Source organism: Salarias fasciatus, chromosome 2 (assembly GCF_902148845.1).
Source record: "Salarias fasciatus chromosome 2, fSalaFa1.1, whole genome shotgun sequence".
Lineage (NCBI taxonomy): Eukaryota > Metazoa > Chordata > Actinopteri > Blenniiformes > Blenniidae > Salarias > Salarias fasciatus.
In genome coordinates this window covers 9,183,157-9,327,335 of record NC_043746.1, presented here as the reverse complement: position 1 = coordinate 9,327,335, position 144,179 = coordinate 9,183,157, and the positions used below count along the sequence as shown (strand labels likewise).

The 144,179-nt window shown below is 42.2% G+C and overlaps 2 protein-coding genes across 2 annotated transcripts; one reads left to right on the top strand and one right to left on the bottom strand.

The window, feature by feature from the left end:
• Window positions 1–37,537: 37,537 nt before the first annotated feature.
• ctnna1 (catenin (cadherin-associated protein), alpha 1) lies at window positions 37,538–116,240 on the top strand. The gene is made up of 18 exons (XM_030101205.1): window positions 37,538–37,713; window positions 39,374–39,491; window positions 40,556–40,751; window positions 48,734–48,900; window positions 49,891–50,010; window positions 51,951–52,220; window positions 60,677–60,880; window positions 83,447–83,527; window positions 83,701–83,853; window positions 89,812–89,904; window positions 91,225–91,381; window positions 92,104–92,304; window positions 93,772–93,923; window positions 97,248–97,358; window positions 99,033–99,214; window positions 102,800–102,905; window positions 113,762–113,896; window positions 114,710–116,240. Exons 2-18 carry the CDS (start codon window positions 39,387–39,389, stop codon window positions 114,998–115,000), a joined length of 2,724 nt encoding a protein of 907 aa, XP_029957065.1. The 5' UTR covers window positions 37,538–37,713; window positions 39,374–39,386; the 3' UTR covers window positions 115,001–116,240.
• lrrtm2 (leucine rich repeat transmembrane neuronal 2) lies at window positions 75,464–78,615 on the bottom strand. Its single transcript, XM_030101218.1, has 2 exons — window positions 77,904–78,615; window positions 75,464–77,220 (listed from the first exon to the last, which is right to left on the bottom strand). The coding sequence occupies exons 1-2, from the start codon at window positions 77,905–77,907 to the stop codon at window positions 75,584–75,586; spliced, it is 1,641 nt and encodes a 546-aa protein (XP_029957078.1). The 5' UTR covers window positions 77,908–78,615; the 3' UTR covers window positions 75,464–75,583.
• Window positions 116,241–144,179: the final 27,939 nt, after the last annotated feature.

The window sequence follows — 144,179 nt, the reverse complement described above, 5'->3', positions numbered from 1 at the left end:
TGTCTTGCATAGAAATCCAACTGAAAATGTTGCAATGTTTAGGCTGAAAATGCAAAAGAGCATCAAAATGCAGCGTGTCTGTATTTATTTAACCTCTCTGTGTATGGATTTGACAACAGTCTGGTGCATTTCTTGTTTGTTTTGTAACACTTGTTAAAAATATTTAGGGGATGAAAGTGCTATATTCTCTCTGGGAGGCTCATCCAATTATAGATCTGATGTAAAACAAGAAAATCATTGACACTCGCCAAGTTATGATTTGTGCAAAAGAGACTGCCTTTCAGCGATTCTCTGAATTAAAATTTGTCTGCCTGTCCGTCTGTCCGTCCGTCTGTCCACCCATCCAACAATCACTTCTTCACTTCTCCCGTTCACTTGTGAATAAGATCCTGAGATACCTCTTCAACTTGGCAATACTTCTCCCCTACATGTGAGAATTCAAATACCGAGCGCTTCTGTTCCAGTGCACGTTAGAGACTCATGTGACCAACATGCTCCGACGTGCTGCTCTCCTTACCTCTCCTTACCTCTCTTTACCTCAGCCGGCCTTCTGTCCAAGAAGATCACAAACAGGAAATGAGACAAAGCAAAATATTGACTGAGTCAAATGCCTGCCTTGATGAAATCCAGCCCGAAGGCCTACTCATACTCCAGGTGAAGCTGATCTGTTGGGTTTTCTCTGTAAAAGTGTCTAGAAATGACTATGTTGTAATTGTCACTTCATAAATAAGACTGAATTGAATTGAGTTGAAAATTTTTTTCCGATCCCTGACAAAAGAGTTGGGGTGAAAAAGTTTAAAAAATTTAACCACTCGGGAGTGTGAGCGAGCAAATGACGTCATTTTGTTCTCAAAGCTCCGTCTGTCAGGACACATTTCGCTCACCTGTCACACTCGTCTAAGGCAAATTTTATTCTGCTGTGCGATCTGTGAACTCTTGGTGATTGATCTGGATTTTCTTGTTTACTTCCACATTCCGCCGGCTTGCAAGTCAAAATGGATGCCACTTCTGTTGTCTTTTCTTCATCTCAATACCAAATCTTCCTCCTCCTCAGCTTCAAACATCTGTGTCAGAGGACATGGTTATAAACCTTTTCCAAATATGAAAATACCGAAGACCTACTTGTAAATGGTCAGTCTCAATAACGTATGCTGATAGCTTTGTTTCTGTAAGTGCTTTTTTTTTTTTTCCAAGATCTAATTTAGGGAGTACTTCTAATGATTTCTCACTCTGTCAGGGCACAAGGGTAAACCACAGCAAAGAAACTGATCCTGCCCTAATTACAGTACCTCAAGCAACGATCACTGAGCCCAATAAGCTGATTCATACAGTACAGCAACAGTTCTCCAAGAGGATCTTTGATGAAAGATGCACACTGTGCATATAAACCAGCGTCCTCCATCACAAATATGGCTAGATGCTAGGATGAAGGCTGCATGGAGAGAAGTTTGCCCGCTGACAGAGATACATAAAGGGAACACAGTCAATATAAAAGAAGCTACAAAATACAAGCTCTCCTTTCCTGAGACACTCGAAACTGCTAAACAGAGGTTAACAGCTCCAGCCACTCGGCTAAAGAGCAACATCAATGAGGTTGACACCAGAAGAATAAACAGGGTGTTCTCCACTGAATCGACTAAAGTGTACTCTCAATGGCTGGAAAATAGTGGTAGCGAGCCCCGTCCTCTGTGCTGTTGCATGCTGGGACAGCAGGCAGAGGGCGGCCGGCACCAGCTGACTCTGAAATCCTCCCAAAGTGGAGATTTGGAAAAACTCCGTCTTTGCGTTTGTAAGTGGACAAGGGGAGACGGAAATTAACGTCACAGCATGCAACCTGTGTTCAGTGTTGTAGGATTCTACGATTGACTAGCATGGCTTTATGCTTCTCGTTATACTGACACCTATAGGTGGTCCCTTAAACATATCAGTTTCAGGGAACAGCAGAGAGGTGGATGCATGTTCTTCAGGCAGCTGACCTCCCCGACACCAAGGCTGTTGTGACCTTTGTCCTCAGCGTTCCATCTTCCACTGGGTCTATCGAGATGAATTTTTTCCATCTCTCTCTTATGAGGAATAAAAGGACTGATGTGGGAAAGCAATGTTCACCTGAAATAATGAGAAGTGAGCTCATTGTCAGGCTGTAGCACTGAAAGACAAACAACTCCTGATTCCACTCAAATCAAAACAAATCCAAATGGGGAAAAAAATGACTGTTTGCACATAATGTAGCATTGAGCTTTTGAGTTCATGAGTTCAGTCTTTTTTACTTAAACTGTAGCCTACAGTCATTCCCTTTGAGGCACAAATATTTGATGTTTACCACTTTCCCACAGACTTTCTGTTTGCACTTTTCTTATTGTGCTTAATGCACGTGATTGAAGGAATTTTCTGCTTTATATAATTTTCTATTAATCTGTACAATTTAAAGCTAAGCAGGACAGAGTTCTGTTAAAGAAAGATGTATTGTTATCTGATGAAGTAAAGCAAGACAGGTTTCTGTTTAAGAAAGATATCTATTTTATTCTTCATTTTGTTATTTTGCAATAAAGATAAATTGCTTGATCATAATTGATAATAATAACATCTGAAGCCTCAGTCTGGAAGTGTGTGGTGTTTTGACCTGCTAAGATTCTGCTCCGGTCCCTCCAAATCCCTCAAACTCTGCTAGATGATACAGACACCACTTGACAAAGGTGAGAGGGTGATTTTTACATCTTACTGACAAAACTCCATGTAAACTCCATGATGGCTGTATTCGGCCAGTTTGGTCAGTCAGTATTTTTGTAGTGTTGAAATATATATATAAAAACAAATCCCATATTTTTAAAAGTATTTTTTTTATCTTTAAATGTCATCAAATGTGATAAATTGCTGATTTCTGTGAAAGGTTAAAGCTCGTGTCCCGAGTTTTGAAAGAATGAGAGGTTTTTTTAATCCAAAGTCTAGAGGTTCCGCCCTCCATCTGCTTTCTGAGCGACCAAGCCTGGCCCCTTTAATTGTGCACGCGCATTATCCGTCGGGTGAAAATGAGAGCCTCCGAGTCCTACAGCATCCTACATGTTTAGCTGTTTACGGTGGATGTTCAGCAGACAATGGATATATCCGAGGTAAGCGCGGCGGCTGCTGCATACCTAACTCTCCTCTGCCTGGGCGAGTGCGCGTGCTCTCTGGCTGCATGCACATGTTTATTGAAGGCGGAAGCTCAAAGTCTATTGGCTGACGCTGACGGGCGCTTTTTCGGATAACATGGGGGTCTATGAGACGAAGGCGGGGCTCATAAATAAATGTTTATATTGCTTTATGCTAATATTATATTGTAGTATCAAACCAGACTGACACATTTAAGCTCTGTTGAAAAATGATACATACATTGCCGGACACGAGCTTTAAGGTTTACAAGGTTAAAGGTGCTGTAGGCAGGATTTTGCTAGTCAATGCTAATTTTTCTGTGTTTTCTTTGGATTAAATGTTAGAGTATCCATTGATAATCCTTTAGGAGTGTAGCATAATTGCACTACCGCGAGGGCGCAGCGTTTCCATCTGTCTCTGTTCTGAGCTGAAAATGAATCTCGACAGCTCCAGGTATCTTTGACCAATCAGAAGAGCCCCTGAGGCTCTAACCGTGATTGGTCAAGGGGCATTTGTCACACGTTGTTGTGGGAGGGGCTTAACTTGCGTAAGGGCGTGATTTCAGAGAAAACAGGATAAGATTGGCTGTGCTGGGTTTCAAATCGCGGAGATGCTGAATCCTGCCTACAGCACCTTTAATGGATAAAATATGTAAAAACAAAAGACAGAATGAAAGGGGAGAAATGTAACATGTATGTTTTATAAAGAATTGTTGTAATTTAATGATACAGACAAATACATCAGCCACTGCCCCGGCTTTATTTTTTTTTTTTTTATTCTGTCTTGTTTTGTATCTTTGTCATTTATTTTCATTGTATTTCTCTTTAGTTTCACTGCCTCACAGCTCCCGGAGTTTCTCATCATATTATTGCTGTTTTTATTGTTAACACTGTGGTTGAGTTGAATGTTTTTAGTCTGCTCATCTTAAAGAATAATAATAATAATGATAATGCATTGGTTTTATATAGCGGCTTTTTTCAGTGAACTCAAGGTGGCTTTACAATGACATTTTTCATTCATTCCATCCATGATGGTGGCGAGCTACCATCGCACATCTTTGCATGTAAAGAGTGAGAGACAGATTTACATCACAGAATGTGTCAGAGTGTGTTCACAGTTTGACTGTGATGAAAATGGAAACAACAAAAGCAGTGCTTATGCTTACATTTGTGCAACCACTTTTTTGTTATACTGCATTTTTATGCACAAATGTTCTGCTATGTCGAGGAGCAGAGGAGAAAGGGTGCTAGGACACTTTGTCACACACGCTGGCCGTCCCAAGGACGGAGGCCGTTTTGGTGAACAGCGGTGTGCGTTTGGGTTGTAGCCTGGCCTCCACCTGGAGTAGAATCTGACGGTGCCATGCCACTTCTTCTCCACCTCTGCCACAGATCTCTTTGTCTCTCTCTTACTGCAGCTGACTGCATGCTGCCACTCACTCCTTTCTTAGTGATTCCAGTGTCACCAGCAGATAATATCATTTTCCTGCCTCCACCTTCACCACAAGCACTTTTATTTCATTCTCCATAAAATGTTCCTTGGCTTCTCTGCCACCGTTGAACATAAAGATCCATTGATTAGCAGGCAGAATATTCAGGAGGTACTTTTTGCATTGATCATTTATGGCAGAAAGTGGGCGTGTCAGGGCATGACTGATTTATAAAGAGAAAAGTGTGCGTGTGTGTGCATAGGTTTTTTTTTTTTTTTTTTTTAATCCGAATATATTTTGGCATACATCTTTTCCTGGTTCTGGGCCACTGACTGCTCATAAAAATGGCTGAAACTTATGTGACGTCACCCATAGTGTTCTGAAATCCCTTTTTGAGGATTTGAGCAGGACATCTCCATTTTGAAAATTTGAAACCGGATGTAAATGTGATTGGTCTGCATCACGTGGACAGAGGAGGCGCTGTTATGCAAAACTTGATGATTTATGTGAAAATCAGAATCTTATCAAGACGACGCGGTTGTAGAAACCAGTGATAGAGACCAGAACATGTTCTGAAACTGGGCGCTTTGTTTCACTCTGAAAATCGGCATTTTTTTAATGGGTTCCAGTGAGATCCGGACTCTTTTTGAAACCAACATCATCGCCCACTGCTGGAATTTCCCTGGTATTGCAGCTTTTCTGCACTTATCTTCACGTTTTACCAGCGGAGGTTGGTGCTTGTCCTGGACGCACGGACACTGTTCAGTATGTGTCCTGCACAATGTTTCATCAGTGAGGCTCCAGACGATGAGATCATTTTTTTGGTTTAATTTGTTGCTTGTCCCATCTCGGCGCATGCAGCGTGTGTTTGAGAAGTAGGCATGCATGTGGTCATTAGCTCATTGAAGTTTCTTTTCTGAGCCGTTCGGTATCATTAATATTTAATCAGAAGAACACAAAATTGAACCGCTAACTCTCATGCTGGTTTGGGATTTTTTGCAATGAACCTCAAAACATTAAACGTGTGGTTCACGTTTTGAAGGCTGAGCGCCATAGAGCGCCCCGGCCTCTCTGTTGGGGGAGGGGGAGAGAAGAGCTGCTCGGCCAAGGCTTCGTCCAGCACGGACTTGGTCACAAACAATTCTGAATGAGTTAAAATAACCCTTGATACGTACCAGGCCCTTCCCTCTAGCGTGTACAGTATGTTGTTTATGATTATTGTTGCTTTCATGGTTTAAGTTCATGCTGACATTGTTTATGTAAGTGTTGGGCGTCTGCCCTCTCCACACGTTCTGTCCCTCCTCTTCATCAGGTGTGTCGTTCCTCCACGCTGCATGTGACTTGATTTATCCCTGATCGTCCTGAGCTGCGCCTCCTTTACAGCCCACTTTACATCCCTGTGTGTATAAGTATGTGTCTCCCTCAGCCTTGTCAGTTACCAGTTCACCTGATCACATGTGGCTATAACTCAGTCGGTAGAGTGGTCCTATTTCACATCTCCCCCTCCTCCATACATTGAAGTCCCCTTGAACAAGACACTGAATTCCAAGTTGCTCCCAGTGGATAGACTGGGAGTATTTGCCCCATTGGTGTGTGAATGGGTGACAGGGATTAATGATCTGTGTGAACTGTGACCACAGCAAGGGTTGGACTTGTTCTGGTTGAGTTTCTAGTTTACATTTGAACTCCTGGTTGTTGTGTGGTATAACCTTGATTTGCCCGTCTGGATGCATACCCCCAGTTCTTCCCTTGCATTTGAGGATAACCAGTGTGAACGTGAGTGTGTGTCCATTTGTCTGTGTTTAACCTGTGATTGACTTGTGAGCTGTCCAGGGCGTGATCATAATTCAATATAAATGAGGTGAATCCTGCCTGGTGTTGATCTACAGCAAAGACAATAAACCCAAAGTCTTCATCAACAAGAAGAATCAGCAGTACTCTGATAGATGGAAAAAGAAAACAAACACATTAAATATACATATCCATATCTGTTATGTTATGTGACATGACATGCATAAAGAAGAAGCGTTGTGATTGTGACTGTTACAATACCACAAATGTTCAGAATCCTCCTGAAGCATCACTAATCTCAATGTTCAGGATTTTTAAACTGTAGTCGTGTATAATGAGGCCGTCATTAATTCACCATTAACGTTGCTGGCAAAGCAAGAAGAATTGAGAAGTTACCAAAACATAGCCACTTGCCTAATAACAGGTCATGTTTAATTAACCTCTATTTTCGAAGGGTTTTAACATGTGGTTTGGGGATAAAGTGGCATTATCTGTCAGTGACTAGGAAAAAAAAACAGACAAATTATTACAAGCAATCGTGTCTGCGATCAAATCTCAAACAAACCTCCCGAGTCGGAACAGTTTTCTGGCTCGGATCAGTGACATGAAAAGTGATTAATATTTTTTGCATGATTTGTTTCAGTCTTTTATCAGATGAGTTTGTGTTTTCCTTGACCCGGGCTCTGAGTTTGTAAACTGCAGTGCAGCTATTTCTGCACAAGTGTCCGCCGGAATGCAGAAAAGTCTTTTGTCAAGCATTTTCCCATAAATCTGTGTGTCTTTGTGTTGTTGTGTGATGTCGGTCTTGCTTTTGGTGCTGTTGAAGTACCTGAATTAAACTGTTGTTTGGATGCTTGCTAACCTTGAGAGAGATACAGAGAACAAGGGAAAGTGGTGTTGATATATTCTGAAACTGCAAACTTTGGAGTTGTGAGAGATGAATCATTTTAATGCTTAAAACAAGACATGATAGATCAGAAGATTTGGTGAAACCGTCAAATACAGAACCATACACTGGGTACAATGTTCTCTAACGGTATTTTGTCTGCTCTTCTTCCTCGGGATTGTTAGTGTTCGGCTTTCTTCATAAACCTTGATGCAACATTGCTCATCTTCTTCCCTCTCCTCTGTGTCATTCTTTGAAGATCAAAAAAGACAGAGAGTCGATTATCCTCAGTGATTCATCCATTGATCTTTCTTTTATTTCACTATCCCACATTGATAAAAGCTTCAATAGTTTTTTCATTTCTGCAGGAAGAGCAGCAGCCTCTTACTTGTGAAATGGCAGAGTATACTCAGGTGATGAAACCTATGAAAACACAGTTTCTTTCTTTCACGTAACGATGACTTGGGAATTTTAGTGCATGCTAAAAATATATGTCAGAAAATACAGAAATAATTCTGAAAGAAAAAAAACACTGTTTTACACATTAGGATGCATTTACAGTGCATAAGCCTTATAGGCATATCTGAATGTTACGTGTTAAACAGACGATAAAAGTGTGAGAAAATGTACCCAGAAAGACATGAAAACACGAAATGAAGACATGAAGTCACAGTCTTTCAAGCATATGACTCAGCTTGGCAATAGCTCTGACAGTCAATCTCAAGGTCCCCGTTCTGCCTGTTCACGTGTCAAGGTGTCCTTGAACACGACGCCGAACATCGCAGCGGCTGCGATAGAGGGCGAGCGCCTTACATGGCAGCTTGGTTGCCACTGAGGTGTGAATGTGTGTGAATGATTGGATGTGATCAACAGTGTGAAGTGCTCTGAGATTGCGATGCAAACTCGTCCGATTACAGAAATCTTTTTTTTTTTTTTAACCACGGAGGCTGAAGAAAATGCAGAGTTGACTGACCGTGTTGATATGAAGGAGGCCACTGTGTAACCCTTCCTCCTTTCTGCAGTTCCACATCAGTATTTTACAACGTTCAAATGCTTAAATACTACATTAACAACCATCCTTCTGTTTCTTTTTATGCTCCTTTTTTCACCCTGGACAGGTTGTCAGTCTGTCATCGGGCAAACAAAGAGACAGAAACCGTTCTCCCTGTTCTTTAACAATAGCTGCATTCTTGAGTATGTTTACATGTTAGTGATTTGTGTAGACAGAGATTTGCTGGGTGTGGGGAGGGACACTTCCTCCTGTCTCCATTTTCCCTTCACTTCTCATTTATTTTTACCGAAGGCGGGAGAAAATGAGTCTCCCTGCACGGTGATCAAAGCTGCATTACCAAACACATCAGATGAACAGATTCTAAGTGAAGCAAAGATGGTATTTCTCACACATTGAGAATGAAACTCATACAGTTAACTGCAAACACAAATCACATATCTCTTGCCTCACAACTAGCAAAAGATTAAATCCTTAGATATCATGTATTTCAGGGGGAAAAATTTTATCAACGGTACACCAAAAGGCAACAAATGCAATTTGTTAAAGGTTGCTAGATGGAGGGTTTTACTTTATTATTACGAGTCTCTGCAACACACACATTTCAAGCATTTATTATGAACTTGCATCGTACTTTCTCATTTGGGGGGTAAAATCGATTTTGTTTAAAGAATATTTATTATAGCTTCACAGTATTTTGTGTGGCGTCCTGTCCCTCACTGACAACGTCCCCTTTCTGCTCTTATGACAAATCTCAGCCTTTATATCTTATCTTTCCATGTTCTGCAGTCCCATGAATGGTCAAATGATCATGTTTTATTATCAGTTCCCTCACGTCATGTGATGAAGTATTTCTCTGAATCACCCTGCCTGTTGGTGAAGTAATGATCATGATATGTTCTGTTATGCTGATGACACACATCTTTATCTCTCTTTTCATTGCAACACATGTCAAAAGTATCTTGAAGCAATGCTTCTTTTTTTTTTTCTTTTGACCCTTCAACCACACAGAAATTCACCATGAGACATTTACTGAAGAGGGGATGATTAACAATATATTCCCTGAATTACACAAACCCTTAAAAACAAAAAAAACATAACTGATGCTAATCTAACTTAATATCCATCTAGAATTATAAGCTTTCAATAATTTTCTCCACATTTTCATCATGTTCCACCTTCTCTCTCTCTCTCTCTCTCTTCTAACTGTGCCTGTTCTATATCTCCGTCCAGTATCGCTTCTCTTTTTGGCTCCTGATTATTAATCAGAGTGAACTAAATGGGATGTAACTGAGGGTTTTTCAGGACTCCTCATAGGAAATATGTGCCAGACACATCCAGCTGGAATAGAAGCCTCTGGCAGTCCAAGAGCATACCTGTATGACTTGTGATTAAGAGAAATAGAATTTGAACATTCACAAAACGGTTCAAACTGCCACAGATTATAGTGAAGCTCTTTTCTATTGCAAATTTTCAGTTTCACTCAGTTGCTCTGTGCAGAAATAGGAAAACCATGAAGCATATTGAGTCATAACTAACCAGCTAGTAGGCACAAAGGTTTGTGTGGTCTTATGCTCTCTGCTTGAGATTTAATCAGGAAGCCATGATTAATCTTGCCTTTTCATCAAGGGCTGCAGTCAAAATAGATCACAACTTGTTCACATGGCCTTTTGGAGCGAATTGATCCCTCAGCACAATGCTGGAGTCCAGCCGTAAACATGTTTATATTTCCAAACGACAGTGCTGCTTTCATAAAAAACCACAGGCGCTTCCTGATCATAAAATTCTCTCCTCCTCGTGTGAAAAACCTCAATCCTCAGCTCTGAAATGCTTTTCCCCAGATACAAAACATGCTATTTGTGTTAAATGCCAGCTGAATTGTCTTGAAGTGTGTATCTGTAATTGTCTCTCTGTTTGCTTCAGTCCGGTGATGAACCGCCAACTTGCCCAGCGTACGCTGGGAACCACTCCAGCTGCCCACCGCTCCGACTTGGCTAAAGTGGGAGTTCAGGATGGATGGATGGATAGATTTACTAGAGCTGCGGGAGCCCTTGTCTCTTAAAAGAGCATATTTCATTTCCCCAAAGTGACTGATGACCTTGTTTCTCACGAGGTTAGACAGCCCATATTCACAGATGTGCACGCACCAGTGGAGTCTGAGACACATGTACACGCTTCTGTACAAAAGATATTAATCCATTTTTTTGGCAGCACAAACTGTTCTCAATATTACACACTGGATTTAGAGGATGCAACCAGGCCAGTAATGAGAGTCCCACTGCTGCTCCTCTGTCGATATCGAACAACCAAATGTCAGACACATAAAAGAAGGAACAATAAATCACACGGAAATACATTTTTTTCCTCCTTGTACCAGCATTAAAGCTCTAAATTGTTTTGTACATAATGATTCTTTGTGGCCAGCTACAGATAGTAAAGGCCACAGAGAACAATGATAGCCTTAATTTGATTCGAATAAACAGATCCAATTCATGTACAAAATCACTAAGATGTTTTGTGTGCAAGGACAATTTACCAGTGTGTGCTGTAGTGAATTTTATAGGTGAAGTCATCCCCATTAAAGGGCAAATTAAGCAATAATATGACGGCAGTCTGTGGCGAGCATTCACTGTCCAAATGTTTCCCAAGGAGAGAAAGCAACTGGAACACAACAGATATAAATGCCCTGAAATGAATTCCCAAAGAGACTTCCTTCAGCTCATGTAGGCATCAAGTTTTATCTACAGCAAGCATCAACATACCAGCTGAAATACATGCCCAATGTGCCAAAACAAAGGCACAGTAACAACACACACTATGCATCCATCCATCCATCCAAGCATCCATTCCTTTAATGAACCCCATGTGCTGATGGCAGGCTGCACCCAGGACGGGCCGTCCATCAAAGGCCAAACCCAAAGAGACGGACGACCACACACACTCAAAATAACAACCATGGGCAATTTACACTCATTAAAGAACCTCAGATGCATTTTTTTTTTCAGACTGTTGAAGAAAACTAGATTACACAGAGAAAATCCAAGCTTGCACAAAGGATCCCGAACCCCGACTGGAGCTACAGAGACCTTGATGCATCTCAGCAGGAGAGTGCTTGTTTAGCACTACACCACTATATGCAATACAGCGAAAGCCATTCCTACTCTTTACAATAGTGACTTCAGTGTATACTGAAGATATATCATACATTTATATCACAAACTTTGCAATTATTCAGTCACATCTTTGTAGATTATTGGGGAATTGTGACCCATAAATTAGAAATGTTCACATGACAGGAAGTAAAAGCCCAGCTGCCTTTTTTTAATTCCAGATTCCAGATTTGAGGTATTTGATAGTTCCCTCTTATTTCCTAGACAGTTCCCAGTTTGATAGCATTCTGCATGATAAATACTCAGCTTTCCTTAATTCTGGTGTATTATTCTTCGAGGTTCAAAGTTTGGAGCTCATCACAAGGCGCTGGATCCTCCACCATCTTCCTCTGCTATTTTCACCACTAATGTTGGAATTAAGCAAACAAAAAAATACAATAAACATACAGGATGGACTTGAAAACACAAACCTACCTCACTGCTAAACTATTCAACATCACTTAACATCCTTGAAATGTTTCTATCGGAAATGAGATCGGAATGTTTTTCCTGAACTACCGGAAACTACATTTGCATTTTTTCTTCTTGATACATCCTACTGATGCCACAGATGACCTGACCAGGGCCTCATTTTCATTTTCCGTGTAGTCATCTGAGATTAGCTCCAGCTCCTGTGACCTGGAGTTTTGTAAAGCGGAATGGAAGAGCGATGAATGGATTGATCAGTGTCACTGAGGTCGCAGATGGAATCGCAGCCTTTGACATAGCTTCTTCAGCCTCCGTTTGTCTCCCATTCATAAGCATAGCAAGACGTTTTCATTGAACGTTTCCTAACTATTCTAGAGATGAAGAATTCTACTGCAACGTTCGGTTAAACACACGTCTTGCAGGCACATCAAAAGCAGAAAATGCCAGCCTGTCCTTTTGTTGCGCTGCCTTCCAGAGTGCCAAATTGCTCTGCTGAACTTAAAAATCTCCACTACACTTTTCATGTCATTTTCAGTTTCTCGCGACAGAGTTACTCCGTTCTTGAGGCTTCACCGAGGGCACTAATGCTTTCTCTCTGACAGTCATCAAAGTGTTATTGGTGAGTACAAAATGCCGCCGTGCCGTGCATGCGGAGCAGCTCTTTTAATGATAATGTTCAGAAAATATATGCGCGCATCAGTCAGATTTTCTAAAAATAAACAATAGTCAGACAGCTTATTTTCACCTTTGAATTGTGTCACACACAATCTGTATGCCTTATGGGTCACTCAGGCCCTCGGGGGGCTTTTTGAATTAGTGCTCGCCATCGACACAACAGCAGCGCTCGCCTCTCAGTCGCATCTGAGGACTGGTACTGTGTCTGTGGGCTTCCAGCGGATCAGTATGCAGCGCACGTCCCTGCAGGTCTGCAAATAACTCTGTGGCATGCCCCCCACCCACCCACCCCGCCCCTTTGTTGATCTATACTTTATTGCTATATTTATGAGTAATACACTGGCTCCAACGCAGTCATTCCAATCAGCTAGGGCTTGTGCAGTTTTTTTTTATTTATTTATTTATTTTATTTTTTTCCCCACGAGCTGTAAAATTTAATGAATAATTTCAATAGGTGCTGATGCAGATGAAGCAAGTGGTCAAGGGGTTTTTGTTTGATTAGTTTTTAAATATACCGTCCTGAAGTCACAAGCTAACATATACCACTCTTGAATCTCACCGTCATTATGAACCCTTCCGGTACATCAGCATTATTTAGAATCAGAGATGAACACGTCAAACACAGTGTAACTCCAGATCATGTCTCGCCTCCCGCCGACTTCAGACGCCGACGTCCACCCATCAGTTCAGCCAGATATCAACAATGTATGTATTTGCCGAGCAGCGAGCAACAGGGGTGCTGGATGCTCCTCGTAATTGTTCAAAACAGAGCTGGAAAACTCTCAGCGTTGAACCGGAGGCCTCAGTTTACACAGCTGACACCCTGTCAGACACCAGGCTCAGTTGTTAGAGCAGGTTGTCTCAATTCCCTCTTTGTTTCGCCCTGTGCATATGTCAAAGCGTTGTTGAGCAAGATGCTGAACCCTGAAACGAACAATGGTGTGTGAGTGTGTGTGAACCTGTGACTAAACAGTTTAAAGTGCTTCTGCACACCTGAAGCGGTGAGAAAGGAATGTGCTATTTATAAGAGAGGTAAACATAGAAAAACAAGTTTAACACGATTCTTTACTCAAGGTTGGATTTGATGTTTTGAAGGTAAACCTGTGTATTTTTTCCTGTTTTTCACTTAAGCTGCATTTCGATGTTCCCTCCTTGTGGCCTTTTGGCTTTACAGCTTCAGTTATTTTCAGTTGACTTTACGGGTCAATAAATGTCATGTCAACGCCAGGATGTGATCACAGCAATTGCGTGGATAACCAGGAGAGATACGCCTGTCACTGCCTTCATTTGTTCTGAAATTCAATGAGGTTATGCATGAAGCCAGTTTGTACAACATGTAATCTTTAATATAACATTATAAAGAGTTTCCATTTTAAAAAATGGAAACATGTTTGTTAATTTATGCCGCCCTCTTTTCCTTCTTCAATATCACTTCATTCAGCTGGAGCCAGGTTGCTTGAGCGGGAATCGGTCCATCACAGGACGAACACAGAGACACAGGGACACACTTCCAAATTCAGAGTCACTGAATGAGCCCTGGTATATGCTTTGAACCGTGTGAGACCTGGAACACCCACAAAAGCACATTGAGAACATGCAAATTCAATAAAGAAAAGCCCCCAGTGCAACCTGGAGTTTGAATTTTAAGAACTTCTTAATAATCCATCCATCCATTATGAACTCTCCTTACGCACAAATCCTGGTTGTGGAGTGTCTGAAGGCTGGAGTTTACCTAACAATGGGTAAAAGTCTCGCTTGACACACCAACTAACCCAACATGCCTTTGAATTGTGGAAGTAAAGCGGTGAACCTGGAAAGCCCTGCATGCACGGGGAGAACTCCACAAGATAAACTGCTCAGCAGACTGAAAAGAGTCACATTGGGTGAACCGGCGTCACACTCCTGCTACAAAAATATGACAGAGCTAACCGTGTTTAGACCAAGTGATGTTCTCCCATCACGGCATGAATTTATGAATTTCCAGATTGCTTGTGTTGTGCTGTGTCCTTAAAAAAAAAAAAAAAGGAAACATCCAGTTATTCTAAATTATCCACTTCCTAAATTGATATATTTATCCCAAACATGTTTTCTTGGTTTGATTCAATTTAGACTATTTGAAAACCAGGCGGTTAACAACAGCACACTATCTGGCTCCACGTCGCCATGGCAACCACACAAACTCAATCTGCTCATGAAGTCCACATGAGGTTGTTTTGTCAAGCGTTACAATTCATGTTTTTTTTTTTTCCCGACAAACACAAATATGCTGAAACTGCTCCCTCTGAACCAGCATCGGTATTTTACATTATTTTAGGGACATTAAGATTTCATCTTTGCATTAATATTAAAGTGCTTCTTGCAGACTGATTATCAAACAGAGCACAGAACACTTAGAGTGATCAATGCTGTTTGTCATTTGAAAAACAAACAATAAAATAATAAAAAACAAAACATAGCTTCTGCTTGCCTTTAAACTTAAAAGGGTCTCTCTTCAGTTGGCACTGCAGTAAAAGCTCTTTGGCACTGACTCAGTCACTTAATATGCATGTATTTCCACCTACTGGTCAACAGATAACACTGCACATCACTGTCCAGCCTCTACTTCTCAGCTCATGATACAAATCTAAATTACTGCTGCAAAGGAGAGATTCGGGCAGATAGTAGGCATGCATGTAAAATTTGAGCATATTTATATAATGGATTGCAGTCAGTGGAGCATATCACAGGCAGCCCCAGGGGTTTATGGCGGTTATAAAAACAGGCTGGTTCAGGCTTGAGTTGATTTGTGTCTCTGTTCTCAGGTGTTCCTGCATGTAATTTGTCCGGGACATCCTTTTTTTGATCCGTGCTGCAAATTCTCTCCAAACAGGATGACACAGCACGAGAGCCATTCTTGCAGCGCATTTTAAATTAAGCTTGTCATCCAAAGCTTGCTTTGATGTTCAGCTATTGGGAATAAAACAGGTGGTGCCTCCCCCTCTTGTGGTTTGTTGCAATATTACATTGGTTTTGCAGTTGCAGTGCTAAACACTGTCCGCTCATTAGAGCCTTTAAGGCTGAAACTAAGCAGGGTCCATGCCACCAGGATGTGCATTTCATGAGGGAAATACAAGTACGGAGAAAGTACCCATGTTCCATCTCTGCAAAACAATCATAGACACTCTGCTCCGTGAGTATAATGCAGAGTTATGTGGCCGGCTGTGATTATGAAGACAATGCGAGGGGAGGAAAGAGAAAGAAATCAATGTCGGGATTGAAGTGGTTGCCTTATTTCCTTTGGAGCACAGTGTATTGCTGATTGAGCGTTCAGACCCATTCAGAACCAAGATTGCCTCTCCTCTTTATAGGCAGCTCCAGCTCGGATTGACTCTCAGTCTCATGATGCTGGTAAAAATAGCTTTATTCTCAACAGGCTAGATTTAATTTAGCAGACCCATGTCTGCACAGTGGCAGCTGATGGGAAGAAGTGTATTCATACAGGAGGAGTAGATGGATTATAGATTTACTTCTGTATGGTTTTCATGAAAAACACAGATTTGCAGACTCAGTCGCCGCCGCTGCAGAAAGCAGCACAATAAACAGGGCATGCGGCTCGGCGCCGTGTGTGTGCGCACGCGTCTGCGACCTATGCATATATGTTCTCATCTGACAGTGAAGAACAGTGTTCAGAGTGGCAAATGTTTCCCCATGCATTCAGAATTTTCTTCTTTAATCTCCTCCAAGGAAGCTGCGGGGCTTGGCTGCAAAGCATGGGTGCCTGTGTGAGTTATGGCATGCCAGCCCCTCTGGAGGGGTTCAGAAGAATGGGTGAAAGGGAGGATTTCATCCAAGAAAACTGATCACATCGCCGCGCAGTGCGAGAGGAGTCCTCCAAGATCCTTACCTGATGGTAAAAAGCTCTAATCTGGGGCAGACAGCGCTGCTCACAGGGGAACACGGCTCTCTGAGCGACGGTGAAAATTCCATTTTAAAGGTGTACTTTTTTTTTTTTTTTTTTTTTTTTGCCGGTGAGCAAGGGTGCCTGGATTCATTCTTCTCCACCTCCCTGAAGGCACTGAATTCATGCCTTTCCTGTGTTTTCTGTAATCTTGTGTGTTTTTTGCATGACTGTGTGTGTTTGTGCGGGTACTGCGGGCGTGCGTCAGTCGGTTAAAGGTATGTGGAATGAAAAATCTATCAAAGTCAGCGGAGCATCGTGATAAAAGCTTTGTGGGGGGAATTTCCGCCACGACGACAGCCCATGCGAAGTCATTTGTTTTCTCTTGCTTTTTAATGAAAATTCTCCCCAGGTATTTCAGTTCACCGGGTCTGGCTGCAGCTTTAACCTTTGCTGTTTATACTGTCAGCTGAATTGGCCGGCGCCGTCCACCGGGAGGCCGAGTCGGCGAGAATTAGACAAATGGAAAAGTTATTTAGCATGCTGAGATTCTGACCGGGGCGTCTATCTACTGCCTGCCTCTCCCCCTGGAGACACATCCTCCATATTCAATTTATATTTGTTCCATCCAGTTTTCATTTGGGTACTGATTGGCTTCCCCATCCACCATAATCACCAAATAATTTACCTTGTTGTTATCAAGAGGCAGATAATGGAAAAGAAAATAAATTCCAGTTTCAGCTTTGTTAGGCCAGCGCATTACAATCAAATGCATGAGTTGTTTGTTAGACGCCGAGAATAAAAAAAAGAGGAAAATGCTGTGTGTGCTGCTCATATTTGTGAGATTCCGATCAGTCTTCGGCGTTCCCATCCCTCAACGGCTTCAAATACCCAAGGCCTGTCATTTATTCACAATAACCTGGCACATTACTGTAAACGGCAGGACTGCGAACAGCCATGATGTCTCGTGCTGGTTACAGAACCATCGCAGCCCATTGCTTATGCATTTACAACCTCCAGGTAGAGGACATGATATACAATTGACACTAACTCACCGCAAATGGACCACGGCAAACGCATCCTGCAGCCTCTCACAATGGTCCTGCGTCACACCGCGATGGGCGATAAACCATCGAAATGATTTTTGATGACACATTTGTTCCGACAGTTGTTCCCGCTTCGCCTCTGACAGCGTCGAGATTTAGATAGCGGCTTGAAATCAGAGAAATCAGTCGTCGGTGATGCGCTCTGACCAGTCATCTGCCTGCCATTTCATTTCCACTCGTTTGAGGCAGAGTTCGATCTGCCCGTGACACGCCGCCGATGAAAGGTAGCGCCTGACGTACGCTGATGTGGAATTCCATTTTCCCCGGTGAAAAGTTGCTGCAGTCTGTAATTATTTTCAGAATGGTTAATCACTGCATGAGATAATGCAATTTGGTGCATAATTGCAGTTTTCATCAGTCAGCCAGAAAAACAGCTTCATGTCATACGTGCTCACGGATCCTCTCTTATTTTGCACACACACACACACACACACACACACACACACACACACACACACACACACACACACACACAAGCACATGCACGCACAAAAACATGAGCACTAACAGAGGCAGTACTTTATTTCAGTAGGTTTAATATAGCACACTCACACCAGTCTCCCGACAGGTTTCACAACACATCATATTCTTCTGATTGAAGGCTCGGTGATATATTTTCAGATTTATGTAAGTCTTATATAACAGGAGTTGTTGTCAGTTTAAAAATATTCCACCTCATTATTTTATTCTACAATGGGGGAAACGCTGTAATCACTTACTAATCACCGTTTGTTACGCTGGTTTCTCCTGCGTGCTTGAATGAAACGCGTTCCTTGAATCCAGCAGCAGATACACATTGTTTTCACACTATTAGCACCAGCACTGACAACAGTATTACTTTCTCCCACTCACACCCCTGGCTATCATAGCTGTATTTGAACTCTGGGCCTCTGCTGCTCAACATTCCTGTCCACTCCGCCTTTAACAAATTTGCATTTCAGTGCCGTGCAGAGAGGAAGGTCAGAGGAAGAACATACTGTAAGCCTAGCAATGAGCAGACCGGTGTCAGTGATATTCCTTCAGCTCCTCGTCCCTGTTGTCTTGCAGCTCTAATTGATTTGGCCCACTGCGTAGATGTCCACTGCCTAGAATGAAATGGCAAATGTAAAATTGATTTAGGGATTAAACCAAATTGCAAAATCTACCTATCAAAAACTTTTTGATAAGACGAGCCCCCACTCCCCCCTCCCTCCTCCCTCCCTGACTCTGAATCTCAAGCTGTACGTGCATTTTTTTTGGCTGGATTCTGCACTCCCTGATTCTTTTTGCATTGTAAGACGGTACTGTGAACTGCACAGAGGTGAAGCTGGTACTCTCTCTGCACACATTTCAGCTCCTCCTCTCACGGTCCCAAAAAACACACATCTGGTTAATTAGTAACTGCTTATTGTCAGAGCCAGGGCCAGAGTTTCCCCCATGGTGGACTGCTGGTAGTATCCTGCCTCTGACCGTAGTTAGCTCTGGAATCGGCTCCAGTGCCCTGCAACCATGAGCAGGGTCAAGTGGTGTAAAGATGGATGAGCATCATTATTAATGGCTGGTGGGATCCATGTGCAATAAAAGTTTGATTCTTCTAGTTTGATTCTTTTAATTTGAAATATCAGTAGACAGTAAACAGTAGACCTTTATGGAACATCTGCAACTCTCATAACTGTTGTGAATGCCATCCCTGCATCCATCCAGCTTATTTTTTAAATCATTTTGATTAATCTCCTCGCAAAAAAAAACAGTCATAAAAATAAGTTATATAAGTTAATCAATAATTTTACCTTCCATTTATCTATGTATTCATTTTCATAGTGTTCATTGCTGTGTTTGTTCCTGCGGGTGTTTCTCACCCCTGAGGCCCTGTGGTGCACCCCAGGCAAGGCCCGCCCCCTCATTCTGGAAAACCATTAAAGCACATATAGTTTATATACAGCGGGAAGAAACTTCCAAGGCTTATTAAAAGCGCGGTTACTTATTACCTCAGTTTACTCAGTCATTACAACATGCATTATTAATCACGCCTTGTTTCCAAAAACACAGGCCGAGTTAATAGCACTGCATCATAATTAATACATGATGAGCTTGCAGACAACAGAGAAGGTGCATTTAGCCCGCCGCTCCACTCCCGTTCACTTCATCATCAGATGTGTATGAATTTTAATCAACAGAAACACACAAAATTGGAAAACCGAAAAGGCAAAATCAATTCCAATCAGCAAGACTCTAACCTAACGCTATCTCCGAGGCAGCCCGACACCCGTGCAAGCCGTGATGCCGACTCTGTCTGCATTACAGCGAGTGTTAAACAGCGCTTTCAGCTCGGCCGAACAGAAAAGGCCAATCTGAGAATAAAGACTGCTACCTGGTGGCATTGATTGATAGTGATCACCGTCCATCGAGGTGTGTTTATTACAACCAGCTCTGATTAATAACGCGATGTTAAAGTAACGTGTCATGCTACCAGCTCCACCATTGAAATCCCTCGCAGTATGGATTGAACATGACAGGTCTTTGGACTGAGGGAGAAAATCAAATTATGTCGGAAAAACCCCTCAGAAACCCTGAGAGAAGATGCAGACTGCGCACAGAAACAATGAGGGCGAAACCTTTCCGAGACTTTCTGCCACAAGATCATAATTCAAACGACCTGCTGGCTATGAGAAAATTTCTCCCTGTCAATTTGGTCCCGGAGACGTGGGATTAAATTTGTGCAATAGAAGCCGAACACAATCATCCGAGGATCAAACAAAAACAAGATTCTGGTGAATAAAAATGAATCCAAAGAGGAAGAAAAACATCAGAGACGTTTCATCCAATTGTTATGTATGATGTATTTAGTCTGAGGTCTGACAGAAGTCCTCTGTGGGAGGAGATTACAGAGCCGAGGCCTGATTGGTCAGTCCGTTATCAAGACTTGTTGACTTCCTCCTGTAATTATCAACACAACATTCAGTGTTGACAAGTTTCAATGAGTTTGAGAATTATTTGTGGAGATAAGATAAATTTTGTTTGATGTGGTTTTAACTGACTCCCACTTTAAATTGTTGAAGTCTGTTGGCCTAATCGCAAAATACAACCATTTCCAAAAAGGTTGGGACAGTGTATGAAATGTAAATAAAAACATGGCCCTTAATTTTCACTTTCGATCTCCTAACTAAACCTTTCTGTGATGTGTTTCTGCAATCTGATTAAAAAGGATTCAGTATTTTTCATTTACTTACCCATGTTGCCTGTTTGTGAACATAAACTGGTTCTGTGACAGTTAGAAATTACATTGCAATGTGCTTTTTCCTGCACGTTACACGTATAAAACCAGGGTTTCTGCGTTTGCCTGTGAGATTTCGTGATGACAAAGTCAAACTGAAAGCTGTATCAGCGGCAACGCAGCTATTAGTCTCAGTTAGGTTAAAGTACCTCTACTAATAAATCAGCAAACAAAGATGAAATGTACAGTTCATGTCTGAGCAGAAGCATATTTTTCAACATAATTTCAGTGTGATACCAATTAAAACTGAGAAGTGCGGACTGGAGGTCATTCTTTTCAGCCCTGAGATGAATTTGTCCTCAGTGTGACGGTGTCACAAAGAAAAGTTGCATTTATGACTTTCATTCTGAAAGCGGCATTGAAAGAATAGCATGTGGCGCAGATCAAAGTTGTATTGTGCTTTAAGGTCACACTGTGTAATACTTACAATCTTCAGTAACCCACGCAGCCGACGGTAACCAACAATGGCAGATTGCATTATGCGTTAGGCAGTGCTTTGTAAAGACGAGTTGAAATGATTTTAATTGTGATATATTGACGGCTTTTGGTTGCACTCCTGGATTGAAGGTTAACCTGTGAGAATTCACTGCCATGCAGTCATTTTCCCTCCAAACCGGCTGTCGGAGCTGCGGTGTGGGCGTGCGCGGCATACCTCGGGGCGCTGTGCACGCCACTAACAACTGGTTCCAATAAAACCTACAGCAGCTGCAGTTGGGGCTGTTTTAACCTCCTGCTCAGCGAAAACCTCAAAACGAACGCCTTACTTTTAGCTCTTTGAAGCATTCTGTGCATTTTCTGAGGATTAAAAGTTTAAACACCAGAGAAGGACGAAATTACCGAAACTATTAAATAACTTGAGAAGCTTTTTGTCATTAGGAGCTTAAGAAGTGCCTCATCTTTTTTGTGTAGGGTGACATTTGCAGACGACTGAAGGACGTTTATTCTGAAGAGATGTGCTGACTCACCAGCTTATAAAACACACACACACACACACACACACACACACACACACACACACACACACACACACACACACACACACAGTGCAGGTGTTGGTGTTGATGCTGGAGTTGGTGTCGCTTGAACTGCAATTAATAAAATGCAAGTATCTTTATGCACATATGCAGTTTAGGAAGTGACGAGATGCATCATGGCTCCTCAACTGAAGGTACCTGTGAATCAGAGCCGATATAAACCTCAGTTGACTCGAATTTTGTTGTCTGGAGCAGCATCCATTATGACGTGAGATCCAAACATTGTACGTAATCTGAATTTGTTAACTTGTGACTCCACGACAAACAGGTTGTAGAACAAACTTGTTGCCATACAGTTGGTGGTATCATCTGTTTTAGTGACACAGTGGAACATCATTTTAAGTATTAATAGTTTTGTAATCAGGGCTTCCCTTGACTAATTACAGGCAGTAAGCAAAAGGATATGTCGGGTCTTCTCGGTGAACATTATTTGCAGATTAAGTGAAGAATATGAACAAACTTTCACCTGCTTATTTTTAAAGTATTTATTGGCGAATGGTTGCTCTCTGCTGTGAGCGTGCATGCTTTCAGTGGTTATATGTCAACTATCAATCAACTGTTTGGAGTCCTGCAGTGCGCGCGATGCTCTGTAACATTCATAATTGTGGCTCTTCTGTTCCTAAAATAAAACCCCTCATGCATCATGAGGCCCTGAACACAGCGTGTGTGTTTTTCAGTACAGGGAGGTGTGGTCCCGAATATAGTGGATGGCGATAACGCTTCACAGAAACCCTGAGAGAAGATGCAGAAACAATGAGGGTGAAGATCATAATTCAAACGACCTCCTAGAAAATTTCCCCCTGTCAATTTGGTCCCGGAGACGTGGGATTAAATTTGTGCAGTAGAAGCCGAACACAATCATCCGAGGATCAAACAAAAACAAGTTTCTGGTGAATAAAAATGAATCCAAAGAGGAAGAAAAACATCAGAGACGTTTCATCCAATTGTTATGTATGATGTATTTAGTCTGAGGTCTGACAGAAGTCCTCTGTGGGAGGAGATTACAGAGCCGAGGCCTGATTGGTCCGTCCGTTATCAAGACTTTTTGACTTCCTCCTGTAATTATCAACACAACATTCAGTGTTGACAAGTTTCAATGAGTTTGAGAATTATTTGTGGAGATAAGATAAATTATGTTTGATGTGGTTTTAACTGCCTCTCAGTTCTATTCTCCAAAATGCAAAAAACAAAACTGTTTCCAAAAATGTTAGGACAGTGAAATACTGTGAAATAAAAACACGGTGCAGTGATTTGCACCGTGTGTGTGTATCAGTGTTCAGTAAATTTTTTTTTTTTATCTTCAGCAGAAAATGTGGATAGAAATACCTTTAACAGGACCTTATTTAGATGCATAATCCCAGTGAAATTTATGATTTTGCAACGCGCTGTGGAGGCTGGGTAACTGGTGTCAATGACTCGCTGCCATGTCGGCCGTCACTTTGTTCAAATGCAATCTGGTGCAAAGCAGCATATGAAGAAGAAATGAGTATAGATAGCTTCATAATCAGTTCTCTGTTGGCTAAAATGAGCATTACATGGCAGGAGAAGCAGACCTAGACATCTGTCGGGATAAATATTTCATGAGGAGAGCCTCCTTGTGGGCATACCCCCCTCCGATAGACTATGAAACATTTACCACAATCAGTGAAATGAAGTTGAGAAATCACCAAGAAATTGTTTGAAGGTGCAAACTGCGGTCCTGCGTGTGAGAAAAGGGTCAAGCAAAGCTCTTTGACATACATGCAATCGGGAGGGAACAGCAACAAAGGCGCCGCCGCCTGTGAATTTCTTACATATTCCTCCAGCTTTCATCCCTCACTTCTCCTCACTCGCTCCTTCATTTTATGTTTTTTCTTTCCTTCTGCTGCTCCAAACCCTTTTTTCCCCTCCGCTCTCCGCTGCAGAGAAACACAGCTGGGTCACTCTTGTCGTCGCACTTGTTATTTTCATCTCTTCATGCTTCATGCTTAATGGCTTCATTGTACTTAAGAGATGACACATTTTTGGGATAAGCTGCATTGTGTTTGTCACGGGCATGTTGTATTTTTTTTTTATTTTTCAGGCTCGTCTCCTGTCACAAGATAACCTTGGCATGTTAAATGGAGCAGCTATAGTTCCTTCCCAGATGAAATGGCGACGTGACAGAGTCTTTTATTATCACTTTGTCTGGTCTGTGTCTTCAAAGACGTGTCAGTGCAGCAGTCAGCTGTACTTTAACCCTGAGATTAGGCTCCACGACCGTGTACTTTGTCTTACTGATGGTGCGCTTCTCCAGAGACCGTCCAAGTTCAGTCACTCAAAGCGTCAAGTGACAAGGTGCGATTTCTGTTCCTCAGCTTGAATCCTGGCCTTTCTTGTGGGGTTCGTCCAAACTCGAGGGATAATTAGGCCGCAGAGTTCTCAGTGTTTCAGATAATCACATGCTTGACTGATTGAATTTCAAATGTTCACATTTAGATATTTTTATCACAGCAAGTTGGAGTCCTTATGGAATAAAAAGAAGAATTCTAAAGCTTTTCTTCTATTAAGTCATTATACGTAGTCTGTAACTGGCACAACTATTCATTTCTAAAAATGTATATTTAAGATTATTTACTTTCACTTCTCAGGATATCTGGAGGAGACTGGCACGCACAGGCAGAACATGTAAACTCCACAATTAAACCCATTCAGACCTGGACGATACTTGCTGTGAAGCATTAAAGTGTTTTGAAAGCCATCATTTTCTAATTTAATTCCAATAAACGAGACTTGTTTCACATGTTTACAGGTGATGAGTAAAGAATCGTGTTCGACTTTAAGAAGTTTTCACATCGTTGTTGAGCAGGAGATGTGTAATATCCACCGCTTTGATGCTTCTGTGTGCCGGTTTTAATAAGGTCAGAGGAAGAGAAAAAGATATTAAAAAAAAGATTGATTTTGCAGCACCATTGTTATTTTTGTAAGGCTGCGGGGTCTGAGGGAAGCAACGCAGCGACAAAGCAACGCCATCATTTGCCCTGCAGTGAAATGTTACTGAGCCTGTGTGACCTTACGAGCCGCAAGGCAACAACAACACACGCGACCGCTAGACGAATCCCAACACACAGCTCTGCAAATTCAAAAAGAAATGAAATACACACCCCATACCTTGGCCACCTTGCAGTTTTTATGAATCTTCTGCTTCTGCTGTGCATTTTCCTTACCTCGGTTCCCCCCTGCCGAGTCTTTAATTCTCTAAACATCTTCTTCCTTTCTGCGTGAAATATACAGTGGAGCGTGGTCATTTATAAGAGCAGTCATGTAACAACAATGTTTATTTATGTGACTGGTCTTCATTGTGTCAGCTGAATGCTGTGATTAATCCCGTCTCTTTACTGGGATTGTCGGCGGCGTACGAAGACGTTTATTCTTTAAAGAAGTTTCTCTCGCATCATCTGAAACCTCTTGCTGTGCGCCGTTCACAGCAGAACGCAGCGTCTAAATGAAAGATTTAGAAGCAACAAACTTCAATATTCCAGCGCTGCCGGATAAAGCAATCTGATTTAGAAAGTTTTTAAATGTGCTTTGTAGAGACAGAGAAATATCAAGCTGATTTTGTGTCGAAACAGAATTTATCTCCTGCTATGAAATATCATGAAATTTTGATAATAGGCATGTGGAATTCATTGTTATTGGCAACATTGGTGTGTCAAAATAGAAATCCATAAAACTCTCTTGACAGTGCATTAAAACGGACACATCCTCATGATTGATTAGACATCCTGCTGACAGATACCCAGTGATTGTTTACTGAGGTGGGCCCTGGCAACGACTGGGCGTTTATTGCTGTCTGGTCCAGCAGTATTTCAACGTTGCATCTCACTCCTCGGAGTCGTCGGCGCTCGGGCTTGGAAAGCAACCTCACACGCTTCTGAGCAAGCCTCATCGGTTTGTTACAGAGCTCCTCCAGCACATCCCCGCTGCACCTCGCTTCTCATTCTCTCCCTTCTGCAAACTGCTGTTTTCACTTGCAGGTATGGTGTGTTTAAAGGGAGAGGAAGAAATTCAGGGCTGGATAATTTACGGGTAATTATCCATTCAATGATCAGCATGTGCACTGAATTCCCCTTAGATTTTAAAGCACTCTTAGAGGGATAAAGACTGCTGTTTGCAGTCTTAGCATTGGTAAAATGGTAGGCATGGAAAAAAACATCAATGCCTAATCATTTCTAGCATTTATACCACATATACTTTTTATTGCATATAAGGTTTTTGCATATCAGTAGCTCAGGGATCCTTCAATTTTCACTTCATTATTCAGAACAGCTAATTTTTTATTTTTTTTTTTGCAAGTAATGCCTCTTGAATTTCCAAGCCCTGAAGGAAGACACCTTTTGCTGCTATCAGGTGTCGCTCGAAATGTTTCACTCACTTCTGCACCTCATTAACCATTCAAATCACATCAGGCGAAATTGACTGACAAGAGCTCAAGACGGAGACGGAACCGCAAATAAACGACAATGCTGGTGACATCCACCCCCACCGGGAGTCCTTATATCGGAAAGAATCAATGTCACGCCGACGCCGCATCGCTTTCCCCAGATGAATTTCCTGTGATGTGTGAGAATTTTATGCTTTCAATGACCCGTACTTTAAAGTGTAGCAAAAACAAGACATGGCCGAGTAGACAGAGACAGCCACATTTCTTCCCCCTTTTTTATTCTGCTGTTTCACTGCCCAAAGACGACTTGTGCGGATCAGGAGCTACTCTTTGAGACGGCGAGTAAACAAACAAAATGTTCTCGGGGTGATCGGTTCTGCTTCTGCTGGGGACAGGACGAGAAAAAGAAAAAAGAAAAAAAGAAAAAAAAAAAAAGCATTTGAACATGACATCAGCTGACTTATTATCAGGAGTGGGAGGAAGTGCCGACTGAATTACTACACTCCTGCCGTCGCATTCAGTAAAGTGTGACTCAAGCTTTGAGAGTGGCGGGTGGCTTGATGGATTTTTATTAAAGTAAATACGCGGCGAATGGGGCTGTGGGTGAGCTGTTCTCCTCATGTTCTCATTTCCTACAGCTCACTTGGACCCAATCAGGCCCTGATGATGTCATGGCTCTCCGGATCATTAATATTGAAAGGTCATTTCCCCGACTCTCACGTTGTGTCTATCACATGCTGGATTCAATTTCCAATTTGCCACAAGGCTCCCAGGGTCATTCGTACCATATATCTGGGAGAAGACTACATCACAGCGTTATAAAATTCCTTTGGAAAATTAACTTGGCGCTTTTTCCATCATTACCTATCGAGCTTTAGACTAGGGGGAGGTTTGCAATAGATAGATGGGTTCTGATATAACAATCAAAACGTTTGATTTTTTTTCCTCAATAGAAAAATGCATGAATGTTGATGAGAATGTCAGAAATATATTTTGAAAAAAAAGAACGTCTTCTCTGTCACATGTCATTAAGCAAAAAAAAAAAAACAAAAAAAAAAACAACTCCCTGCTGAATTTCAGGCTTCAATAATGAGTGGAGCTATAATTACCTCTGTCACAAACACAAATTCACTGCTTGAATTATTATTATTAGTTGCTTTTTCTTCTGTAGACGTGGCACAAGAGATGCAAACTTCTTTATTTTGCTTTTTATTGATTTAAGGAGCTGTAATTCTAGCGAACCTCTTTGATTGAAACAGCAAACAAGTTTCACTTTTAAGATATTTGATTTCTTCTGTGCATTTAATCTTTTCCCCAGGTCTTAATTTAGACTTGCTCCTTGTTGCAATCGACCTCTAACCCTGTCTGTATTCAGACAGTTGTCTGCTCTGAATCGACCTGTGTTTTCAAAATGAAGCCCTTTAATGGAATTGTTTTCCACCATAAAGATTATTTGCTTTATGTTTGAGTGGATGTCTCCATATGCACATCTGTGTCGGATAATCATCCATTCATCCTCTATACTGATTTATCTCATTCAGGTTCGATCGCAATCAACAAAAGATGATGCAGGGTCCAAATACACAGACATTCAACCTTTAGAGTCACAACTTCAAATCAGAGACACATTTATTGAGGAAACCAAGCATGCATGTGACAGTATATCAACTTCTCAAAAAAAAAAACCTAGCGGAGAGAGCAGTAACCACCAGACTAGTGTGTGGCCCGCATGAAGGACTGTGCTGGGTGTATTTCAAAGACAAAAGCACACTTAAATGCTGCAGATTAAAATACAAAAACCGAGTGGGACAGAGATTTCGTCAGGGAGCTTTAAAAGGATAAATGAACAGCATTGTACAAGCTATATTGCTGTCCTCAGCTGTCCCTTGTGCTAAACCTGCTCACATAACAAAGTGTGCATAAAATACTTTGAAGCTCACAGATATGCTTGGTTGAAACCCTCTGGAGAACGTCTGTATGTGTGACTCATTACAGATTTGAGATGCATTATGTTTCATTTTGTGGCCTCCTCCACATTCTTCACCTTCCTTTTAGCCCGAATCCCTCCTGGAATGCTGGAAATTAGGCCAGCCGGTCCCGAGAGGATTTTGGAATAAAACCTGGTAGCTGGAATAGTGCTGTGAATGACGAGTGTTTCTGCAGTTGGTGGTCTGCTCATTTCAGTCAGTAATCACTGTTTATGGATAAAACAGTCTTTTATCTCCTTATCTCTGGAACGTATCTCAAAGGGCAGATATTATCACATCACATCACATCACATCATATCTATCTATATCAACATATCTATATCTATCTATCTTTCTGTCTATATCAGTTCATCTATCTATGGATACATATAACAAACAAAGGTTAAGACAAGTATTTCACAACCAATAAAGTGAATTGGCAACAAATCTGTAAATTTGACAAGCTATAAAAAGGTCGAGGGGCATAAGATTTTTAAAAACCAGTTGTTATAAAATTCAATCCAAATCATGGAACTGCTTTTATTGAATTTTTAGGCACAACACTCGATACGTTTGAAGGTCCCTCAGTGACAAACAATTCAGAAACCTGAGAGGAATATCTGAAGAGACAACAAAAAAGGAACAAAGTTCAATATTGGATGATACTGATTTTCAAGCTGCCAGACTTTACTGCATTAAGAAAAGACATTATCGTGTAATAGAAACTGTTTGCGCCAACACTTCTTGAAATCATTGTCTGTAAATGGAATTTACTCTGCAATCAGGAGCGAGTGAAAGCTGCATCATGCAAAGACGATATCTGTGCACACGCAATCTTCTCTGAGCGAAGGCTAATTTCATTTTAACTGAGGCTGAATTGGAAACAATCTTGCATTCTGATTGAAGTAAGGAGAGATTTTAAAACAAAAACTGCTCAGACTGTGCTTGACCACATACTGCATCCATCGCAGCATTACTTCAGACTTTCACAGGGGTTTGACGAACGATGAAATCTTTCCAGAGTTCTGCGACCTGTGGTTTTAAAGCCACATGTGGCTCTTCAGCCATTCTGTACGGCAGGGGTGTCAAACATTAATCATGTAACACCTATAGGAGATCTTTTTGGGACATTTCATTATATTTTTCACCAGAAAAGATCATTAAAATTGGCTTTAAGTAGAGATTGTAGTATATTTTCCATAGTGAGTGTTCAGGTTGTGATACATTTTCATCATGTATACTAAACAAAGATAATCTTTAAGTTGAAATTTAAAGGTTATTGTGGCAATATTTTACTGATTTTACCCACTCAACATGATACTGGACTATATGTAGCCCCTGAAGTAAAATGTGTTTGACATCGCTGCTGTAGAGGCCTCTCCATGCTTTTACAAAAATATATGTAAGTAAATAGTTTTTATCTTTTTTTGATTTAATTTGTATGCCAGACTCTCCATCAACAGGACTCTTATCTTGTAGATGAAGGTGACACGCTGCCTTCCACTTCAGGTGAAAAATGCACTTCTGTTAAGGAAAGACTCCAGGGAAAATTGTTTAGCCCTAATTTAAGATGAAAACATAAAAACAACAAAAAGTTATTTTGAAAGGTCTAACAAAGACCTGAAAAATGCTAAAATTGTTAAAAGGAGAAATTAATTTCAAAGAATGCTATAACAGAATATAAAGTTGATAGAACAAAGAGAACTGAGATGGTCAACATGTTTAACACAATTAAAGTGGCTCAAACAACAGAAATCAATGAAAACAGATCATAAAAGTAAAAAAACTAACATTTCTAAAAGCGGAACAAAACTAAAATGGTTGAAATTGTTAAAAGTACTTCATAGATGATGCAGTTTCTGTATGGATTGCAAAATTATACATATACATATATATATATATATATATATACATATATGTATATATATATATATATATATGTATATATATATATATACACATATGAGTATATAGAGTATAATATATATATATATATATATATATATATATATATATATATATATATATATATATATATATAGGCTCTATTATACTCATTTTAATGCTTAAATGGGAATTGTGTCTCCAAAGCAGTAATATTTTGGTAGAAAATGAGAAAAATGGCTTTTTTGCTCATAAATATTGACATACCTCTGTTTTAGGCAGATGATTATGAACACTAAAACGTGTTTTCCTCATCATCTGCTTTGCTGTCTCTGTTCTGTGGATAGATAAATACGTATTTACGAGACTTGTTTATCTGTCTTTGTCCAGCTTCTCCACTTTTAGGGCTCCTGCAGAATAAGCTATGGAAAATAAATAAAGAAATAAAGATAGGTGGACTTTTACCCATTAGTTTTAAAAGCCACGCTCGGCACACAAATGATACATTCTCACAGGTAAGTGTTCTCTTCCAGCAACAGGAAAGGTATCATTTAGTTCCTTCCTACCTCTTTTTGAAGCCACAAAGAGGCAGAGAACAGAAACAAACAAGAGCAGAAGAAGAAAGAGAAAAAGCCAGCAGAGCTCGGGTTCAAACGGTGCTCAACACAATGACTGTGGTTTGGCGAGTTGAGTCACTCCCACCGTGACCTTCTGAATTGTCCATTCAGATTACCGATCCGCCCGCCGCTATCATGACATCATCCCAAACACCTCAGTGTAAACATGTCTGGTATGTCCTCCCGAGGGGGTTTCTGCTAATCCGCCTCTGTGTTTTCAGCTCTACGGGAAAGTCTCAGAGACCGAGTGCGATCAGGGATGATCAGAAGTGCTCGCCCGTTGACTTTGCTCTCCTCCCCTCTGAGTGTTGCCGCTGAAGAGAAAGCCCCCCCCCGTCTCTAATCGTGAAGGTACGAGGTCTCGTTGAGGAAGGGGAACGCCTGCAGATGACTCCACGCAGCTCCATGGACAGCTGTCAGGATGAGTCAGGTGAATGTGGGCCGGCTGAGAGTCGCTGTGTTCCTTATGTCAGGGAACAAAATCCCCCAGCCGTGAGGGAGCTTCCACATCATTCAACGTCAAAGTATGAGTTGCTCCTTTGACAGGAAGCCGTGGCGTACAGTAACTCCCGCATCTTCAGAACAATTCAGCGTTGCACAATATCAGCCGCGGCTGTAATCATGAGTGTTTTTTTTCTCTTATCATTGTGGAGCAGTGCCAGGACTGCCATTCAATAAGACACTGTGTGCCTTGAATAGAAATGTCAAACTAATCTATAGTATCATAGAAAGTGCACAGAAATGAGCAAAGAAATATGTATAATTTTTCCATTTAGTAAAGAACATCTGACATAATAAGATCAAATGCAAAAAAAAAAAATTATATGTGCTCTATCTATTTTTCCCAGGCCAGACAGTACAGATTTGCATGTGTTCAATTATACATGCAGTGTGTGGCAAACATGTGCACTTCCTCATAATGAGAAGGAATTATTTATGGCGTGCTGCGCTCTTATCATTTGTCGGGGCCCAACAGGTACAAAAAGATGAAGTTCAAGGACACCAAAACTTGTCCTCCCAGCAAGCTGTTACTTGGACAAACATTCATCATTCAAGCACACAATTACACCACGTCTAATCCGTCTTCTCCACAGAGCTTTAATTGGGTAAACAAATCTCCGTTGCACTACGTATAAGGCACTTCCCTCTGTTCTTGACTGAAATTAATATTGCAAACAAAACAGCGCTTTGCAATATCTCTGTCTCTGGGAATTTAATGCCCCAATTTAATGCATGACCCCTCAAGTTTCTGCGTGGCCAAAACTCAATGGAGGGAACGATTGCTGTGCAAATTGTCCTGGTGTAAAAAAAGAAAAATAAAAAAAGGAAAGATGGAAAGTATCTTTCCAGATGATAATTATGTTGTGAGGCCTTCATTAGGAGATTTGTGAGTAGATTTGTAGGCTCATTCTCTTCAGGACTGTAATTCACGCTGCACTAGTGGAGCTTATTAATTAACACCTACTCAAGCCAACAAATAGAAGTGTGTGAGTTGCACTTGCCTGCAGAACAAAACACCATTGTTTGTAGAGTTCTCAGTGTCCACTGCCTTGAATCGCTGATGACCGGCTCCTCTCTTTCCTGAATTTCTTCTTCACTGTGCAGTTGGAATCAAAACTTATCTGTTGCTTTGTTATTTTCGGTTTGCCTTTTTTGCACGCACCGTAGACAGTTAGAGCTGGAAGTTCAGGAAGAAAGAATATAAAGCTGTGTGTGTGTGTGTGTGTGTGTGTGTGTGTGTGTGTGTGTGTGTGTGTGTGTTCCAGGTATTACTAATAACTTCATTTGCTAACACTTATTCTCTTAATGAGGTCGTGTCCTCCCTATGGGAACAATCGGCATTTTTGAACCCGGCGTTTCCCTCCTCGGGGGGAACCGTTCTCCCCGGAGTCTCTCCCCATAACTCCAGCGTTCTCATGTCTGCATCTGCACCGCCAGTGGCTGCTCTGGATTTAACTTTCTTTTATGTTCGTTTCCGTTAAACCGAAGCAAAGCTGCAGTGCAGGCGAACACAAAGTCACAGTTTTAGACTGAAAGTTGACCGGTAACTTTACAGAAAAATAGACAGAGATAAAGATAGGTGGACGGACAGAAAGACAGATAGAGGTGATACATGAAGAGATGGATGGGAAGCCATAGAGGATAAAGGAGAAGGATGGAGAGACAGAAAGATAGAGTGCTTGTGTGTGTGTGTGTGCTTCTTTTGTTTCTGTAACCTAAATCTGTTTACACGCATTATGGGGATTAATCATTTTAAAATAAGACTAATGTCACAGTTAGGTTGAGGTTTGAGGAATAGAAGATAAATGTGAGTCAATGACTGCCGTCTTAGCAGCGTTTTTGGTGTACATGTGTTCCATGTTAGCCTATGACAGGGATCTCGTCAACATAGATGCGATATTAGGTTTGATTGCATAATGTCGCCCTTCATTGAGTTAAAACTGCCCACTGCTGCAACGTATGATACAACCTGCAAGAACCCAGCATCACCCGGTGTGTTATCCTGATACGCTGCAGCTTTCCACACTATAACTCACACCTGAGTATAAGAGGCACCTGTGAAAAAAAAAAATGCACCATGAATGTGAAAATACATCAGTCGTGCTGTTGAGTAAGATGCATATATTTTTCCATGCCGCGTAAGTCTCAGCCAGCAGCTGTTCTTCAAGAAACCATCTGTGGATTTGTTCCTCCAGCTCTGGCCACCATGCCTTCATGGCGGCCAGAGCTGGAGGAACAAATTTGCAATCCACGATTAGCCCTCTATTGTTTTCCTCATCACGTCGGCAGCAGTTTCTCAGCTCTTCTGGAATCCCCCAAAACTTTCTCAGACACTATGAACTCCCTTTCAACTTCTTATTGTATCATTTTCACTTTGAATTCTGCTTTGTAGCTTTTCTTTTGTTTGGTTTTTTGGCAGCATTCACTTCTGCTGTCAGTCAGAAACAGCAGTCTCTTGTCAAAAAGTGATGAAGTACAGCAATCAGATTAACCTAACCGCGCTTTATTGCAGCAGTTCTTTAATGAAAAAAGAAAATTGAGAAAAAAATCTTGATCTCCATCAGACTCCAAATCATCATTTTGTCCATATGGTGAGACGGGGCCAGATGTTTCAGATCTTCTGACACCGTTCAAAGATTATGTTAGGCTTTCTGCAGTCAGAAGAATCAACAACCATCTGCAAACCCGTCTCATTATATGACGCAAGACGACAGTTTTAAAGCCGTGACAGAAGATATCGCCACCGCCGCTCAGCTCTTAACTGGGGAATACAGAATTACACTCTGCTATCCCTGCTCTGAGGTTACATTAACGATCAGATAAGGTTAAGGGTTCACAATTGTTTTTACTTTTAGAGGAAGTCTGCGAGACATGATGAAAAGTCACTATAACACCCCCTGAAGGTTATTATTCCACAGTGTGTGTGTGTGTATGTGTTTCTAAATAGGCAAAGTGCTGCAGGAGTGGTCGCACCTAGCCTCTTCAGATAATCTATTTATGTCTTTCACACTTCATTACGTCCGAACCAGAAAAAAACTTGGCTCCGGAATAAGTTTATCAAATGTCTCAGTGTTATCAGTCGCAGCTGCAACAAGCCAAAAATGCGTGGCGGCAGAATACTAATCACAGCTTATACCGCTCGCCCTGACCTTGAAATTGTAAAATTCATAACATATACAAGCATTTTTCTTGTTATCTGAGTAAAAATCCTTATCGGAAATGCCACTTTTGCTGTTGCGAGATGTTTGTCATACATTAATAAAATATGAGAAACCTGAGAAAGCGATGTGCTTGTTGTGAATGAGATCCTGATGCTGCACACGCTGACTTTGGAGCTCCGTCTTTCTCCGGGGACTTGTGTTATTTGAATTTGTTAACATTTGAACCCGTCGACGACGACAAATAAACAATAGACATAATCTTGCTTTACAATGGGCGTGAGATGAAAAATGAAATCATTTCTCTGAAAGTCTGAAACCAATCTGCTATGAAATTAATTAACAAACGATGAGGCAGAATTAGTCTTTACCCTTCTGGGAAATGGGACAACAGCTAAATAAATTTTAAACCTGTATTGCTGGGAATAAGGAATAGCAATTCAATCGTTGCAACAGAACAATAAGATAATTTTGATGAAAAAAAAAAACATATTTGTGATGTAAATCACATAGTTTAAAATGATCAGACAAATGATAGTTTGTTTCAGAGTAAAACCTTTATAACTGTATTTATTTTAATTATTGTTACTCGAGGTAAAGTCAAGATATTATGTAGGTTACCAAAGTATTTTTGTTTGTTTGTTAAAAACAAAGAAAAGAAAAAGCAAATTCCACCCAGAAAGTCCAAACTTGGGCTCCAAATCCAAGACCATCTTCACTTATGAACACTTATCAACATTTTGGGTATATTCTGATTCATCAGAGTTTGTCTTTATTATATATTTCTTAAAGAACTAAGCAGATTGACTCTCACTAATATTCACCCAACTCTGCAGAGATCTAAATAAAGTCCACCCACACTGAGAACATAGCTTCTCCTCCTCCTCCTCTTCTTGTACTCGGGACATTTGATGAAGGCTTTAAACCGAGTTTTGTTCCAGTTTTCAGGTTGTAACACGGTGCCGATCTGTTTCGAGAGAACTGACTGAAGTGAGAGGACCGGACGGTTTCGCAGAGCGGCATTAGTATTTCATACTAAAACAGGCAATTATTGAGCTCATTAACTGATAATGCAGGCTGTGGTTTGCATGTCAATAGAAAGCGGCGCCTCTTTGGTTTCTCCATCCGGTTTCTGTCAGAGCTCTATCTCGGTAACCCCATCTGGGTTTAATGCTAAGCTAATGAAATCTGAATATTTAATGAACAGTGAAATTCATCAAGGCCGCGCTCGCAAGGGCAAAGATATTCACAAATAAAGTTTCTTTAGTGCATTTAAGCAAGTGGAAAGCTGAATTGGGGATGGTACAGTATCTCTTAAGATTTGCAGTCATCCAGAAATGGAAGTAAATGGAGATTTGTCAATTTTTTTCACCATTCATCTGAAAAGCTTCATTAGTTTTAATTGATGGAGTTACAAATAAGATTTCAATATTTGCGCTGTTCAAAATGTTGATCTCTTATCATTATTAGTGTTTGCCTTCATTAGCAGAATTCTTATATATATTTCATGAATATTTAAATATTTTTCAAGCTTAATTAATTCCTCAGAGTGTGCAGCTGTTTAAAGAAATAATCAAGTGAGTTCGTTTACTGATGATTTTTTTTTTTTGTTGTATAATAGAAAAGATGAGGAGAAGAGAACTATAATAACTTACAAAAAATAATGTCACATTCATGTGAACTCAGAAAACTGCCAGCTGAGAAACATCCCCACTTCTGAGCTGAGACGCTTACATGACTACGAGAAATGGACAAAAAGTCGGATTTAAGGAAATGTGGAGATAAATGACAAACCACGTTGTTATCACACTTCATTCACTAAAGTCAAAACACACACAAAACAAACCTGCACAGTCAGTCATGAATAAGTTAATAAGTTACCAGAAAACACAGCATTAAAAATAGTTCTGGATATTTAGATTGCAGAAGCTTAAGCAGGATCCTGACACTTCTGCTTTATACTATCCACATTTACAGAGTCCACTAAACTACTTCCTATTATAAGTATATTATGCGTCCACCTGATTCAGCTATGTCGTACTTGAAGCCTGCTAGTTTTCAATAACATATTATTTCATAGATGTCAAAATGAATGTTTTCCCTTTGAACCAAGTCCAGCAGGAAATGCATCTCATTTAGAGAATACTTTAGCTTTAAAGAGTGTGTATCTGTTCGAGTTTTTAAAAGTCACAGTAGAAACCAATCATCTTTAAATAGATCAAAACCTTTGGTTTCTTAGTGTTTCAATGAGTGCTTTTCAAAGGGTCAGGAAAAAAGGTACCGATTCTCTCAAGGATGGGAAAATCTGCTGTAATGTTTAATTTGCTTCTCATGAGTCTGAAATGTAATGATTTCTCAAAGGGAAATTCTAAGAAGGTGCATCTTTCCGACAGTCAACAGAGAACCTCCACTTCCCAAATTTACTTAAAAGTTTATTTTGCGTGACTTTCACCATAGGGGTTGCGTAATGATCCAGTAGTTAATGCCGTTGCCTCACATCAAGGGGGATAAAGCAGGTAATGTTGCATTCACAAGTAACTTGGAAGTTCAAAAGGTCATCTTTCCCAGTGGGAAAGTGGAAGGTTTTATGGATCTGACATTTCTGAACATTTCATCAGTTTTAATGAAAGTCAATTTGTAAATCACTGCACAAACATCTTATTTTGTGCTCATACTCAAAAAGGGAACAGATGGATTCACACCATGGCAATGTGATGTTTCTTTCTGGAGCAAGAACAGAAAATTATACATTTTTCTTTGTTAGAATACAAAGACCAAATCATTTGCAATTTTCTGGGTAATTTTTTTTTTCTTATTTTTTCCACAGACATGTTTTGTGTAATACAGACCCACAGTGTGCAGACCAAACAAGCTTTTCCAGTGTATTCTGTTGACTGCCAATGTTTATCGGAAGCATCAAGATGCCACATGCCTCCTTCTCCTTTCCCCTGCGTGTCTGTCCATGTCAGGAGGAGCGGCGCGGCTCCAGCTCCCAGCAGGCTGTCATTACTCCATATAAGGGCGCACGCGGGGAGTGGCACGCCCGGACCAGCTCCAGGTTTCACAGGCCCACACTGTCCTGTGGTCGTCCTGCACACCCCCCTCCTGTCCTCCTCCTCCTCCTCCTCCTCCTCCCTCCCTGCCAGGAAGTTCAGCGGCTCGGTCACCGCCCCGGCTCCAGCCCCCCTCCCTCCCTCCCTCCCTCCCTCCCTCCTCTCTTCCGCCTACATCCATTGTTAGTCTGATTCACGTCGGAACACTCTCCACCGAAACCTGTCAGCATTTCAACATCTTTCACAGCCACTCATATCCCAACTTTTTTTTTTTTTTGTTAGGATTGTATTTTGTTTCTTTCCCACCTCTGAGAGGAAGTACCTCGCTCGGCGGTGAAGAGCGCTTCTTTCCCGGGACTGTGAGGTGAGGAACGGGGAGGAAAACTTTGGAGGAATTCCGTCATTCCTCCATTTTGAACTTTTAAACTTTAGCTTGTTGTCGGGAACCTTGTGGCGACAACTTAGTTCGCACTTCGTGAGCACATTTCATGCGTATTGACGATTTTGACTCGGTTTTAACACATTCCGGAAAAGTTTTACTCATTGTTTCACGAAGACGGGCGTTTGTTTGTCGGTTAGCATTAGCATTAGCAAGCTGTACGTAAACGGCTAACTTGGCTCAGTGTCACCTGTGACCCATAAATGAAAGCAAAAAAGCATCGGAGACTAGTTGAGTTGTCGCCACTCGTCTTGAAGTTGGGACACTTGTTCCTGCTTACTGTTACACACCGTGAAACGAGGAAGTCGCGTTTGTTTATGTCGCTCGTTGTCAGAGGTTTAAGTTGAGCTACTTAACCTGTGTTAGCATTATTAGCATCGGATGCTAACCGACCAGGTGATGGACCCGCCCTGCTGCGCCTTCCCTCACGATTACTGTTTTTATCTTTAACCAGAGACACTTCTTGTTTGGACAGAACTTTTCATCAAAATAAAGTTACAGGTGTCTCTAGAAGTAGTTCGGCCTGTCACAGGTTCGCTTACGAGTATATTCAAACCTAACAAATTGTTTTCGGGTGCTTTTTGAATTATCTGATTTGGGAAATTCTTCAGCCGCACCCACACGCAGGTAGTAAACCCAGTTTCACTCCCCCCTCTGCTTCTCCTGTTACCTTGAATAATAAAGTAGCAGATCTTGTTTATAAGGTAGTTTGTATGTAAATCGCCACTAAGTCGACGTGTGGATTACATCAACACTTTCTGAAGGAATCAGTGCTGCTTACTTGCACTAATACCATTTTATTCAAATGTTATGTTTGTATTTAGTTTGACCCACGGTAAAAATCACGTCGACACTTACACATTTTCAAAGTGATCAGTGTGTAGTGGCGAGGACAACAGTGAAATGAGTTATAACCTTGGAAGATCAACTGCTTCCAAAGCACACAGGCTGGCAATTTCTTTTGATTAAATCTTAAAAAGGCCGGAATATGTCACAAGTACAATCAATCAATACAGAGACCTGACATGTTTTGAAGTTCAAATTGGAAGTAGATCGCATATTAAATGACGGTTGACTATAATATCAGGTTGTCATTGCTCCTGTGTTCTCTCATTGCTTGTAATATTATTCAGCCTTTGTTGACAATGTAGGCTAATGGCTCGTTGCAGCATTTTTCTCATCATACAGCTGACCAACTTTTTCAGTTGAAGCCCCTCAGCCCTCAGGGCTCACTGATTATCCCTGCCCCTCCACATTTGATAGCTAATCAATTGAGTTGCATTCACTGACCAAAAGGAGAGATCGAAATGGGGCCACATTGTTGTTATATTCAGTGAGGAATGGAATATTGCTGGCTCTAACAAAGATCTCATTTCTATTATAAAGCAGACAATTAGAGACTGGTATAAATGAAACTTTTTAAAATAACCACAAAACAAACACCAGGCTTGTATGTCATATTCTCAGTTCATTTCAGCATCAAACCTTCTTTTGGACCTGAAAGAGGTTTGATTAAATTTTGACCTAAATCTGAACATCTCTTGCAATGTCTTGTCTTTAACCATGCAATTTTTCTTTTTCTTAGATAACTCAACACCATGACAACCATCAACACAGCGAACATCAATTTCAAATGGGACCCAAAGAGCCTGGAGATCCGTACTCTGGCAGTGGAGAGGCTGCTGGAGCCTCTGGTCACCCAGGTATACAAACACATAGTCTGCATTACACATGTTCTTATTGGATGGGATGTGGGTATTTTGTAATTAAAATGTAATACTACACATTGTAATTTTATTTTAATGTTACCTTTATAATGTCGAGAGGAAAATATTGGCAAAACACTAAATTTACTACCATTTGCAGATGACATATAGAAGAGTTTAAAATTAAAACGTCTATCAGGAGAAGATTTTTGCACTTTATTTCCTTCGCTATTTCACTTGTTCAAGATTTTAATGTTTTGTGTCGTTGTATTCAGCAATAAACATTAAGAGCAAGATTTACATCATGTCAGGAGAATAATTGACTGGTCTGCATAAGTGTCAAACTCACCCACCGTCCATGCACAGAAAGTGAGACAATTTTTGTGTGCTTGATTATTTCTTTTTATCAGTGTTTCCTGGTAGGCAATCTTATATTGTTTCAACACCATCTCATCTTTCTTTATAGATGTTGCTACATTTTAAAGGAATATGCATCTGTGGAATGAGCAGCCAGAGATCAGGGGGGTCATGATAAATTCAGAATGGTATAGAATAGAAAATAATTTTTTAATCCGAGAGGGAAATTATTTTAGTGCGTTACTGCGTGGCTTCACACAGAATAGGATATGATCGATATAATGTCAAATAAGTCAAGTTAAATAAGTAAATATTAATACGAGGAGTCTTCTCTGCCAATGCGAGTGATACATCTTCTTCATATTTCTTAGCATTGAGATGTCCTTCAGTGACTCCATGTCGGGTTTCCATTCAAAGAAAAGTTGCTCCCACACGTCGCAGAGCTGTCACCAACAGTGTCTGCCTCGTTTTATCCACGACTGTGGACTCATTTTGTCACATTTCTCATGATTGTATCCTGGTTAAACATCTTTGCTTCTCATTCCACTAATGTGCGTTCTTCACAAATGTGGGATCAGTTTAAAAAGGGAACAAACTGACTTAAATATTAAATTAAGCAATAATCTTCATGGCAGTTCTGTCTTTATCAAATATAACTAAAATCCTGAAGCGTCTGTTTGTGTTGCTGAATATTCCCTCTGTAGGTCACCACTTTGGTAAACTCCAGCAACAAAGGTCCATCCAACAAGAAGAAGGGGCGCTCCAAGAAGGCTCATGTTTTGGCTGCATCAGTAGAGACGGCTACACAGAACTTCCTGGAGAAAGGAGAAAAGATTGCCAAAGAAAGTCAGTTCCTTAAGGACGAGCTGACTGCTGCTGTGGAAGATGTCCGCAAGCAAGGTATATTGAAAATATATATTGCAGCAGTGTGTGACGTCTTGGCTGTACAGAGTGCTTCTTAAGATAGTATGGATGATAAATAAATCATAAGCTATGTACATATCATGTGCCCTAGTCGAAGACCTTGACATAAGGATATGCTTTGAGCCTGATAGATTTCTTTTTGCTGTAGGCTTTATTTCAGGGATCCCATTAATAGACTTTTCATTTAGACATTCAGACGGTTCACATTCATTTCACGGGAGACCCCATCATTGCCTTGCCTTCTACCAGGCTCCATTTCAATCACGGCTTAATGTGTGTGTCGTTATCCCACTGTGGGGTTGCTTGGAATGGATAGGGACTTGAGTGTCGGTGATCCCACTCTCTTCTTTTGGAAGGTTGCAGAATTTTCCTTTTCAACGTTTTTTTTTTTTGTGTGCGCTTGTAATTACTGTTCTTGGCCACAGCCTTGTTTATGAAATGAGGCAGCCAAAATGTGATCAGAAAATATTTTTAGTGTGCGGTTCTGCTGGTTAACCGAATCATGTGATTTGGCGTACTGGACTTACACAACTAAATTTTTTAACTTGACTGAGTTCCTCTGTTTTCACAGGCTCCAAAATAATTGGACAATTGCCACATGGTTTAATTGCCATGTTTGAGTCCTGTTCCTTTTGTTATGGAATGACAAATTACAGAGATTAAGAGGTCTGGAGTTAATTGTAAGTGAATTTTCATTTTGTGGCTTGGTACTTTCAATATGCCGTTAAAGAGGTGTCAGCTGAAGTGATGGAGGGCATCATTAGGGCCGGAAAAATTAAACAAAACCTGTCAGGGTGACAGGAGAAGTTTTGAAAGTGGCAACTTTATTGTCCCCAGGAGAAGGAATGGATAAAGATTCGCAAAGTCAATGATTGCTGGACTGTGCAGATAGAATGTGTGTAGTTTAGAAAAACTTCCTCACAATTTCCAGTAGATTTTTCTCAAGGAGGCGGGTTTGTCATTGTCCTCCCCCTTGGGGATGCCTTGATGAATACAATCGTTTTGCCTCAAAATACAAACCCCCGGCAACATTCAAGAATGGAAAGGCCAAATTAAACGAGAAATCATTGGAAGGAGTCAGCCCAGCTCCGGAGCAGGTTTCTTTGAACAGATGAAACAAACAAAAGTTTAGCTGAACCAGGATGGACAGAAGTGATGAATTTTTGTCAGACATGGCAGAGGCATTGTTATGACATGTCTGGCTGCCAGTCCAGTTGCTTTTCTGCTGTTTTATTAATAAAGTGACCAAGGACAGGTTCAGGTGTCGAATAGAGCTGTACTTTCGGTTCAGCTTTAATCCAATGCTGCGAACTGATGGGGCAGCATTTTTCAATGTAGATCCGTAATGAGCCAAAATATTAAAAGTGACTGAAGAGCTTCCAGAAGCAATGAATTGTTTTAAACAGTCTGCTCAGTCACCAGAGTTCATCCCTATTGACCAAGCATTTCTCTTCATAAAGACCTGCAGACAGTGAGTATTTAAAGCACCTAATGGGAAGAACAAGCGTTCAGCGACAGCTGTTGGTTTCTTAAATGCAAATTGTTTACAGTAAAGGACTGCTTCAATTAAAAAAAAAAAAGTCATCATGTTTCTAATTGTGTTGCGTGGGAAAAAAAAGCTGCTTCATTTAGGATTTTTTCTAAATCACTGCAGCAGCTCTGTCTTAAACTTAATGAATTCTGAGAATCAGTTTTTCAAACACATTTAGTTTCTTCTGAGAGCCACTGTGGTGTTTGAGCAGTGACAAATCATTGGTAATTTTGCCTCACTGAAACACTTATTGATTTGACTGCATAGCAGCTTCAGGAGTTATCACGCACACATCTGTGATTGTAAAATCTTTGTGTCAGTCTATAATGTGCAGTTTTGCAACTAAACTTTGGAGTCGATATCGATAGCGACTTTAAAAGTGGACTTTTCATACACCCGGAGACTTATCTGGTGAAAATGATTGCAGGATTGTATTGGTGGCACTGGGGAATCGTCTGGCGTTCTCTTTAAAGGTTATCTACTGCGTGGAGTACCAACTCGGTTGTATGGCAAAAATAACACGCCTGCTGTGCTCGCTCATGCTCCTGCTTTTTAATCAAAATGCTTCCCTTTTTAGCCACAGCCACGGAAATGAGAACAGCAGAGCGTATGAAGTGATAAAAGGAGGGGAAAAAGTTTGCCGATGTCGCTGATCTTGTCAGATTTATTTAAATGACTATATCTACCTACCCGGTGCGAGTCCACTCACATACACTCCATTTCCAATTCAATTTCATGACTCCCACAAGTCTGGAGACAGAAATTCACTATCACATCACCAGCCAATGAAATTACTATTTGTCTTGCGATAGCAGGTTACATAATCTAACAACCACATGAGCGAGTCTAATTTACTCCTTTCTGTTTCTTATATCTGTCTTTTGACACACGAGCGGACCGCCGAGACCGGGGAGCCTCGGTTCCAGGGTGGCTGTTATCACCGACTGAAGTGACATCTGTGTCACTGTGTCTTTCCTCCCCAGATTCCCCCCCCCCCCCCCCCCCCCCCCCCACTCCCTCCCTCCCTCCCTCCCTCCCTCGCTCTCTGCTCGAGCTGTGCTCGGAGTAGCGGGGAGGTGGAAGACATGTTGCCGGACGGCCTGAGCACCGCTCAGTGCCCAGGAATGTTACTGTAGTTGTGGTGAGCTGTCACCGGCCTGGAATTCAGTGGCTGCTGTTAGCTGGTGCCTGGGCCTGGCTGTCAGCTATGCCATGCTGCTCGCTGGAGCGTGCCTGGACTGATAATACGGCCATTGAGTAGGGTAACCCCCCCACCCCACCCACCCACCACCACCGCCGCCATCACTCCAGATTCAGACAGCATTTTCCACCCAGCTGTGACTTACCAGCTGTTTGGGAATGGAGGGAAAACTCCACCATAGTAATGGATGACTGTGCATAAAATGCACAGTAAAGATACTGGTAGAACAAGTGTTTTATTTTTATTTTTTTCCTCCTTAAATCTTTAAAGATTTAGAGGCTGTGCCGCCGTCCATAACTTAACTCTGTGAACTTCTCAGATATATTACAATTTAGTGACACACTAATGGCAATTCGTCACAAAAATTGGCAGACGTTTCTTTCCCCACTTTGACGCTTTGTCTTTACTCAGCCATTTCTGTCTGCCCTTGTCCTTGTTCTTGCCGTCTTGCCCCCTTTCCTCCCCCCTCGTCTGTGTCTTTGTTGTCCTGCTGTTCGAGAGCCCTATTCTGTGATATACATTTTAATCATTTCATCATGCACTTGGTGGGCCGCAGGTGAGCGTTAGATAGATGGAAGTTTATTAAAGGAGCTCTGATCACTATCTGCCCCCTGAAAATGGCCTTATTGATTTCTCTCACAGGGGGGAATAACAGCCTGCGACTGCGGACCGTTTGAGGTCTGTGTTGTCGATCATTTGCACAAACGGCTCTCGCTCTCCAAAGTGAAATGGGGACAATCTGCCCCAGATAGTTGTCTTTAGTTTTCATAAACAAACAGCGCTTCACTGAATTAGGAGCCCTTGTCTGAATGTTAAACTTGAGTTTTTCATTGATTCCAGTGATGAGCCAGTCTTAGCCTAAAGGTGAAGGTCAAATGCTTTTATTGGGGAAATTTTGGAGTCTGAAAAATGTGTGACTTTAGAACTTGTAATCCAAAAATGATATATAAAAAAAAAAATTCCCAGCACATTAACCTCATGACAGTGTAGCTAATGCTACTTGGACACCACTTTCTTGCGGTTTTTGGTTAAAACCTCAAAGCACATGATCGAGTCTCCAAAGTTAATCAGAATAAGTGTTATTTATTCTTTGTTCGGTCAGATTTACTTCAGACTTTTAGAAAAACAGCTGGTCAACCTCCAGCCTCAGAAACCTGCCTTGCTCGATGGCCTTGAGTGACAGTTACTGCTGATTAAGCTCTGCTAAAGCCATAATCACTTCTGTGTCGCACTTTGTTCACAGCTGTGTTTTGTGTTGACTGAAACATTGCCTAAATTAGAAATGAATGAAGCTTTCTAGCCTTGGCAGAAACTGTTTCTTTTTGGCCCGAATTCAATTTCTTTCAACACTTACCTAGATTGTCTTTATATTGGGCTGTACACCTTATGAAGTCGGTGCGTCTGAGCCAACCCTGCAGTATGGTGGGAGAATGGATGGAGGCGATACGCTGACAGGAGCACAGCAGCTACAGCAAACAGAAACGATGTCAGCCCGGTTGTGAACTTCCTGTTGCCAATCTTGTTGAAGTGTCTTTAACACTTGATGTCTATGTTTCCCAAAATGTTATGGGGAATAAAACAGATTTGCAAATCAATTTAGGGAGCAAAATCTCTTTTTGATTCTGCCAAACAGCATCTGGATCATTTCTGACCAAAATCAGATCTTTTATGCTGATCTAATATCTGTTCAATAGTAAGACTGACTTCCTGAAGTGTAACTGACCGTAGTTTCAGCTCGGACTTGCTGAAGTGAACACATTTTTATCTCGCAGTCATCCGTGACGCTGGCGGTGTGAATGACTGGAGGACGTGTCCGCCTGACCTTAAGCGATGGTTTCCCTACATGCTGCTAGTTTAATTACCTAAAGAAAATCAGCATTGATGCACTGTTATTGATGTTTCACTTTAGATGGCCAATAATTTTAGAAGATATTGACGTTTCCCAGTCTATTCAAGCCCGTGGTAGTCCAGCTTCATCGAACACTCACTCGGTGACTGAAGTTGCATTTCTGAGTCTGCTGCCTGTTGCCGTAGGCTATCATCTGTAGAAGATGTCTTCCTTTTGTTTTGTATCGGTTGTAAAGACGCTGCCTGTATTGTTCAGTTTTGTTGTACTTGGCAGCATTGATGGCAATAAAACGAGGAAGAACTGACACAACCCCATTTTGAATTTGAAATAATGTTTCCAGGATCTGGACTTGCTTTCGAGCAATTTCTAAACACATCCCAAGATGTTTACGACCATGAAAAAAAAAAAAAAAGCTTAAGAACTTCGTATTTGGTTATGAGTGCATAAATGATCAATGTGGATGTTTTGCTTCTGAAGTATGTTTTGATGATGAAATGTGATCGCGCGTAAACAAACTACTAAACTGAAAAAAACAAAAACACAACCGGTCTGACCTGAGAGCAGTAACGTTCTGCCTTTTGGTGCGCTTTCTTCGTGAAGTTGGTTCGCCTTCCTTTTTTCAAAGCACATCAATCAAACACCTGTTTTCCACAGTAAATATGCCGGTGGCGTTCAGTCGGATGTTAATCGTCTAGAGTGGCGCAGGTGGCATGTGTGCTCGCAACATCTGCAGGTAGATTCAAACCCTGCAAGTAAAAGAAGGCATGAGTGCCGGAGTCGAAGAATATTTAAGCCGAGGCAAAACCGTGTGGTTATTCTGAGCCGTGTGACTCACTGTACGGAGACGGGGTGAAGAGGAAAACACGGGAAGCTGAGGGGCCTGATTAGTTTGGGAATCGGGCTGTCTGCGCTGCCTCGCATTCACCACCCTCCTGTTCAGTCTGCTGGGGGAACTTATTGACTGCTTGTGGCCAGAACACTTGGACTACATTCCAGAGGTCTGAGCCAAGAATTTACTTCACCTTGTATCTAAATACAGCTCGCTTGTTATCTTGGAGTAAGAGAGCACACCAGTGCTTTGACTTTGAAAAGAAACACTGCAACACACTCTTCACTCCACAAAGATTTCTTTTTCTTCCAACATCTCTTCACAGTATTTTGTTGCAACTCTACTTAGAATCCATTGCTGCTTTTAAAAGCACCTGCTCGTATCTGAACTCTTACTGCGGTGCTGTGTTGCGTATAGGCTTTGTTGTGTTGTCTTATTTTTAAGGAATACAGCAGAAATTTTGATCCTCGTCAAAATTAGTCTTTTTGTCGAGATGAGATAATACAAGTCATCTGATTAGATAAAATGTGTGTCTTTCAGTCTAGAAACTTCCAGTGGAAGCAGCTGTTAGTGTCCAGGGAGATATGCTTACCTCTGCATGCATGCGTCAAGAGCAGCATTGGAATGAATTTACAGCACAGCGGGGAGTGCAGCCATCCTGCAACACTCAGACTGCATAAATATACGAGTCTCTTCTCTCAAGAAATGGGTTGATTAGATTTGCTAGACATATCAGCCGAACCAAAGGGGGATTTATTTCTTTTTGGCTGACTTTGTGTTTGTATGAGCTTTTTCTTCAGGCAAAACTTTTTAGCTTTGTTGTCTTATTGAATAGTCAATTTGTAAACATCGATCAGGTCTTTTTGCAGAGTCAGCAGTTTTTCCCTAAATGCATACAACATACAGCATAGAAATTCCACTGAAGCTTTAAAAGATCCTCCTTTTATTACACTAATTTACACCTACGGTCAATTTAGATACACTACACCACCAGATACACATTTGAACTATGACAAAAAACCTACACATAGACAGGGAGAACATGCAGACTCCTCGCAGAAAGTCACCTCAGCAACAATAAAACCCAGAAGATTTTCACATTAATATTTAACAAGTAACACAGATTGCTTTTAAACATCCTCCCAGATTAATGCAGGTCGTGTGTGTGACTGTGAGTTCCATGTATCAACTTCACTATCGCTTTTCTTTTTTTTTTTTAACTGCTTTGATAAACAGTCTCTCAAACAGCAGTTTTATTTTTAAATCACTGCTCCAGAATTACTAAAGCTACTCTGTGTATGCACAGATTGTTCTAGAGAAAAAGTGTTTGTCAGGATGGTAACCACTGAGCAGAAACATAAACGGCAAAGTAATTTTTTCTTTCCGCAACACACGTCATTGTTGTGAGAAAATAATTCATGTGGCTTGTCATTATCTTGTTGTTTTTTGTTTTTTTTTTTTTCATTTTTGCTTCAGCCTCTGCAGAGCTGCGCTGCATCATACAAAAGTAGACAAGATAAGTACTTGTCTTTTTGTTGCCTGGGGCTCTTTAATGCACTCGTGGTGGGTATGAGACCTTTTTTTTTTTGAGAATTTGAGTTTGCCTCACTGAAGGGAACTCTGGATTTACTGTCTTGTTCATCATGATGCGGGTCTACAAAGTCTATTTGTGTGGCCAGTCAACTGTGCCGGCCCATCCAGCGGAGGACAAAGCCCGGTGCCGGGCAAACCAGACAGTGAGGCTTTTGTCATGGTTTTGACCTCTTTTCTTTATAAGGGCTGCGTGTGCATGTCTGTGCGGCGGCACAAATACTCTGTGTGACACGTGCCGACCCTCCACGGGCGGGAAGAATGCATCAGACTGCTGACTTTCCCACAAACTCATCTGAATCTCGGCGCAAGCCGTCGCTCGGACTCCAGAATGTACCGGCGCGAAATGCAGCGGTCAAACATTGCCGTGACCTCCAAAAAGGCACATTTACGCCCAGATTTGGAGACATGAGGATTCATATGCTCTTTCCCATCAAATTTCACAAAGATGTCTTGTAGGATAAAATAAAATGCTGACATTTGATTTTCAAAAGGTCGACTTCACTGTAGCATTGGAATATTTAGCAAAAAATGCTTTTCAGCCATTATTCAACTCTGTAACTTCAGAGCAGAGGAGAACATTGTGACCATATCTCACATTTTACCAGCTTAATAATTTGGGACACTAGCCTTTAGTACTCACCTTGAAACTGTGATGTTTGTGTAGATCCTCTGCTGGACTGGCTTAAAGATGTATGGAAATGTCTTAGCAATAAGTACAGATTAGCAAATATTAGTAATTTGGGGGATTTATGTCATGGTGGAATTGATATTCAGAAAACAAGTAGACTGACTGCTGGTCACACATTTGAAAGTAGTCCACAACAATTGATTTTCACCTGTTATTTAGAAACAGCAAAGCAAAGAACTGTTTTGAGCTTCTTCTTCTTTTTTTTTTTTTTTTCTCCTCACAACTTTGAAACGGATGCAGACGTTTTGCTTGTTCTCTCGTTCTCAGGCGAGTCGATGCGACAGGCCTCAGGTGAGTTTGCAGAAGACCCCTGCTCCTCTGTGAAGAGGGGCAACATGGTCCGTGCTGCCAGAGCCCTCCTGTCTGCCGTCACACATCTGCTGGTGCTGGCGGACATGTCTGATGTTTACAAGCTCCTGCTGCAGCTTAAGATGGTGAGATACTTGCTTTCTATACATTATGAATAGACTCTACTTCACCTGCTATTATTCTGTTATGCGCCAACCTACGCTGTTGTAAAGACAGATATTAAGGTTCTGTTTACAGGATGTTTTCAGGTGAAAATGGTGACATTTGGATGTGAATTGGATGTTCGTTTGTAGAGCAATAATGTTTTCAATCCCTGAAATGGGAGAGTTTGGAAAAAGGCTGCAGAAGCGGAAAGTTTTCGTGATGCCGACTGAGGAAGAAACGTGTTAGACTGGCACATGGGCACTGTTGTTACAGTCAATAGATTTTTCTGCAAATGTGCGACTTGGCCAACAACAATAACAACGGCAGCTTCCAAAGCACTCGTTTGAATTTTTCAAAATGTTGCTTCAGCGAAACCACTCAAAGATACAGAAACAGAAAAATGATACATTTTCCAGCAGATCGTTCCCAGTCAAACGGGCCATAAAGCAAAGCCAAACTTGGCTTAATTTTTGTCATCGCTCTTCCCTGCCACCTTGTCTTTGTGATTAGGCTGCATGTCCAGGCTTGTTTAGGGACAAAAGAAAGACGGTGGTGTGAGCTTGAATGTTGTTTTCCTCCGTATCAGTATTACCATTTTAATGACTGTATTATTTCAAAGCCACATGTGAAGATATCAAAACAGTGAAATGCGCCTTCATTTTTTATTACAATTTGATATCTTTTCATCTTCTGGGAACTTGAGATGATGAGAAGCAGCTTATTAAAATCACAGCTTGATTGATTGGCTTAGTTTGATTGTAATTCTGAAAGCCGCTCTTTGAAATCTCAAGGAGTGCAATCCCAGCTTGCAGTGCAACATTTTAATGCAAACATCTCTCTAATGAGTTGGAGGTTAGTGTTGTGCAAATGGATTATTCACTTTGTTTAAATTTGACTACACACATTAATGAGCCGCATTCCTGTTTGTCAGTTTTTTCAGTATTGTCTGCTTCTTCCCCTCTTCGTCTCAGGTGGAAGACGGTCTGATCAAAGTGCGCAACGCAGGAACTGAGCAGGACCTGGGAATCCAATATAAGGCCTTGAAACCGGAAGTGGACAAGCTGAACATGATGGCTGCCAAGAGACAGCAGGTAATCTACGCTCGGAGTGACGAGATCAGGTCGTAGGTGGGGAGGCGTCCACTGGATTTAATTGGCTTGGTAGGGCGAGGTCTTCTGGATCATGAATTGCTTTTAGTGGTTTTGTTCATCACAAATCAAGCTCTAAAACCCACACAGTTAATGTTAAGTTAAACAATGAGCTACAGCAGGCAGGACCACCTCATGCTTCGTAAAGTAATTAGACACAGTAAGCATGAACAATCTCCTTATTACCAGGTCCAATGAAGTTAGCTAAGAGGAAAGACCATAAAAGCTCGGCTCTAAATGTGACAAAACACATTTCCTTGATGAAAGATGCGAGACATGGCACACTGGCTTTTCCCCGCAACAGTCAAAGTGGCAGTAAACTGTGAGGGGCATTAAAATGTACATTTTCCAGATGAAACCAGTTCATACTATTTGTTGCATATCGTGCAAATTAATATACCTAAAGATTGCAGTACATCGAGGTACCTGATTGAGTGATGTATTTTCAGAATTTGGCAATTAAAAATAATAAATCATGGTTTTTAGTGCTCAGTTTTCACCAGGCCTGTTGCCATGTAGTGTCAAGCAAGCAGAGGGTAGAGTTAAAAGCTTTGTACACATGTCAAACTGATGTTTTGATTTCCTGATGGATTTCTGGTCGAATCACTGAAAGTAAAAGAGGCATGTTCAGGATTGATTGAGATCTGTAATCACAAACTGAATCGGCTATCTTTGATCCACACTGACCAGTTTGAACCCAGATCTGAAGTCATCGCTGTTAAAAACCTGCATGTAAACCACAATCGTACAAGTTGGTGGGCAAATTGATTAAGCTAAACAGCCCCACTGGAGGATGAATGAAGAAAAGACTACGTGCAGTTTTACATGATTATTGGTGATGACATTTGTAAAATGACAATAATATGTAACTTTTTGACAACTATTTGTCAAAGATCAAGATATAAGTAAACATTTAATCCTACAAATGAGATAGAAACTGGGGTTTCTTAAAAAAAAATATGAGTTGCGACATCAAAACACTTGGACCAGCATGGAGATTTTAAGATTAACATGTCTCACTTGTAAGATTGATGTGGAAACATATAAACAAAGTTGAACTATTGTCTGTAAGTCAACTTATTTTGCAAAACTTTGCTCCTCCAAAGATACAAATTTGACTCAGTTGCAGATTTTTGACATTGTTGTTTTCACACGGATCCTAAAGTGTTAAAATAATGTAGGGGTGGCATTTCTGCGAGTCTCTCTGTTTGCCATATAGGGCAACAACTCTCTGCTCTGAGAGCGCCTAAAAACCATCTTTACCTGCAGATCCCACCCAAACCAGGGAATTGTGCTTCAGAAAGACCAATGATCAGTGAACGCGACAAAATGATCACAGACCATTTTGAGAGAAAATGAACTTTGATTACACTTTTTGTTATGAATATAAAATGTTTAAAATTGAAGCGTGAGCAGGATCTAATGGGATGAGTGGTGGTGGCAAAAGCCCTGGGAGTGTTCCATTTGGATGCGATCTTTCATTTTTTGTGTATGCAAGCAGTTTTTTTTTTTTTTTTTTTTAAATGCCATAAATCTGTGCCAGCGATCGCTATCGTCTCTGCTCCCTCCTATGAGGATCTAATTGCAATACAATGCTGAGGTCTGAATAGTAACGCATTAAATTGCAAAGGCACATTATAATGGCCTGATTATGACTGTGTTGTGTTACCGCAGGGGACAGAAATAAATCTGGGTCAACTAGAACAAACTCTGTCACACTTAGCGTCTCTGTAAGGGCATAACAAGCTCTTTTTGAATCTAATGTACACTACCACCATGTCTCCCTTTAAAGTATTCCATCTCCTGGTTTAACCCTGAATTTGTTTTTTTGTTTTTTTTTTTTTTGTTCTGTCCTGCTTTTGCTTTCCACCTCCTCCTGCCAGGAGCTTAAAGATGTCCACCACAAGGACCAAATGGCTGCGGCGCGCGGAGTGCTTCAGAGGAACATCCCCATGCTGTACACAGCGTCCCGCGCCTGCCTGCAGCACCCTGACGTGGCGGCCTACAAGGCGAACCGTGACCTGATCTACAAGCAGCTCCAGCACGCGGTGTCTGGCATCTCCAACGCCGCTCAGGCCACTACCTCCGAAGACTCGGCGCTCAGTCAGGCAGCAGGGGGCGGAGAGCTTGCCTTTGCCCTCAACAATTTTGACGTAAGTCAGATAAGTCGATTCAAAGTCGCTGCTTATTTCATTTTTATTTTTATTTTATCCTCCCAAATGCCATAAGGATGGACTCCAGAAGAATAATCTCCCCTGAAAAAGTTTACATTTCAGGACTGAAAGAAAGCAGAAAAGTATATTAGAGGCATGCTCAAAGTTTTAGGTTTGATGCGCTCTAGATGAACCCGGCTGAAACGTAAAATGACCATAAAGCCTCCGGGACCATTGGGTTAAAGTGAGGTGAAATCAGGATGAGCGATGTGGTCAAATCAGGACATTGCTTATGGGCGCATTGAGTATGTTCTTGCGTCACTACCGCCTCATTCTTGATTTGCTTCGAAGTCAAATGAAGGATATTTACTGAGCTGCAGCTTTCACAGTTTACAAACGCATGTTGTAAATGGATTCAGTTTACATAGATTAAACCAGTAATAGGTTTTAGATGCAGTTGGAAAAACCATTTAGGTTTTAGTTTCTTGAAGAAAAAAAGGCCTATGTTTGCTCATGAAATGTGTCCCTCTGACATTTTATGCCTGGCTTTCTTGGTGTGAATCACTTCTTTAGGTTTTCCTTTGTTCGTGCTAGTTTTGAGCAGGATGCTCAAAGTGAATTCATTACAGGAATGCTAAATATAGCCTTAAAAAAAACTCCACAATGACACACAATTCATAATATTGACATGAAACAACATCAAGATGACAGCTGGATGAAACAAAGAGCTAATCACCTTAATGCTACCTGTGGTGATAAATGCAAAGATGACTTGCATTTGTCATTGTGGCTGACTTCTGCCAGACTAGCAAATCTCCCAATATACAGGCGCTACTTTCACATTCACACAGATCCACAGCCAGAAATTGAACTTAGTCGAATTTTAACTTTCCACCGTGTCCTTGCTAGATGCATTACTCATTTTATTTAGTCATTTAGCAAGTAGCAATGTGTGACTTGATGTGTTGCTCCTGCTGTGCCACTGTTTATGCAAGTGATTGGTGCAATCTGCATGTTTTGCATACCGGCGGCTATATGATGCACTATGTAGTTACTCAGTTTTAAGATGTATGGTTTGGGTCTTGGTTCAGATGCGTTCAGTGCAGCAGACAGGGCCACAACATCGATGAAATATTTGTTTTGATAGTTCAGATTATGGCTGCGCAGTTGAGGCTTGTAGATGCTGCGTATGATTCTAAGAGGACATTTTTAAAGGCCTTGTGATGGGCTGCTGATGCTACTTATCCATTGAAATGGGCTAAAATTCACTGATACAAGTGAACTTCAAAAAGTCCACAAATTAACTTAGTTTTTGCCAATAGTGTGGACAGTCTTCATCGAGACTGTAGGCGAACAAAAGATGCAGAGCGTGTCGTATTCACTCTCTGTGAGCTCCATATGGTCGCCGTTAGACTCACCCCATACATGCACCCATGTTTGCAGCGAAGTCAGAGTCTGGCTGTGCACGAAGGCTCACATACGCTGTAAATGTTCAACAATGCCAGCACTTTGCCCCGCCGTACGGTATTCACCATACGACTGCATGGCCGGGCCCAACGAACACATGTACTGTTGCACTCCTACATATGCTTATTGCAGAACATGGTGTTTCAGTGAAATGATGCAGGGTATTTGGAAGTTGCTTGTTTTTGTTTGTGAATCACTTTGGAGCCTGTTCAAATCGTGGAAAAATGCTGTATAAGTGAAATCTATTCACCATTTACCATTTGTTTGATGTGGATGGGAGAGGAACAGATTGATCGGACTAAAGTTGATGACTGTTTGACATCAGGCGCCTGGTATCCTGCATGTTGACGCTATTACACCTGTGCTACAGCCAAACACAACTTTAGCCTGTTATGGGGTTGTTTTGTGAAACACATTTTCATTTGGATTAAACTCAGGTGACTGAGTTTGCCAGTCACCAGTGAGCTGTTGGCACCAAAAGCTCCCCGTGTCTTTGTGCGGTTACTGTGGTGACACGGGCTTGTTTTTGTATTTGTGCCACTGACTGCAGCTACAGGGGATATATTAGTCTGGCCTCAGATCACTTGACTTTCTCCCGCTCTGGATTTTGGATTGAGTGTGGGTAAGTTATGAAAAGAATTTGTGATGCACAAAAAATTATGTATTGTAAGCTGTCACATGCCATCTGGTGCCACTGAACAGTGTTGCCCTGCACGTAATCAATAGTGCTGGCCCAAGCCACATATCAAGCAGAATTGTCCTCACTGACGCGCTTTAATAAGTGCAGTTTGCTTTCAACAATTGTGGAAACATTTTAGCTCCTTATGAAATTCAGGCTTTTGACTAACAGATGTCTCTTTGCTGTGGTAAGAGATTTTCCTGAACGGGGCGCCATGCTTGACCTCATGTTTCCTGAAAAATTTCTTCCAAATACTGTCAGGTAAAAGGCTGCTGAAACAGTCACCCTCATCTAAAGTGCTCTTAAAGGGTTACTACAGCATCTAATCCCGCCACAAGCCTTTCAGCGTACTTGAAAAATGCAGCAGGAGTAAAAGAGCAACATCTGCAGCATGAATAATAGACCTGGGAGTCTTGTCCATTTTGTCGTGATTTAGGATGTGCTGGAGAACAGGGCGGAACCCGACCGAAGGATTCAAGCAGACACCCCGAGGAAAATTTCCAGAAGAAAATATAATTTCTTAGGAAAAAAAAAAATAAACCTGGCAAAAATGTTATATTGCTATTTACTCATAAAATTGTTTATGATAAGAGAGTTACCTGTTCAGTTCAGACTTATGGGCTTTGGTTATAGCTCGACTGTCGAGATTTGGCAGCGAGTTTTTCGCCTCTGCAAGAATATCTCAGCTCAATTCAGCCTGACATACATGCAGGAGTTGATAAACTTTCATTCACGTTATGAGGGTCTCAGTCCAACTAATTCAACAGCATTTTGCGTTAGTAATTAATGGTATTTCTAATCTCCTTCAACACAGTGACAAACTAATAATATCTTCCTTTCGAATGTTGCCATTGCTGCATTCATTCATTGATTGCACTGCCTGTGGTCGACTCCACCTCTCCCACTGTTCACAACGTCTGCTCCACACACAGACGCAGCATGTGCTAGTTGTTCCTTGGCCCATCCAAGATCGTTCATATCAGGATCGGACTAAAACGGCGAACTGATAATGGACAGAGCACAAGTTATTGCTGATAAATCACTCGAGCCTGAACCTATGAAGTTAACGCCAGCATCTCCTGTTCCCTGAATATCTAGAGGCTCAAATTGTCTTCAAGTCATAAAAGCTCATGAACATGTTGGGAACACAACCAGTGCAGTTTTGGACCCGAGCAAATGTACAGAGCTGGATATGCTGATCTGTTTGACACAGATGCAAAGTACAGTACAGATAAACATGCTGTACATGCTTGGCTTGATAGTGATTTTTGCTGAAATAGCAGAAATCTGCAGCTGAGTGACCAAATAATGGTTGTTGGCTCAAGTCAACTCTAAATCAAAACCTCACTTTTGACACAAAGCTTATTGAAGGAAATATGAGAGACTTTGAACTTCCCCGGCAAGTTTATACATGATCTTGTTTGTTTCCTGATTCCAAAAGGTTTCAGTCTATGACTCAGAACATTTCCCACGAAACGACAATAAACCAGTCAAGTGTGAGTAATTTCCTGCTGTGCACCGCAATGCATGCTTGTAGTCACAGCTGATATTTCCAAATTCTCCACCAGTTGAATGTCTTTACATCCTGTGTGGGTCTGACCTTAATGCTGTCTCATCACCATTTATACACGTACAGCTATGATTACATTAGTGAAGTACAAAGTGCTTCATGGTGCCAAGTTCTTCTTTGATCTCTGCTTTTAATAGAGTTCCAATAGTGCACCAGATGAATGCATTTTAACATTTGAAAATTTGTCTTCCAGCACATAGTCCATGTATCCTTTTGGAGTGAGTGAGTGAAGTCTACCCCCCACAGCCTCAGAGTCCTGTGGGAAACACTTAATTCGCAGATTGTATTGAATTATTTCTTTTGATTTGATAGGCCTGACCAAAATTACATAAAGATGAGTACTTTATAGCTGAAAACTTAGTTTTAATATGCTTGGCCTTTTTTTTTTTTTTTTTTTTTTTTTTTTTTTGCATAGGCCACCTTTTATATTTTCAATATGAGTCAGCATCTTCGAGCAAGATTAATAAAAAATTAACTTAAATTAAGCTTTCTTCTTCTTCTTTTTTTTTTTTTTTTTTAGCAGCAGACTGTGGTACTTTAGGCAGAACTCTTAAACTCTTCCTTCATCAGCAGAGCGGTCCTTCCTAAAGCCGTCTCACCGTGAGTATATTAAACCAGGCCGTTTATGCCCGTTGTGTCTATTTATAGAACAGTAGTAGGATAATGGTTGGAGGAAGAGAAACTTTGTACATGATATCACGGCTAGCTTGACTCACTCAATTTTTTCCTGCCTCCAGTGTTAAAATCCTATTTGGCACATTTTAACATTCAGGAATGAGCTGATTACCGGCCAATCAGAATATGGAAATTTATGTAAAGCTGTAACAAAATATAAATGCATCTCTCACTAATGACAGATGATATGCTAAGTGATTAATCAGCATCAATCGTGTGAGAACAATGCAGTCTCGTACATCTGTTGCTTCAGTGATCATTTCACAGGTATCCATCCAGAAATTCTATTAAAAATCTCGAATGCAGTCCTCCTTTTCAAAATACATCATCTCTGATGCCCACTTTGAAGTGCAAGGCAAAATTAGCAAATGAGTCAACCCCCCCTCATTCTCTCGCTCTCTCTCGCCGCACTCGCCGCTTCCTCCTCCATGTCTCTCTCTCTCTCTCTCGTGTGCCTGTTGCTATGGTGATATGACACGCAAGCAGAGGAGGTCAGATGAGACAGTATGGAGGGTGCTGGAGGTGGCTGTGATAGAGGGCGGGCTGCCTAATAAACTGCAACTCCAACAGCTGAATTGTCGAATGTTTTTGAAGCAACAAGCGCATCTGTGGGAGAGCCGAGTCCGTTTGTCAGAGGTGAAGTTGGCCTGCTTTCTTTAGCTGTCTCAAATGTCACGGTGATGCCGTAACCCTCCACTGCGCCTCGCCGGCGTGACAGCGAGTGGCCGCTCTCGGTGGACTTGCCCCCTCTGAAATGCGACACTTAACGCCGTCTCTCCTGTCCTGCAGATATGAAGAGAGGACTGTGGGTTACTATAACAACTCTGTGATTCAGATGGAGTTTGACTCGGGTTATTAAGAAGCATTGTTGTGCAAAAGGAATCCTACATTTCTTTACATGAATGTTTTGGTGATATAAGCCAACTTCTATTTGTGTTAGTTTTAATGGTGCAACAGCTGAGACCGGAAAAAATTAAGAGTTCAGGTTGTGTTAGCCTAAGTACACTTTTCAATATCTGCCAGTGTTTTTATATTGCTGAGTTTTTGGTGACACTGAAAAGCTGAGGAGTCTTGTCTGTGATTGTGTGATATACTAAGGAAGTCCTGGAGCCGCTGTATCGCCTCGTGTGTGAGCACAAAGTATCTTTTGTAGATAGCGTGTACAGTAAAGGAATTAATTAAAACTGCAGAAACCTCACCTTCAAGTTCTTAAATAGCAGGATGGATGGTCCAAACGCCCACTTGCAACCCTTGTAATTCCTTACTGTGAATGATTACCAATGCTCTGAATTGTCATCCAGCCTCATTACAGTTTGGCTCGTTTATTAACTGATTGTAAGACATTAGTGTTCAACATTTTTTTGTGTATTACTTTGTTTATGCAATGTTTCCTGTTCTGGCTGCCAAAACGAACTGAATAATTCCTTCTCTGTATTCGAGTTTCTCTGTGAGGTTTGAAAAGAACAGTTCTTCATCTGGCAGTGTGTGTGTGTGTGTGTGTGGTGTAACAGATCATACAAGCATTATGAGAGAGAACAGAGCTTCACAGCAGCTCGCTTTTAATGTATTTTTTAAAGGCAGCCTGAGGGCGTCTATTGGTACTATCTATTAGCTATGAAAATCAACAAACTGGGTAATTTTCCTAAACATTTGAGTCCAATTTGGTATTGATACATAATTACAGATTCAGGGTCTGTCATTTGTCTGAAATGGATCTTACCGACTGCACAGCAGTGATGACGCTGCTGCCTTCTTTTGACTCATTGCAGCTTCATTCACAGACTTGTTAAAAGATCTCTTCTATTGCATCTTTTGCCGCTTTTTCATTTTGACTGAATTGATTCAATCACACAGTGGTGTCAAGGATACAACTAGTGAGAATGTTGGTTCAAATCCGGGCCCTCACTTTGTTTCACTATTTTTCTTGAGAATTCATGTTTATTTTATGCAGCTGGTGGTGAATGAAAGTGCCTGTATTGCAGCTTGTTTGAGATTTTTACCCAGAGTTGAATTAGTGGTAAAACTTAATTGACAATAAATATATTGGGTTTATATTAGATATCGTCATTTTGAGAAAAAAAAAAATAGATGTTTTGGGTCTTATCGTCAAGCCCCAATTGTCTCAAGGTTTGATTAAACCAAACTCTCAGCTTCAGATGATTTTTGATCTTGGGACATAGTGTACTCAGAGAAAATCTCTCACATCCTGGGAGAACATGCAAACTCGGCACAACTCCCCCAAACCCAGACTCAAACAGGAGTTACTCTGAATGAACTGACGTGCTCACCACTACAACACCGTTCAGTTATTGCTCTGAAGTATCGAATTTCAACCAGTGTCGTAATGTGGAAATTTGAATTGACTGTCCATTAATTTCCTTATCTTCTATTTATTAAATCAACCCTGAAATTATAATTTTTTCTTTACTTTCACTCTGTTTATCTGTAGTATGTATTGTGCAGTTTAATCCTACTGAAAGAGTTCTCTGTATGAAAAGGTTAAAGTGCAGTCAGTTGGTTCAGCCAGTCTAAATGAAACTATCTGTGGATGTACGAGACGTTACTAGAAGGTGGAATGTCGGTGCTTATAAAGAAACCGTACCTCAGTCTCACTCTCCAGTAACTACAGCACGTTTTTCTTTTTTTTTTTTGAACCTCCATTTACCGCAAAAATCCTAGAAAAGGCAGTCTCCTTACAGCTTGTGGAAAGCGTCTACAATAACTGTATTTTTGAAAAATGCCTTGCCAATCTTTTGAAGAAAGCTCCAAAAATACAAATGGCTTTTTACAAAAAGCAGATTGTGGAAACGGTTCGGTTCTCATTTCTCAAGGCTTGAGTGCATCATTTGAGACAGCCGATCATTTTGTGGTGATGAGCAGACCTCATCATCGAATGGATGCATCCAAGGTACTTTTTGAGTCCTCTGAAACATATTTATGCATATTTTGCCCCCCTCCCCCAGCATGTGATCATCTTGTCTCTGCTTTAATTGACACATGGAGCAGTTGAAGGGAAAATTTTGTGGTTTGATTTTTCATGCTTCCCCCCGTGGCCATGACAGACTCAATGGTTCTGCTTTTTGTAACAGTGCAGATTATGGTGAGATATTCCTGCTGCAGAGCCTAATAATGCCTCTGATCTCCCTTGTCTGGCTAAATGTTTGGCAGACATGAAAGACTGGATATCTACAAATCCTGCAAATGATATTTCCGATAAAATGGTTTCTTGTTAGGGGTCCAAAAAAGCCTGCATGCACCGATCAAAACTTCTCTCACTGCCATCACCACAAACATCACAGTGGTGGTTTGATTAAAAACCATAAAAGACATAAAAACCATTAAAATGTTGTTTTTAATTCAAACATCAGTTTGTTCCATTAAAAAAAATCTATAACTGAACTAGTTTCAGATATTTCCTCTGTCTTGCATTTATCAAGCAGACTTTTAAACAGGTGGCGTCGAAACAAAATCACATTATGGGCTTCATTGAGAACCTAATAATCCTACAGCTGGAGTTTTTACTAAAACATAGAGCTTACAGAACACCACTTTCGTCTGACTTGGGCTGGTGTTGGTTATTGGAAATGATTTCAACAGAGAGGATTAAAAGTGGATTTCAGAGTTGCTCTCGTATCTACCTGTGCACAGCCCGAGGTCTTTGGACAAGAACCTTCTGGCTGTGTCTAGATTTAAGACTAGAGGGGACTGTGCTTTACTCATCCATGCTGGACTGATACTGCTCTAGAACTCAGACCCCACAACTCACCAGCCTTGCTTCAGTTAACTTTCAGAGTCATTCGTGTAATTTTTTTTTGTCGGTTTTGTTTTAGATTTTGTCTTTGTGTGTATTACACTGGTTTTTTATCATAGCTGACCATTCTTTGCTTTGAGTTTTAGAGCTGACCTGTCTGTGTGTGGACTCATCCATCCCCTCCTCTGCCAGATTTTCCTCTTCGGGCTTTCAGGAGGAGGAGGAGGAGGAGGAGGAGAGATTAGCGTTCCGCGGTGACTCGTTGCATATTTTTTGCTGCCTGTGTAATTTCCCCTCTCACCCTTTCCTTGCAGAAACAAATCATCGTGGACCCCCTGGCATTCAATGAGGAGCGCTTCCGTCCGTCCCTGGAGGAGCGCCTTGAGAGCATCATCAGCGGCGCTGCCCTCATGGCTGACTCTTCATGCACACGTGATGACCGCAGGGAGCGGATCGTGGCTGAGTGCAACTCTGTGCGCCAGGCTCTTCAGGACCTTCTGTCTGAGTACATGGGCAATGTAGGTGTCTTAATTTTCTTATTTCTTCCTTCTTGTGACACCTTTAACTTTTTTAAGGTCAAAAAACACACCTCTGAATTAATTCTTACTCTTTTGCTAACTTTCTGTACGTACTCTTTCAAGTAAATCTTCGCAGTCACCTTCAGAAACGTCAGTTGAGAAAATGCTCTTTCAGTTAGTTTTCACTCCGTTCACAGTGATCGATGTTCCAAAGAACAAACAGTGTTGAATAAGCTAAGCTCCTACACAATATTTACGTGTGTGGTGAATTACAGTCAGTCCTGATAAGTAGGTACTGGAGCTTACCTCCAGGTAATGAATGTTGAGAGAGGTAATTTTGTTTTTGAAACAAAATGACGCCTCGATCGAGGAGCGAGGATATGAAGAAGAAAGTAGAAGATCTAGGTGGGAGGCTCAATCCAAGGCCCAAAATTTCCCCGGAGAGCCTTTAAGGGAAACTGAAGCCTCGACACACCGCTTAATTTCCTCTGTGACTTGCGCTGAAGTGGGAGTTCAGTGGTTTTGATGTGGACTGGCACATTGTTTGATCTGGTTGGACTTTAAGCTGCTGTGTTGTGTTGCTTCCTAAGCCGGATGTTGGCGCCTGCTTCTGTTGTACTTTTCTATGGTCAGTGAATCTCTGAAATGACATGGCCAGTTGGATTGAACTGGATGTCTCAATTTCCACTTGTCATTTCAAGTGTTTCGTATCCCGTTGAAATCCAGACACGATCTGAAGCTCTTAAACCTCACCAAGCGTACATTTCTATTGGCCAGGCTGCAAGTCCGAGAGTCGGTTCTACTCTTTTAACCAGCTAACGTTTGTCTGTTACCTTATATAAGAACACAAATTCTTCTCGTAAACACAGACAAGAGTGTTATCTCTACTCCCAAATTCACACTGCTCCGTCACCCACACAGCTTAGTGTTCTCTCAGTCACACACATTATTATGTAGTTAATCTGATCAGGGATCAGATAAATGCTACAGCAGCTCAGAATGTCTCATATTTACACAGATATGTGGAAATCACAAGAACCTTTTCTGCCCTGTTTAAATGAGAGAGCACGGATACAAAATTCACTTGAAAAAAAAAAAAGTATCTCAGTTTTGCAGGAGCTATTATTAGGACAGAGGAGACGGACCATGAGAGCGATGCAATGATAGTTATTACACTAGAGGATCTCTTCTGCAGAGGGCTTCTTTTTAAACTCATATAGGAAAATAAAAGCTGACGCGTCTCGCAGTGACTGATGTCTTCACTCTTTCATAAACTGTCTTCTGAAGAGGTTTCTTTACTTTTTCACACTTTACTTTTCGGAAGTCTCATCGCACCCCACTCAAAAAAAAAAAAAAAAAAAAAAACACCTCACATAGTAACTGAATGTGATCAGTGAGTTTATTGAAGACAGAAAATGAGCTGCTGCATCAATAAAATCACTTCAAAGGTTACAATAACAATCAGTGATTTATTTAAACACAGTGCTTTGTTGTGAGCACAAAATATGGCTGCCGGCCGAGTTGTCACACATTTCATCTTTTTCAACTATTCTGCCAATGCCATAAAAAAATTTGGTGTCCCTAGCTGACGGTAGATATCATAAATTTGGCCTGGAAAAACAAAACAAAACACGGTAGTATCTGGTGGTTTTAGGACATAGATGAATGGCTTCAGTTGGTGAATTGTGTGAGAGGAACTTTTTTCTTTTTTTTTTTTTCAATTTGATGCCGATTCCAAATCCACGGAGATTTTACCTAGATTTTTATCACCTGTGAAGGCAGTTTGGAAGTAAAATCTCATTTTGAAGCAGCCGTGTTTATAGTGTAATGAAAGGATCGGTGAAGTTTTGAAGGCATTGTTGGATCTCTTCCACATCAAACTTGAGTTTCAGCCACAGAAAAGAGAATCCCAGCCTGTGGATGAAGATGCAAACATCTGAGGTGATAGAAGAAAGTGATTAAACAGTTGCATTTTTTGGTTAGTTTCACATTGCCATCTGGGTTGCTTATATATTAAATAACACTTAGAATCTGAATACTTCATTCTTTAAATTACAAGCTGGTCTGTTTTGTGTGGAAAATTGACTTTTACACCAAGATGTGCTGTTTTGAAATGACCTTTTCTGAAAGCCTGTGCGATCAGCAGCAGCCACAAAGCTCTTTCTCTTTTCTGTCTTGAGGTTCACATTTTTCTATACCTTGCATTCCGCCCGAGCCTCTTCTATATCCTTATTTTTTCATTCTCTTTGACAAGCCTCTCTTTAACCAGTTCCCCTTAAAATCCTCTGTGTACCTGCATGGATTCAGTAAGGGCTAGCTACCCAGAGAAATGCCATTGCTGCTCTCCTGCTTTATTTATTACCATCTAACTTGAAGTTTATCTGTTTTTCTTGCTTTGAGATCTAAAATCACGAACTGCTCAGCTTGCGCTTTTCATTTATGATGAGTACAGTAGTCCTGTGGCTATATTGAACGAAGGATCAGATGGGGAATGATGTTATGAAACAAAACTTTATCTACTCAGTTTTGTTTTTGCATAAACATAGACTGCTAAAAAGAAATGCATTTCTGTTTTCTTAAACCACCAAATATAAAAAGCGGGCTTTCCCTTTTCCCTTCCCCTCACAGCAGTTGGCGGAGGACATTTACCGTGAGACAATACTGGGCAATAGCTGAAGCCCGCCTGCTTAGTGATTGGGAAAATAGCCATTCTGTCTGTACACAAAAGTAGTCTGTGTCTTCTTGGCCCTTGGCCTAATGTTCTGCGCACTGTCTGTGAAATCTGTTAAGAAGGTTTTGAAGGATTCTGCAAACAGACAAACAAAAGGGACGGGACCAAAAGCACAACCTCTCTTTGGCAGAGTTAACGGTGTTTCAACTCTGTACTTGAGTATTTGACAAAACTAAATTGACATGCTCTGTTTCTTAACTGCAGTGCTGCAGTGGATTATGGTAATGCTTTGGGACTGGCTGACTTGGGGCAAATATTTGATGTCAAAAATGGGATAATGGCTAAAGCTAGAGTTTTTGTTAGTTTCGTATATGGAAGATTCTAGACTGGAGAGCCTCTCCTTGGGAATAGTTTGTTGTTCCATCAGCAGCTGAGATAGTTAGGTTTCACGTTGTTAATCTTTGAATAGCAACACGGTCAGTGACAGCTGACGATACAGTTGACAACTGATCTCCTACAAAGCCCTCGCCGCGTGGTGGAATCTGTTTTCCCAGCGCTTTGACAAACCAAATAGCAGTCAGTCATGTGTCAAATAACTTTACATGTCGTTCTGTCTCAATGCCATTACATCCATGCTCAGACATTAGACATGCTCCCTCCACCATACCCCTCCTGCCAGTTTATTTTAGGGTGGAGGCCTTTCATGCAGCTTCTCTGATTTGCTTCAAACTCATTTTTCTACTTGACTGGATGTCTCTGTGTCACTCACGAAGCTGTGTCTGATTTGAGAACTTGCAGGGCAACACGTCTCATCCTCACTGTGACGGTGAGTGGACATGACAGGGATGGGACGACTCATTTGGCTAAATGAAGAAAACAGATGACTTGCATAATATATCATCGTTGATAGCGTGCCTGTAACGGCAGTGTGTTGCCCATGGGAACTGTGGCACGCAGTCAGTGCAGTGATGGAGCTCATGCCTTAAACCAATCGTAGACAGTGACAGGTAGCCCGTCTGTGTCCGTGTCCGCTATCAATTGTGGCAGAATGAGAAAACCTCCCAGTTTCCCAATGAGGATGTTCAGGCCGTCATTGTAAGACAGAGCTGCAAAACTGCAGTGAAATGTGTTTCATGCAGGAAATTCAAAGCCCTCTTTGAGCAGATTATACACCACAGGCCTATACTTAACAGATTTGAGAAATGGGTAATATGCTTCATGCAGCTTGATGACCCTGATTTTAGCTGTATATAATTCTCTCTCTAGATAGGGCAGTGCAACTCATTAGCAGTATGTTGCCATTGCAGCATATGGGTCTGCACTCCTAGCTGAAGATGTTGGATAGCGTCCTAACTCCTCCTGCTTCTCTTCTACCCCTCATGTCTCTCCATTCCCTCCAGCTACAACTTGTGTTTACCCCCTTTCCATTTTCCTTCCTCTCCTTCTGACTTACAAAATTCTCATCGTGTCTGAGGCCATAATTTTCAAGGATTGCATTTAAGGCTTTTCCCAAAGCCATTCAGTCACCAGCACCCTAACCCAGCATAATCTGTTTCTCAACAAGTTTGCACTAATTAAGTCTCCTGTTGCCACAAGCTTTCACACAACTGAAAGCCGTAATCCAGCACTAAAGATACCAACTGTATCTTAACATGAATGCAGGATCCACAGATTCGGTCAGTCATTATGATGAATTCTTTTGAACAAGAGAGGTCCAAATATTTTGTGAAGCAAAAACAGAAAAATACAAAAGAAACAACTGGAAAGGAACCAAATGTCCTATTTTGTTTTGTTTTGGTAATCCAACGTGTGGACAATCGAGGACTGAAAGATTGGCTGTTGTGTTTGGATTTTTGTTTCATATGTGACAAGTGGCAAACTAGATGAGCCACACTACGATTGCATGTAATTTAAAAGGGAAAGCTGCCAGGGAGAGAAGAAGGAAAAAAAACAAAACATGTACTCAGAATTTCTTTGCCAGAACTGTTGGTGACAAAAATAACCTTTTTAACCCCATTTGTGTATAGGTTCATTTAGTTAGACTACCAGTGGTGCTGTTGGTAGACCTGATCCATCTGTGTGAAAAGAATATAAAAATAGTTATCGGTTATCTTTTTAGCAGACTATAAGTAGACCTTGACATTTTCCATACTGTACATCAAATGAAAATGACAAAATGATGTTTGTAGCACAACTGCGTTGCACTCCATTTCTTTCAGTGCGCACAGTGCCTGCTGTTCTTAAGTGTTAGCTAGCAGGACAATTAAAATCCACACAGTGGGTGTGGGTTCTTTGTTAAAAAAAAAAAAAAAAAAAAAAACTGATACAAATGTCAACTTTTCTTTATTTTTAACTTGAAGTTCACACACCGGTAATTTATATAGCCTGAGATACATTTTTGTGATTGTGTAGAGAACAGTTCACTTGTATCAGGGATTACTACTTAGATTCCTGTTGCCTGACTAAAAGAATAGAGAAATACAAGAACTTGAACAGAAAAGTGGCTTATCAAAACCGTGAAACATACTTGCTCTTAAAAGAATGTATTAATAACAGGCAGAATTGAGTTTGATGTATGACGTGACCCTTAAGTTTTTTTTCCCACATGATCATCCAATACAATTATCTGACCCAGCTGTTTTGGTATTGACGTTATCTATTCTTGTTTTATTAAGGGTATTTTATTAAGCTGTTAAATTGAGTCAGTGCAGTGGCAGCTCTTAACTCTAACTTCTTAAAGTTCTCACGCTCAGCTTTGAGGGCAGTATTACTGGCTGGCTGAACATTAAACATTAAATATGTTTTTGGGAAAAACTACAGAACATTTTTAAGCAGTTTCCACAAGAACAGCTAAAATTTTGATGCGGTCCATCGATTGAAATTGCTGCAGTACACTACCTGCTGTTATCAGGACAAGGAAGGCTGACATTGCAATAGTGAAAGCAGAAATGTGCCAAATATCACTGAATGCACTGATGGTGCTATAGACTGGAATAAGACCATGATGCGTTTTTTTCTTTTTTTTTTATCCCTGGAATCAAAATTATGTACAGTGTCCATGATGATCATTTAACAAGACCAGAGATTATCCACTAAGCTGGTCAAGTGGAAAGATGGGTGGGGGTAATGTTGGCCCAGCACTGCCACATAGTGTGACCTCAATTATTCCATATTGTCATGACAGTTTGGCATGGCACGTGTTGAGTGTAACTGCTTCTGCCACTTTCCATTAATAATGCATCCCTTGTTCCCAGCATCTGTCGGGGGTTTGTTTCACGTCTAAGAGTGATGTTCGGGTGCTCTGACATATACAGCCACTGACATTTAAACTTCCTCAACTTGATATGATACATTATCGTTTTCACCTGCACGAAAAGGCCATACCTAAGCACTGCAGACGGACTCCTGCCTTTCACCTTGCCTGCCCGCGCTCGCCTGTGTGTTTGTTCCTCTATCTCAACAGTCTTTCCAGTTTGCGTTCCTGAGCATTTTTCTAACACTTTGCCTTCTTCTCGCCGAATCTTATTTCACATTTTCTTCTTTGCGGTCTTTCTATTTCTGCTTGTGTCCCTTCCTCTCTCGACAGCTCACTCTCTCCCTCACCCTTGCTGGCTTTTTGCCTCAGGCGTCCAAAGTGAACGGCAGAATTTCACTTTATCCCCATTTCTCTGTCTGCATAGCTGTTTGTCATTTTAAATAGATTTCTGTTGGAATTTTAGACTATCTGCCCTCCTCACCTCATTAGCTATGTGTAACCCCCCCCCAAAAAAAAAAAAAGTTGAATACAACATATTCACTGTTCCATCAGTTGACTTTTCACCTCAGTACTCATGCCCTGACTAGATTTATAAAACATTAGATATGATGCCATCCCCAGAGGCTGTAAATAAATGTCTATAGCTGGAGAACTCACTCACAGACTGGAATGTATTTTTTTTTTCTTTCCTTTTTTCGATTTGGCCAAAGTAGTGACAGCCACAGCTTGAGGCCGTGTAATTTTAGGTTGTCCACCCCCCCCATGCAAAGTACACCTTGAAGGAATTTCTTTAAAATTGAGGAAAAATCAATATCTACTCTGATGATCACAGATTAATTTTTTTGGTAATAATTTATGGGCATTATGCTCCTTCACTTCAAGTAAGTAACTTAATTGCAATCTGACAGTCCTCGTAGCACACCTGTTTTGGCTGTTTGGATTAGCCAACTGCATTGCTAACCCACCCACAAACATCGATCACTGATTGTAATGGGTGCCGATTGAACAATCTGATTAAAGGGCCAGAATTCCCAGCTCCGTCTCGGACACCCCCTTTGTGGGGTATAGCTGTCGTTGCTGTGCCTCCAGACACAGTGCACGTGTCGTGAACCTCCTACATCTTCTTCAGTGGACTCTGCCGTACGCAGTCTGAAGGCTGCAGTCATTACTGGTGCTTGTGTACCGTTCATTGTCCTTTCAATAAACTTTACATAATTCTGCTTCTCTCCAGCATTCTGAACAGCCATCCTACTGTCCTCATGTAGTTTGTGACTGTTGTGTACATTAAAGCTGGTGGAGAGATTCGTGAGATTCATACAGCATAAATAATTTTGTTCTGAAACTCTACATGACACTTTTAAAAATTTAAAAATATATGTTTGCCTGGTTTTAGCTTTTTTTCCCCTTGAGCCATTAAAGTTTTAATGACAAAAACCTCAAGGATTTTAGTTCTCTCTGGAAAAGAAGCATCTTCCTTGGTACTGTAGCTTTGAGATCAACCTGTGCATGTAAAAGACAAGGACAGTCATTTACACAGTGAAAAGCCAGCCGTTGTAATTCATCATCAGTGTGAAAACAAGAAAGCACAAAGATGCGCGACTTGAAGCAAGACCAATGTGAGGGAAGTTCACTTTGTCTATTGGTAATCTCATCTAAATGCATAATTAAAACAAATTACGGTCAACGCAACGTTAACGGGGAAAAGATTTAGTGTCCTCAGGGCTTTTCGTATATTTACAGCCTCCATAAAACACCGATCTGTCAGCATCAGCCCCTTAGGCACCATTTCCCAGACCTTGCCCTTGATGTTTTACTGGTGAACTCCAGGCTTTTTGATTGGCAGATATAAAAAAAAAAAAAAAAACTAAAAAATTAAACCCCCAAAGACTAGCAAAGCGAGAACAGTGTAGTGGTCGCACAATAAGTTATTTTGTGAGATGAACTTTTCCTTCACAGCAGTGCAGCTGCATGCTATTTTATCCTCATGTCAGAGGTTGGTATTAATGTTTTTTTAATTGCTTTAATATAGCCGTGCCAAGTTTTGATTGAAAGAAACCATTTTATAAGATAATGTGGTGCGTTAGTTTGCCGGAAGCTGGTTATTTGTCTTTCATGCAAATGCCATGATAGGTGCAGTCAGATTGCTTTTCCCAGTCAGTTAAGTCATGTTTTCAATGCATTAAATGCACTAATCAATAATAGCAGCTCAGGCGTGTGTGTGTGTGTGTGTGTGTGTGTGTGTGTGTGTGTCTGCACACTGAATGTCATTAAACCTTTAGGATCTGGATCTGTTTATTGGACTGATTAATCCAATAAGCAGTTCCTCCTCGGTCAGTGATGCAAGCGTTGTTGAAAATGACAGACCGCAAATTATGAATACTCCACCTGCAGGTGTGTTTAACTGGAGCATTACTTTGAGTCAGTCTGTCTCACCTTCAAGCCAGAGTGAATTGAGCTGTGATGAATGTGTCACACTGCAAGGCAAACTGCATCAGTACATCCAGCAAATGCGCACACATTTGCACCAATACTTGGATGTAACGGGCCCCTTTATTTTCGTCAGATCTGGCAATAACTGTGGCAATATAAGAATACGTTGTTCGCATATCTAATACTAAGTAGAATTGGAATTTCTGTACTTAGTGAAATTGTTACGCAAAGCTAAATTATTCAGATTTGCTTACCTGGTGGTCCAGTAAAAAGAATTGCCATAATAGTTACGCTATTCCTCTTAATACACTCACATTCTAACAAAATGCAGAATACTTTGGACAAGTCGCAGTTCTATGCTCAAGAACTTTTCACTCCCACATTAATACCTGCAGGCTGTAGTTGTTTCCACTTCATTTGCATGTCTCGAAACTGCGGTAAACCTGAAGTGTGTGCAGAAAACCCTCACAGTAGATGTACAGGCTTATTCCACATAGAAAAATCCCTGCCTGACTTTCAACACAGGGCTCAATAGCTGTCAGAAACCAACACCAAACACTGGTTTTTGTCATCTGGTAGTTTTGGAAGACATTCAAGAGGTGAATCTTTGGTGTGGTTCATTTGTTGTCTATCCAAAAGTTGTTTGAACAGTTGGCCTCATTACTTATTATTAAGACTTTCAGTCAGACAACAGCTGTGCTATGATCTTTGTTAGCGTTCTCTTTTTAACGTGGTGGTTAACTTGCTCCTAGTTCTGTGGCTTCGACAGCTCATGTGGGTCAGCAAGCTACATACTACAGATATAGCAGAGCTTTGTAACTACGGTAAGTTTTTGCCCTCCATGTATTTACGCTCCGATGCTGTTCAGCTGAGTAACTCCTATCCTGCACTTTGTGGCATTAATCTTTTACGTTGTGTTAATTTGCGGTTACTTAAAGGACTGTGTAGTTTCCAAATTCCATGTCTGTTGATCCTGAATTTAATAGTACTTGTATCAACCGCTTTTAAATTGCAATGGGAAATACAGTTGTTTGTAATGCAGAACAATTTGGGTCATGGCTTTAAAATTTATGTCGCGGTATTCAGTAGATTTTCCTTGCCTGAGTCTCCCCCCCGACTTTAACAGAGGAAAAAAACGGTATCTAAAAATATCTGCCACGGAGTGCAAGAAGTTGCTTGTACTTCTTGGCATATCAACAGGAAGGTTCATCAATTTTCAGATCTTTCTGTTGTTTTACAATAGAATTTGTTGAGCGTCTTCAGTGATCAGATAATGGCTTTAAAGTTGTTGCGCTATTAATACTTTAAAGGGGGTATTTGCTGATGAAAGTCTAGATCAATATGTCCTTCCAAGTAAGCATTTTGTAGCATTATTGGACGCTTCATAATGCAAACCTGAAGCATCCATGGATGCTGGGTCCTTGAACCCTGCAGACTACTGAGGCCGTGTAGTCAGACTCATCAGTTTAGTGCCTCCCCCACCTGGGTACACTCTGCAGGTTAATTACTGGCGCTTACTTTCTGTAGACCTCATCAGAAAAGAGCAGGTGAAATTGAAGTGGCTCATACAGATGGATGGCCTTGTTAGACTGCATTTCTTTGCAATATGAAGTTTTTTTTTCTTTCTTTCTTTCTTTTATCAAACTATGTAGGCTTTCTTTACAAGTTTACATCTCTGAATCGTATTTGTAGCCTTAGAAAGAAACATTATTTCCAGACACCACACACCCTTTCATCTGCTGGATTTTTTTCTTCAAAATGAGCTGTGAGTCAAAAGTAGTTTCAACCCAGTTTCTAAATGTACTACAATTTCTATAACACAGCTGCAGAGTGTATACTGGAATTAGTGAAGTCAATCCAGTGGAAAATTGTTTGGCAAAAGAGCCGGTTTGCAATTGCACATAAATTGATCAGAATAGTCTACACAGAATATATACTCAGCATGCACATAATATCATCTGCTTGGTTCACAAGGAGCGGGTCAACACTAATTATTTTAATCCAATCAATGAGAACAGTCCAGAATTATTTAATAATTAGCCTGCTGTGTGGATTTGTGGCTGCTCCATAGCGGACTGTATGTGCTGACACTAGTTTAGCAGGAATGACACAAAGATGTTGTTCGGACCAATCCATCTTAACAATACATACATGTTAACCTGTGAAACAAAGGAAAGTGAGCTGTGAATTTTTTTTTTTTTTTTTTTTTGACATGGTGCACAAAGGTGATCAGACCTGTAACATCAAAATCCTTTAAGAACAGGTGAAAGCAGAACCTCACAGATAATTGTTGTTTCAGGAAACAACCTGTAACTTGCTCTGTATAGCTTTGTTTTTATGTATTGGAGACTTAAGGCTTAAAAAAAATGTAGGTAAATACACTTATTTTGAACATGTGTTCAACTGGTTAGAAAAAACTGAAATTAGCCTGCCAATTATTTCTGCTGTGCCCACTCTGCCAGCTTTTAAAATATCCCTTTACTGCTCTCTGTTCCAAAACCCAATGGGTAATGAATGTTCTCTGACTCATTTTTTTTTATCTTGCTTGATTGCTGGGACTATTTGCTCATCTGTAGGTGTTACTGTGCTTGCATTGCAACCCTTGGATCTAATAAGTCTAGTTTTAAGTAGTCAAAACCTTTTTAGGTATTTTAATGTATTAAAAAATGAGTGCGTCATCTTCAAGGTCAACTTATCCATTTGTTGTTGGGTCAGCAAATACTGTAGTTAAACATTTAAGAATTCTTCCCAAATAGCATTCAGCTTCTGAAATAAATGCTGAACAGAAAAGCAAAATGGTTTTTCTTTTATAAATTGTGTGGGGAAAAAAAGCTTATGCCCTGCTCCTGGTGTATGAAATGAAGTGTCCACACATTTTTTGGTTTAAAATGTTAAAACGTATTGCCTTCTTCAAACTTACAATGGGCAATTCAACAAGCTGAGTGAAATCAGAGCATTACCTGGATAAACGGTAAAAGTTTTCATCTTCCTTTCCTTTATGTAACTCAGATAGTTAGACGTAACAACCTTATTAGGAAATGTATCTTATCAACTTCTGAACCAATTTGCTTCTTGAATGGTATTGTGGTTGCACCAATCCCTGATGCTTTGACACCTTCATCTTTTAAAGTAAAGTAAGATGTTTTCCTTTGCATACTGGATATTCTGTTGCATTCATAGGATTCATTTTACTGGCTTAACGGTTTTATGGAGACAAACCATGTATGTATTAAACCACAATGGAATAAATGAGCAAAGCAAGTTGTGATCACCCGTCAGTTATCAAACACTTCATAGATTATAACCATTTTATTTAAAAAATATATGTTTTGAGGGGACAATGTATTTTTTTTTCAGTTTGGCACATCTTATCCACTATACAGATATGAAATTGTACATATTACAATACAAAAGGAAAATGAGAAGAAAAGCATTCATTTTGCACAAAGAAGTTGGGTAAGAAGGGATTGGTTCTTCCTTTTTTTTTTTCCTTTTTAGTTTTATTTGTTTTGTCTTTTTTTTTGTAAGTTATTTTTAGGCAGAGTAGGATAAGGGCTACAGGATGACAAGAGGAAACAGAAACAATTTACAAAGAGCCAGAGTGCAAAGGGATGCATATCTCTACAAATTTTGTGGATTTTCAGTCACTTAAGTACAACCGTAGTCTTGAACAGTGAAATGTCAAATGTTTGACAAAACTTAATAGGAATTTCATATACATCCCCATCCTGTGTTATCAAAAATGAGGTCTCTCCATAATGTTTGCTGAATGACATTAAGAAATATTCAACTCAATTTTGATTTTTGAACATGCAAAGACAGATTAGAAGGGCAGTAGTAAAAGCAGTGCAGAGCTGGAAAGAAACTTAAACTGGAAAGTGGAAGTGCTTGGCTTTGGAAATATGATCACCATATGCAACGTTTACTAGAGTTAAAACAAAAAAGTGTAGCAGTTTTTGGTTTACAATAAGTACTTAAGTTGGTGTAGGCATCCTATGAGCATGTGCTGAACCACATTGACACAAGCGTTCATTTAAAGAAATTTGAAGCCAAATTTGGACAAAGCCACAAATGGTACTTCGGACCTCCGTTAACGGTGCATCAGTCATTGACCTTCATTCAAATTACTTAAAATCAGACAAGTCACTGAAAGGTGCTGTGCTATCTGAAGCATCTGGTTATCATTAGCTCTGACTCTGATTAAAGCAAAATGCTGAAGTTAACAGAAAGAAAAGAGAATGCGACACGTCCATATACACCGATTTCCAGTGTTACAACTTTTTTTTCATTTTCGATCATTGGATGACTCGTGAGCTGGCTGGTTATGAAATTGTTGCTGCCGTGTAGTCGCTGCATTTCAAGCCCAGGGTGCAGTCGTTCAGTCATTCCATTCGCCACCACCTTTACTTGATCAAAAGAATACTCATTGGTTTTAATAAACTGAGACATTATCCCATAGATGCTCCTCTTCATCATCCCGTCAATTCCTCCAATCCCTCTTTCCTTCACCCTGCCCCCACCTCCAAATTGAGCACAAAGAAGTGCGAAGCTGCGGCAGCAGCTTTAGTCTGATGCTAATGCACATCCTCTCCCTGCTGCATACAAATGTGTCCTGACCCAGGCTCGCTGTTTGCTTATCACTGGATCTCCATTTGCTCCGAGGGTATTGACCGCAGTTTAACGTGACACTTGCGAGTGTTAACCTAGGAACTGTTATTTATTATTAAACATGAATGCATTTAGCCACTGTAAATGATCGTCTCCCTGACGAGAAGAGTGCCCTGGAAAAAAATAATTTCGTGATATCTATTTTTTGTGGGTGTGTGTGTTTGTGTGGAACACAGGAAGAGAATATTCTTGGGACTATTTTTGTGTGGTTGAACAGCTAAATGTTGCTGGATCACTGGTGTGGGTGACAGAATATTAGATTCTTTTAGCCTTGCCTTAATTGGTTCAATCTTGAGCCTGTCAGTCCTGATTAGTGTGTGAGCAGTAAGGAGTATGGGCCACTGGGAAAGGTTTTATTTCCAGAATGAAATCCTCTCCTATATGGAGTCTGCACTGTTCAATACCCTTTCAGTTGCCACCCTCACTCTTCGCTCGGCAAACACACAGTGAAATGTACTTTACTAGGTGGAGATCTTGGAAAATTGTAGCCAGTGTTTGGAATGATTCTGGAAATTGAGAGTTCATTAAACTTTAAAAGGCCGAATCATTTCACCCATGTCTGAGGTGATATAGATATCGATGGGTTTGTGCCCAGCTGTGTAGTTGGTAGGAGATTAACCACATTTGAGAGTTGCTCTGTGGATCCCTCAGAATGAGAATTTGTGTGGCAATTTCTCCATGTGGACGGGAGCTCAAGCAGCCAACAGCTGCACAACAGCGCTGCATTTATGAGCTGTCTGATCAAAGAGGTCATTTTTTTTCCAATTCTCGTAGGTGAACACGAATTGTCTGTTCATTTTTAGTTGCATTGCCTTCCAGGAAAGTTTTTGGAATTGATTCAAAGTTCTAAAATCAGAAAATAATCCCTTTTTGGCTAGCTGTTGTCGCAGATAGTATTGTTTACTTTTTTGGGAGGAGAGCGAGGTTGCTTGGTTGATTTATTTGATTTGACTTTGGCCTAATATGATCAAAGAAATTATAATTGGGGTTTACTTGATGTGATTCAGTGGTATTTTTTCTCACCGTGTGAGAATCTCTTTATTTGTAGCTTGTTAACAATAATGACATGTATTTTACAAATATCTTTCAGAATTTGATATTGGTCTTGGTGCCCTTTAATGCATCGTAGTTGTCCAAAACATTGAAACCATGAAACAAAACATGATGGTAATTGAACCAATTCATTTGCCCCAGTGATTGAGTAATGGGCTTACAGTGCCTGTGGTGCAGTTAGAAACATGATTTCATATATTTACTTTTCAAAAAGAAACACGACATAAATCACATTTCTTTACTTAATCTATTCTGTTAGCAGAGGGCCATTTGGCGAAGTAGTTTCTCTGTGCTGCAGAATATAGAGACAATGTGGAGACAAATCTCACAGTTTACAATTTTTTTTTTCTTCAAAATGATTGCCCCTGCCTGTTATGAACAACCTTGCATTCATAGAAAAATAAATTTGTGACTATCTCTACACCGTCCCTAAACTGTCCAGCCTCTGTCACTGTGGCATTCAACGTATCTCACATATTCTCAAATCTCACTTGTAGAAATTATGCTTTTTTTTTTTCTTTTCTTTTTTACAGAAACTGGGGGGGGGGGGAAAGCAAAAAAGCAAACCCTGTATCATCTGAAATGGTCAAATGACAAACCATATGCTCTAGGAATAAATAAGAGTTCATACTTCACACTCTTTGTAAGGCAGTTGCTGACACTTGCACTGCCCGTAGCCGTTGATGATCACAAGTGCCCCTTCCTCATGGCTGGGCTCATACTCATTATAGGGTACCTGTGTGGCTAGATCTGCCATAGGCTGTCGCTGCTGGGTCCTCATCTGTCTGCGGTTCTGAATTGCCGAACAGTGGCGTATTCGGCGCAGGGTGGGAGGGCAGCACTTCCGTGAAATATACACAACGAAAATGATGAAAAAGAATGAAAATAGAAGGGCCATAGTTCCAATGATGACCCTATGAGTCATAACAGTGTTGTCCATGGTGGAGAAGTCATCCGTTACAGCTGCCTCTTCCAGCGGAGCAGTGGTTGCTTGAGCAGTGCGTGGCGTTTGTGTTGTCGTCGATGTGGTAGTGACAGTGGTAAAGCTCCCAAAATCCTCTGCATAGTCCTGCGTGGGGGTCGGCTGCATAATTCCAAACAAGGAGCTTGTGATATCTGCAGCTGTTGTAGCGTCTGTGGTTGTACTGATGGTCTGAACAACCGGTGCTGAAAAATTCTGACAAAGCTGGAATCCATAAACGGCATCAAGTATCTCCTCACCCTGGGCGTATTCAGGACTGTGGCAGAGTATGGAGTGTTCCCACCTTCCTTTGAAGGTGCTCAGCCAAGTAGCCAGGGAGCAAATCCGTTTGGTACATTCCCAAAGGTTACTGGACAGCCCAACGGTACCCAGAGACTGCCACATATCCATGACCTGGGGATCCAGGCTGCTTAGTTTGTTGTTATCCAGCAGCAAAATTTTTAGATTTGGCAGCGTTTGAAAAACGTCAGGTGTCAGTACACGAATTTCATTTCCTGTGAGGTCCAGTTTCTCTAAAGTGGTCCAGGTCCATTCCATACCACATGTTAGGTTGCTGATCTTATTCCATTGCAGATATAGAAACTGGAGGGCGACAAGGCGAGGGAAATGGGCCAAGTTAATCTTGGTCAGCTGATTGTGCTCCAAGTGGAGCTCTTTAAGCTTAATGAGCCCAGCAAATCCATTCCGGGCGAGACTCCTCAGACGGTTGCTGCTGAGGCCCAGATATTCCAGGCTGCGACAGTCCCAGAATGCCCGGACTGGCGTGGTGCGAAGTAAATTGGAGCGGAGGTGGAGTATCTGGAGCTTCCTCAGTCCGTGAAACAGTTCAGGTTCCAATGCAGTCATCTGATTGAAGGACAGGTCCAGTATCTGGAGATTGATGAGGTGGATGAAGGTTGTGTTGGGCAACTTGGTGATACGATTGGAGCTCAGGTTGAGGTCCTTCAGTTTGTAGAGCCCCTGGAAGGCATCCTCTTGTACTGTTGTAATCTGGTTGTGGTCAAGGTGGAGCCAGGTGAGCTGGCTGAAGCCGTAGAATTGGTCGGGGCTGAGCTCGGTGATGCTGTTGTGGCGTAGTGACAACCCCAGGGCTCCCTTGTCCACACCATCTGGGGGTGCCTTTAGCCCCTGGGTGTCGCAGTAGAACTGCAGGTCCTCACAGCGGCATTTTTGAGGGCAGGTTGTGCACGATGCAGGAGACAGCAGGCACGCTAGGAGCATGCTGATCACACACAGAGCCGCTGGTGCAGGTCCCACCAATGGCCACCTTGAATGGAAACCTGGGAGGGTTTAAAAACAAGAAAATAAACTGTGGGGCGGGAAAGCTAATCTCTGCAGAGCACTTATTACTAATTCATGGTGGGGATTGTGCTCTGTGTCTCTACTCTCGGTCTCTCTCATGCATGTAGCAGTCGGGATATTTTACACTGACAACTTTCACAATGCATGTAAACAATGACATCTTAAGTGGGGATGCGATTCACTCAGGCATCATATAATCAGCTCTATGCATGTGCGGCACTTTTTCATCTACCAAACTGTTTATATTTAGCTCGTTTGCGCTCTGCAGTTGGACCTGAATACTAATGTCCTCCTGATTACTGCCATTCGTCAGTTGTTGCTGTGAGATGATTTTTTTTTTTTTTTTTTTTTGGATATACATTTTTGTGTGCCCTGAATGTGCTGTCACCTTTATTTGTTAAAGAAAAAAAAAACAGAATTGGTTAGTTGATTAAATTTTCCTCCTAAAGACTTTCAGCACTTCAAAGGTTTTCCATGAAACAAAAATGAGATTTGAAATGTCGGCTCTGACTTCCCAACCGGCGTGTCGGTGAAGAGAGAAAATGAAAGACCAATGCAGTAAATAGAATAAGCAGAAGAGCTTTTAGTCCTCAGCCTCCCTCACTCCTCACTTGTGTTCCCTATTCATGCCCAGACCTGCCATATAAAGGGGCTAACTTACCCATTCTTTTGTGCACATCGGAGGCTGCATTCAACTGTCCTTTTCCACAGACTCTTGGAGCAACCAGATGGAAGAAAAATCCAAAGGGAAAAAGCCCTTTTGAGTGAGCACAAAAGGAATCAGCCTCTTTGGAAATAAAGCAATTCTGAACCCACCCAATTGAGAGAAAATATGAAATTCCATGTCCCGGGATGATGTTTATTCCGGACGTTTTTCTTGAGTCTTTTAAATTCCAAGCTCAAAGAAGAGGTTGAATCTTCTCCCTTCAACCCACGAATCCTTGAAATAAATAATTATATAATTTTTTTTTAAGTTGATCAGTTGCATCCAGAGCGACTCCAGCGAACCGATTCCCCCCTCCCTTTTTCTTCTTTTTCTTTTTTTTGCCCTTTTGTTTCCCTTCCACCGCAATGATGTCAGCTCAGATGGCTAATTGAAGATCAAGCGTTTCTCTTTCATGGCTGTGGTCTTCCGATCCTAACTTGTTGATGGCAGCCAGAGATCCTGCTTCCGACGCCGGCTCAGTCTCGGCATAGCCTCTGCAGAGCTGTGAGCGGAGCCCCCGTCTGCTAGCTGAGACGCAGGGAGAGAGAAAAAAGCAGCACAGGGAGTCAGGGATGTTATTCTGTGCTTTTTGTTGCAGCCACTCACTGCTACAGAGTGGTGGCAGCCTGGCGTCGATCATCACTACTGTTTCTCTCTCTCTTTTTCTCTCCCACACACACAAACACCCTCTCGCTCTCTTGCTCAGTCGCTTGCTCTCTGCCTCATACACAGTGCTTGTGCACCTTAGTCTTCCTCCACCTCCCTCTCGCATCCCCCTTCCCTCCCACTGGCTCGTCACCATCAGAATATTGATATCTTGAACGTGTTGCGGCAGCTTGCTGTTGAAATTAACCACAGCTGTAAATCTCAGCCTCGCCTTCCTGTTGCTCTGCAGCCACTATGCATGAATGTATATTGGAGACATAAACAAAATAACATAACAAAGCAACATATAGTTTGTAACTCGTAGCTCCAGACAAGAAAAATGAGTGAATATGTGCTGCATTGCCAAATCTCTGTATAGATGAAAATATAGCCTGGCAGTACTAACATACGATGTCTTTCTGATATTCATAATTTACATACCTTGAGTGCAGTGCTTTAATTTTTGAGCATGGACATGTGATGTATGGCCAGCTGCTCTGGAGTTAAATTAAGATAGCTTTTAGAATGTAATAGATGAGACCTGAGGCGTGTTTGAAGATATGAAACGCACGCTGAGATCAAAGTAACTGGAATGTTGTGAACATGATTTTCTCTATGGCTTTGAGCTGGCGGATTTCATTTATGGTTTTGTTTGAAAAAAGGTATTATTTCACAACCATTTAGAGTGCTGTTTAATTCTTAGTCCTTATACTCGTCAATTATTTAATGTGGGTGCAGATGGTTGCGAGGGCAATTGCATGAGATTAGACTGGAAGCAGTCAGAGACTGGAGAAGGAAAATATTAAGCGTTGATGATATTTACTTTAATTTGTCACCTTCTTTTCTACTCGGGCATCTCAGATTTAAACTGAACCAGCAGTTACTGGAGCGTGGCACCACCAGATCAGCTTCATTCCAATGTAATCATTTGATTACACATCAGTGGAGTTGTTTAATGGGGGTTCTCAAGTATGGTTGGAGCTGTTAAGATTGATTGCATGGACTGAACACAAATGGTAACATTTCCAGTGTGCCCTTGGCAGCTGATGGCAGTGAACAGTATCAGAATTTTCACCGTTTCTATTTGAATATTGCAAAGCTATGTGTTGCATTAAAAGCCCCTGAAGTGTTGGTAGAACTCAGAAAATGTCGTCACAACCTGCTTTACTTTCAGCGACGGTGATCTGTCTGCACTGGTCTCTAAACATGTTATATTCTTTCTTTCTGTGCATTGTGATGATCTCCACCAAACATTTGGACTGTGAAACTTTGAGAGTAGGAGAAAAGCATGCAAAAACACGTGGACCTTCAGGGAATAGTCTATTATCTCTTCTCTCATTCTTTCTCCATCTCTCTCTTTCTCTGTGGGCAGTGTTTTGATTTTTCAAGTTGAAATTCAGGATTTTTAAAAAACAGAAGTAAGATGAAAAATGATGACTTGACACCCAATTATGTGTTGAGCTCAGATCATTTTCCACTTTTATTTTCTCTGAATTTCCCAAATAATTGAGCAGCCTTGTGATTTTGTGGGGAAAAAAAAATACTGTTCTTTCTATCTGTCCTAAGGGAGATGGATAGAAACTCACCTGAGTATCATAAAGGATGCCACAGAGAAACTGCCTTCATAAAAAGCACCTGAAGAAGTGCTTTAGAAGCCTCTGGTGTGGAAATGAAATATACGCTAAGCATGAATGAAATGGGATTGAAAGAGTAGGGGCAGAGCATGCTAAAGCCCTCACACAGCACTGCATCCAGCCGGCACAAAATCACAGGGGATTAGGGCTGTTGGAGCTCCCTGGCCCCTAACTATGTGCACAACCCCCCAATGGGCAAAGGGCAGTGGGGGATGGGGAAGGTCAGAGCCACAGCCATCTACGGTGTTATACCTCACTTGATTTACACATTACAAGAATGTGGGGAAACCCCCTCTTTGCCATTCCTGTTCATCTAGATTTGCGCAAACGCTATGATTCCTCTGTCACCGAGGCGTCTCTCACTCTTGTCTCCTGGCTCTGTTCATCTCTCCACCCTTCCTGAAACTTTCAGACTTTCCGCTCGTGCTTGAGCGGTTTGCGGAATGCGACTGAACATCTATCTCAGCTGGGTGCAGCGGTTCGGGTTTTGTCTACGGCAAAGCGCTCTTCTGTGCGGCTCCCACCTATAAGTGCTGCTTTGTGACAGTTCAACGGTACATAATTTACACGGTCAACCGAGTGGAGCAAAATTGTAACCTTTGATCAGCGCACTCTCCCTTTCAACTATGAAAATGACCGCACTTGCAAAGTGCGGTCATTGCTTTATTTAAATGTGTACTTGTGAGCACAGTAGTACCTGCGCCCTTTTATGCAGTTTTTTTTTTTACAAAGCGTGCTAGCTGGCAAATTCAAGGCCTGTGAATTCAAGACCAAACTGTTTTAAAAGCATTTTTGGCTGAGAAAATGCAGATCTGTGAAACGGCTGACCTGTGATGTCTCATAATCGCACTAGATCATGACACGGATTGAAATTGTCTATGAAATGCTGTAGTGAGGCATCTCCTACACAAAAAGCATCCTACAATTAGCAACTTACCTCTGTAGCATGACAATTAGCTAATGGAATGAAATATATAAAAAAAAATCTTCAGTTTTCCATATTATGCACAATTTTTAATGCTGTAAGCTGAAGTTAGTTAAAATGGAAATTAAAATTCAGCATTGCCACAAGTTCATTATTTCAGCAGCTGTTTTAAAAGACTCTAGCCAGTGTGATAAAGTAGTTCAATAAAAGATGATGTACCATGCACAACAGCATCCACAAAATGAACTGCACATAAAAGCATGGACATTTGAGATCGTTGTCAGGAATCTCAAGCGTTGGCTTTCCTGTAGGGCTTAGCGATATTGTCTCTCTATTTTAATCTTTTTCTTTTTAATGATGCCAGTCTTAAAGCATCTGTACTGAAAACAATAGAAAACCAGAGATTAGCCAAATGTTTCACTAACATACAGTATCTAATGCGATTAATTCCGATTAGTATTGAAAAATCTAATTCAGCGGTACAAGGAATAAAGAAAATCTAAAATAACAGTGAAGTAGTTTCAAGTCCTGAGTGTGATTGAAGGTATAAATACAGGACACAAGCTGACATTACCAACTCTGTGAAAATGAAGACGCACAGAAACGTAAACATAATCATAATCAAGTCATGATGCGTTGTGCATTTGCTATAGTTGTGTCATTAGTAACAATACTCAGCAATCAAAAGAAGAACACATGTTTATTTTTAATTTTTCTTTTGCTTTTATTTTAGAGCGACTAGCAGTGCAGTAGCCTGTGCAAACCTTAGGACATTGAACACCAAAGTTGAGAACACACGTCAGTTAGCGTTTCAGCATTTAGCCTATTATACACTTAACCATTGCCTTGCAGAGCATTGGTGCTTAAAAAACACATTTCATTAAATCGAAGTTTTGCAAATTACCAAATCTAAAGCCTGATATATTTGTTGCCAACAACTTGAGGCATATTGAAGTCATCTGGGTGGAATGCAAAAATGTTGTCATGGTAAGCAGAGGAACTGAAAGAGGAGGCCGTCTGCAGTTTAACATGCGTGCTCAGAACTCAGTCTATTGCATGCACTCCTCTGGCAGCGTTCCTCTTAGTCTTACTGCACAAAATGTGCAACTTTATTGGTATAAAAATAATAACTTGGTGTAAAGCAGCTTTTCCACATTTTCTTTCTCCTCTTTTGCATACGCTCTCTTAGGGTGAGTGTATGTGTCCGTTTATCTGTGTGTGTGTCTTGTTAATCTGTGTTTTCCATATTCTAGAAAAATTACAAAATCCTTTCCGTGGGATTTGAAACATTCCCATACAGACCTGATTTCTGTGCTTGTTGAAGCTCTGAGGGGTCATTGGAGTCACTCGTCGACGTATTTCGTGATCAATGTAATCGATGACGTTGACGTGACGCTCCAGCCCTGTTCTCCGCATGATTAATATCCAGTATTTATAAACAGATTGACCTCAAATGCAGTCAAGATGATTCTCTCCCGCCAAATCCACCCCCGTTTTCTAGTTGTTTTTTTCCCAGTGTGTATGCTACTGATTGCAAACTGTTGACTCCTGTTGTGTCCCCCGTTGACCTCTGTGTTGCGAGTTAGTAGATGAATCCAGTGTTTGTCAGAGGTCAGTAGGGCACTTTTGACAGCTGCTCTATGTAGAGTACAGCGGCTTCCAGTAAATAAAAGGATCAGCTGAGGATCAGCCGGGGTATCTGCAGAACACCAGCCGTGCTACAATTTACACAATACTTGTACTCTCAGCAACTTGGAACATACATATGAATGAGTAGCTGTTTGTGTCTGTCTGGTCATTTCCATAACACGCCCCTCTTGGGGTGGTTCCATACACATTAATCAGTAACAAAACAAAAAGTGCAGTAATGCTTACCTTCTGGCGCTTCGCTGCCTTACATCTTGACCATCTCAAGGAAGTTCTCCAAACAGACCTGTTTCATGAAGAAGCTTGTTTGAAGTCAAGTTTTTACTTAAGGGTGTAAAGTGAAGGGTGTGATGTGCATAGAAAGGATGTAGATCATTATGCTACAGTCTCACTCCTATTGAACACCTGGGGAGGGTTTTAGACTGACATGTTTGACAGCTCTTCCCACTCTCATCGTCGAAATGCCAAATCAGGAAATAACGTTCAGAATAATGGCGGCTCGCCTTCTATCAGATCTATATTGAGCTTGTTATGCTGCCATGTTTTGACTGAATGCCTTACTGTATGTTTTGATTGTTTGTGTGTGCTGCGAAGATAGATGTCACTGTGTCATAAGACTCATTTGTTCTTCATTTTGTTTGTTTCAGGCAGGAAGAAAGGACAGAAGTGATGCTCTGAACACAGCCATCGACAGGATGACAAAGAAGACCAGAGACCTTCGCAGACAGGTTTGTTTTGACCAGACTATGTTTTATTAATTCACAACAGCTTCCACCTGCTCGTCTGAAAACGTTTGCAGTCCTTCTGAGGTATCTCGAATGTCTGCAGGTTGTAAGGTCAACAGTCTGGGGCTCATTTGCACAGGAGTAAACGTTTTCTTTTTTAATTTCTCATTTCACAGCTGCGCAAGGCCGTGATGGACCACGTCTCTGACTCATTCCTGGAGACCAATGTTCCCCTCCTGGTCCTGATTGAAGCTGCCAAAAATGGCAACGAGAAAGAAGTGAAGGAGTACGCACAGGTGTTCCGTGAGCACGCCAACAAACTGATCGAGGTAATGTAAGCCGTTTAGTACTTTCAATCAAGTTCATTTTTTACTTTTCCATCTCGGTGATTTCTCTTAAAGATCCTAATTCCAGCCTCTTTTTTTCTATATCCGGCTCTGTTCTCAGATATGCCCTTGTTAGACAAACTGAGAACATCAGCGCCTCGAAAATACATGGCATCTCTGTCCCTAATGAAATCACGGCCATTAACTTATCAATTATTTACCACCGTGGTTGTCTTTGTACTTTAGTGTTTTTGTCTCAGGTGTGCACACAAAGTGCTTTTAAACAATGCTCACTCTCGTCTGACGCAGTGATCTAACAGTCATTTAGTTCAGCGATGAAAGCAGTCTTCAGAGCTGCCTCTGAGGTCCGCGACTACTCCTTCCCCACAGCAGCATGTCGCAACTCTCCGGTGCTTCTATACCATCCGCCACGTATGCATGGCAACTACATTTAAGCGGCAAAAGAAGGTAATGGATTTCGTTTGGCAACATGCTAACTGAAGCACAGATAGCGCTCATTAGTGGGGTTTTCTCTTCAATTTCTCTAATGCCTGTGTCAGAGCTTCATATGGTGACATTTGAAAGGGACTTTTCCCCAGTGGGCAGATGACCACGAGTGTAGCTGGATCAGTTAGCGCAGCCCGGCTGGGGCGGGATACGCAGTCACCAGGGAAACTGCTGAAGCATCAGAGAGAAACGGGGAATCATGCTGGGGAGTGGACCCTTCTGTATTTCCTCAAGGTCTAAGTGTCAGATGTGGCATTGGAGCATGTCATTGGAGGGCTTTGCTAATGCTGGAGACATGCGTCAACTTCCAGCAGTTGGGCAGAATTAGTGAAGAGCAGAATGTGCAGCTCCAGTTAGAAATGACTCATGTTTTTGAAGCATTTCTCACACATAAATATAAAAATATATATATTTTTTCACTTCCAATTCTTCGAATGCAGTTGGATGTAATAGAGTTCTTTTCCCCATGCACTTGGAAGATATTAGCATTTAAATATGCATGTTGTGTGACGTCCAGCCAAGCATAGAAGATAGACCCTAAAATTGCTTTGCAGCAGAAACAAACAGAGCAAACTGTACTCAATCAACCAAATACATCCCAGCAATACAACTGAAGCCAAATGAACAGCAATAAATATTCCCATGCCATTATTATAGTGAGTGATTGAGACAGTCGTCCCTATCATGACTTGAACAGGAATATTTTGCTCCCTCATTCTCCATGCCTTCAAAAGTCCCCATATCTGTGGAGCTGAGCTGCTTCTTCAGTTTAGCTGTTACTTAAATATTTATATGTAGTCATATGTTTCATCAGATTAAATTAGAACTGCATTTCTAAGCAGGTTCACAGTATAAGAGCATGAAGGAGTGGCCTGCTGCCAAAATTTGCTAACATTAAATTTTGATAACCGACTTGATGCCTAAATAGGGCTCACTTTGCCGTTTGAGTTGAAGTTAAACACTCACAAATGAATGTTGTCTCACACTCATTTGGAGTAACTAACCGTCACAGATATCGGCAGAGCAAACTGGAAACAGCATCATCAAGATAAACAGAACAAAGCAGCTTCGCTTCTTTCAACATGTCAACCTGAAAGTACAGTTCAGACTTGATTAGGTCCAAATCCTCCTGGTGGCTCGGTGTAATTGTACCCACTCAGTTGCATCGAATAAAACACCAGGTTTGAGCCCGTGTCATTCACTGTAGACACATGAAATGTTTTAGAAATCTTAATTTTTCTAAATCCTGAAAGCTTTTGTTCCTTTTAAAACACTTAGAGGCACAGTCGCTTCGAATTTTGTGTTACACAAAAGCACTTTTTAAATGACATCAAATTCATGGGCACATTGTGCATGTTCTATTGAAAGCTCCAGACAATAATAATGAGCCAGACAAGACATGCATGAAGACAGAAAGAAATACTTTAGGTGCCTCTACAATATGACTGAAATACATGGAAGGATTATAATCTATTGTGATGGAGAGATGGGAGCAGAAGGACAGTTACTCAGGTGAACGCGTTATTGTTCCCCTAAATTGGAACAAGCTAGACTTTTTGTGATGTGTATAAATCTACTCATTCGTCTTTTATTCCAGTAAGAGTGTCCAATGCTGTAGTTTATCTTTTTCCACCGTCTCTGCTGTTCAGCTCTACCTGATTATAATTCCCTAAAATACACAGTGAAATGCGGCGTCGTTTCTCAGGAGAAAATATCGGTGTAGAGCAAGCCGACATGGCTGCAGCCAGCTGAGCAAAAAGGCAATTTACAGTGGAAGTCGTGGCTTTCACCTCTGGCTGAAATGTGTGACATTTTACTGCTAAAGCATTGTGAAACTACGATACTGTAAGCTGCTCTGCCGAACGCTACAGATGCAAATGAGTGGAGCTGCAACATTCAGTGTGAGAACATGTTCAGTTCTCAGAAATATAAGAAATAAATGCCCTGTGCATGTAGGACACTCCCTGTTCAGAGTGGCAGGAGCAGCAGAACGCCACAGAGCTGAAGCTTTGTCCATGACGACATAAGACGTGCAAGTGTAGGCTGCTTTAAGGCAAATGGCCCATTAGCTCACACACATTTGTTTGAAAGCCACGTTATGACTGACCCATATTTCCAGAATGAAGGGAATAAAGAAATGGATTCAGTCTGACGTGGGAGGCTCACAGCCAAGCAAAGAGATGGCAGTGACATTAGAAAGGGGTGTAGATCACGTTATTTCCATAAGTCGGATGTTTGTTTGGAGAACACATTCTGTTTTAATGACGAACTTCGGAGTGAAAAGACCCAGTAAGTCATAGAGATGTGCAACGTGACAAGTGAAGAGGCAGAGCTCTACTTCCATGGACCACTGATCCAGCTGAATAATGGAATGAGCGATGGAAATGTCCAGAATTTACCGAGAGCTGGCTGCTTCAGTTTTATCTGTGTGATTGTTCGACTACTGTCCTAGTGTGGGCTCGAAAGGTGACACAGGCATATACATCATAATCTGTTGAAAATAATTAATTTTCTGATTCATAACTGGACAGAACACCATGAAAATGAAGACTTTTTCTGGTAAAATTAGACAAATGTCAGTGCATTTAACTCCCACCGAAATAACTATCATAACTATCATTTCTTCTCGGATAGTCATTGAGCCGCTGTAATAAAAACAATCACAATGTTGAATGGTTAATTTCATTATTATATTATACTCCTTAGTCTAGCCAGTTTAATTATTCTTACTCATTTCAAAGACTGCAGAATGGGTGACATCAAACTATGAGATGACCTCATGAAGGCATGGACTTTTTTGAGACACAGGCAGGCATGAACATGGATGTAACAATCAACGCTCTGTGTTCTTAGAATGTTTTTCAAAAAGTCTTGTTTCTATGACAACGTTCTGCAAACAATGCCCGTTTACACGTCAACAGCAGAAATGCTGAAAACAGTGTAGTTAGCGTGTTGGGCCACTAGTGGGTGCTGATGTTGATTTTGGTAATAAAATCACACGTGTGTAGAGAACAGTATGCTATAAACATTAACAATTTGAACATTAACAACACAGACATTCTTATGGACAGTCGACAAAGTTGGATTGTGATTATGAGTGACTGTAAAACTGCCAAAGTCCCAAGAGAGCCTGGACTGGGAGTCATAACGCCCTGGAAGCTGCCGTCACTGTTATTTTCCATCCACTCACCCAGGTGTAGAAGAACGTTTTACTGTAACTGTGCTGCACATGACCATCGACTCCAGAGATAGAGTTGGAGCTTCTTTGAAAAGTCCCACCATTTTCATAAAGTATTTCCATGCACTGTTGTCATGTAAATGGATACTCAATGGAACACAAGTTTTGCATTTTCTCTTGAAAACACTGTCGTTTAAACAGTCGTTATTCCCTTCAGACATCAGTACCTGTCACTAGCTTGTCACTGTTTATTGCATCTGACATTTTATTATCGCAGTCAAGTGTCTGTTCAGGTCCTCCTGTGTTATTACTCTAATAATGTGGGTCAGTATGGTTATTTAAATTTTTTGCTGTTTTATTAAACTTTGAGAGGAGTAGGTCTGTGTCTGTACACTAATCAAGCTGTTGCTGTGTTCCTCTGCAGAGAGTGAGGATTAAGCTGTGCATTATGGTGACTGTTTGCATAGACTGAGTGGCCTGACTCCCCTGACACTTTAAATGGCATGTACAGCACATTGCAAGTGGAGTAGTGTCTGCTGACTTGTGGGCAAATTTTCCATGTTTGTCTCCCCCCCCCTCCACTGTCCATTTATGCTGCCATGGCTGCTTTCCCAGCGGTTCTCACAGAGAGTTGGTAAAAGCTTATGTGAAATATCATGAAAGTAAAATGGCACATTTCTCCATAAAGTGCCAGTTTTTCTTTACGTAACCGTGGCTCTCACCCCTCCTCGCGGATTACTGAATGTTCTCCCCGTGGTCCCTGCATGTGTTTGCATAGTGATGTAGGATGTGTTTATATCAATGTTTCAGTGCTTCACCAGCACAGTGGAATAAGTGCTCCTCATCAGCAACGTTGCTCAGAAATTTGAGGTGGGGGGAAGGCATCTTCTTCAAGAGCCGAGGCTGAGGAGAAGATCTCACAGCGTCTCATCCGCTCAAGCAGCCAGTGAGGCATTCGAGCACCTTAATAGAAAAAGCCTTTTTTTTTCTCTCTCTTTTTTTAAGGAAGTGTTACTTGCATAGGTTTGTCCCACATTTCTGTGCTTTCATATCTGCTTGCTGAGATGTTCCTGTCCCACAGAGCAGTATATTTGAACAGGACTCAGATCATCATGTCGCCTGAAAATAAACCTGTTTTCCATTCCTGCCTCATAGAAAATATAATCACAGACTTCTTGGATGCAGATTTTATTAAAAACTCCTCTTTTTTTTACCGATATCTTCCACGTTGTCCCCGTCCAAGCTATGCTGTGAATGTGTTTGGCGTGAAAACTGACGATGCAGTATGTTTTGAATATGATGGTAAATCTAGGCTTTTGTTTACAGAATGTGCTAGTTTCCCTGGTTGTGCTGCTTCGTGACCCAGATCTCATTAATCACTTTGAAATATATAAAAATATTTCAAATTGATAGCTGAAGTATGCAGTTACAGCCCAAGCCTTTAAAAGAACATTCTTGTAGTCCTTGTCTCTGTGGCAGTGCTTTTTTTTCTCCCCCTTTTGTAATTGATTATGTTTCAGCACATATTCTGTTCATTGGATAATCCCACTTTGGCACAGCTCCTCATATCCCAGGCATTCTGTTTCAACATTGTTGCCAGCACATCCCAACCAACAAATGGGAATCTTCAAAGTCTCTGACCTAAATTTTTAGTGAATATGAGTTAGATGCATATTTTCACTCTGGGAGATGAAAGAATATCTTTCCAAATAATCATAGGGGAGCTTGATTTGTTGGTCAGTATGGGAAAATATACTCACAAACCATAAATGTTGGCAGCTGCGAGCAGGACTTGCTTAGCTCAGCAGCCCAGCTCTCATTCTGCTGCTCAGTTTTTGAAAGTGTCAGGGATATTTGCCTCCCTGGAAGCGTAATGGCAATCTGGCAGCCCAGTGATTTAGTCACTGAGAATAGCCACGTCGTTTTCCTTTACCAGCCACTATTTACATTTGACGAACCCTCCGATTATGACAGGTGACAAAATTACTGAAGTTTTATTTTATCTATTCTTTAACAGTCTTAGTTTTTGTTTTTCCCCTCTACCTTTTTCAGACGGCTTTTTAAACGAATCCTCAGCTGTGGGTTTGTATTCTTCAGGGATCGGTTGTGTTGCAGAGCTGCTCTATTTCTGATAGAGAATCCCTAAAACAGGCTATTATAATGAACTTATCTAAGTTTAATCATGTGTGCGTCTCTTACTTTTTTTTTTGTTTTCTGAATAAGTCTTGAGTTCCTGTTTGTGGCTGAAAAAATAGCTCTGTGTGTTTCTTGTTTAGGTGGCTAACCTGGCATGCTCCATTTCCAACAATGAGGAGGGAGTGAAGCTGGTCCGCATGGCAGCGTCTCAACTGGAAACTCTGTGTCCCCAGGTACTTACGCTTGCCTTGAACTTCCACCCAGCTCACTGATGGAGCACATCCTCTGAGCCAAGACCATTGTTCTTTTTCTCAGTGAACATTTCTATATTCTCATGTAGTTTTTTTTTTTTTTTTTTTATTCATGCACATAATGGATCATTAAAATTAGCTCTTCAAATGTCATTACTGCTCAGACCTGTGAACATAAGACTAGAGAGCAATCTCGCTCAAACATGTATTAGTGGCAAGAATCAACTGAATAATTAATCAAATTAGGGGCTTTTTGAATAATCAGTCAGATTTGAAGTGCATCTCAGTATTGGATGCAAGATATCAGTTCAAACAGATTTTAGCAGATAAGCGAGTCAATGAATCAACATGAGTTCTCACAACAAAATCACGTTGGTTTAATCTGTTTTTTTAACTTCCTGCATGATTAATTACAAGATAAGGGATGAACTTGATGTTAGTCATCCATGCTCGCTGCTACACATTTGGCACTGAGGTGATACAAAAGATGTAAATGGTTGCTTTGTTGTGTTAATTTGTTGTTTCTTGTTGTGTACTCATAAACACACTCCCATCTGACATTTCTTTAACCTGAAACTCTCCATTTACCGGGTCAAGAGATGCATGCTTCTCAGCATGTAACACTTGATTTGTTTGTCTAATGCATTGGCAAGTTGGCAACTTGAAAGTAACTCTCTCAGGTGCACTACTTAATGCTACATGTTTAAGTGTTACGTTAAAGTGCTATTAAATGTGTTAATTAGTTTTCAAGTGTTAATTTTCTCTGTGATTTAATGATCAAAATGCAGATAAAGCCCCAGCCTCACTGCTTTAAACATATTGCCCCATTTTGAGCATGCAATGACATCTAAAAGTTTAGTTTATACCTGTGCTCTTAACAGACCCGGGTTTGCTTGTGGATCTTTTGATCACTGAACCACCTTTTCACATGTGTTACCACACCAACTATCAGGCCCTCATCTGTACTTCAGGGCCATGCCAGCTCTCTCCACCATGCTGCTGCTGCTGCTGCTGCGGCTCCTTTTAATCTCATCTAATGACTTCCATTCATCCTGAGCTTTGATACTCACAGCTGTTACTTCCCCCCCCCCTTCCACAACAAGCAGCTCTTAGTTTTGTTCCATTCAGTTCTTCAAAACACGCCGTGTCTATAATCACTCCAAGGAGAGGATTTACTTCCTGATGCAATTTTAACATTAATGTGGGGGAATTGGAGGGTTTCGTGCAATCAACCTATGCTAATGTTGTGGCTGAAGGCTGTGTTGTAATTGAGCTTTAATGGTTGTAATTGGGTGATTGCAGGTGATTAATGCAGCGTTGGCCCTTGCTGCCAAGCCCAACAGTAAGGTGGCCCAGGACAATATGGATCTGTTCAAGGATCAGTGGGAGAAGCAGGTCCGCGTTCTCACTGATGCCGTCGATGACATAACATCGATTGACGACTTCCTCTGTGTGTCTGGTAAGTGCTGCGCATCAGTCATATAAGAGCAAGAATATTGCGTTGTAACTTAGGAAAGAGCTGCATTTTTTTCAGTCTCAAAATGTGAAAGTGGACGCTTGTCAATATTGACTCATAAAGAATTCAAGGCTGCTCTTCAGAGGAAGTTAAACTGCTTTTAAAGATCTGTGATTTGAGTACTTACTGGCACAAGCCATATGTCCCTTGCCTGATTGGGCTCCACAGATGAAAACACAGACGAATCAGCAGAACTACATCTTAAATTGACATCCTGTCACGTGTTAAAGCGCACAAATGGTTTGTCAGGCGTACCCTTAAAGAGTTCTCATTAAGCATTAAGCAGAGTGACTTCTCTCACCTCCAGCCAAGGACAGACTGTAATTTACACAGTGGACATTTGCATTTTACAGGCGCCCCATTAATAAGCAGTCTGAGAATTTGTCTTCAGCCCTCCCCACTCGATACTCAAGCCTCCCAGTGGCCTATTTAATTTTAGGACTGTGCAAACACAGATTGAAGGCTAAGAATTTCCTGGCTGTGCATTTTCTTGATGGTACTTTAATAAACATGTTTTTTTTTTTTTTCTATTTTGATTAAAGGATGTTGAGAATGTTAAAGGAACATCTCCAGTGAAAAGTCTCCCCATGCTGCCTAGTTGCTCACGCTATTTCAATCACGTGTGTGGTTAATAACAAATGTTACGCATCACTTCATGTGTTCAGAGAACCACATCCTGGAGGATGTAAACAAGTGTGTCATCGCGCTGCAAGAGAAAGATGTGGACGGTCTGGACCGCACCGCCGGGGCTATTCGAGGCCGTGCTGCCAGAGTTGTGCACGTGGTCACATCTGAGATGGACAATTATGAACCTGGAGTCTACACAGAGAAGGTCCTGGAGGCCACTAAACTCCTCACTGATACAGGTACGTGCTGGAGCGAAAGACACCCATGTAACATGCTGCTAATAAACTGTAAAGTATTAACAACTTGGACTTATATACTTTATCATTACTTAGGTTATGAATTATTGTGTTCCGTATTAAAGAGAATCTCTGCTTCTCTTCTTCCTGCACAGTGTTTGAAGTATTGTTCCATATAAAGTAACAACCCTGCTGTTGCTCCATGTTGTTTTCCAGTGAGGTGTTGAAAGGTTTCAACCATCAGTGTTGCTCAGGCTGTCGAGATGATCGTATCTAATTGTTTTGGACTTTTTTAGGACACTAATTTTTGTTGATTACTCATTCCGAATCAGCATGTATTCCATTTATCTGTGCACCTTTTCCTTTGAGGATGCGGTGCTGCGAGCCTTTCATACTTTTTACACTGAAATGTGCCTTTTTTGTTCGCCAAAATCCGACTCTTTACATTTTCACTCATGTCAATAAGTTTCATTCTATAATGCCAGTACTTGTATCAAATTCATTTTTCATTCAATAGAAGCTAAGGGAGACTCAGTCCTTTCTTTCAGGCATTCTGCTTTACGCGATCTCACATCACTTGTCAGCACAGCGGTCATTGTTCACTTGACAGATATAAATAAACATTATAAATCATGGTTTTATCGCATTTAAATAAGTTGGTCTGTTTGCCAAAGTGTTGCCATTAGCCAGCAAGTGTAATGTATGAGCTGTGGTAGCTCACAACTCTCGCAGACTAACAAGATGTCAGAGACATTTGTCTATTGTGGAATTTGAAAACGGCTCCAGGCTTGACTGTCCGCACATTACAGATCAACATTAAAGCAGGGCTTCATTGAAGGCTGACAAATTGGCAACTTTTGGAGATGAACAGTGTTTATTGATAGAGATTAAGCCCTTTAAAAACAGAACAAACCGAAGGTTTTTTTTTTGTTGTTGTTGTTGATGGTTTTAATTCCTGTTTTACCTAACATGTGTTCAGAATACATTTTAAAGTAAATGTTTACAGCTTCAAGTAATAACTCAATTTCACAACAACACTCTGGCCTCTTGGTGCTGAAAGCAAAAAGTATTGATCAATTTAAAACCAAAAGTTCTCTCCATGAACAGTTTTACTAGATGAATATTATGTTAGTGTAAATGGTGTTTGTTTATAGCCCTCTGCTGCAGATGATACATAATGCTGCAGTTGTTCACAAAACAAAAATATTTTTATGCTTTCTAAGTTTTTGCTTAAAAATTGAAATGAAAGTGTAATTGTTTTTTCTGAGACCACGTCAGTCTTTTCCTCAACCGGTCACACTTGTTTACAGCAAGTAGTTCTGTCTTAAACAGTCGGTGCATTCCGCTGCCTCGAGTTCTGATTGTTTTTGCTCTACCTTTTTCTTCTGTGTGGGGAGTGTGGTGACTCCTCGTTGACTTTTCTTTCTTTTCCCTCCTCTTCCCCTTCCCCTTGATCTCTCCTTCCTACAGTCATGCCACGGTTCACAGAGCAAGTGGAGTCTGCAGTGGAGGCCTTGAGTGCAAACCCCACGCAGCCCGTGGATGAGAATGAGTTCATCGACGCCTCCCGCCTGGTGTATGATGGCATCCGCGACATCCGTAAGGCTGTCCTCATGATCAGGGTAAACTCCTTTCATTCGTTTATTTTTTCAGTGCTCCTGCTTTTATAAAATCCCCGTTGATTAATAGCACATCTTCATTTTATTGCTTTTAAATCTTGAGATTCACCACGATGATGTTCCTCGACTTTTGTTGTGCTTTGTCGAACTACAGCTTAACCTCCTGAAAAGCTGGACAAATTGCATGTGGAGATTAAAAATCCCATTTGCCGTAAACTGCTGTTGTTGTATGCATTCTCCGATATACAGCGTTTTATTGTTCACAGCATCGTGAGAGTAGTTACTGTACTGTAATGTATTCTCAGGAACCTCTGCACCAGATGCTATTTTTAATGGTATGTGAGAAACCGAATATATGCTGTTAGGGAAGACTTGTGATTAACTTGTCTCAGGCAACATTCGACCTAATTGACCACACTCGCAATCTAGTGTAACAGCAGCCTTAGTTGTCTGTGGGTTAATGGCTTTTGCTTGAGCGGAAGCATAACGGAGACATATGGTAGTGGACTACAACTGAAGCGTTACCTAATTGACAATGAGCTGACAGCAAAACCCATCGCAGCTGTAAAGGCGAAGGAACGGATAGTTCCTAAAGATTTGTGGTACCACTCATTTTGATTACTTCCCATTGCTAGGTTTCTCCTATAAGTAGTAAGTTGATTTGTTTAAATGATCTCAGTCATGCGACAGTATCCAATTATGCATTTACGTCATTGGCTTGCAATGTTGCAGTTGGTTGTATTTTGCCTTCTTCTATTATGTTCAACACTTTAATCTTTTGAATTGGAATCATTAGTCTTGACAGCACATTCTGTTTTGACAGTGGTGCTCCAAAAGTGTTCCTTGGCTCTCGTTAATAATGCCGCTCAGACGTAGACAAAAACCAAATGAAAGACGGTCCATTATGCTGTATTTGCATTATAATAAGCAACGGACTTAAGAAGGAGGTTTTAATTAGCATTCTTGAGTTGGACTGCAAGCCTGAGAACTACATTCAATTTCCAGCTGCCCCAGCTCCACTCTTGTTATCCAGATTGATTAAGCTGTTAACGCTGGGCCTATGGGGTTGGCTGAGCGCTACCTGGCGGATGAGCGGGCGTGCGTCGATGCGCACGTGTGTTTAAACTGACACAGGATTTGCAAAGTGCTTACTTTAAATTATCTATCGTAGTGATTCTGTCATTAACTACTGGCTGCAGAGAGCTTTAATTTGAATTACATCTCTTATCTTTAAAAAAAAAAAAAATGGAGTTCTCAGGGGTTTACCAGGATTTCTTTCTCACTTCTAAATACTATTCATCTTGGGTTTTGTGGTGATTATTCACCAGGGAATGGCTTAGCTCTTCAGCCTTGTGGTTATGGTATTTTCAGCAATAATTTACAGCAGTCTCATTAAGCTTACTGTTAATAGCTGTTGTTCATAATGAGATTACAAGTGTATCAACAACATTGCCTCTCCTATCTAACACAGCCGTTTTCTTGTCGAACTGTCCTTCCAGGGAACCGTTTGTATGTGAAACCAAGCAGTTTCTGCTCTTAAGTGCAAAGAGAAACCAAATACTTGAGAATCATTTCAGTTGAGATGGCTTTAACACAACTTGTCTTGAGGGCACGGCCACGCTCGTGCTCAGGCACACAATCTAGTTTTTTTTTTCCCCCCTTTTCCATAAAGCCTTACATGCGAGCACAACACGGTGGCCTCGTCTTAAATCAAAGCAGACAGGTGTGTGCGGTTGGGGCTCCCTTAGATAGACACATCATCAACCTCTATAAGTGGTGCATGGTCTCTGCTGGACATCCCTTGGATATTTGACAGGTGGACAGAGCCTTCTGCCCACCTGCAGCGACATCAGAGAATATGCCCCCCAGACATGAAACTGTCTCCAAGTCGGGGAGCCGCTGACGGTTAGATACAGGGGCAGCTGTCGTTACCTCATGATTTGTGCAGCGCAACATAGCCCCAAGGTGATTTTTGCTGTCTCTATCCTCGGCGAGAGAGAAAATCTAGTCGCCTCACAAAGATTTTTAGCAGAATGTAGAAGAGGAGAATAGCAGTGAGGGGGTTTGTTGACTTTACCTATCCATATTTACAACCGCTGATATAAATGCTTGATGGGACTAGGCCTGCGTGATACTGTCACTTAGGCTCTCCCCTTGTCTTCCCTTAATTATTGCACTTCAGGGGCCATCTGCTCAATTATTCCCTGTAGAGGTGACTCAGGTCGCTTCCTTTTCACTGGAGATGTCAGGCTTTATTAAATTAAATATTGATTAGTATTTTTTTTTTTTTTCCTCACCACAGTGTAAAATATAAAATAAATTTTCATTTACTGTGACAGCAGTGTATTGCCGTTGTTGTCACTTCCCGGGTAGTTTCCCATTGGGCGCTCGTCTCCGAGCCTCCCACATTCACAGGTTATCTGTTGCACAGGCCACAGCAGGTGATATCTCTGCCCCACTGAACAGCATTGTCTGAGTTGAAAGAGATGCCTGTGAGTCACTACAGCTTTGCTTCTGAAACCAAACGTGTAGTCCCTTGAGAACAAGAGCATCTCCACATTCCATAAAACAGTGTGAGGTTGTTCAGAGACCTTCAGCTATTTTTAGATGTGAGGGCTCCAAATCCATCACAGAAAGGGAGGCATGAGACAGCTGGATAAGCACAAGTAGGGGCTCACTCGTGATAATGCACCTTTATCTGTCCACATCATCTTCCTTCTGCTTATATCACTACCAGATACATTTTCCTGTCCGTCCGTATTGTATTTCGCCTTGAGCGTGACCTGTCGTGATAGAAATTCTTTTGAATATTAATACCCACCGTGGAAGAAATGTTGCTCATTGCTTGTTTTGTATTCACCGAAATGGAAGAGGTAAGAGATCAGAGATGAAGCGGCGGCATTCCAGAAGAACACAATTCATGCCTTCACCCGGCTCTCCACAGATAGCGGCGACAGATGGGCCTGTGGAACGTTTCGCTCCCAATATGTTTCATACCAGCTCCTACCTTCATATTCTCTCTCAAAATGCGCAGGCAGCACATTACACTTGATTTACAAATTCATTTGGAGTTTACAGTTTCTGTACCAAGCTGTGAAGGAGCATTTATCTGATGCAGCCCTGGCAGGCAGCATCAAGGCATTTCTCATTGATAGTAAGCAGGTTTGTTATTTAATAGTGCTCACGATGCTGTAGCATGCCAATATTATTTTATGTTCGCCACTTAGTTAAAGGCGCATTTTCCTTACCTCTTTCTGCTTCACCTACAGTTTTTCTTGCAGCTTTCCTCTCATTAATTTTTTGCTTTGCTCTCTTGTCCCGTCGAAGACTCCGGAGGAACTGGATGACTCCGACTTCGAGACGGAGGACTTCGACGTCCGCAGCAGGACCAGCGTGCAGACGGAGGACGACCAGCTCATTGCTGGCCAGAGCGCCCGTGTAAGTTATGCGCTGCTTCTCAGACACACATCACGTGCGCCACGGATATCACCTCATGTCTGAAATCCTCAGTAGGTGAACAGGAGCATACCTCGTGAGAAAATTGTTAAAAGCAAAAGTACACACATTTATCCGTCATATTGGAAAACCTAGCCGCCCGAGTCCCTCAGAACAAGAGAGCTCTTGAAGATGATTAAATATTGACTTTACAGGCCGGTGTTTGGTGTTTCAGCTACTAAGTTGAGTAAATGTATGTGGCATGTTTGGCATTGAATTCTAGATGAAATGTTAGCGCTTACCCAGCGCAACGAGACATGCCGGAAAACACTACACTGAATCAAGTGCCCTTTGATATCTTTCTCAAAGCTCTAGTTTCAGGGGATTGAGTTAAAAATGTAACCCTGCATCATTTATTTATTCATTCATAATGCTGCGCCCTCTTCTTTCAGATTAGCACTGTGTATTGGCTAAATTGAACCTTCTATTCCTGCTTGAAATGAACCAGAGATCTGGGGGGAAAAAGGCTGTAATTAGAATAACTGTCTGAGTGCTTATTGCAGTCCTCCAGTCCTATTTTTCCGTATTTCAGTTGATGTGCCATCAGGTTTTCAGATGTCTTCTCCTTGGCTGAACCACTGAAGTTTTGTTAGTGTTGTATATGTTGAATTTCGAGGTTAGGTTTCACTCGGTAAGCTACCTGAAAAGGCTCTCAGCAGATAATAAGTCTGCCATTTCTTGCCCTGTTAATGGAAAAGGTGAAATAAAGTGTGAATGCAAGCTCTCATGTTCTTGGACTGCTGCTCCAAGTCTCCTTTCTCCTTGAGTCATTATGCTACACAGTGCTCTGCCAGATAGGCCAGTTCTGCCATTGTGTGTGCGGTCGCACCTCAAACCACTTTAGTCCATTTTCCGCTCAACCTAATTATAACTTTTGAGGCTAACAGCGTTGAAGTAATAAGTTAATCTCAAGAATCCCTCATGGCAGAGCGATCCATCAGTGCCTTTCTCAGCCATTTGTTTTGATCACCAAAGCTTATCATACTGTTTTGGTATGGGTGGTCTTTTCATTCTTCTGTGGCTTTAACAGCTTTAAGCAAGCTTAGGTGACGAGAGAGAGGGAGGGAGCTTTGTCAGTAATGGAATGATTCCTTGTGCGATGATATTCGATTTCCTTTTCTCGAGCATCTGCTTACTTGGACTTGACGTGCTATTTCACTGAATTTCTGAATACCTGTTTGATGGTTGCCCTTTTAACTGTCCTGGCCAAAAAAGAGCGAAACGTCGTAAAACACACTCGCACATGGCGTCGAGCTCTGTTAAACAAACGCCCTTGTATTGATCTTGCTCCTCAGCTGCCAGAGGTGCCTGTTCGGCTCAAACATTGCTCTGTGGATCTGATCACCGGCTTAAAACTGGCTTTAATGTGAGAGAGAATAAATCCTGTCAGTGTTCCATTGTTTTCAAGAAGTGTGGACACTTCTTTCTTCAAATTGCATTTTTACATGGGCAGAGTGTTTCACTGTTTCCTTGCTGTACCAGCCCGGACATCTCTGCTGTGGTCTCAAACGTTGCTGTACTTCTGCCTGCCGAGTAAACCTGCGCGCATGGCCTCAGCAACAGTATGCTAAGGTCCAGTGTGCTAACCCCTCACACTTCCCTTAATTCCTCCTTCAGGCTATCATGGCCCAGTTGCCCCAGGAGCAGAAGGCGAAGATTGCGGAGCAGGTGGCGAGCTTCCAGGAAGAGAAGAGCAAGCTGGACGCGGAGGTGTCCAAGTGGGACGACAGCGGAAACGACATCATTGTGTTGGCTAAACAGATGTGCATGATCATGATGGAGATGACAGACTTCACCAGGTGAGCATGAACTAACAACCTGGCTCTCAGCCAGAGCCGTCGCTTACGGGCACACGAGTGCGAAAGTTCTTTTCGTGTTCATTAGTCTCATCTCAAACAGCAGCTGATTTAGAATATTTACTGTGGACACTTCATGCTCTCAGATTCATTTGTGTGTTTGTCATTTGACTGTTAGTCATCCCCTCTTCATTCACGTGGTCAGCCATGTTTTCTCACATTAATATTCCACCAGTAGCCCACTTGAAGCAAAATGCCTCAGAGACACACTGCATGTTTATGTTAAGCCTCTGCAAAACGAAATCTTCAAATGAGCGCTTGTTTGTTTTCCTACATTCGTCCACGTCTCCAAAACGGCATATAGTTTCACACTGCTGTTCATCCATCAATGACACTTAGTGTTTCTTTGTATTTTTCTTTTTCATCCTTTAATTTCACCACGCACAGTTATAAACATATCCTTTTCTGGCACATCAATGAAAATGTGTGCTCTGAATAATCTTCGGTGGATGGCGCTGTGACAGGGAGGTCATTTTTTAACTACTATAAAGAAGGCAGACGGTCAAAACAATCATTAAAAAAAACCTTGAATCATCAGAATACTACATAAATCTTGAGTATTTTTGTTGTATGCAGTGTTTTAAAAATATTTTGCTAGTTTAAACAGTACCTGTTTCTGAAAGTGTAGCTGTGGGTAATTTGCAGAACTTTGGTTTGATATTGATTGTTGCAGAAAAGCTGTTGTTTGGTAAATGTCTCCAGCATAAACAGTGCATTTGAATTTCATCAACATCAATACAGGTTTTCCAGTTGGATAGTCAGTGATCCACATGTAAACATAAGCTTAGTTCACTGATTTCTGATGCTGTGTGATGTTCAACTTTGTGCTCAAAATGGTAAAAATGGTTACAGACTGAGCCAATAAATATGAGAACAGCTCTTCTATTTATTTTTTTTTTACAAGTTTGAATTATTGGCTTGGTGCTGATAGAAAAGGTACGATGAACCCTCTCACAAGCATTAGCAATGCAAGCTCATCCATCAGGCAATTCACCGTCTACTGAAGCAAGGACCCTCCAAGAACCTCTTTCATCTCCTCTGTGTTGTGCATGTTTGTGGGAATTCAACTGGGCGTGGTGATACTTTGAGTAGGATCAGACCGCGATGCTATCTGGAGCTCACACTGCGTGAGCTGTTATGTGTGTGTGTGTGTGTGTGTGGACATTCTGACTTAATGCCTTGTGTTTGTGGCTGACTGTATTTGTATGACTGTGCCTTTTTAACTTTCCAGCTGAATTAATCAGAGGACATTTTGTACTCTGACTCACATCCGTAGTGGCCACGAAAGCCGTCTTTCAGTTTTCCACCTTAAATCGGTTAAAAATCAAGTCACCTTGACCAAAAAGCGACCATTGGGACAATCGATTAAATAAAGGGACTGCCCTTTTTTCTTTTTTTCACTTTGGATCCTCCAATTTTTAAAACATTTTCTGTTAAATATCATGTAGTAATTAAAGTTTCTCTTTTTTTAGAAAACGTTTCTTCTCTTTCACACAGTTACAGGTGTAGCACTAATACTCTATTTTCACACTTCATTACATTAATTAGTTTTTGGATGAAAGTCGGGATTTCGATAAGCGGATCTTTATTAGATGTTTCCAATCAAAAGCAACAGTGCTGGAGAAGCAGAAGAACCAATATGGGTGGATTTCACTCAACTACAACACGGATAGTTGAAGGCTGCAACTGAGCCTCAGATGTAGCTCTTTATATAACTGCGTTATATCTCGGTATTTTCTATGATGTTACTTCATCTCTCACTATAAGCAAAGCTAAATTAGAAAACGGAATTTATTAGTCAATATACCTTGACCTCTGTGCCATAGCTTGATGTGAATTTTATTGAAAGCCGAATGAGTCACTTGCTACCGAGCGTTTCGGTACCTCTCTCATTCCCCATTCAGTTTCTGCATTCATTGGCTGTGTATAGATGTAATGCTAGCCACCAGATCTGCTTGCATTTTGGTAGAGAGTTCCTTAGATACAGTGTTAAGAGCACTCGTGGCATCATCGGCAATTGTCCTGACAGCCGGTGCTTAAAGGATCCAATTGAGCGCTGTAACTTTTCTTATTAGAGTGCAGCCCAATGTCTGAGAGCATCCAAGTATCTGTCGTGAAGCACGCATGGACATTTATCAGGCAAAAATATATATGTTCGCATTATGCCTTCACTCCTGCATGCAGGGGTCGCGCGCAGAAGGTCAGAGGCAGGCTAATTCAAATTATTGCCCCCTCAACCTTGAGCTGGCACAAAGCAATGCCAAGGTCAATGCTGTATGAGGCAATTGATCCGGACCCCTGTCCTGACAAACCTGCAGAGAGCATGAGATATTCTTGTAGACTCCTGCATCACTTACGGCTGCATGGCAGCTCTCATGAATAAAGCATGTGCGGCTCAGAAACATGCAACATATTTGGGAGCCACCTGTCACAGTTCTGCGTTGCAGGGGGCTTGGCTCACGCACATCTGGAGGCCGGCAGCTGTCATCAGACATGAAGCGCTCTGCCTGCTCTTCATGTTTCCACCCAGTACGAGAAATCCTACATGAATGTCCTCTCGTCTGGAGTTCTTGTGTGTTTACTTTACTCTGTTGCCTCTGTAATTCTCCAAGTTTTTTGGCCAGACATGCAGAGCTCAAGAAAATCCTTTTTTTGAACCCGAAACTGAGGATTTGTTTTTTCGGGTCGGACATGGGGACAAGTAGGAAGATGCCGCAGTATTTTCATTGTTTTGAATAAAATACTGTTTTTCCAGAAGTGATCTCAGTGCCTGCAGCTCTGTCTTCAGGGCTCGCATTGTCCTCACAGAACTTCTAGTGTGTGCTCTGATGCATGCCCTCTTCCACAAAGACTCTTGTTTGGTTTACATCAGAGCAGCAGAGTGAGAGCAAGAGACGGGAAGGGTTTTGCGATGGGAGGGGCGGGAAGAGGAAGCGAGAGAACAGAACACAAAATTCCATCTGTTCTGGGTTGGATGGCTCATTTTTTAGCCTGGAGAGAGCAGCTTTGAATCCAATTTGTGCCTCTTGCCAACTGTGTCCCAGAGTCCCTTGGGGGAGCAGAAAAATGGTGAAAAGCCGACGAGCTTTACAGTGGGTCAGGTCAGGGCTGGACTGACCCCTGTTGAAGCAGGACTCGCTGGACTCCGGTCAGGTCAAGGATAGATGGGCGCGCTTTGGACAATGACCAAAGTCTTTAAATTGAATTGGGCTTTAATCTCCGTCTCTTCTTGAGCTTTCTTCATCACATTTGTTTCAAATGGTCATGAAACTGAAGAGCAGGTGGACGTTTGTGTAGATGATGCTGCGGGCCTCAACCTTCCAACAGACCTAAAGACAAACTTAAATAACCCCTCTCCCTTTGCATTCAGTGCTTTACAACATGTTTCGAGTTCATTGTTATGTATGTGGCTTTCTCATGACCACAAAACAAACAGCCGCTCCATGACTGCGATGCTGCTCCTGCATGTCGAATGAATCGGGAGCACATGAAAAACGGCGGCTGATCTTTACCTCAATCTCTCCTCAGGGGGAAAGGGCCACTGAAAAACACGTCGGATGTCATCAGCGCTGCCAAGAAGATCGCCGAGGCCGGATCAAGGATGGACAAGCTGGGTCGCACCATTGCTGACAATGTAAGTCATAATGAACCCTCCTCTCCCATGGGTTTGGTATAGACTACGCCTTTCTGCTACCCACACTCCATTACATAATTAGTATTGTAGCATTGTAGCACAGTGACATTGTCAGTGCCCGATGAAATAGAAACGAGCCGTAAGCACAAATAGGAGGGAAAATAATTCTTCAGGAGGTTATGAAATCGGCAACCATACTTTTTTATGTGTGGGGAAGATGTGAGCTATGAGAAAGTAAGCAGTGCAGCATGTAGAATGCGTGCCATTCATCATTTTTACTGTTAACTATTGTTGCTTTTACAACGTATAGCTGTAGTGTACGCCTTCCAAATGCGACCTGACTGAGTGCGGACCGATGCACGCGCATACATCACCGAAGCAGTGCCGCTTTCTCGAGAATGTACATAAACCAATAGGAGTGGATTTCATTACTGTCATTTGAAAAAAAATCGCTGCTATTTATTAATTCATGAATATTTTGACTGTGGTTCACAAGTTGCTCTATGTTGGTGGTGTTTTGGCAAGTTTTTCATTACCCAAATGCCAGTCGGTTCTGTACTGGCACGTCATCCTGCAGTACTCGCACAGAGAGAGAGGAAAAAAAGCAAAGTTTTCACTCTGATTGTTCTTTGACACGGCTCCCATTTGCCTTTTCTTATCAACAGCACTGTGTGTAAGATTTAAAGACAGAAGTCGGAGGGAAACTTTTCTTTTAGGTGATTAAAAAAAAAAAAAAAAAAATCTTCACGGTCATCCTTCATTTTTGCGCCCATGCGTTTCGTTTCATCCATTTTTTACACATTCAGGAGCAAATCCATGAAGTCGACACACACAGAGCAGCTCTTCAGGTGTTACCAAAGGGCCTGACTTGAGTTTCTCATGAAACAGCCCTCACCGGTCTTCCCCGATTTCTTTCATGATCAAATCCATTCGCTCTTCCATCTCCCACTCCCCAACTCCCAGTTCCATCATCTCTCTACATCCCCTCCTTACCGCAGAGACTGTGGACCTTGACATCAGGAAACACGCATTCAATTATCCATGGCCTCATATTTCACTTAAATACTTGCACTGTACCGCTCCTCAGGGAGGCACTGTGCATGATTTATCCCCCAACTTATTCATGTGCCATCTCTTAGGCAGAGACTTATGGCGTCGGTGTCTGCAGTATGTATACATTTTGTTGTTAAATCATGGAAGACTTAAGTTGTGATGTTTGCTACAAGGCGTGCTTGTCAGATTGAGGCCTTCTTGTGGAAAGACATGACTCTGTGTACCAGCTGTGACTTTTATTGGAGCCAAGGATACACACTTCAGCTGGAAGATACTCACAGACTTTAGATTTCGCTTTTGTGACACTGCTTCACTTTGTCAGTCTTTCTTTTAATCTCATACATATAAACTGAAGAAAAGCAGAATGCGCAGGTGATAATAAAGCCTGTAAACACTCGTAGAGTGAATTTGAGATTAAACACAACTGAATCAAATGTGCTAAGTCAAGTGCGTTTACCTTTCCTCACACAAGACGTAATCACATTAACTGTTATGAGTCAAAATCCCTCGGATAACTCACGATGGATAATTCCTTTTAGAATAAATGGGAAGGTGTGTATTAATATGCTCTGATTTTCTGTATAAGCTGCTGTTTTTTGTTTTCCAATCCTGTGCTGGAAAGGTGTGCGTTTAGCTTTCTGCAGAGTTCACTCCCCTGTAGTCACACGTAATGAGCTGCTGGCCTCCTGCAGCCCCGTACGTCTGATTTTATTTAATGTGCCCTTAGTTTTTTTATGTCTTGCATACTGACGTCTATTAGAAAGTATCAGTTTTACCTGTACTGACCTAATTGCATTTGAATCATCTGAATAGGGAATAAGCTGCTCTGGAGAGCGACTCTTCTATGCATCACTGATGCTTTTGAAGATGCTTATTCACTTTAATGAAAACAGTGTTATCCCCCAAAGAAAACAGATGGGCAACTGTGCAGGTGTGCAACTGTGTGTGTGTGTGTGTGTGTGTGTACAACTGTGTGTAGGGGAAACGAGTGTGAATGTTGATGGGCGTGCCTCTCCACAGGCACATGTGTATGGATGTGTTGCATGCTCGTAGGTACCGGTGTCTTTATCTCTTTTGTGTGTTTGTACACATGAGCCGAGGATTTTGGGGTTTGAAGCTCTCAAAGTATGAATAAATGAAGAGCTTTGGCCGTTGAAACGAGAGCCGTTGCCAAGAGTGAGGACCCCTTCAGCCGGTGAACCCATCCAGCTGTCCCTCTTAGCCTTTCTCTCTCAGCAGGGACCAAAACACTGGCCGACCAGGCGACACTCGCCTATAACACACGAGCCCGGGCTCCCAGCGATGGGCGCAGGGCAGAGGGGCTGGAGAGTGATGGAGCGATAGGAGAGGGGGAGAGAGAAGGGCCAGTGCATTTGTGTGGAGAGAGGCAGATCCCTCCTGAGAAATGAATCCATTAAGAGTGCTTCGCCTTTTAATTAGCGGCATAATTGCCAGGTGGCGGTGTTTTTTAAAAAACCGTATTTACGCAGCCAGTTTATATTTAGGGCCATATCTCTAACAAAGCGGGAGATGCCACGGGCCTCGCCAGAGCCGCGCCGCGCCACGGCACGTCGAGATGGTCTGCGTTCTCCAGCAGCAGTGCTGAAGTGAATCACCACGAGGACGCACACACACGCTGTCAGCGTCAGAGGAGGCAAGGCATTGCTGGGACTGCTCATTAACCTAGGCATATTAATCACTTGTGCTCTGTGCCTCTGGCCTGCGAGGCCTGTGAGGCTTTGCTCCTCATATACAGCACATCGGCAGATGGTCCCAGACTGACAGCGCAGCATCTCACCCTACATATTTCTGTAGCATAGAAGACTATATCAGATCGTGTCCGTCGGTTTGATACTGTGCTTACATGCAGGGAGACGTGGTTTATTTGTGAACTTCTCAAAATCTGATAAATGTGAGTAATAGACTCCCCATAAAAGTTTTAAGAAATTAGTGTATTGCAGAGATGAGCTGCAGGATTTAGGTCATTGCTGTACAAAAGGTCTGCACTGCAGTTTATTAAAAATTTATGACCTTCCGCTGCAGGGCACCTTATGAGAATTCCATCCGAGTGAGGTGGTAAACAAATAATGCTATGTAATTGAGATTTATAATGCAAATGTGTTAGCCACTATGTAGGCCATAAATATCCTGGCGTTTGCCTCCTCACCACATGAACGCCTGCATGTAGACACACAAACACGTGCACATAAAATAAGGCTTGCATATTTAGGGAATGGGCATGCGCTTGCGCGTTTGCGTGTGTGTTTGTTGTGCGAGCTTTATTCTCATGATGTATACTGACATACATAGTGTAGTTTTCCAATTTGCATTCAATCAGTGAAGATTTATGATGATCCGCGGACTCTGTTGCTGGTCACAGTCTAATCCCGGCTCTGGCCCCAGACGCTTTACAGCAGACAGGCTTGTAAATTACCTACTGCAGCAGAGAAGTAAAATTACCCAGGGAGCCCACAAATTCTCGGCTCAGCAGTTCAAGGGTCAGCCCACAGAAAACGACAGTTCAGCTCGACCAAAGTCATGGTAGTTGACTCTTATCAACTCTCGATCGATTGTTTTAAAAGCCATTTAGCCCCATTAATCAATATTTTTAATGATCTTTTTGTTGGTCCTGAAACCACTCTGAGGTGAGCCTGAATTTTAAGGTTGCAAAACCAGAGCGGCTCAGCACCGAGTTGATTTTCTACAAAGCTGAGGACTCCTTACCTGTTGACAGCAACTCAAAGGTAAAATGAAACAATTTGTTAGGCCAATCTGCCGAGTCTATCTGTCTTCCTTTGTTTCAGCAGAACATGCTGAGATTTATATTCATTTTGTTAGTTACAGTTGTATCTCATCTGAGGAAAATTTCCTTTTGAAGTACCTTTTAATATGTGCCATATAATGCACACAAGGCCTCAGGTTTGACCCCCCCCCCCCCACAGCTTCCAAGCCAAAGAAATCTAAAGAAACTGTTGACGCTGTGTGTAGTTTATTCAATCACCGCGTAACAATGGAGCGGAGTGGGAGGCTGTCTGTACACTGTGACGCAACATTTACACAACTGCACAGTTTAGGCCAGAGGGCTGCTTTTCACATATGTTAAGAGAGCAGTTTGTTAAAGCGAAGGTACAGTAGGTTAACATGTTCACATGCCAGCCGTCCCGCACTGATCGGATCCACCCAGACTTATTTACAGAGATTTTAAACGCATCTTGAAATTGCTGATATAAAGTGTCACAGTTTTGATATCGCTTGTTGTACTTTCTGTCTTCCGCCGCATTAGAGATCCATTTTGCTTACAAGTACAGCCATGAAATGCCTGAGTGACAGGTGCAGCACGAACGTAAAAAATTTTATAAGGGCAATTTAATGGATTCCCGTGGTTACCTTGACAGTTTTTTTTCTCCCCTTTTCGCACTTTTTTTTTTTCTTCTTTTTTGGCTTGCTCCCAGCGTGATTTTCTCCTGTCATACCCAAACGCTCCGTCTGCTTCAATGTCATATTAACGCTCCCAAGTGCCCGTGTGATTGAATTGGCCTCATCCAAGGATGGAGCATCTTTTTAGCAGATACAGTGAGCAGATCTGGCTATCATCCCTTAGCATGAAACGGAAGGTGGTGGCTAAAAGGTGCTCTGTCGCAGATTTATTTTTAGCCTTCAACTTAAGTGGAATCTGCTTAACACAGTGGGAAATAAAGACATTGCGGTTTTTCTTGGCCGTAGGAGCTGCTAATCAGGTTCCATACAGTAATCACCAGCATACCTCTTCAAGGTTTCCCTCTGCAATAAAACTCTTATTACATTTCTGAGAGCATAAAGCTCACATTCCTCAGTGCCGTTTAAAGTCGGTTTGCCGATCTGTTTTTCTAATTTCTGTGAATATTCAGCCTTTTCTTTCAGCCGCCATGGCCCCGGCTCCTGTGTCAGCCGTTAACCAAAAATAGGTTGATCATGAGGTTTAGGGGCTTCAGTGTTCAGTCCATTGTTACACGCCCCCGTTCTTTCAACCTCTCCAGCAGCTTTCAGGTGTCACGGTGGATAACAGTTGCTGGTCGTCGCCAAGCTCTTTTCTCACAGTAAGCGTAATTAATTACCCACAAATCCCCACTACTTTTCCCCAATCCTCACTTCTGGTTGGTGTTTTACACTTGTGAGGAAAAAGTTGGTAAAGTGACGCATGTTGTCCGTTCTAAAGCGAAGTGTGACGGTGAAACAACTTTTCATACGTCTCATTGCCGCAGGGCTTGGATTTACTTATTTTCACTTCAAAAATCAACAGAATAGCATTTTGCCCAGGGGTGGCCGAACCTTTGTGTACGGCTGTATAAGTCACAGGCACAAAGCTGCTCGGGGAAGCTTGCTTGCTGGTCTGCGGTGTCGGATTTCTTTTCTTCCCTTTAAGCCTCAAGAATCCATTCACCGACCGACAAAGACAGACTCACCTGGATGAAAGTTTTTTGTTTGTTAAAGCTTGTTTCTTAACTATGGCAGGAGAACAAATCGTGCTGTCAACATGCCATGAAATGAGCAGATTTATGGCTTGGAACCAGAGCTTATCGGTTCTTTTTCCATTTTATTTTCTTCCTGTGGCTCTCATTGTAGTTCCTTGTCTAAATCTATAGGACTGATGAATATATTTATTAGAATAAGAGATCATTACTACAGTATGAATGGCATTTAGGTTGTTGCTATGTTTTGCATGGCTGCAGGGAGCAAGCAGGTATTAAACTAAATACAGTGAATGAAAACACTCAAAACCACCTTACTTGCATCTGCGGGCAAAGTTGTGCAAATTCTCTCATGACAGAAAGTGAATGAAAAGCAAACATCATAAAACACTCCTCAGGTCCCGAGCCCGGCGGCTCCTCCCAACAGGTTGCAGACAGTGACACATTAGAATGCTGCCCTGTCAGTAAATATTGGAAATTGCCATTTCCTGTGGGTGATGCATCCTGAAAGGTCAGCGCCGGGCGGCTCTGCCTCCGTCCCGGCTCCCTGTAATGGAATTCAGTGGAACTGCATGGCATTTGCAGTGACGCGACTCGACCATCCCGGTCATCCTTCCTGTCCTTGATTGTTCCTCAGCACAAAAGCACAGTGAACTAGTTTAGTCCAACATCTCGCACTGTCATTCTTAATGCCTCGTTTTTCTTTCTTTTCTTTTTTTTTTTTTTTTTTTTTTGTCCCTGCTGCTGGTGCTCTGTGGAATTCTTTTGCAGGAAAAGAGATTTCTTTAGTTTTTTTTTTTTTTTTTCTGTGCTACGAAAGCCTCTGTAGAGCAACAGCTTAAATGTTAGGAAATGCAAATAAAGGAAGAGCTTTCCATTCACTTACCAAGTGAAATCCTCATAAATATGCAGTCTACTAAAAGTCATGTACAGCGTTCTTACTGAGGAGATTGAATTAGCAAATTGCAACAGTGATCTTTGCACTTTGAGTTGACTTTACCTTTTGTTTCACCTTTATTTTCCTAAAAAGGTTCTTAAAAGCAAACAATACAGGGGCAGGAACAGCTGAACAACAATCGTTGACATTTCTGCTTGTGCTGCGCGCCTCTGAAAGATGGTGACTCACCTTTTCTATTAGTTGCCTGGAAAAGATAGCCAGAGTTTGCGTGATGAAGTCTCCAGCGCGCCTCTTCCTACTTTCGCTCTCTGAATAGTAGCTGACCAAGCAAGGTTAGCGGTCCTGGTCCGTCACAGACCACACAGCCTGCAATAAAAGCAAAGAAGCGATATGAACCCAGTTCGAAGGAGGTTATACAGCAGCACTCAGACAAGACACACACACAGAGGAAAAAAAAAGAAAAAGGCAGTGATGTGTTTTAACATTTGAGGCCACCAAGGCTTTTTCACGCTAGAGCAGACTTTGTCTTGTGAAATGGAAATGAATTGTTTAAATAGTGAGGTTAGATTTTCGACTTGACTGCTGAGTTGTGGAGTTTGCACAGCCGATACAATGAGACACGGGCCAGACAGAAAAAACACCTCAGACATGTCTATTTTTACTGTTATTTATTCATAGCTGTAAGTGCTGGACACCTCAAAGGTCCCTGGGTGGAATCTGACTTGCCTTTTAATGCGTGTGATTGAGGAAATCCTCCTGTAGCAGAGAGAGAGAGAGAGCGCGCCGTCTGCGGAGGCATTTGTCTGTGCTTGGCCCCTGAAACGGCGCTCACGTTGAGGCTGCCGCCTGTGTCTAATCACACACGGGCTCCTTATTTGCATTACTAAAACAATCCAAGGTGTTCCTGCGTCCCCCCCCCCCCCCCCCCCCCCCCCCCCCGCGCGACTTCTGTATTCACGTGTCACGGTCGGCACCGCCTCGCAGAGTTTCCTGAGTGCCGAGTGAAGCCAGCAGCTGAGCCGAGCATGAGCACAAGTGATGCTTTCACAGTGCCCTGCTCTCAGCCGTCTGAATACTTCCCCAAGCCTTCATTAGCATGGCTGCTGCATTCAGCCTCATCCCAGGTCTTTTGCGATTGCATGTGTGCATCTGTGCGTGCGCACACACACACATAAACACACACACATACACACACTCATCCTCTCTCTCTCTGACTTACACATCCCTCCCAACTACAGTTGGATCCTCTTGTCTGCGTTCCTTTTCCCCAGTTGGATTTCTCCCCCTTATTTACTCCTCCACGTTGCCCCCCCCCTCCCCTCCCCTCCCCTCCCCTCCCCTCCCCCGCCGGCGCTCTTCTTCATCCTTGTCTTTTTCTCCTACTTATTTTTCTCTGGTTCTTTCCCCTCCTTTTTAACCTCCCTCCCTCCCCCGCTCGGTCCGCTCTAACAGCCATGCATTAGTCGTCTCCTGTATGATGATCATCCCCTCCAGCTCTCTCCCCTCCTCTCCTCCTGCATACCTTCCCTTAATAGATTGTCAATCCTTTACATCTCATTCTTCTCTATTTAACCCGCCTTTCTGGCCATCAGAAATGAATAGTGGTGATGAGGAAGACATTTGAGATTAAATAATTTTCAAGGGACGTCCGCAGAAACGATGTCCTTCCTTTTTTTTGTGTGACATTTTTGTTATTTCCTGTCGGTGAATGTTTGTGTTTTTGTTTCCCTGAATCCATTACTCAGATGAGTAGTGTGTATGAGTGTTGGGCTGTGCCAGCTGGGCTGCTGTTTAAATGCATGCCATGCATGTGTGGCTGTATGTCTGGGAAACAGTCCACCGTATCCGCTGGAGCTCTCTGCACTCCCACGATGGATACTGATGCACTCAGCAGGATTAGATGCATCAGAAGTCCTCATCTGTTTGAAGTGTCCAAAAATCACTGGCGTCCCGCTGATGTTTCCTTTCCTCCCTTGGCGGAAGGAACCAAATCAAGGTTGTTTTTTTGGTCACTCTCCATTTTTGATTTATGCGCTAATGTAGTAATACACAATTAAGAGCCCAGCTGATTGTCTCTTTCTTGTATCTAGAGACTTTGAATCTTTTTGTTTTTTCATAGCGCTGACCCCTCCAGCACCGTCCTGCAGAGATTCCATCAATTAAAAGATTGGCTGCTATTACCTTCCTCTCACCTTTTCCCTGCGCTCGTAATCAACAGCTGCCAGAGGACTCCTCCTCCTCTCTGCCAAGCACCTGCAGATTCTCCAAGTCTGTATTTAAGCCCGCATTTTCTCTTGATCTCCCTGTTGGTGCGAGCGGCGGCCCTCGCCTTTATGACAGAATTAGTTTGGGAGGTGATGTGAAAGGCTGCCAGCCGCTGATTATTTGTCATCGAGCCAGTCCGCTGATCGTTGCTGACATACAATTTGTTCCATAGGTCAGTGCAATGATTTGACGTAAAGCCTCAGAGCCCCACCAGAGTGTTTACAGCCTTCATTTGATGAGCAGCTAAGAAGAGTACTGTGGCCTAATTACAATGCTGGCAAGGGGCTTGTTGAGCAAACCAGGAAAAGCGGGTGGAAATGGTTTTTCCAAGGTGCAGCCCGAGTCTAATTACGATGAGATGAAATAATTCGAAAAGATTGCCAATGCTAAATGAGATGCGTTTTTGTGGCGCTCTTCACATCGTGCCACTTTCAAGTGGGCTTTATGATAATTTATTGGCTTTCTTGAAGTTGATGGATTTCTCGTGGCTCCAGTATACTGTTTCATGTTGCTCGCAGACTTTTGACAATATTGTTTCTGCCTCGTTGGAAACAAAACTAAGAGGCTTTTTCAGCTTGGTATTGACTCTATGAGGCCTAAACTGTTTGGCCACACGTCTTAAGGCTTTTTTTTTATCCGTGGCCTGCTCTCTGTGACAGTTAATTGTATTTACTGAAGCCTGTCTGTAAGCCCGTCTGACCCCGGGCGGTTAATTCACACCTTCACACTGGAGGTCGTTGCTCGAACGCGTCGGACGGAGGATTCCACAACTTCCTCCGAACGCAGATCAGCGACAGATGGAGACGTTGCTTCTCGTGTGCTCGCTGCGCACACTTTCAATCAGGCATTTTGTTCCCGGATAGACTCCTCGCAGGATTATTACCGCCACCGCTTGATTGACAGCAGTGTTTGCCTCCGAATTGAATTTGCATTCAGCGCGACTTGATCATGCTTAACCTCGTGAAGATGAGTTGGCAATCTAACAGGTGGTGGGCGTGTGTTTGTCATTTTGGCTCTGAGCACGTCTCTCATGTGGGTGTCTACCTTACCTGTCACACTGCTACGATCTGATCCTGATAGAGTGGGGGATCTCTGCCTCCCGAGGAGTGAGCACACACACACACACACTCGCTCGGATTGAGTTGTGCCGGCAAGTGACAAACAATTTTCTGTCCCACCTGCAAGCAGGTACCATTAGATTCATAAACCTGCCCAAGCCAGTAAGCAGACGTGTGCATGAGACACAACAATATCAGCATTTTTTTTTGTTTGTTTTTGCATCCGGGCACTGATGTTGACACTTAATGTTTATATCTGTCATATTACTTTTAAATACATAAAATAATTGATGTTGCTCTGAACCTGGAACTGTGGAGCGATTTATCGTCAGTCGTCTTGACTGACTTTAACTTCAGGTTGCGGGATCGGATCCCAGCTGAACGCCGGCTCACCGTGGACAAGCCACGCTCAGTCACAGACGTCACATTCAAGCCTACAGGCAGTTTCAGGCCCCGTTCATCAAACGTTTTCCAGTGAAAACGCAACACTTTCATTACATTCCGTGTCCCGTTTCCACCGAAAACACAACTTTCCTACGTTTCGCTTTCAGTGTTTCTGCCGTTTCCATGGGAACCAACATGGTTTTCTGAATGTTGCCATATAAATCCGAAACCTCTCTAAAATAATGTGTCTCCTCTGGAGATGTTGTCGTGTGAACGAGGGTTCAGAGTCACAGATTCACCTCAACAGCAGGATTTTTGATTGTTTCTTTTGAAGCGCAGGAATAAAAAGATAATATTCCCCACACAGCGTGCGCATGTACTTTAAAACAAGGGCTTTTATTTTGAGTTGGGATTTGTAGCATTTGGCCCGACAATCAGCAGAGGGATTGTTCCTTTAGATGCGGTTTGTTTCTGCTGCTTCAGCAGAAAGGTCATTTGTTTATTCAACTGCTGTGAAAATCTAATTAGAGGCACACTTCAGACCTGCCCTCGGATGGACCGATCTCTGGAGCGTTCCGTTTTTATGGGGCCCAAAGCAGAGCGGAGTTTCATCCTCCAGCCCCGTCTGGAGGGACGCTGGCTTCCTCTTTCTTCTGACGCAGCGCCGTGGTTAACCGAGTGTGTTTCTGAGCTGAATTTCACCACCGAAAGTGAGCAGTTCAATTCCTAATGGAGGCGTGTTGTTTTCAGTGCCCGGACTCCACCTGCAAGCAGGACCTGCTGGCCTACCTGCAGCGCATCGCCCTGTACTGCCACCAGCTCAACATCTGCAGCAAGGTCAAGGCCGAAGTTCAGAACCTGGGGGGAGAGCTGGTCGTGTCCGGGGTGAGTTCAGCCGCAGCCGTCCGCCACGGAGGCTTCACACCGATCAGGATGATGCTCTTTATTCCCACATGGAGACATAAACATCAATGTTACTCACTGGGTTCTTTCTAAAGACCAAAACTTTCACCCTCTACTGTTACTGAGATAAATTAAAAATACTAAGACTTAATGACATCGGTGGTTGGTCGCGATTAATTAATGATTTATTCCCCAAACTACAATTTGCAGCTTATATTTTGAATCAAGTAAACAGATAAGAGAATTAATGACTTTCTCTGTGCGAGAAACAACTGGCGTTACCAGAATGTTTCCGTACCTTTTTTTTTTTCCTGCTGTGATCAAACCGCCAGTGTTTACAGGCCCCCCCCCCCTTTAAGCTTTAATTAACCACTTACTGACCGGTGAAATTCATTCTAATGCTGTGTGACGGTGTGAGGAAAATAACGAATTCCCTCTTCTCCCTGTGTGGCTGAAATGAGAAATGCGCCCAACACTTCCACTCAAGTGTCAGCGGTGTCTCTGGGGCTCCTGCGGCGTGGGCGACGAAATTAATGTGACCTTTTTACGCATTCTAAAATTCGTCACATATGTTTGCGTGCCAGACAAGGCGGCGGTTGTTAAAACTCCAGAATAAACACTCCGGTCATAGTTTTCTTCCCTCAGAGAAAAACTGGAAAATATCAGAGGGCTGCAAAAACATTTACTCGAGATATTTAATTTAAAAAAATACAAAAATGGAGCTGATTAAAGATGAGAAGCAGAGGGTTTTTCCCTCCACTAACCCGCCGCCTCCTGTCTCCTCTGTGCGTCCAGCTGGACAGCGCCATGTCCCTCATCCAGGCCGCCAAGAACCTGATGAACACGGTGGTGTCCACCGTCAAGGCGTCCTACGTGGCGTCCACCAAGTACCAGAAGAGCAAGAACATGGAGTCGCTCAACATGCCGGCCATCTCCTGGAGGATGAAAGCCCCCGAGAAGAAGCCCCTGGTGAAGAGGGAGAAGCAGGACGACGGCCAGACCAACAGGGTCAAGAGGTCGTCCCACAAGAAGCACGTCAACCCCGTGCAGGCCCTGAGCGAGTTCAGGGCCATGGATAACATCTAGAGAGCCGCGCCGCTCAGATTATCAGTTTATATATAGATCCAGCTGTCAGAGAATAAAGGTTTTAACATATTTCTTCTATCTTTCCATTGACGGCTTGTCCGTTTGACCCGTTCTAATCCGTTTCTGTTGCACACGCTCACACGGACTCCTGTCGTTCACCGTCTGCTCTGGTAGGCGCTGTTAGAGGGAAATCAACTGGACAAAGTCTGTTTTTGTTTTTTTTTTTAATGTGTATATTTCTCACTTTTCCTCCATGTGTATGAGGCGGGCGTGGCTTCATTAGATGAGAGAACTAATTCCAGGTTGCTTTTGATTTTCTTAGTTGCAGCCGCGGCTTCATCTCCGGGGGTTTTCCACTGTAATGTTTGATCGTGGCCGGATACCTTTTCTACTGCAAATATCAGCTATGCAAATTTCTCAGCTGCCTTATTCTACGTGTAGTCAGTGTGGACGTGCTGGGCTGAGACTGTTCTCCACGTGCCTCCATTTTTTATTCCCTCACGCCGCCGTAAACTAAACATTTTTAGCGTGTGTCCGTGTGACTCTTGATTTGTACTCTTCTTATGATTTATCCATCTCGAGTGGCTTTCTTTTTCCTGTTGACGAACCAAAGGTGGCGGATTCCTGTTGAGCACGCGGCCGGCCCAGGCTCTGTGGCTGAGCCCCCGCGGCTCGCCGTCGCCGCGTCAGAGCCCGGCGGGCCGGAGAGCGAGCGGAGCGTGCATGAGTCCTGTCCAAAGCCGGCAAGCTTCATTAACTGTCAAAGAGACCAAACACCTCCACTTTCCCAATGTCTCCAAGCCCGGGGATCAATACGCTCCCTCCCGACGGCCCGAGACAGCGGCCGGCTGACGTCGGGCTTTCGTTGCTTGTGTTCCTCGTCTTTAAGCCCGTACACTAATCGAGACTTTACGTCATGTACAATCCTTAGAAGCAACCCTCCAGATGTAGAGCTTTGCGATGCATGCTTTTATTAGATTTTTTACCTCCATCAAACCTCCAGGTTGGATTAATGTGTTGCGAGGCTCTGAGATGGAACATCTGTGAGCCGCAGCAGGACGGGCGGGCCGGGCCGGGCCGTTCCCCAGGTGGCGTTAGGTTTGGATTTCAATCCAGAGTGATATCAATCTCCTTTGCCGTGGATTCCCCTTTTTGTTATTGAGAGCTGACTTATTAGTGCACACGTTTCTGATATCAATGTGCTTGCTTTATATCTTAATAAAGATTGAAAAGAATAAAATTCTTTGTCTGTGATGCCTGAGTTTGGCCGTTCCACCTCGTCCGCGGCGTCCCTGCATGTTTTCAGCACCCTGAAGACTCATCATCCAGTCCCCACATGCTGCAGCGCGTAACGGCTTCCCATGTTTTATATGCGCCTCCCGTATCACGCCGTTTCCAGCACAGACCTGAGGGCTGCACACACACCACGCTCCTGTTAAATGTATAATTAAGCAGCACTTCTGTTGTGGGTTATTTTCTCCGTATAGGGAAAAAACATAAGTGCAGCTTTTAACAACAAACCGCTGTATTGTGGCGCTGCATCCTAAACAATATCCTGTGAAGAAGAAGAAGAAGCAGCGGTGGCGGCGGCGAGAGACCAGGGAGAGCCGTGTGAAGCAACAACAGGTTTGGTTTGTGTGTGTTTTTTTTCCCCAAAGTGCTGCAGTAATCACTCATCAGAGTCCGTCTGAGTCACCACTGAGAACACAAATCCACCTTTCATATTCTTAAACACGCAGGTCACTCTCAGCGTCGTCTGTCTGGCGGCTCCTTGATGATTGTTTACGGACCGGGCTTCGGCGCAGCTTTTTACCTCTAACTCCTCTACATCCGCTTTAAATGAATATTTAGAAAAAAGAATAAGAAGATGAGAATATTTCCATCTCCTTGCTTCCAGTCCAACTTGTAGAAAGCTGCTGGAGTAAAGGATGGACTTGATATCGAGAGAGTAAATTTGATCCTAACAGGTGTTCTAACCCTGACCCGAATGTGTGAATATTTTTCACTTCATAAGATAATATCTCCTTCTGGGAATAATGGTTAATGAAAGGCAGAACTCTTCTGTACTGATCATTTTAATTTGTCTCTAAAACCCCTTCAAGACATTTGGTGATTGTTTTAATAAAGTAAGTTGAGTACCGGTCCGTCTCGAGTGGCCAGTTGACTGAAAATGCATGTTTTTGCACCAGAGAAGGAAAAACATGCAAACTCCAGACAGGAAATCCCCCAAAATACAACCTCTGGTGAGCAGCTCTCGATACGTTTCCTGTATAAAACTTTATTAAGAGAACAGAGAAATAAAAAAGAACAACAAACTCGCAGATTTAATGAGAGTAAAGAGCTCCACTAATGACAGTTACAGGTGAACCAAATATATAAATACTGAATCAAACAGCTCATTCCGCTGCACACTGGATCCGTTTCTCTTGGTAATGAAGTGCTATGAAACGCTACCGGCACGTCGCAGAAGCGGCTAATTAAGCCTGTTTACTGGTGTGACTGCTGCAAGTTTAGCACCTCGAAATAACGTGTGAACATTTCTTAAGTTAGAGCAGCAGATTTTCCCGCCGCTCGCCGTTCCTATTTTAAGCGGTGACGTGAAGTTTGCCTCTGTCGCTTCCTCGTGTCCGAGCCTCGACGCTTTTCAGTGATTTTTAAAATTCTTTTTTTCCTCCTCTGCGAGCATCAAAGCAGCATCACTCATGGTAAATCTGCTTCTGTGGTCTGAATAAGGGAAAGCGGTCTTTCATTTACAGCAGAGGTGTCAGACTCGCTTTAGTTCAGGGGCCACATCCAGCTGAGTTTGAACTCGGTTTTGCCCGACCAGTAAAATGAAAGCATAGAAGTTCTTTCCTGAGATTGAGTGCACGACAAGGTTCACTTTTAATGCGCTTTTCACAAAAAAGTAAAGTGAAAGATGACCTTCCTCAAAGTTTTTCTTCAGAATTTACACTTGGCATGTTTTCACAAACTAATCTTTCTTTCTTTCTTAATAAATCAGGAAAAGGAAAACAACCTGTGTTCACATAAGAGCTCTTCAAACACAAACGTGCTTTTATGTAAATCTACACACTAATGCAACAGAAGGTTTTATGTTTGAAGAATTCAGATGATTCTTCTCTCTGCATGGATTTTTCTTGGACCTTTACTGGATTTCCTTTCCGCGTCTCGTTTCACCACTTTGAAGGTAATTTGGAAACATTACTGGTCACAGAAGTGACATGTAGTCTGGGATCTGTCATTTTACAGATACTCCAAAGTCCGAGGCAGCAGAGGCTTTTCTTTTAAGACTGCGGCGTCCATTTCAAGCTCCCTTTGGGCCGCATAAAAAGATGTGGCTTCACTTTGAGGCGTGTGATATCAGCCACATTTGGAGCAGGTAAATCAATTTTGCGGGGAGTAAAAATAATAAGACATCATAAATCAATACAGATGCCTGAGAAAGATGTTCATTAATAGAAGTAGTTTTCTGCCTGGCTTCTCCTCACCTCTGCTGTTGTCACAGGAAAGCGGGGAAATGAGGCTGATGCGAGCAGGCGGAGTCGCAGACTGCCTGGGTTCACTCATGTAGCAGCTTGATAGCTATGTATGCTACATTTAACATATTAGCTCGCAGCATTTGTGTTGGATCGCCTGTCCCGTCCTGGGCTTGAGAGACCGAGCCCGCAGCGTCTGCACATGTGATTTACACTAAGAGGTGCAGCCAGAAGCAGCGGAATAAAACAGAAACAAGCCCCAGAAGCAGATTATTGAATTCGACTAATTAGATGGGCGTCTGCCTCACATCTCGTCCTCGGCGTGGCGCGGGACGATTCGGAGCTCCAGATGTCTGCCGAAGAGGAAACGCTCCACCAGTCGATGTGCAATCAGTGCGGCTCCAGTCCAGATCTTTCTTTTCCAGACATGTTGAATAAGTAATGCTCGCTGTTGGAGTGTTTGCAGTTCATGTTTGACAGAAGCTCCCCTCCGTGCTGCGAGTGTCAGGAGACCGCGACCTCGCTCCATGTTCAGCCGAACAGAGACGGGATGCAGCCCGGAGCCGCTGCTCTTCAGCTCAATACACGAGAAGCTCCGGTTCACCGGCGATTCATCGCCACACTTAATTTGGTTAAAGGTTTAAACTGATATATCAAAGAGGAAAAACCTCTCAGAATCAATATTTACATTATTTACTGAAATGGTAAAACGCACTTTATCAAGTCCGTTAAAAATCCCCCAAAGAGGATTTTAGGCGTCGCCGTTATTCAACAGTAAATCAGATAATGTCAAGCGTCAAACAGAATCCATTTTCACAAGGTCACAAGAGATGAAATGTTACGTTAATCAGCCTCTGAATTATATCACCAAACCTTTAAGTGGAAAAAGCCACAAACGACCTTTAAAAGAATGTTAGAAACCTGTCAAATTAAAGTCCATTTCTAATTTATTAGGAAACTTTACAGAATGTTAAAGTGGACTTTCTTCCGCAAAACGGTTTGTTTATATTTGTATTTATGGAGTGGGCTGGCATAAATCTCAATACGAGACAAGCCAAAGGCTGCATCCTTGTGAAAGCTGCACAATGTTCTTCACATATATCTCCAAACTTGAAGGTTTAAGGCTGCCGCTTCGCCTTGACAACATACTTTTTCAGTCAGTCTTCTCAGGACATGCAAAACCAAAGAAGAATAAAAAATATTCCTCTAAGGAAAATGCAGCAGGGCAGTGTGTAAAAACTAGACAAGCTAACCTTTAAACTGATTTCAAGCCTTCTTTGAAATACTGAAACCATTTTTACTTTTATTTCGCAATAATCTTTTCTTACAAATTAGTGTCTTGAAGAGAAAAAAATACAGATCTGAGCTACTCTGGTGTATAAAAAGCATTTAGTTTGTTCCACTTCACCTCTGACTGCCTGTTTCTCAGACACTGAACTCTCTCTGATGACCGTGTTTTATTTTTTCCATACTTTATAATTCTGTGCTTGCGATCGTGTCAGTCAAATACAGTAATGATGGAGGTTTTTCTTGTCAAACAGAAACATCTTGTTTCTCAGACTGAACGTACTGCTATATCCTATATTTTAACATATGAATTGCTGCTTAAATTGATTCACATGACAATCAAAACAATAAAAACTACGATTTTCGTTCTGGGAAAAACAATAATTAGTTTTTCTGTTTTTGTTCACAAAGGGAATGAATGAATGAATCACGTTTCAGGCAGAGTGAGTCCCTCTGAGCAGGAGTCCTGTCGGACCGCGGGGTGACGGCAGCACGGCCCCTCTCACGGCGGTCAGTTGCTCATCAGCACTCCGGGCAGAGGGCTGCAGCATCGCCGGGCGCTGTCGTCGTGACCTTCTATGTAAATGTGGAGCCCTTCCGCCTCGGACACGGGCTCAGCCTCGGCGTCTGTCCGCCGAAACAGCCTGGCCTTTCACGCCTCCACCTCCCACCGGGTGAGCTCTCCTTTTAAAGTTCTCCTCCGAACATCAACAAGTTCCGCTTTTACACACTGGGAGAACAGTTCGTTATGCGCCCGGCCTGAGATCCAGCCGACCTTTGAGGGAAACATTACCTGCAGCAGCGCTAATGACTGCAGGGATGTTATCCTCTGACGGTTCGACACACCTGCTGCACAGCAGCTGCCTCAGCGCTCAGTGGAAGTGTTTTTCTTCTTTAACCACTGCTGGTTTTATGATTTTGTTGTGTACGTATGCATTAATTTGCACGGGAGCCGCGGTCCGCCTCTGACTGCCAGGGCTTTGTGACCGGGCGTCGGTGCCTCGCAGTGCGGTTGTTCCTCCTTTGTTCGGCAGCCTTGAAACCTGCCTATAAATCTCGCTGCTTTGTGATGCGCAGTGAGAGTCAACATGCGGTTTTAGAGGCACGGCAACTTTAAGGCACAGCTCTCAGACTGGAAAGATGCCTTTTTTTTTTTCCTCTCTCTCTCTCTCTCTCTCTCTCTGAGAAGCCAGACTGCTTCTTAGCAGTCAAGCGTTGTGCAAGTTTAGCTTCAAGTGAAACTTTGAATGTGAGACTCGCTGATTTAAGACTGTTGTGTTGCTTCTCACACTCAAGTGGAGGATCTGAACATTATTTGCAGCGGCGGCAGACGAAAGTTAAAGAACCCACTCCTGAAATGTGGCTGACATCTTCATGGGACGCCATAAAGTTTGGTGCATCAAGCCCACAGTGTTGACTAACAGACTAGAAAACGCCGAGGAGATATACATTTCACTTCTCGAAGGTTGGACTGAGCTCCATAAAGAGCCGCTCTCCTAATGCAATATCCAGATTCATCATCACGAAGAGAAGTCTAAAATATGAATCCTGCGTTTCATCTGAGAATGGGCCATCATGGACTATTATGAGGAGCCATGTTGGGAGTAAATCTGCACTCGTCTCGTGTTAATATTTCTACTGCGGTTTGAATCGGAGTCTGCCTTGCAGGAAGAAGCAGTAAAGTCTGAAACTGTAAAGACTTCGCACGTCACCTAATGGTAATAATAAATCTCACTCGGGTTTCTGCTTCTCCCGTGTGCTGATGAAGCTTCTGGCATCGGCTGACAGGACTGGTGAGGCACGTTAAAAAACGCCCGGAAACAAACACGGTGATTCGGGTAGTCTGGAGGTAATTTAACGGGATGATAAAAGTTTTAGGGGACAGACTCGTGCAAAAACGCTCATTAGTGTCGTGGGCTGCCTCCACCGGCGCCTGACGCCGCCTTCAAGTGCCTCTCCGTGGAGAGCGGCGGCAAACACATTCAAAGCAGGACGTGCAGGTGAAGGGAATTTCTTCAGCGCGGTCCGTCGAGTGCCCCATTAAACAGTGCCGCTGAACCAACGCCCACAGCAGCAGGACTCGTCTGGCTCACTTACAAGGAGTACAGTTGTTCTAATGGCAGTAATTTACCCCGCTCTGTCGCAGGTTGATAAAAATAAATCTCTGTCTTTGCCTGAGGTGGAGCTGTCCACTCTGATGTGGTGCTGAAAACTGTGCGGCCACCATAGCTTTGATTTACTCCCTCTGAATCAGCATCAGTCCTTTATACTAGATCCGTCTTTGAAAAAGCACAGGAACAACATGCAGCGTCCCTACAGAAGCATGTGTTTATAGCTTTATTACATGATGCTGACCTCCAGCGAGCAGCTAACTTTCCAAATATTGACTTGAACCAACGGACGTGTCAGACGCCTTCAAGATTGTGTTTGTCTGTGATCTAATTTATTTACAGTCTTTACAGTCTCGTGATTGACTCATTCATCAACTCTCTGGCAGCCCACACAGCGCTCTATTGGCTGACCCCTCCCAAATTTTGCTCTTAGAACTTTTCTGTTCATTGTTGCGCCTCTGCCCCCGAAATAATTGAATTTCTGCCCTTTATACCTCTGTTAGCATCAGTCAGTTAATGGATCGGATCACTGATTGAAATATAATTAACAGCTGCTGTGAATATCAGTAAATATACGACGGTATGATTTTCCATATATATATATATATATATATATTTATATCTGTGTGTGTGTGTGTGTGTGTGTACACATATGTATGGAGAATCTTTAAAAGTGAACAGGAATATGATTTTAGCATAAATGTGGAAGTAATTATAGCTGATTTGAGCAGCATGGCAACATAAAAGGAGACACGATCAATTCTGTTGCCATCGGAATCTATTTAGACTGCAGTAATTGTCAGTTTTATATCTGAGCGCAGTGGTCTGACGTTTCATGCCGTTTCTAGGGTTTCTTTCAGAAAATTGGGTGTATGGAGGGAGATATGCGGGTAGCTGGTTGACGTCAACATATAATTATATGGAGAGCTTTGAAAAAGAAACGCATAAACATCTGCTTTCACTAATGCCACGGTGCAACGACACCGCCGTGGAACGGATGTACAGTAAGAGAAAACACACTTATCATAAAATACTCGACCTGTCTTGATAAAACAGAGGATTTCTTCAGGATTTCCATCCATCCATCCATCCATCCATCCAGTCAGTTTCTCAGTAATGATGATAAAAAAACTATTTGTCCAAATGATTTGCATCCTTCACTTGACCCTCCTGCGGTGACGTCGGCCTTGAAGGTTTCTCTCTCCTTGAACTGAGCTGTGAGTCACATCTGCAGAGGTCGTCTCTGCACCGCTAGATTTTACCTTTCTAAATGTTTTCAGCTGCATCCATCCGACTGCAGATCACAGGGTGGTGGAGCTGATCCCAGCTGACTCCGGGTGATGCAGGTTATATCCTGGAAACTCGCCGACAGTCACATTCACACATACATGCAGTTTCAGAGACGGCAATTAGCCTCAAACGCGTTTTCAGACCGCGGGAAGAAACTCACACACACTGACGTGATATCGTGTCTGCAAAGTGGAAGGTTGTGCATCTGAACCCGGGTCAGCCTCTCCTTGCTCTCACCGCATGTTGTGTTTAACACAGAAGCCGCCATAAGTCGTCCCCGGGCGCGCAGGTCTGTAAACATGGCCGCCCCCGGGAGACGGCTGCGGCGCCGGCAGTTAATAAGAGGTCGGCGTTTCCCTCCAGTGAGGTCCCGGCGAACGCCAAGCAGCAAGGTGCTGCGGTACGAGGCCAACGGATGCAGATATGATGCAAAGGTGACAACACAGTAAAACTGTCTGCCCGGCTGCTCCCCCTCCCCTCCCCTCGCATCCATGTTTCGCCGTATCACTCAAGCTGCTGTCATCGCACGGCACGTTTGAATGAAGCTTTATCAGTCACAGTGGTCAAGTGTGACAGTTTAATCAATAGGCTAAGTTTTCTAAGTGATTCACATTATTTTAAAATCGGAGGCGGGGGGAGGGAGGGAGGGGGGGGGGGGCGGGTTTGCAGGGAGAGCAGGCTGATGGCAAAGAGCTGGTGTGCACAAACAGAGGAAGAGAGAGAGGGCTTCTGGAGTATTAGTCCGGAACCAAGTGGGAGAGAACTGGCAATAAACGCAGGCGGCTGGACTGTCAATCTGTCAGAGCATGTCTCACATTTGGCTCTGGTATATCTGGAGTGTAAATGTTAAATATGACTGGTTGAAAGGACCAGTGAACCACACCGTACAGATGCCAGAGTGCAATCAGACCAAATAAGGTAGTCCTCACTAAAAATGTCAATAGCTTTGCACAGGAGTCCCATAAGTCCTGCAGGACACCGAGGACTTTCAATGCTCCCTGCCGCCTGCAAAGTCACACACAGGCTCATTTATTTGGAGCCTCGTTATTTTAGAGGGAAATTATTTGACAGGAGAAGATTTCAGATGTACAATATGAACCCATAAAACAGAGCAATCGTGATATGTTTATTCAGACGAGGTCAACCGACGGAAGCCTGCTGGCTCACTGAGCCGGATTTGCTCTGCTGAAGCTCCATTATTTTGAAACTATTCTTGTCAAATATTTTACAGTTTTACACATTTTTACTGCATGAGTGATTCTTTCTAAGTGAAATATTTCTTCAGTCAAATATCCCTCGGCAACACATTCACAGAAGCTTTAAAACGAATGAAACAACAAACCAAATGAGCAATGCAGACTGACTTAACCACAAAAAGTTATGTGGTAACAATCCATCCTTCCATAAACTACGAATGGCTGGTGCTTTTTACCCTCTCATACTGTCTGCAGTGCTCCACAGTGGTTCTTATTTCCTTGGAGAACGCACAGATTGCCTGAAAGAGAGGCCGCGGACCCCCTCACCGATCTCTGATTTGCTGAAGCACTCCAAAAACCGAGGGCATGCCCGCTCTCACCAACGCACCGACATTTTCTCTGACATGGGCAAATCAAATCCAGACAAGCTCAGAGCCGGCAAAAGCATCCCTCCCTGTCTCCTCCTCCTCAACGGGGTCCTGAACCTCCGCTTGAGAACCGCTGCTTTAAAGCACCGGAGGTTGAAGTCCCTCATTAGAGAAACAAGGTTCGACGTAGTACAGATCCACTTGAGACACAATGTCGGTTCAAGGTATTTAGCGTGATCGGCACGAACAGTTTCAAATAATTTTCTTCATAGCAGTTCATTATTCCTTTTCTCGGCTTAAGACTGAATCAGAACATTTTGCACACTGGCTGCTGATTCAAATGACTTTATTTACTTTGCTGCAAATCCAAGATGGTGAGCCGAAGAGTTTTCTAAAAATCTGTTGATCTGGCGTGAAATTAGCCGTGAGTCACTTCGCAGTCAGAGCACAGACAGAGGAATATCTTCCTCTCCACCTAACAAACAATAGAGGTGACTGAGCAAAGTCAGAACTTGGTAGTAAATGAGGCACGTTTAATCCCGTTTCAAGGTCTTCCCCCAGCTCCCCTGACCTTACGGAGCTAACCTTTACAGGGTGCCATTAATAATAACAACTTCACATTAATAAAGATTTTTTTTTTTTTTTTTTCCTCCAGTCGACTGGAGGAAAACGGCTCCAGAAGCCCCTGAACTCCGGGAATTTGGGAGAGCATTAACTCCCTCACAGGCCGGCAGAAAAGACGCGTAGCTGTTAGGAGTTGCTGCGTTGTGTATGTTGTGACTGCTGGGTCAGGCTCATGGCAGCACAGTAACACACCGATCATGTTCAATGGAAGGACTGTCGTTTCGGGGAATTTTTCTTTGTGGAAGTGTAATTAGTAACGTGGCGTGAGAGACCCTCAATCTTCTGTGTACTCATCTCATAAAGTCGAAATGAATGCTGAGAAGATTCCCCCTGGAGGCTGGTCAGAGCTTTTTATTGTGACTGCTGAGTCTCATGGCCAGTTTTTCTTTTTTTTTCTCTCTCTCTCTCTCTCCTTCTTTTTAATAGGCATGAGCCTGCCAATGCAGAGCCATGTTAGCCAAAGACAAGAAGGAGTTCAGGCAGAATTACAGGCAGAGCTGCATCTCAGCCTGTCAGGACCCGTTACAAGAGCCGACCCGCGACTGAACTCTGCAGCATGAAATAAATACTCGGCTCCTCATAGCTGATGTTTGTGATGATTATATAAATGTTGACTTCAGCTTGGAAATCACAATTCTTAAGTGCTACATGCAGAGGAACGCCCGGCCGAGTTGAGAAATGCATTACCGCAACGCCTAGCATTTGTAAGATCACGGCATCTGAGACCAGCTGCATCAAATCTATATCCTCAAAGCGCCTCTTTTTAATGGGAAAGTGGAGTCCGGGGTATTTGTTCCTGTGACTGTGAGGCTCTGTCGAGATGGATGCTACAGTATGTAATTCACTGAAATGGTACCAGCATTAGAAAAAACATCTTTTCATTAAAAGTCACTCTATAATCAGTTCGGGAGAAATCACGAAAAAAAAAAAAAAAAAGAAAGAAAAGGCAGTAAAAAGTAATAGAATCAGCAGTTTATACAGACGTAGGTAATTATGTTAAAAACACGGCTCGCATCGAAACCTTCGGATAAGATTAAAAAACAGGGTTCCTGCAGTCGGGCCGGCAGTGAGAGTCGCTGTCGGCGTACAGCGAATAAATGGCCGTGGTGAACATGTGTGTGCTGTCCAGGACGATTTGTGAGATGTAATTAGATGTAAAATGCTTTTTAGCTGGCTCTTTAATTGACTTTGGGCTCCAGTGATTTGTGGCTACCAGGTTTTCCCTCATGGCACGGCGTTGTCTCCAGTCAAGGCCAGTGGATTATTTGCAAACACCTAAATCCAGCGTCTCCGGCCGGATCGGTTCGATCCGCTCTCCGGCCCTCTCTTGTGTGGAAGTGATTTCTGTAACCCCACGGAAGAGCTGCCTTAAATATACATTTCTTACTCCAGGTGTTAAGATTCCCCGGGCGATACTTGAAATACATCCTGACAGCTATTTAAACAGACCCACATATTAAACATTCACTGGAACACCTTTTGCATAAGGTAATCCAGCAGTGTCATACAGCATTGCTGACTACCAATCATCTCATATGTATTCCGGGTACCCACTTTAACCGGCACTGTATTTTAATGGCTGACATCTCAGGGCTGCAATTCAAGTGTGATTTATATCTTCTCAAGTCATCAGTTACAATCGGATCCAAGGATCTGACTTTGTGCTCGCTGGACAAGCATAGCTAATACAAAAGAGGAACACGGAGAGGGGGGACAAAAAAGAAAAAGCTGTGTCACATTTCCGATTTTGAGCAAAAATCTGAATCAAAGGTGCTGCAGTGAAGGGAGGAGAGGTAGAGAGGGGCGACAGCCTCCACATTGGTACGCAAGCCTGTGTCTCATCCTTAAACCAATTTCCTTCCTCAATACTCTGGGGAGTGGTCTGATTTGCACCGTTTCCTTTCTCTGAGTAAGTGTTTATCCTGCTTTTACAATTAGATCTTGCTCCCAGCAGCAGCATTAATCAAATAGCCAGACATATTCTCTGCATTTGGAGATTGAGGGAATGTGTCCTACATGTCTTCCTCTGTGCTAACAGGCTGCGAAGCGGCGCGCTTATTTGTTTAGTACGCGTCTCACACGTACAGTACACAGATTGGAGAGGTCAAGAGGATCTCAGAGAGCTGTGGAAGGGAGCCCCACTGAAGGTTGTTTGGATATATTGTGTTGGGGAAACATGCTGGTGACCTATTGATTAGACTAATGTTGTTTATCTTGGTTTGGGTTTCTGCTGCGTGACAGTGCTGAAAAGCACGGAAATGGTGAACTCACACTGTGCAGAGACAAAGTGGAGCGTTTCTGAAGCACAATCAGGTTTTGAGTGATTCGTGGTTCTGAAAGTAGGAATCTTTTCCTGGACCTTGAAGCGTTAAAAGGATGGGAAAAAACAAAACAAGACAAAAAAAAAAAAAAAAAAAAAAAAAAGCCTCTGATTGGGAGTTTTTTTGTGATAAAGAGCCCCTGCTCTACATAATTGAGTGATTTAGCAGAGAAAGCATGCAGCTCACAGTTCATGGCTGCAGCATTGTGTGGGAGTGTGTGCATTCCTCTCCCTTCATAGCATAACGTCAATAGAAATCCACTACAATCACTTAATGTACTCCACTGCCCCTCTCTACATACGGGCTCTAAATGCTTTAATCGAAGACCTGCTCATTTTTATTGGTGTTCTTTATAGGTAAGGTTAGCGATGATTTTCAAATGCACCCGCTGATTTGTGGCTAATTAGGTCGAGAGTTAGTTAGGCCACAAAAAATGTATGTTTGCTCAGGGGCAGCAAGTTGTCTGCTGGGTAAACAGCAGCCGGAGCGCAGAGCAGGGCCAAATCGCCTCTGTAGACATATAGCGGAGGACTATCTAACGCCGGACCGAGGGCAGATGAAAAGACCGGCGTGCTGTGCCGTTATTACTATACCAGAGGCGTGAGAGACATTGTGATCCGTCTGAGAAAGAGATGATTTACCAATCAGGTGGCTGCCTCTGTCACCATGGTTACCCACCAAAGTGTTCACATTCAGCCAGGAATATGCATGACGTCCAATTTATTAGTCCAGAATTAGTCTGATGGAGCCAGAATTAGGAGTGATGGCGAAGGAACGTGCAGATATAAATCACTAATTGGCCTTTTTCTTCCCTGTGATGCTCGGTGTTGCTCGTGTCACATGTTAATTATCATAGGTGAAGCCTGGAGCAACAACTCCAGCAGCGACGCACACAGCTTATTATTGACTTATTTATTCTAACCCCGCTCTCAGCTTTATCTGCAGAGAATCCCGTCCCTTTACACCACTGGAATTGTTTATCCGGTGTTTTTCCAGACTAAAGAGCGCTTTCCCTGCCAACTATATAAGAAGCCATTCTGCTGCGTTGGCTAATGCAGCCCTCAGGTAGGGAGTTAATACATTATATGCATTTCAATATTTAATGAACTAAATGCCAATGCCTCCCAAAAGGGCCTATATAAAATTCAGTGAAATGAGCAAAAATGCGCCGAGGCGTCGGCAGGAATTACGCGCAGATAACGCGGCACTGCAAATTGGATTGTGGCAAAAACACAAATTGGACAAGCAATTTCTGCTTGCATGTCATGTGGAAGTGTGAGCTTGTTGTCATGTGTAGGTGAGCAGAACAGCTGTGGAAACTGTTCTCTGCGTGCCACTAAACAACAATGACCTTTGTTGTGAATTGCTATTTTTCTCATATGTGAGCGAAAATAACGAAACTGACATAACGTCCGTTCTTCCATCTGTCCGTTCATCTCGAGGCGCTTTAACGAATAAACCCTACGAGACAGAATGTTCAACTTTCTTGCAGAAGACTGGGAGGTGGCAGCTTTCTGCCCCTCTGGCTGCAGGGTCAGAGGACAGGAAGTGACAAAAGGATTTCAACTTCTTAACAATAACAAGTTGATATCAGACTAATCAATTTCATAGATGGGAGCAGGAAACTCAGATCACAAACTCTGACTTTGACTGTCGCGGATCTTGCAGGAAGGTACAGAGAGGAGAGAGCCCGGAGTGAAGAGGAGAAAAACGGAATAAAGAAAGTCTCTCAGCACTTTAAACCTAGAGCAGATTAACCAGGAGATGGCCTTAAAAGTATTTAAGCCATTTTAAGTCTAATTTTCAAGGAAGAGACTGAGTAGGCCTTCCTACGAAATCCGAGGGACCTTCAGGAAGCAGCACTGTGAGAACGAAGCGTTCCGGTGGGGTAATGCGGGACGAGCAGCTCTTAAGGATATGATGAAGTGTGGTTGTTAAGAGCTTTATCGGTTAAAAGAAGAGTTTCCGATTTGATCCCGGATTTCACAGGACATCGATAAAGACAAACCCTTACGGAGGAGGTGGGATCTCCCCTGCTAGTTCTAGTCAGGAGGCTCGCTACAGCGTTTTGAACTTTCACTCCGAGACTCTGAAAACTGAGCTTTCTGAAAACGCTTTGTTTCACTGTAAGCTTTGATTATTTTAAAATTGTTGCATTCTGATCGCAAAACGTTTCACACCTGAAAACGTAGAAACTTGAAAAATGATTTAAACAGTCAAAGTCATACCATTCAGAGTGGCCATATGGCTTAGACTGTTTTTCTCTGAGGTGTTTGGAGGCAATCTAATTGACTTTTATCTGAGTTCAAGAGAAAAAAAACAATCCCCTCAGTCAGGCCTGAATGTCCTTGAGGAAAGCTTCCAATTTTATAAGGGAATAATGAAATATATTTGTGTATCGTCTGCATAGTGATTGGATTCTAAATATTCACCATAGAAAGCACGTAGAATGTGAAAAATTTGAGTCCGACCACAAAAACCTCTGAACTTTTACATTAGTTTGAACTGAAGAGTCATTACTTTGATGAACTAAAGGAACTCTGTGATAAATATGATGGAAACCAGTTTGGGGTTGATCCTTTAATCCCTATGATATGTTCCAGTCTCTGTAGTAGGATGTTATGATCAATGGCATCGAATGCAGGACTGAGATCTAACAGGACGAGAACAGAGACGAGTTCTTTGTCTGAGGCCGTGAGAAGATCATTAGTACCTTTGACCAGAGCTGTGTCTGTGCTGTGATGAGCTCTAAAACCTGACTGAAAAGACTCAAATTGATCATCTGTGCACAAATGGTCACATACTGACGGGTAACACTTTTCCCAGGATTCAATAAATGAAGGGGAGGCCGGCTATTGACCTGTAACTTGTTAAAACACCAGGATGACAGGTGAGATTTTAAATTAGAGGTTTAACAAAGACAAATTTAAAGGCCTGTTGTAAATTTCGATTTTATTTTTCAAGTGACTTTTATCGTCCCAGTTTATCTCATCGTGACCAGAATCTCATTGTCAATAGAAACCCAACCTGTTACTGAAAATACATTGATTTGGCCCAGTATTGATGTCTAATCATAGAAATGTCTGTATGTATTTGACAGTTGAGATCAGATCTGACAGACATGATGTTGGCTGCAGTTGAGCAGCATTTGTGAAAAACTGAAAAAGATGAAAGCTGTTCAACTGGAAATAAGCTTTTTTATATTATACGAATGTATATGTGACAAATTTGGGGAATACGAATTCAATTCTTTTCTCAAATAGTTACAATTTCATCAATGAAGCAGTTTGAAATGTAAAGACTGTTAAGAGCGAGAGCTTAGTGTAGTTTCTATCTGTAAGCTGTGAGTCAGGTCTGCAGAGGTTTCCCTCTGGTTTGGCAGAGTTCATTTGTAAAACACTGCATGTGATCCATACTTAAAGAGTAAGTGTGCCCAAAAGCTGAAAATAGCATGCATCAAAAATAATAATCTGAATACTGTGTGCATGCTCACCAGCCAGCACTTCTCCATTTATAAGCCGCAGTCCACCTGGAAGGTTGTGCAGGTGGATTCACCTCATATCCCGCCCCCGACACGCCCACAATCTGCCATGAGCTGTCGATGCAAAGCACCTCAGGAATATTTTTGCATTTAAATAAGGCTGCTAATTGATGGCTCTGTATGCTCAGACATGGCAGAGGAGACAAGGAGAAGGAATTTCACCGAGAGCGAAACGGAGGTGGTTGTGGGGGAGGCGGAGGTCGGGATCATGGTCAGAGTGGTGGCGTGTCGCCGCCGCTGTAAATAGTGTGAGAGCCGCAGAGAGATCTGGTGGAGAAGAAGTGCTCTGATCTGAAGGTGGAGGCCAAGAGGACAGTGGCATGGCTCCGTCAGGCGAATCCGGGGGACACCCTACCCACACCGCGGGACGATAAACACTGCCAGTTTCCTCCGTTTCCAGAATGTTCGTGCACAAGAAACAAATTTCACGTATCGGTTTTCACATTCTCCCGCCAAGTTTATTTTTAAAAATCACAGCGTTTGCATATGCTGTGCACATCTTTCAGGCCCCATTTTTTTTTTAAAGTAAGCAATGTTTATAAATGAGGCCCCTGCCCTCTGTTAGGTTCAGGTCGGGGCCTCTTCACCTTTGCACCCTGGATGTATGATTTTGTTAGTATTTATACTCACGCGAAGAATCACTGTATCCACACAATTATTATTAAAAGGCGTTTTCACTTGGAAAAAAATAGGTAAATTTTAATTAAAATAATCTGTGTCAGTACAACGTGAAACTTGTAGTTTGTGAACGTTTATGAATAGTAGTATTAAAAAAACAATTATAAAGAATGATCATGATATGAAGCATATGAGCTGCACGAAAAGCACAAAGCAACATTTTTACTCCAGTATTCAACCAGTGGAGGAGCCTCACAGCATGATGCTGCCTCCGCCGTGCATTACTGTACGAAGCCTGTATATTTTATTAAGATTTCTTGCGTTTCTGAACCCTTTGAATCGATTCATGCCCTGAATTCCCTGGAAACGCCACATTCTTTTCATCTGTTTGAACATTATCATAGAAGGACGGAAACCATCAGTGTTTTTGTATTTCTTTTGGTCTTTATCCTGCTACTTTCTTAACTTTGGCGTATGAAGCAATTCCGCCTGCAGCTCTTTCGATGGACGCTCTCTTTGATGGTTTCCCACAATGCACATCACCTTTCACATGTTTCTCACCCAGTTTCCTCTCATCTCCTTGTCCATTGTTTGTCCTGATATTAATAGCATCATAAACTGTAGAAGCAGGGATTAAAGGATCTTGCTCTGTAGACTTTTGAAATGGTTAGATTTTTTTAAAACAATAGCGTTCCGGATGCTCTCAGACATTCTCTTTGATGTTTCAAACAGTCCAACCACCAGTCATTGGTTATTTCAGGTCATTTGAACACTATAAATATATTTTTGTTGAAATTCACTGAAAATGGGCCAGTAACTGTTTCTGTTTTTCATTTATACCTGAGTTTTTCGTTACGCTATTAGGAAATTTTGGACATTATTAAATATTGAAATTGGATTTTCTGAGGATTCTCGGCAGTCCGAGGTCGGTGAAACTACAAAATCACAAACTGGTGTTGATCATATTCAGAAGAGCAGTGACTGCGGTTCAACTGAGGTGAAAGGAGGGTTTTGGTCAGAGTTAAATAAGTAATAAAGAAACAGAAAACGCTCTGGGCATGATGAAAAACTTATGGTAGAGGCTGGGAGTTGAACCCAGGTTGTGGAAAGCTCGTCTCCAACCACGACTCCTTTTGTTCTGCAGTGAGGATTTCTCCCTTGTTGTGCTTTGGGTGCATATCATCCCTGTTTCAGAGGTGAAGGCTGCTGCACTGAGGGTTGAATTGGCTCCGCGGAGGTCGGGTTTGACCTTCAGATACACCGTGCGTGTGCTGGACGCCTGCGCCGCCTCGGCTCGCTGTCTCTTTGGGGGTCATTTAAATTAATGCATGGCAAAGACCCATGCTATTCCTATTCTGCTGTCGGTTCCCATATTACTGCTGTCGTACGTGTTGCAGCGTCGCCGGGCCTGCAGTAGCTCCAGCGGGCGCTGGCTCAGGCGCCGACGCCGCTGAGACGAGCCGAACTCGAAATACACCGAGTAAATCAACTTTCAGTCGTAATGAACCGCTGTGTAGGCTGACTTAATTGAAAGTGATGTTAAATAATTTCTCTGTGGCGGTGGTGCCATGAACCCGGCCGAGCCTCACAGCGCGACCTGGTCCTCCTCTCACATGCCCGATTTCAGCCATCATGCACACTTGAGAAGTTGCATTTGTCAGAGGGGGAGTGTTTATCTTGCCTTAAAAAAAACAACCCACATCCTTAACATCACATTTGGATTTAAAAGTGTTAGTCTTTTCGGCGGTGGACTCTGCAGGGTGAAAGAATCAGTGCGAGAGGTTGAATGTTTCTGTGTTGAAGTTGGACGTGAAACAAGACACAGAAAAAGAAAAAAAAAAGCAGGAGGGTCTGCTCTGGAACGGCGCCTCAGGAGGGGCTGCTTCTTCGCCTTTGATTGTTCGGCGTTTCTCGAAGGCTCTGTAATACGGACGAGAGTTCAGCAGGAAAGCAGAGGGGGAGGGGGGGGCTATTAAATTTGTCGAGGGGTTGAGTGAACTTGTCACGGCTTCATGCAGACACAGACAGTCATTCCTCCTCCTTTTATTTTTAATTTTTTTTTTTTTCTTTCTAGAGATTGCCTCCACCCAACGGAAATAAGCTGAGGGTGAAGAAGTCATACATAACAACATGATTCAGCCTCATTAAAACGTCTCCGCACTCGTTTAAGGGCGACGCTGCAGACAAATGTTGAGTTTTAAAGCCATCAGTGGGATTTTAAAGCGTAGTGTGATACACAGAACCATGACACGTCTGTCTGTCATGCAAAAGGATCAGTAAATTCTCAAAAGGGCTTTCCTGCGAGCATTTCAGTCCCACTGGAAACATGAATCGCTTTTATAAAGGCCATTAACCGAAAAATCCCTGAAAACAAAATACCTCCCAAATTTAGAAATGGTGTAATTAGAGCATTAAATACCAAAAAAAAAAAAAAAAAAAAAAAAAAGAAATTTGTGTCCAGAGAATCATTATAAATTAATAAATATACTGTAATATGTAGATGCTTAATTTATAACGTAATAATTTTGGGGAGTGTGTAATTTAATATTCTTTATCTTGTCATATCCTCCGTCAGCCGGTTCTCAATCAGCCCCCAGCCTCCCATCAGCCCGCAGAGCAGCAGAACGCTGACAACGCAGCCGCCATCACACTGCTTTTATAACAGCATACATCAAACCTTAAACGCTTCGGAGAAACACTCAAACATCTGCGTGTGGGTAATTTTTGTTGCTCTATAGATTCTCCCCAGACGCACAGCGTTCAAAGAAAAAGGAGAGTGTTAAAGGGAAAGAGGGACACAGTGTTTTTTTTTTTTTTTAGCAGGAGCAGTGATTCTTGGACTTTGGCAGTGAGCAAAACTGTGGCATCTGCAGAGGCCTCCTGCTTCGGCTCTTGCCCCAGGCTGTGCAACTAACTCAGAGTGCTCCAGTATGTAGAATGCAAAGGGCCTTAATGTAAATACTTCATAGCATGCTGAGTGGCCCCATGAATATGTGATAGAGATATGGGCACCAATTCCAATTAAATGTTACACAAGCAGCCCCCCTTGCATAAATGTGCGCTTTATTTTGGACATGAAGTTATGCACTCAGTATGTGTATAGAAGCGAATGCCTGGCTTCATCTCAGAATACATTTGCCTTTATGCCGCCTGGTTTTATCTGTTTTAAATGACCTCTCAGTGAGGTGCCAGTCTTTTTGTCTGGTTTGCGGCGGTCGGCCATGACCAGGCAGCAGACACCTGAACTGCGCCGGTGCGACCTGTTACTGCACATCATGACGGATATGGAGCTGAACTCATGAAGACAAAACGGTAACTCTGGCCAGCAGCTCATCCTGGTATGCCTATCTGGTTGAAGAAGTCAGAGTTTATAGTGAAAGATGTCATGCTGTCCATTTATAGAGAAAAACATGGCGTGAAGCCCGTCTGCCTAATGTTTAGGAACTGACTCCACTGGAGCTTTGGAGGGAAGCTGCTCTATTGGTCTGAACTCCACCGAATTTTGTTCAGTTTGTATCATTCCACTGAAAATACCCACTACTGCTATCAGAGATTACTGCTTTCATGAAATTGGGTGCATCATCTGCAAAAGTGCTCAGGTGGGGGGTTCAGGTCAAAGAGGCATCAACATGAATGGAAGATCCCAACGTTCCCCAGCAGAACATTACCTAAACAGTCACTCTGCCTGTGTTTTTCTGCTCTCTTCTCATCGCCATGGGACAGCCATCCAGGCGTCCTCCTGCAGGTGCTCCATGTTCCAGCTGTTGTGCTCATTTGGCCATTATTGCACTTATTATTCTGCAGCATGTGCACCAGGACTGGTTGGTCAGCAGCTCTGCAGCTCCATGCACGACTAACTGTGATGATCTGTGGATTCTGGACCGTACCACACAGCAAAGACCTCCCAGTCCATGTGCACCGATGACCTTTGACTCTTGGACTTTTGGACATGCTCTCACCCAGTCATCACACCATCATGAGAATTCACTCTTTATAAAATGCTCTGAAATCCTTTTATCACCCACGATCAGGAGCCACCTTAACGAGATGATGAGTATCAGTGCTCATAATCTCATGCCTGTTTGGTGTATACAGAAAAACTTTCATGGGATCCACTCATAATAATGTTTATAAATAGATTTATACTCATTACCTCGATGTTTTTGTTGTATTTTGTAGGATGTCTTCTGTTCCAGGTAAAGAAAAAAAGCTCCTTTAAATGGGCCTCTCCAGGGGAACTGTAATGCAGTACATCCTAAAAGCTTATTAGTTTGTCCCTCAGTAAGTGTCGGCCTGAAAAGTGAAATGGATGAGTTCCTTTGAGTTTTGTTGGTTGACATGACAACCGGGCTCTGAAATAGGAACGTAACATCTGTTCTGTTAATAATTGGACCAGAGCTCCTTGTTAAAATGTCTCACTATACTGAAGGTTGTTTGTTCCGTCACTGCAACCAAACCTGCGTTTTTCAAGAATCCACTAATTCAAATTTCCCTCAAGACTCATCTTTCACAGTTTATGTTGCGTTTTTATGTCTGCTGTGCCATTACACCTGAGACAGGAAGCGTCTGCTCAGAGGTTCTCAGACTGTGAAACTTCAGCAATGTCAGAGGTTTATTGAAAGACACCCCAGGCCATGTGGATTGAGTGAACTACGTGTAAAATGGGGAATTTGATGACACACAATGACAATTCCAACGGATTCACAGGCTGCAACCTCCAGTCATGCAGTGCTTTTATTGAGGAGGAAAGGGGGAGCTGAATCGGGACTAATAGCTTGAGGTAACGCGCCACTGTCACACATTTCCTCCTGCTTTCCTTACTTCATGTTAATTTCAGGAGTGGTGTCAGAGATTTTTTTTTTTTTTTTTTTTTTTGCTGGTGCTATGGGGGGAGCTCCATCTTTCAGTGGTGCAGGGGAATTTAGGGATCTGCAGTTTACTTTCCACTGTAACACCGACAAGATGCGCGCATCACACCGTGCTCTTGACAGTAAAACATACAGTAAAAGCTCCGTGATTTAAAACGCTACGATGCGGCAAAATACGCCAGATATTCAGCCAAAGTGGTAAAGATGAAAGGTTTACAGGCCCGCCACTGAAACACACCGCTGAATTGCAAACTTTAACACAGTTTTTTAATTTTTTTATTTTAGGGATGAGCAACTCAGTCACACAGAACTAACTCGAAGGAGTCAGAATTTGGATCTCAACCACCAAACAGTCAATAATCTCAGACTTACCGTTAGATGTGACGGTATATCGGTTGTAGGGACTGAGAGTGACGGTGAAGCTGGGCTTTCATCCCTGTCCCCTTCACGCTCTTCTCCAATGTGTGGACGTTTAGTTAAAAGCCCTCAGTGTTTTATTACAATAAGTAAGTTACGCTCACCAGAAAAAAAGGCGCTCTCATTAACAGGAAGCGGCAGGTTCAGAGGTTAATGCATGTGATGAATCAGACCATGGGTTTTAAGTGACGAAAGTAAATATTTTACTGATGAGTTTATTAATTAACCAGACAACAAATTCCAATATTCAAGCATGAAATATGTAAATAAAGCACTTAAAAAAAAGTCACGCTTATTGGCGGTGCTAGTGGGGTGCTATGGCTATCCCAGCCCCCCACACACACCCCACCCCCGGGCGCCGCCTGTGGTTGGTTTGTAATTGAACTGTGAGAAATTCATCTTCAAAATCATGAGCTTGTTCAAGCCTATCCTTGGTTTTAATACTTTCTCCATGACGCCCTGGTGTTGCCCAAGTCACTGAAAATTAGTAATTGATTAGACACGCTTCTTACCAGTGACGTGATGCAATAAAAAAAAAAATCTAATTAATTAAGGGCTTTATAATTAATTAATCACAATTATTTACATTTTAATCAAACCTCAGTCGTTAATACAAGAACGAGCTTTTTTCAATTGTGTGTTTGTGAAAGAGAGAGAGAAAGAGAGGAAGAGATTGAAACTAACTAAAGCAAGTTGAGACAGCCGAAGCAATAAAAATGTGCCATTGAAGTGTCGTCATCCATTCATTCACATGCGACACGAGGAATAACCTCAACATTGATGTCCGTTCTTGTTACTACAGTCGTTGTCATGACTCTGCTCTCATCCAGGCTTCCATTGTTACCACCTTTTAAACTAAAACATTCGACATGCAAAGCTCCACATTTTAATCTGTTTGATGCATCATATCTGTTAGTCTGCCACTTTTCGCAGCCATTTTCACAGTATGAGCAGACGTCCTATATATGCAAGTATGCAAGAGAGCACGAGCGATATCAGGGGTTTGAAGAGCCTTTAAAGGAGACTGTAAAGTAGGATCCGTCAAAATATCAGGAGAAGGAACAAAAGCTCCATCATACGACACAGAATGACCAGAGAAACACTCAGACCAGCAGAGTTAGAGGGATGCCACGAGTTAGATGAACTTCTCAGTATCTCTGAGCCGTGCTCCATGCTTCATGCTAAACACTTTCAGGGCTCACACACTGGTGAGTCTGCATGCTGGATGTGATTAAAGTAAGACTGATACACTCCTTAAAGGTGGAGTGTGTGGCAGTAACACAACAAGGTCAGTCTCTCAGTCTACAGACATCAGCGTGGACAGGGCGATGCACCGCACCGTTGGAGGTGCATGGAGGTGGTTTGCGAGTATGAATTAGGCTTCATGGCATTCAATGATGCTTTTATTCAGAGCTGCTGATTCATCTAATTTTTTTTAGACACAAGCTAATTTCAATTTTGCTTGTAGTAACGTATTTTTCATAGTGGTATTTGTGTAAATAGGAGTTTAGTGAAATAGTAACATAGTTGTTTGCTTGCTTGTTTCCTGTAAATAAAAAAGGTCTGGAGCTCTTCAACAGTTTTTAATTATAAGAAACCGAAACAGAGACAGAAAATAGAGAAAATTTCTACCAAAAGTAGCGGTGTTAAAGTAACGTGTTGCTTATGTTAATCAATGAAACTAACACCTTTGGTTTTCATAAAGTATGACCACTAATTTGGAACTATCACCAAAGATTTCGTTCCTTTCATGCTGGTTTCTTTTTATGTGGGACAAACCACAATTGCACAGTGAGCACCCAGATTCAGAGGCCGTCCTGCTGCAACACATCCCGCTTTTTCTCATTGAACATTTCAGAAATTAGGTCCACAGTGGCTGAGTACATCATACCCACGGACACTTTCATTTTCGTTTCCTGCCTCTGCGGAGGATGCATGCAAGCAAGTCCCAATTAATGAAGGAGTTAAATCATCAGCAGACGAGACTTAAAACACACTGCTGGCCAATTAGCTTCTCCAGCAGGTTCCAGTGTGGGGCTTTGTGGCACACTGCCTCTGGCGATTCTGTCTTGTCCTGCTCAGGGAGTTTGGAAATCCAGTTCATCACCCCACCTGACCTGAAACCGGCTAAGCTTTATTCTTTTTTAGCCTTCCAGTGCCAGACTGACATTGACGCATTGGTTGCTGCTGGCAGAATTGGATGGATAAATACAAAGAAATCTGTAACACCCCAACCTAGATCTGTGTCTCGCTTATTGATTGGGTCATGCACCAGTAGATCTCCATTTGCCTCAGCCAAAGAACATAGGGCTTTTTTTTAGGATGACCCCGTGGACTTGACCGCTACACATGTCAGATCATGTCATTCATATGCACTGAAATCAGCAAAAGCAGCTAAACTTTTCTAATTATGGTGCCTGCTGGTACTTTTTCTTTTCGAAGCTCATGCATATCATGCATATTCATCCTTCTTCTGCTCAGCTCTCACAGGGTGTATTGTAGGCAGGGAGTCATGTGACTGTGTGTAAAGTCAAGTTGCTTTTATTGCAGCTTTACTGCCAAAGCACAGTGTTGAAACTGGATCATAGTTTAAACACATCCAGCATGCTATGACCGAGCTGCCGTCTCACTGTTTGGCGTTTACACACTTGTAGTGTGAAGAATTCTCAGGGGCATAAATTCTCACATACCATGAAGTCATATGATGAAAAGAAATAGGATGGAGCTTTGAAAATTAAAGTCTGGCTTCACATACATGACACATATTGAGGCTGCGCCTTTTTCCTAAAGCTTAAAAGAGTGGCAGTGGGGAAAGCTGAGAGCGAGCCTGGCCACAGAAGTGCTGAATGAGTCATCTTTTAATGTTACCTGCCGCCGTGTGGAATCGACTCGTCCTCTTTTCATTGGATTACACACCGAAATCACAAAACAGAAAGAGCATCTTTCACACATTTGTGCTGCTGTTGCATCACATGGGGTTTTAATCTCTGCTAAATATACCGGCAGTGTGAGCAGATCACTGCATTCTCACAGCTCCGAGCACAGAACTCCGCATCTTATCTGGCGGCTATACTCACTTTTTCACACATTTAGAAACTCTGGACTCCTCATCTGCATTTATATAAGCAGCCATAAAAGCTGGTTTCGGGTCTTTTTTTGGTCGCTTCCCTCTTCCTTGGACAGTGTTGAGGAACAGGAATAGAATTGAGATGTTGGCATGGGCTACTTACTCCACGGAGGCAGCAGCTGCATAAACAATGCTTTATTTCACATCCTCTTAATGTTTATTCACTGGCACTGGATTCGTACACTGATAGTGCTGAGTCACACCCTCATGCACACACTCTCTAATTATTCTGTACCATAGCAACCGTAACTTAGCAATTGCTAAACCTCTTCCGTTTGAGAGGTTCAGAAAAATGTCATTATATTTTTTTTTTTTTCTATTTATCCTTTTAAACGCAGAGAAGTATGAAGGAAAAGGAGTCCTTGCTGTATTGTTGTGACTTATTTTCACATTTTCTCAGAAATCCCCTTTGTGATGTGCCGATCAAGGTCTTTGCAGAAGATGTGGAGTCATTAAATTTAACATGACTGACGACTTGTAATGTTATTTACAATACAGAGTGTGCACTTTATCATAAAGACAACACTATTATATTAATATAATCGCGTTATTACTGTTGTGGTTGTTGTGATTGCTGTGGCGTTGTTGCTCTTTAACAGATCCTATTGTCGTCATTGTTATGCACCATAATCCCACTGAACCATGTCCAATTCAACCAACACACAAACACACCACCACCCAGCCAACCAATCCTGTTTCTCCTGTATATATTTACACGGTGTGGTCATGTGTGCACAGCGATGTTGTCAGTTTAGGGTCTTTCTGTGTGGAGTTTGCATGTCTCCATGGTTTCCTGCAGGGCGCTCCAGTTTTCTGCACACCTGTAGGTTGGATGAAGCCGTGTAGAGGACGGCTGGAGAGTGAAATGTGTTAATAATGAATATTTATGTAGAACCATGCAGGACCTCATGTGAATTTTTAACTCTCTTACAACTGTTAACACACTCACTCTCTCAGCTGATGCTTCTAACAGCACTTTGCTTCTCACAGCATTGAAGTACACGACTAAAGACACATGCCTGCACAAACCATTCATTTCATAATTTTAATAAAAAAGTAAATCAAAGTGTGTCACTGACCCCGTCTTCTAACTGCTCATGTCTTTCACGGCTGCAGATGTGTGTCATTCCTCCCGTTGCGTCGGTCAAGTTAAAGGAAACAAGTGCAGAAGTGGTTTTTCCCTCTCAGCCGCAGGGCTTCGGTTGAAACACCTGGCTGAAAGCTCCTGCTGCAGATGCATTGAGGGCATATTCAAATCCACTTTTGCACGTTTCACTGAAGCGGTCTGAGAGCTCGTACAGAGCATGATTCAAACAGACAACACTTACCTCTGATGGAATAACAGATAGGGTTTTAAACATGACATTAAGTCAAGCACACCTGCACCTCAGCAGATTGCTGTTATTTAGCAGAATTGTGACATGAAGCCTGTTTATACTGAGCATGCCGGTTTGTGTAATAAGCATGTTCAAAGTACATTGTGTGTTCACCCATGTAGGTGGATGATGCTACTGTAACTTCACCGCATTGACTTCAAGACGTTCCTGATCAACAATACACTTGCTTTCTGCTGCTTCAATACAACAATGTGACGGCTCTGTGCATGACCACGTCTTATTTTAGCTCACCAACTTACATTCAGACGGCTCCCACAGAATCACACGGGATAAAATCCAGGATTTTCTTCTGAAATTATCAGCAACACATTTCACATTTGCACAGCCGCAGTTGCATCTCCTTCTTGTAACCCGTGGACATTCTTTCAGCACTGGCTGCATCTGATCGGTGTTGTGCAGCTGAATGACAGCCTGTGGATTTCTTTTAGTTATGGCAGCGCTTTTGTGCATTCAAACCCAACAAGTGTTTGGAACAAATCATTTCAGACAGGAGAGAGCATCTTTTTTTTTCTTAAAGAAATTGAAGTTTCTATTTCTCAGCTCAGTGCTGTGATTCTTTATGTTGCAGGTTCTTCTGCTTCAGAGAAGACAAAGAGGCTTTGTGTTGAATGTGCTTTTTGGCATGTGTATACAGAACGCTGTGTTGCATCTACAATCTGATGAAGCCTTTTTTTTTTCAGCAAGAAGCCCGGTGTGCTTGGGTTAGCCAGGAATAGAGGAGAGGGTAATTGAAGTATTATTGTTTGGCAAAACTAGAATGAAAAAGGAATAGAGTGCAGAAAGTTGCATGGTGAGCGGAGGCATGCCAGAAAAGACAATTGAAAGCGAAGCTCTCGTCTGACTTTGAATCCCACATGATTGTACTTTGGTGATGCTGCAAAAATCCTGAGTAACTGGGGTCAAAATCCGACTTGAGTTTGCGTGCTTCTCATACGACACTCAGTGGAGATTTACATGATTAAAAATACAATTTTTCTCATGTATGACTGTCATGCAATAGTCATGTGACACTTCTGCAGGACAGCTGAAGATCCGGGGTCACATGAATTCTTGGTTTCGACTAGTCCGCCAATCATTTTGTTGTCAGACCTGAAGCGAAATTGGGCTGATAAAAAAGTGCCAAGGCCGGTGGATGAAGCGCGCCCTGACAGCCTGAATGCACACTTGTCATTTCTTGCTCTGTCTAATTCAGGGAAACTGAACTGAGGAGAATTTGAGATGGGTTTCAGACATCTGAAACGTCTGTGAGGCAATTTCATAGAGAAATATTGTGCACGCGTGCATTGCTGTGTGACTCATGAAGGGGAATTCTAAACCCCTGCAAACATTTGAAGACATTTTACAAACTTCATTAGCGATTTTGTTTACAATTTGTTGCAGCCCAGTGAGGTAGAAGCTTAATCCAGTTTGCTTTTACTCCTCAATTGGATTGTTTACTCCAATACTTGATATTAATTAAGAATACCTTTAAAACTAATGAAACTAAGCAGAAATCCTCCTTTATTTATTGTGAGGCATTAATACATTTGGTTTAATGACACTGAGGAGCATTGTGGTTGTTTTTGTGCTGAAGTTTGATCTGACTTTGGATGAAATGCTCCACAAGAGAGGATGCTTTAACTTCATGCACACTAAATAATGTCACTGCTGACACCTTCTAAAACATCCAATTAACATTGGAGGGGGGAAAAAAAACCCACCTAGACTTCAAGCAAACCCTTACGCCTCGTGTCTTGGAGTATTGGAGTATCACCTTGTCTGTCTCAAGAGCTGCTTCTTGTGGAAGATCTATGAAATTCCCCCACTCTTTCCTCTACTGGCTGTCTTATCCTGTTTGTTAGTGCCTAGTCTTGGAGCTCGGATCCACACACACACGTACACACACACACACACACACACACACACACACACACACACTTTTCCTCTCCTGCCCTCGCCTAAGGGTTTGGTTTGATTCATGCCCTTTGTCAGAGTTTGAGTGGGTCTCAAAGAAATAATGGTGTGACTTCCCTGGGAGTTTGGCGCCTTCCTTAATTGGTGTCTTTTCTCGCATGTACATCACATTCGCCCTTGTTCACTCGAAATCACACATCAAAGGATCTAAAAACTCCTCTCCTGCGGTGTCAACTTGAAGTTCATCCTGCTGAGGTCCTGATAAGAGCGAGACATCAAAAATGTTGACGGAGGCGAAAGGAGAGAGCAACAAATAGGAACTGTCCAGTGTTACATTTAAAGGACTCTATACACACACAGCGGCCAAACAGAGCAGCCTTTTGACATCATTGCTTAAATCTGTCATATTAAACAAGCTTATTTCAATTATTGCATCGTCAGAGAAGCTTCCTGTTGTTATTGTTGCTTAACAACTGTTAAAAAATTATCTTGATTGAAATAATATGAGGAATCTTGCACTGTCTGTATGGAGGATTTTTTTTTTTTCCCTTCTTCTTCTTGGCACATGCCGACCACAACCGTGAATGAATTTTATAGCTCTGAAGGCTGTTGTTTTGTTTTTCACCAGCCCACACTGCAGTCACG

Bases quoted from the DNA above. Each gene is read 5' to 3' on its own strand.
- ctnna1 (XM_030101205.1), top strand. From the start codon at position 39,387: ATGACAACCATCAACACAGCGAACATCAATTTCAAATGGGACCCAAAG. The intron at 50,011-51,950 runs GTAATCTACGCT...TCCTCCTGCCAG, and splicing joins TGGCTGCCAAGAGACAGCAG to GAGCTTAAAGATGTCCACCA. The intron at 92,305-93,771 runs GTACGTGCTGGA...TCCTTCCTACAG, and splicing joins TAAACTCCTCACTGATACAG to TCATGCCACGGTTCACAGAG.